The sequence below is a fragment of the Puntigrus tetrazona genome, chromosome 5, assembly GCF_018831695.1.
Source record: "Puntigrus tetrazona isolate hp1 chromosome 5, ASM1883169v1, whole genome shotgun sequence".
NCBI lineage: Eukaryota > Metazoa > Chordata > Actinopteri > Cypriniformes > Cyprinidae > Puntigrus > Puntigrus tetrazona.
In genome coordinates this window covers 22825461-22969639 of record NC_056703.1, presented here as the reverse complement: position 1 = coordinate 22969639, position 144179 = coordinate 22825461, and the positions used below count along the sequence as shown (strand labels likewise).

Here is a 144179-nt window from a genome sequence, read left to right as displayed (position 1 = left end):
ATGGACACAATGTTTCTTTAGAAATGTCTTCAATCGCGTTTTGAAGATGAATGGAGACCTTATTGTTTTGAGAAGGAAAAAAGGAATTAGAAAGACTCTCAGGAGTTTCAGGACTCACCACAAACCACTGGACCATGACCATCATGGGCTGCTCGGTGAAGGTATACAGGCAGGGGATTTCTGCGGACTCGTCCATGTAAACCTCTACAGTGTCCTCCATCCTCAGATCCACTAGCGCCCAAGCTGCCAAAGAAAACACACCGAGCTTGAGGCCATGTGAGAACAAAGGCTGCTTTATCAACACGTGAAACAACACATTAACAAGCTCTTAATGCATTTTAGATTGTGTACTGATGTTTAAGCCACAGCCTTAGAGAAAACTCAATTGCACTCGCATTAACGATAGGTCAGCAGCGGTAAAACACTCTCTTTGTTAAAATTGTTCAGGGTCACTTGTAGTCTATGCATGATGACAAGGCCCTCGCTGGAAATGTGGACTGTGGTTTTTAGTTTTTCTGCACTGATTAAGTTGTGAAATTATTTAGGAATGATTTAGTATGGTAAAAAAGAGGGAATTTTTTAAAACTGAAAATGAAGTTACAATCAACCAAAGCAGAGAAACAAACATTGCGTGTCGCGAGTCTACAAGTTTGTAAATGAACAGGCTTGATGTTATCGTGTTTTTCAATTGACTGACTGCAGATTGCATGCGGGCTCAGATTTGAGAACATCAGACGGAACATCATCGTTACTCTTTTGCGATTGTTATCAGGACAGCTTACATGTTATCTGTGCAGCTCTTTTTAAATTATTCAGCTGTTTGTTGGGAAAAATAATCAAATTAGACAACATATTTAGTGCACAAATGCACAAGGGGTGTAAGAGGTGCATAAACTGGCTGGGGAATGTAAATCTTGCAGAACTTTTTGTGTAATCCTGCAGGCAGATTCTCGGCAGCCTTTGCTGATGACCCACATTTGTAGATGCATTGATCTCACAGAAGTTGAAAGCTAAACCGCACTGGCACAGCTTCACATGGCTGGCAATATTACTTCGAAGAATGCTCTAGGCCACCATACCACATCAGCACTGACCGAATCTTAGGAAAATAGGCAAAATCATTAACTCTATACAAGCTATTCCCCGTACAAGCTATTATATGTTATGGCTGTCAAATACATTTTCATGAAAAGAAAAGGATAAAACATGGCCCATTAACTTACTTCATAATGCATAAAGTGGATTGTCTTTGCAAAAATATGAAAAAACTAATGCATTTAAACTGAGATGAATATCATAAAAAATATGTCCAGATTAGAAAAAAAATAATAGTATAACTCTAAATGAACCCTATTTTTGGAAAGGATTTAAAAAGTGTTTTTTATTATTTACTTTTGCTTTGTGACATATTAAAAACAAATTTTCTTCATATTTTTATTAATTATATATATATATATATATATATATATATATTTACTGTAAAGATTTTTTACAAGATTCCGCATTATAATAAAGAGAACTGAGAGAACTGAGATTGACAAATAAGTTAGTAAAAACTAAAGTTTTTTTCTTCCAAAACCTCCTCTGAAATTATGAATTATTAGTGTACATACATAACCATGACAAAGTTTGGGGTCAGTAAGACTTTATTTATTTATTTATTTGTAATTTATACTTTGTTCATGAAGGATACATACATTGAAATAAAGTAAAATTATTTAAAAAAATTAAATTTAATTCTTCACCATCAAAGGAATAAATGGCATTTTATGGCATTTCAAAAATAACAACTTCACAGCATTTCTGTTTTTATTGCATTTTTAATAGTGCTGTCAAATGATTAATCACATCCAAAATAAAAAGTTTTTGTTTATACATTTAGATATGCTATTATATTTTATTAATATTTAATATTCCAAGTCTTTTAAATTCATACAATACTGCATGTGGAACATTTGTGTGTGAGGCTGAGTAAATAAAGGAATAATATTTATTTTTATATATATATTTTGTCTTTGGGTGAACTACTCATTTCAAATTCTCCCTCTTTTTACTTTCTGGCCGCCTCTTTCGTGGCAACACTGAGGTTTTGAGTGGCAAACACAGACCTGTCGGCGGCTGCCACCGCACCAACTGAAAAAATACAGACCATGTGTCTTTTGTACGTCAGGATTATATTTGGCAGCACACCTACAATGAAGCAGAGAAGGAACAGCATTTTTAAAAACAAGACCCAGATTTTGTAACCACAGGCGTGATTTTAATCTGAAAATCTTTGTCTGACTCAGACATGAGCGATACCATTCATCTTCTCATCTTCCATTCCTCAGATATCTGCGATCAAAACAAGCATGCAGCCACTGTGACTTTTCAAATGTCACTCTCTGCCCTCAACGGCCTTTTGTATTAAAAGAAAGTCATTTTTTCCTCCCTTCAGCCCTTCTATCTCTCTCCAACCTGCTCTCTGTCTCTCTCTCTCTCTCTCGCAGCATGCAGAAAATAGGCTCGGACTGAAAGGCCTCCTTTTTAATTGGAAACATCTGGGAAGTAGGGAGCTGGGCTGGTGGGGTGCCGCGGAGACGGGTTATTATGGGATTTCCACGTCCTTGGCGAGTGACTGGTGGAGGAGAGAGACGTTGGCGAGGGTTCAGGGGTGAAGCGGCTGCACAACAACCTCATCACTCGTCTCCCTCCCCTCAGCAGCGTGAGGTCAGTGGCACAGCTACTGCTGGAAGGAGGGGGTCTGGCTGTGTCGACAACACCCGAGATGGGTTGGCCTCGGAGCTCACGATGTGTTTGTGATTGAGTGATCAATGAGACACGCTTTTCTGGATTTCACCTCGACGCTGCACAAACACTAAATAACACTAAAACGATGCACTATTAACGTAGCGAGGTTTAGGTTCAGTGTATGCTAATGTGTAATCTTGAATGGAGTGTATTAGTGTATTAGATTGTTTTAAAGTCTTTGTTAAAGTGCTATAAAACCTGAACCAAGCCGACCAGCTACAAAATAGAAAATCAGACAAAGAGCTTACTTAATGAACTACAATCCATGTGAATGACCTATTTAAAATGATGGAGATATATCAATGTAAAGTTGTTTGTGGTGTACATACAGAATAAATATATTTTATTTCATTGAAAAATATGCATATGTGCAATATGTCATTTGCAGTGCTTCATAGGAATGGCTGGAGCTCAGCTGGAGCTATTCTCCAATGCACCAGGGATTCAATTGTTAAATGTGATCATTTAAACCATAACTTGAAATAAGGACAACCGGAGTGTGACGTAAGAGGAATGAATCAGTGAATCAAAAATTAATCACGGTTAATTCACCCAAAAATGAAAATTAGCCTATGTTTTACTCACACTCAAGGCATCCTAGGTGTATATGACCTTGCTCTTTCAAACAAATCCAATCTGAGTTATATTAAAACTGACGCTCATGCTACCATATGTTGTACGTCATCCACCGCAATTTCTTCCGCCTACGACAGGTAGCAAAAGTGAGAAAACGTTTTTATCATTTTAAATCGGGATATTTTTCTTACAAAAATGCATCGACTTGCTACAAGAGGCTTTTATTCAGCCCCTGGAGCCAAGTAAGGATTGTTTTAATATGGATGGATGCAGATTATTCTGACTGCTTTTGACACCCACCCATGCCATTATAAAGTTTAAAAGAGCCAGGACAATTTTTCGTTTCCAATTGGATTTGTCTAAAAGAAAAAAAAAGTCATATACACCTATGATGCCTTGGGGTTGAGTAAAACATGGACAAATTTTCATATTTGGTTGAGTAACCCCTAATGAATTAAACATCATATAAAGCAAAGCTAGTTAAGTATAGTCCTTAAAATGACATGATCAGCAGCATTTCGAGGAAAGTACATCGTAGAGAAATCTGTCAACTTGAACACATATATTTCTAGTAAAAAATCTGAAGACCAGCACACGTTATGCTATCTAAATGTGGACAATACCATAACCACAGATTTTTGCCTATATAAAGCTCTGTAGATCCAAATCCTGCTTCTAAAAATCTGCTTTTTATATATGTACAATATAAAAAAAGAATAAAACTCTATTAATAAACCGCTTTAACCTCTGAGGGTTTCCCCAGTGGGAGATTTAGTCAGGGTTTGCGATGTCTGTACACAATTTGGTCCCTAAAGTACAGCTAAGTGAACCCCCAACACACAAAGCCTTATTAAACTCACAGTCACATCCCGCTGGTCTCATTCTGCATTCGCACCCCATTTTCAGGGCTGCTGCCTTTCATTCTCACCCCCTCCCTCGACCACCTCGCTCATTGTGACTAAGACGCTGGCCCTATTTGCTCAGACCTCTCTGTCCTTTAGCACAGCTTCACTGAGGCCCCCCGACTGCGTCCATCCACCCATGGCCTTCAGATACAAGCCATTGTTCCCACACCTGGGGAGCAAATCTCCTTCTCCTGACTGTCTCCAAGCCTTATCTAAGCTTAAAACATCCTGAAGTATATCACATGTGTCCTGTTTAAGTCTTCAAGTAAACAGAAAGGTGAACAGAAGTTTACTGTTTGCCTCAGGTGGTGCTTTTCTTATCTTCTCCAACAAACATTTCTGAAATAACCTGGAACAAACAAGTTAACAATGATTTCTCCTTAAACATGGCCGGGTAATCAGATTAGCGAAGGTGAAGAATATCTCGTCAGAGGAGATCTGAGGCAAACACCTACGTGGTGTTTTCTTATCTGAGAGAGAAATAGAAAAGGGTCAGTGAAGGTGTTCACAATAAAGTGCTTTTAAAAATCCAGTTTAAAAAACTTCTGCGAAGTTCTTAGGAACACAAACTTTGCATTCGTGTTTTTTTCATTTGTTTTTGTTTGTTTTTTTACTTTCATAACAGGTTCAAGAAATGTTTACCACCTCTCATAGCAAAGAAAAATATTCTACCACCTGAACTAACCTTGCCTTTTTATAATTTTTTATTAGACAAAAAAGCTGGGAAAACAAAAAAAGACAAGGACCAAACAAAGCAAAGCAAAACTAAAATCTAAACAAAACAACTGGCACACAAAAAAATGTGGAATAAATAATGATGAAACCAATACTTATAAGTTTTTAAAATTTTGGGAGACTTGTATACCTTGACACACATCTTAAGGGCCTGCTGGAGTCCTATCTATGAAATAATTTCATCTTGTATGTTTTTCTGAATGCCTGCTTCCACCTGTTAGTTGCTCCACTTGAATCAAACTATAGATTTTTTCACATATTAATAAACTGTTTTGTTAAAAAGAAATTCTAAGAAATAATCATAACATGCTGGACTACTTTTCGGGGCTCCTTTTACAAACTACTAGGAATGGGAAACTACTAGATTAGGCAATACTATTCACTATAAACTATTTGCTTATTAGCATGCATATTACTAGCATATTACAGTAGCTGTTCATAAGTACTTTTAAAGCACATATTAATGCTTTATTCTGCATACTTTTGACCATATTTTTTGATTCTTTAATCCTATGCCATTCCTAAACTTGACTACGACAACAACTACCTTACTTACTATTAATAAGCAGTAACCAATCTTGGTGACACTTTATTTTGATGGTCCCTTATGAACATTCTGTTGATAATAAGTAACTTGCACCTACATGTCAACTAACTTTCATTAGAGTCTGATTATTATCTGTTAACTCTTTATTGTGATGATCTCCCAACAGACTTTCTACTGACTGTAGATAGCTTTTCAAGAACATGTCGACTTATTCTAACCCTAACCCTACAAGTCTACTAATGCTCTACTAACACTCTAATGAAAGTTAGTTGACAATTAGGTGCAAAGTGACTTATCGTCAACACAATGTTCATAAGGGACCATCAAAATAAAGTGAAACCCCTATCTTTATGTCCCCTCAAAGTGAGTTAAAATAATATAATCACAGAAGGGGTGTATTCAGGTGGAATCCTGAATGTATTTTTGAATAGATGTATCCATTCAGACTAAAAAATGTGTGTCATGTCGCTGACCAACTGAAAGACTGAGACAAAGAGGAAACAGATACACCCAAGGCCCATGTATGTCAAACCGCTGCTCTGTGTTATTAACATTCGGGGCAGTTTGCCTACGTACCCTGCAAACCCACGTCTGGAAACCACCGGTGAATATTTGGACGTGCTGACAGAGTTTCAAATAACAAGAGTAAGGATGCCTGAAACCACATTGTTTTCGCAGGATGATGACCAGCTATGTGTGTGTCTGTGTGTGTATCAGAACGCACGGGTGGAGAAAGAGTGGGCAGCGAGCTCAAAGAGAGTTCCTCTAAAAACCAAGATATGATAATAATGAAATACGCTACCACAATTATACTGCCACATATATACATATATACAACGTTACCCACACAAACGAGGGAAACATCAGTCTGTCTGCTCAGCAACAAAGAAGATCAGCTTCTGTTTCGGCCCCAGCTGAGATGAATTACATCTCCAGCTGGTTTTTATTCCTGCAGTGTGACTCCCAAAACGTAAAGACAAATGCAAAGCCCGGCAAGCAAACAAAAACTCCCTCCTTCTCACTGGACTCGAGTCTGGAGACAGTCTTCAGTGATCTGTGATAAGTAAACGGCCCTTATCTATCTTTTTGAATAGAAAAGGCTCTGTGTTGCCAATGTGATAAACGTTTTAATACAAAACTGTAGATAAAGCAGTATTTGACCCCTAAATGAGGTGATTCTGTTTAAAATAAGATTAAAATGCTATTATTGTTGTTGATAAAATATGTACGTTAGGCTTATATTTCACTGCATTTAGACAAATATAATATTAATTGCATTTTACAGTACCACGTTAAAAGTACGAAAATTATTATTGTTTTACAAGGATACATTTTTATTTAATTGTGCAGTTCATACCAGCTTTGTTTTTCTTTTTTCACCACACAAAAGGAAATATTTCAAGGATATTTTAATAAGAACTTGCATAAGGGATGCCAGGTCTTTATTTTCAAATAAATATTATATTTACTTTCGCTGTTTGTTTTTTGTGATACTAAATTCATCGTGTTGCTTACTTTTATAATCTAATATGCAAAGATTGTCCAATCAGAATCCAGTGAGGAGCCCTTTTATGATGCATTTTGCGATCATCGTCCATTTTCAGTACGCATAAAAGAGCAGGTAAACTTGTGCATTAGACAGAAAAAATAAAGTCATACAGGCTTGGAATGACAAGAAGATTGGATCGAATTTTTTGGCTGAACTATCCTTTCAGCTCCATCTCTGGGTTGTGTTCTGTTGGCTTTACGCTGAGAACAGGCTGTTTTTCAACATGGTGCCCACCCTCCCCCTCTGGCACTAATGTATCACAACAGACCTCCCATATAGATCACATTAGTATGACTGGGCACCAAATGAACCTCTGTGTTCGATCTGTTTTCTCAAAGACAACCTGCCTATTGAAGGATTAACTAATCTTGAACTATCTCAGTGTCAATAGCTTCTGTTTGATCTTGAAATCCGAGTAAAGTTTGCTAATCTATAGCTTCGGACCTTCTAAATCAAGGTTCTTTCACCTGTCACTTTAAAGTTTGTTGAGTTGAGAATCCATAAGCCTTGTGAGAGAAAGGTGAAGAGTACTGGAGAAAGGCGAGCGTGACCTGCTCTGTGACAGGAAGGGAATCACCAATCACCCCCCACACACACCTGGGATCAAAGAGGGCACGCACAATGCCTTACTGCCTCACTGCAAAGTTCACCCAAACATCAGCCTGTGTGCCTTTCTTTTTGATGGAACACAAAATAGTTGGTTAATTGGGTTCATTCAAATGAATAGGGTCCAAATTTCACTTGTTTTCCATAAAAGTCACAAGCCTGGAACGACATATGGGTAAATAAATTATGACAGAATTATCTAGCTTAAGAAACAAAAGAAAATCCTATAGACTACCATTCTTGCAAAAATATTTGTCTTTCCTTTTTTCTGTTTCGGTCTTTTATATGCACCTATCTACTGCAAGCAACTCTTAAAATAAAGGTTCTCTATTAGCATCAAAGGTTCCACAAAGGAACCTTTTCATTCCTTACACAAGAAAAAGATTCTTTAGATTATTAAAATATTTTTCATAATAAGAAAAATTGTTCTTTTAAGAACTGTTCACTGAAAGGTTCCTTTTGGAACCAAAACTGGTTAATATAAGACATTTATAATTCATTTTGGTGTTAAACATTAATTATACAATATTTTTCTAAAGAATACATTTTTTTGTTAAGTGTAATCTTCAGAAAAATGAATTAAAAATGAATTTCAATTAGAATATTAAATTAGTTTTTATAAATGTCTTAGAAAAAACAATACTGCTGTGCATCTTGAGATAAAACAAAGGCACTGACATATTTTATTAGTTAGTGCAAGTTTCTTTCAGTTAAAACATCTCAGACCTACATTTTATGTCTGGGACTAAGTTTAAGCCCTGTCAAAAAATTATGAAATTTTAGAAAATATAATTAAATTTTTAAAAGAAAATAATTGTCAGCATATCAGTATAAATGAGAATCAGTTCATCCTTGCTTAATTCTTGCTTAATCCCTGCAAAAAGGATCCACAAAAATGCAGTGGATTGTGGGATATCAGTCAGTCAAGGCACATTAGAAGCCAAGATGTTACTCAACATCTGAACTTGAATGTGTTTCTCAGGTTTTGGATAACAATCCAAAGTCCCTTTACACACACACACACACACACACACACACACACACAAACAAGCGCAATCTCCATCAACACACATCTGTTACGCACCTGTATCTTTAACACACAAATATTCAGAAATAACATGAGTGAGATCTAATACACTTCCCACGATGCATTGCACACACATGCATGCACGTATGCACACATTAAGCTGTGCAGACTCCAAATCTGGTCTGTCTTTGTGAACCAAGAACTGGCACAAATCCTTCACGATGGAGCTTCCTGAGTGAGACGGCCATTCAGTGTCTGCCGCCTCCATCCTCCGTCAAACACACAAATCCGTCTGAGCGGCCCACCGTCAGATCAGATCCCCTAAACCCTGCTGAACAGTGCATCACAGCTCACATATTTACGTGCGCAAGCAAAAATCGAAGTTTTGAAATGTGCATAGTCACTCCAACACTTTTAAAGCTGTCTTTTTTGGTAAATGCGGTCCGTTTACATCCATTGTATGGGGAAAAAAAAGAAACCACTGAGATATTTCTCAAAATGTAGTACTTTAAATGATCACAGAATTCCATTTACGGGTGAACTACATCTTCTATAATACAAAGATCTATGCAACATTTACAGTATTTCTGCTAGCAACAGAGCAGTTTGTCTCATTATCATTAGCATTTTGAACTCCCGTGATAACAAGCCAGACTTAACGCATCGCTAATTTGCTGTTTGTCATGACAAGTTTTGCACAAAATATTGCTGAGAGTGCTGTTTTTAAAAGAGTAAAATTACTCCCTCTGGTGCAGCACGCCTCCTCATGAATATTTCATCAGCCTGTATGGAAGCTGAGCCCACTTCAAGAGCTAAATTAATGTTTTATTTACAGACAACACACTGTAAATATGCCGCTGAATCAATATTCTCTCCACCGAGTGTCGAGTGAGACAAGTAGTAGATTCATGGCGATATACATTCAATGAAAACCGTGCATTCGAGCCAAAAACGTTACGATGCAAATGTTTGGTGCACAGTTAAAATGCAGTTTACATGGATTTTACATCTCTGCATGCTTATATTCAGTACAATGTCAACCTACTGGGATGACGCTCTGGGCCGCTATAGGCTGATCCAGTTGAACACCACATCTGATCCCAAGAGGCCAATCATAGCCTGATTAACATAACAAAGGAGGCCAATCAGGAATACCCCCCCAGGCACATTAAATAATAACTGCTCTATTACAAGCCCCTGATGAGGGTGAAACTATTTGCCCAATGGGGCAGAACCACAAGTGAGAATTCCATGTTAAAATTCATTTCCACTTTTCAGTCCCACGACATGAATATGAGCGATTTTCACTCAAGCTTTCTTCTTTCAAAAGCAGTGCAGAACGGCATGTAGTGCAAAACAATATTTTTACAGTGTGCGTGATTCTTAATGACATAAAACCTTGTCAACAATGCTAAGGTGCTGAAAGAAAAATTGAACGTACTTGTACGTCCGTTAAGTATTTTTCACATTATACTGCAATACATATAAAAACTTTTATTCAGCGTAACACTAACCAAAAGTGACAGTATAATATTTCAACATAAATACTAAGAAGCAACAAATTTTCAACCTTGATAATAAAAAAGGTTCTATTGCGAATATTACAATTTCTGAGGAATCATGTGACACTGAAGAATAGAGTATGACTGGAGTAGGCAAAAAATTCAGCTTTGCTATCACAGAAGTAAATTATATATTATAATAAAGGTTTAAAAGTTTTAAGCTGTGATAATATTTCAAAACAATGCTGTATTTTTAGTTTTGGTGAACATAAGACATTTTAATTAATTTAATTAATCGCATCCATTTTTTATATACATAATAAACATACAGAGTACAGACACATATATTATGTCAACAAAAACGTGGATAATAGCCTGTTATTATGTTTAGCGTTATTTTTTTACAACATACAGCAACTTGCAGAGTAATCTGAACCTAACCCAAACAAAGAAGAAGATGTCCCAGACCCGGACAGCCTCAAAGCCTCTATTTGAAGCTCAGCGTTTTGGACTTTGTTTACAATTATGTTAGGAAAGAGCATTTAAATGTAATTTAGTGCACACAAAACAAACTTTAGATATAACCGCTTTTAATGGTACACAAATTGTAACTATAGAAATGCTAAAACGTATTTAAAATTTGACTGACCAAATCAACCGTCTTGTTTTGGACCCGTCAGGCTCAAGCTACAGCTTTACACACACACACACACACAGGATTGATTTCTTATTTTGTGGTTGAACATAAAAGTATATTTTGTATATTATTAGGTTAATTTTTAAAGCAGCATTAAACTGAAATCTCATTAACTGAAATGACTGTAAAATGTTAAAAGATTCTTCAAAAACTGGAGGAAACAACCAAAACCTGTAAAAGATTGCATATTTTACCCCTTCAGGTCCGTGAAGAAAACAAGCATGGCATTTCAGAGAAAAGTGAAGTTATTTTTCAAGTTATCTCCTCTTAAAAATCACACCGTGGGGAATAAGCTTTGCTGACATTAAACAGAGAAGGTCAGGTAAAATGAGACTTAAGACAAAACCTATATCAGCTGCTCTGGCTCTCTGTTATTACAGCCCTATAAATAGCGGCCCTGTATCACGTCAACTTTGGTGACGAGCGGGACTTTAACAAAAGGCTCTCTTGTCTGGAAGACTGTGTTTAAAAGGGTGATGGATTGGCAAGCGGGGAGAGAGGAAGAGGGTGTGAGGAACCCTCCGCTGGCAGAGACGCTCGGTCCAAGAATAACAGAATACCACGCTCACAGCATGAAAAAAAATCAATGCTTCTGCTCTACTGTATATTTCATAACAACCCTAGTGTGACTTTTATGGGTTGCGGCTTTCATGTAGAATAGCATTATGAAGTTGAAAGTGACTGGAAGATAAAAAAAGAAGTGTGAATTCTGGAATCCTTGCACATCAAGTCCCAGTCAATCATTAGGCTCTCCATCGCTCGAGGTATAAAGGCGATCAACGTGTGCGTAACCCCCAGCCCTCCTCTATATTCTGACAAATATTAACAAGCCCACAACAAAGCCAGATCCGTATCCCATCATGCCTTTCATCACACCCATCAGAGAGCTCCGGCCAGGGTGGGGGTTTAAGTGCAGCCCGTACTGTACTGCAGCGAGCGAGCGTGTTGCCACCCCCTGCAGAGCCAGTCTAATGCCCTCAAAGAGAATTACAGAGTGATCACAGGTTCACTCCATCTCTAATGAGCTCAGGGCTGCCTGCTCCAGACGGCCCTCCCGTAACACACCCTCTCATTCAGCCTCCTTCAGTGTTTGTGACTCCGGTCTATCATTCATCTGTGAAATGCACAGGAAAAGACAGCGGCTGGGGTTTCTAGGACTTTATTGTACAGCAGTGACATTTTGCATTTTACAGGCTGAATTTAAATTTTATTAAAAAACTATTTTACCATACAAAGCTACTAAAACTGTTTTTTACTTCAATGATAATTGTTTTTTTAATATACTGGTAGCCATCTTAAAGGGGCAGTTTATATATAGGAATATTTTATGAATAGAAAGCTAAAAAGAACGGCATCGATAGTAAATCAACAGATTGGAATTATTTCTAAAGGGCGATGTGACAGTGAAAACTGAGGTGACGGCTGATGGAAATTGTGATTTGCATCACTAAAATGCATTACATAACAAAAATAATTTTAAAAAATCTTTTGAACGGTAGTGTGTTCATGTTAGGTCTACACAATTAATCAATTTTCCACGTATTAATTTTTCTTTCTACGGGTTATACTAAAGGTTTTTCCATTGGTTTAATTTTAGGATTAGTATAACATTATAATGCCATTCATATTTTAGTTTTTTTTATTTAAAGAATAAAGCAATCTATTGTATAACTGACACAAAGGCTTAATATTAAAGAAAACCAATAAAGTTTTTTTAGCTAGTGTCTTCAGCTGTTCAAATAGTATAAACATCATTCAGTGTAAATTGTGAAAATTATAATTAATAAACCCAATTACATTTTCAAAGGAATAAACAACCATTATGATTTTTGTCATAATCGTGCAGCCCTAGTGTGTGTGTATTATGTGTAATTTTATGTATGTGTGTGTATATATATATATGTATATATAGTGACTAGTAACTAACTACTTAAGTATACTTTTTTATTCTTTTTTACTCAAACTTTTTTACTTTTACTTTTACTTGAGCATACATTTCTATAAGTACTTTTATCTAACTTGAGTCCACTTTTTGGGTACTCTACCCACCTCTGGCAATACTAAACGCTGGTAATGAATGAAAAGTTAAAAATAAAAAATGAAAAAAAGTATTTCACTATAAGAACGAATGAGGCTTAGGTCATACGTTGAGTCAGAAGTCATCTAAGAAGTCAGAACTCGACTCTCTCACGAATGCACATGCAGCCGTCGCCAAAAGTCAGTGACTTGAGTTATAATTTTAAAAATAGAAATATTACAAAAACCCATCAATCTTCAGAAGACATGTGGTAACCCCCTCAGAGGCATATAGGTTAGTTTCACAATGGATATATAAACGACTTACAAAATAACTGAAAATAATGGCCACTGTACACCAGCAATACCAAGCATGGAAGAGCAAGGATACATTTTTAAAAACTCAGACTGTGTTCATCTAAAAAAAGAAAGTCATATACACCTAGGATGGCTTGGGGTTGAGTAGATTATGAGCTAATTTTCATTTTTCGGTGAACTATTTGTTCAACTACTTTAAAATCGTTACAATTACAATAATTATTAATAATTGAGCTGGCTTCATGAGAACAATTGCAAAAATGCCTTCAACAGCGTCAGTGGTTTGTGTTCCTGATGGACTGTTATTATTACTCATACTTAGGGCTTGATGAAAAACCGTAACCGTAAGTATTAAACCTCAGCTCTTAACTCATTCTGTACTGTTTGTGCTGTGCAGAAGTGCAGAAACCATCGCAAAAATTAAAGGAACAGAAAGGAATTAAAGGAACGAATGTTATTTTGGTGATGTACAATCTGAACTGATTATAATGTACAATATGTTTATTTTAAGATTTTATAAACATTACATTTAAGTAAAAATAAATTATGGATACATAATTTTGGTATCGGTATCATATTCATTCTTTGAATTCATTCAACTGGATTGAGCTGGCTTCAACAGTAAGATTATCTGTTAAAACACTTCGTTTTTGACAGTTTCACAGTTTTTTAGGGCTACATGAAAAATGTACATTTCAATCAGTTCAAATTTTATAGCCAAAATTTTAGCCAGAAAATCTGCGGCTGTACTGGTTTGTGCTTTTTTTCTAGTGCAAGTTCAGACAGATTCATTGCTTCTGGGAAGAGGCTAAATTGGGAGTAATTGTGATTAAGGTAATCACTGAGGGTTCAATGCAGCAGTCACATCCATTCAAAAACAAACCAGTCGAAACAGGAAACATTATGAGTCGTTTCTACCTCTGCGCTCAGTGCCCCACAGGTTAGTCTGGGACTAACAGCGATTTCTGGACGATCTCTATACATTAACTCAGTGCCCCGAGGTGAGAGCAACAAGATAAATGATTGTTTTTTTCTTAATGCTGCTCTTCCCCAAGCTAAGTTCATTTCATTAAACGCCCACACTGTGAACTCTCGTTCCCTCCAGCTCAGAGCACAACAGACTTCAGCAACACTCTGATAAAACAAGAGCAGAGCCCCATCTGTACTCACAACAAACTCACACTGTTTTTCATTATAACACAGACTTATACAGAAACCTCATATCTGTTCTCACCACTCTGTTATGACAATATTACGGACAGTCTGATCAAACCAGACTGAATAAAACCTAATGATATGTCCAAAGAATATTTAAAGGGTTATTTCACTCAATGTGAAAATGTAGTCATAATTAAATCACGTTACCCAAAAGCTTTCGGAACACAATTTAAGGTATTTTGAATAAAAACCGGGAGGTGGTTGACTGTCCTATTGACTGCCAAGTAAATTACACTGTCAATATACAAAGAAGTATAAAAGATAGCGTCAGAATAGTCCATCTCCCTCAGTGGTTCAACCGATAAGAGCACAAAGAAAAAAGTTTTGTAGCTTTGGGGTGAAGTAACCCTTTAAAAAGAAAAAAAAAAAGTAAATTAGCCCATTTTTTACTCAACCTTAAAAGCATCGTCATGAGTGTATAAGTAGTTAAATAAAGTGCATAATGATGTTTACAACAGCATAAGTGAGAAAAGTAAGGATTTTTTTCTTACAAAAAAACATGGATTCGCTGCAGAAGGCCTTTATTCAGCCCGCAGAGCCATGCGAGGCACGATTTATTATGGATGTATGCACTTCATTTGACTACTTTTGGACTTTTAAACAAAAACATCCACCTTCACCCATTCTAACGCTTGGAAGAGCAAGGAAAATTTTTTACATCACTCCAACTGGATTCATCTGAAACAAGAAAGTCATATACACCTAGAAGGCTTTGAGAGTAAAACATGGGCTAAGCATGATGCTTATTACATTGAATATACGTATATAAATACATGTTACTTATAAATTGTAGTTCATTACTGATTACAGACTACATTATGAAAACAGTAGTTAGTAACGCAATCTAGGTTAGTCATTTAACTAATCTATTCTGACTATTTTTTAGATTACTTTTCAAATTTACCATTATATATACTTATTCCATTGTTTAATTTCATTCTATTTTTTATTTTATTTAATTCAGTCTTATTTTCTGTACAAATTAAATTTGACATCAGACTAACGAGTGACTTTTACAGTTGCACAGTATGGTGTGAGATACCTATATCATCAAGAACCTTCACACTGCTAGTCTTCGCTCAAAGTCGCACTGAGGCATCAGCAGCCTTGAAAAAAGCTTCTGTTTGGGCTTTACCGTGTTTACTGTGTTTCAGACCCGCTGTGAAAGCGGTTTATGGGATAAACACAGCATTTAAGCTCAGCGGACCAGAGACAGGGTGACCCTGACATGACACATGGTGGCAAACAATGGCCTCATCTTTCTGATTCCCACGTAAAGGACAGTCACAGCTGGGCAAAAGGAGTTTCCTTTGTGACACCTGTTACTTGTCCGTTTGTCGAGTGATTTGTGGGATTGGTGAGAAAGCCGGTGCACAGGCAGGGGGTGGGACCACACACTATGAGTGACAAGCGCTGCTCCTGTTTTTCCCGCTCTTTATCTTTATTTCTCTAACAAAGATGCAGCCGTAGGAAGACGGCTCATTCATGGTCTCTCTCACGGCGCTGCTGTCGTGGAATCCGGAACTGGCCGGTGTCCCCACTGCGCTCCTGGCAGCAGGTGTTTTAGCAAAGTTTTAACGGTTTGGCTGCTCTCCAGCTCAAATCTCCTTCCTGCTTGACTGGATGTGACACCAGCATGGAAAAACAGCAGCGTTTAGATGATACTGGCAAATGCTTCTTGCAAATTCGATCTGTAGTACACTACGCAGATTTGCTTTGAGGTACACTTACATTGAATCATTTTCAGCCACAAAAATTGAGTTCTAGCTAATTTCTTTACACTTAGCGCAACATTTGCTCAGCTTCGTCATGTAAAGTAATTCTCCAGAAAATTAGCTCGAATGTTTGAACAACTGCATGTCACTTTGCTCTACGGCTGATCTTTTAACACCAGCTAATACTGGGAGAAGGGAGAGGCATGTGATATTTAGTTATCTTTTCATACGTCAAGTTCAAAGATAACACCAATCACCTTCATCTGAGGGCCAAAAAACTCTCTACGTCAGAGCGTTGCTTTCTGTGTGGCCCAAAGCTGAATGATGTCCTTCATTATTAGCATATTAGCTAAGCAGAGTACCTGAGCACAAGGAGAGCTGTCTCTGGTCAATTTCTCTTTTTAGATGTGACTGAATTTTAGGGTTCATCGTTATTATTCTTAAAGGAGCTTTGCTCTGTTAGCATCCAGAGCTGTTGGATTAGCATTTTCTACAGTACAGCAATAGATATCCTCAGCTGTGTGGTTTGGAGCTATTCAAGACCATTATAAAATATGTCTTGGAGGTCGTCCTGTGAAGTCTCGCCAGTTCATTTAGGCTCCGTCAGTCCCAGTGTCAAATTCATTTGCCACCCTGCTGAAATGGAGTGAATCCAAAGAGCTGTTTGGGATCTAGTCAAGGCTGAAAGACATCTTTTTCTTCTTTGGGACACTCTCAGTGCTTAATTTTCCAAGACTTTCTGGAATTTTAATGACTGTATATTTATATCTTTTTGATTAATTTGTTCCCAACAATACATCTTCAATCTGTTCTGTTGTAATGGCAACAGCTTATCAAAATGATTCATTCTAAACTTTTCCATACTTTCCATAAGTTTTATCAGACCACTGAACTTCAGACATGTCGCTTTTGTTGTAGTGATTCAGTTGAGAAAGCATTAGTTAAAATAAGCCGTAACGTAACATAATGGACCACATTTTTCTATTATCCTTTCCTCTCATTAATAGCATTTACATTTCAAACCGCTAGATATCACAGTGACTTGAACCACAGGAAGGTCTGACAATGGAAGAGTTTTGCGTGTTAAAGCAATCCTTCAAGCTAAAAAGATATCAGTTAAGATCTATCAACAGCATCTGCTGTGGGCTCTCAATTACCACAGAAAAAACTGCTGCTCGGTTTGTAAAAAAAAAACAACAGAAAACATGTTTACAGTGATGCACTGTCAAAGCCCAGCAGGCAAGAGTACTCCAGGGTTTATAACCAGAGATGAATTCTTTAGTAAATATGTTTGTTATTAGAGCTATCTATTTGAGTTATCTACACTGCCATTTTGGGGTGGTAGTACTTTTGTATGCTGAGGAAATGAACACTTCTTCACGTTTCTGCACTAATCATGGGAGAAAATCTGTGGAATAGTATCAAAAGTGTTTGGATATTTTAAATAGATGTAAAAGCTGGCCTACTGCAGTCAAAATATGAAACATTTTAACTCATTTAAAGTAGTTATTGATCATTACTGGCTATTTATTTTATATTTTCATTTTTATAATTACAGTCTAATATTTTTTAATATTATTTTGAATATATTGTTTTTTCATAATTATTTAAATATTTTAATAGATTATAATGATTTATCTTAATATGCAGAGACTGCTATAAACATGTAATAAAAAAAGTTTCTTGAGCATCAAATCATTATATCAAGTAATGGCTGCTCTAAATTCAACTTTGTCACCACAGGAATAAAATACCTTTTAAAAATAGAAAATTATTATTGTTTATAAATCAAATTGAAGTCTAGGTAGAGAGAATTCTTTCCAAAATATTTTATGGACCCCAAACTTTTAAACACCAGCGTACAGTTCTGTGGTACTTGACAGCAGGCTGAAGATGATTGAGTTGCAGCATCCAGCAAAGTTTCCTCAGGTTTCTCTCATAACGTTAAATGACTCAAAAAGAGATATTAGTCCTTCAAATGAGTTTCTCCCTCCAATCTCCCGCTGGAGAGGAGTGATTTCCTTTACCTGTTTCCCTCGTCTAAATAATTAAATGCTTTATGACGCTGTGTGTTTGTTTTGGTTCTTTCGGTGTTAGAGTTCCTGGCGTCAGCTGTGAGAGCAGATGCCAGTCGGTCGGAGGCGGAGCCGGCTTGCTGTGCTGTGACTACTCTCACACTGACTCATCATCCTGACCAACTTGTTGGCCTTTACAGAAATCTATACCCCAGGGCCCAGGCTACAACAAAAGTGCTTCTTTGTCATTATGTTCACGCTTTGGAAAAGGTTCAGGACTTCATTTCCGCATCTGCAGCCATTCAAAAAGGGAAAAAAATCATTTGATACAATACTTTAAAATTCGCTAAACTGTGCCCCGAAAACCACAGGATAAAATTCTTCATGTGTCAAGGATCATCAGCAACTAGCTGTGCTCCCTCCAGAAAAATGAATAATTAATCAGGTGTTAATCATGACTGATATGGAGGGTGCTTTCTTATGTCAATACTCTTACACTTGACAGTCTTAACAAGCTTCCTCATAGCCTGCACAAGGTTGTGAATGATGTTAAGGCTCACGCTGAACCTAAACACTTTTTTACATATTGAAAACTACTTGTTGAAGAAAGTCTCCAATATGGTTGGAAATTTTAAACTACAGTCTTATAACTTAAATATAGTAGACAAAATATTACACATTTTGCATTTTGCTTAAAGCAGTATAATTATGGTTAATTGCTGTGTTATTACTGTATATTGCAATTACATGTATTTTATTATATTGAAATTGTGGTTACACTTTATTTTAAGGTGTACTTGTTACAGTGTAATTATACATTTAAGTACTGACTAATATTAATTAATTACATGTACTTACTATAAGGTTATTGTTAAGAATACGGGTGTTTGGCATAAGGTTAGCTGCATGTAATTAGGCATAATTTATTGTTATTATAATAGTAAATATATATATAACATGTAACAAGGACAACGTAAAACAAAGTGGGTAGCATTTGTTACATGTATTTACTATTTCTTATAACAATAAATGATGCATAATTGCATGCAGCCAACCCTATGTCATGCATATCATAATTTGAATCTAGAAAGAAGCGGATGCTATAATATTGTCATTGTAATTCATTTTTGATCACAAGTCATGTTGACGTTTATGATGAGTTAGTGGGAACTGTCATGGAAATAATGAAATGTTGCCGGTTTGGTCAAGGACAGCAGTAAGAGACGTGGGAGATTTAAAAAATATACAGTCCAAGACGCCACGATTTCTCCCTTTAGCTTTACTAACCTGCTACAGTCAACAAAAAGGATTTAATCTGAACTCTCATTTACACATCAGAAATTTGTAACCATTGAATATGGCTTTGAAAGCTCTTTAAAGGCTTTGTTTTAGTGATAAAGTGCATATAAATTGCATTTAGAAGCAAGCTTGATGAAATTAAATAGACCACAAAGACCAAAAGGTCACAGCCGGCTTAACATGCAAATAAAAAGAATATAAAACATCAAAAGATGAGAATATGAGAAGGTTTTAATAGGCTTTGCTTTTCATGATCATTTGTGATCAGTTAGGTTTATACAATGCCCCACATGGCTCTGTACATGAAGCAGTCCTCCAAGCAAACCTAGAGGAAAAGTCTTCACTTCAATATACAGGATACAGTGTCAACCGCCCCATTCATGACACGCTACACCTTGTCATTTACTAAAGAAATATGTGAAAATAAAAGATCTACTGCCTTTGTGAAAGCAGAACTAGACAGCTTTGTCCAACATATCATATATCAGAGCAGATAGCAGTACCTGATAGTAAAGCTATGAGGTCATACTGCAGCCAAGACACATAATATGCACATACTTTCAAGTCGTAATAGAGTGCCAGACGACATCTGGGTCCATGACATGTCACAAGCTCATTTTTTGGTCCAGATCTATTTATTTATTTATCTCAAAAATGCCCCTTACTTGAATAAACCTCTTTTTTTCTTTTATGGACATAAAGGTCAAAAATGCATGTTGCAGCACATTATTTTATTATTTTATACTTTATATATTGAACAACTCTGATCTCTGAAGTTTTGTTTTTTTCAAATATTTATATTTCTAAGAAATGGTAATAAAATATAAAGCCAAAATGAGAAATAAATTACATTTCTGAGTTATGACTGAAGATATTTCTAATATATTAAATTATATATTACCTTTTTACCCCAATTAATACTTTTTTTTTAAATGACGGTGTACACTCATGTATTCATGGTGTCAAGTAAATATAATATATTACAATGAGAAAAACTTTCTATCAGAAGCCTGCACACATGATCTTTTACAACTACTTTTAAACATGTTGTTTTAATTTTTATTCCTTATCGTGGTCACTATTATATGTCATTTGTCTAAGCTGTTATTCACTTATTTTGCTTGAATGAAGAATGAAACTACACTGCACTCAATATATTTTAATCCAAAAGAAACAGAACCTTTGCAAACATAAAGTGTACGTGATAAGAGAAAGTTAAACTTCTTGAGGCAAGTTGCAGAGGAATTCCACGAGGCAGATCATAAATCTGCTCCCTAAGGGACAAAAAGGGGCCCATGAGAGCGACTCAGTAAGCAGACACTTATAGGGTGAGAGGTTAAAGACAAAAGACATCAGACATAAATATAGACCCACCAAGAAGGCTTCCCACTGCATGAAGACCTGAGCCATGCGTCTGCATAATTTGTGAGGGAAAGGATGCACTCCCAACGGCTGCACTTATTCACTATCAACAAGGATTTATATAGCTCTCCTTTCCACTGATGGACCTCTTTCCTACATATTGTTACATATTCACAGTCTATATAACATATTCACAGTTTTACACAGAGTTACTCATCTAAAATACCTTCTGTCAACACGGGTGAGCTCAACTCAAGTCCTCCCGGCAGATGTCCAGAGTCGTGTATTTGATTAAGCCTGACATGAAGAGTTTAAATGCATGTGTGTAGTTGATACCACCTGGTTGAGGTAGTGTAAAGATGAACAATATATTAGTGTGTTAAAAACAAGGGTCCCCTTCAAGTCTTCAGAAGGGAGCCATGTGACAGCTGCAGCACAGCTGTATCTGTTGATATTTGTCATTCATCTCCTCTGCTAATATTCAGTTTCATTTCTACTGAATCAACAATCTGTTTTGATCTAGCATTTGTTTGATGTTCATGAACTTCATTTGCTTGTTCGACTACTGAAGGCATTCTGGGCAAAATGGCCTTTAGGCTCCTAATGTTCTTGCCCCACTTGTTAGACTTTCCTAAATTCTCTTTCCCTCTCTATTTCTGCCTTTCTATGAACTGTTCTGTCAAAGTAAAAGCAAAAATTGCCTTATTAAGGATCCTCTGCATCAACTGATAAATAGCACTAGAAATTGAAAAAAAAGTAAACTAATTACTTTATTTTAAAAGTCATGAGCCTAATTTCCATTGAAAGCAGGCTTATTTAAACAGAAAGTTAATGTTATCAAAGATGTCTATTTAAACTAATTAAACTGTGTTATCCTACTCTTTAAAGATTCACCTTTTCCACAAAAAAAAAAAAAAAAATTAAGCAGCACAACACTAAAAATAAAAGCACTTAATCAACATATTAGAGTGATTTCTAAAGAATCATGTGAGACTGTATTAGTTCAGCTCTATTCAGCACAGATATACACATATTGGGCATCCCAAATGTGAGTACCGGCTTGTGGACCTTTCCCAATCCCATCTGCCAACTTACTGTTCTTTTAAGTAAAGCCAAAAACACCAAAATAAATCTTTTAAAGAAAGAAGCTATTTTGGTGTGTAATTATTTTTCACAGGATAACATTTCCACAGGATTTTGATCAAATAGTGAAGCCTTGGTCAGCATAAAAGACTTCATTTAATACCTTAAAGTTATTATGATGACTAGCCAACAGTAGAGTACATGTAATGTGTGTTCTCAATTAAGTATCATTGCCTTAAAACTCCTCATGACAAAACTTGGACAACAAAACTCATACTATTCATAATTTAACGACAAATTTTTGAGTGACTGAGATGAAACTCTAGTGCCAGATTCGCGGGGTCTTTTTCTCTGAAGAGGAATCTAAATATGCTTCTAACGTAGTCTCATTTGGGACAATAAAAAGATCTCAGTTGTGATTTCTGTTGTTATAAGCGAAGCTAAATGTCTGAGCTGCCAGTTATGATCAGCATAAATTACGTGAAATAATCTGAAGAGTCTGATCTGTACACGAGAACTCAATTATTTTCGATGGCTTTGACATAATTCTTCATGTCATGTCTGAAAAAAGGCTTGAGTAAGATGTCTCCTTTGGCTGAATCCAGCTGTTCTGACCGGTAACCATTTCCATGTGAGTAATGCAGCCCGGTGCCTAGCTCGTGTAATGTTAACATCACGTCTTCCTCTGTTTAAATGGCACCTTAGCTCATATTAACATTCCAAAAGGATGGGATTTTTCTGTGTACGCAACATTTAAATAAATTAAAGTGAATCCATCAAGTAAAAGTGTACTTATCCCCTCACACAATAACGCCACATTTGCTGTGTAAGGGTTTGTGTAGCTCCTAACCTTCAAAAATCACCTCACCACAAAGATTATCCCCGGCCTCAGTGTAAAATATTCCTTGAATAATATTACCTTTCAGTGCCAGATAAAATGATCGTGTCAACAAAGGGATCGAATAACAAAAGTTTCATCCAGAATCCAGGAGGGAACCTTGGAAGAAAAATGTCCACTGTCAAATATTAATATATAGGCTTGCGGCAACCATCCAGTTTTTGACATTGCTGCTGTAAAATACGACACGCTGGTATTAATGATCCATTTGGTCTTTGTTTGATTTCCGTGACGGTATGTTTTAAATATACTCAGTGAGCTGATGGTCACAGAGCATTCACCACTTTTAACCACCGTGTAGAATTAACTACCATGTGTACTACTCCAGCTTTACCACGAGCCACTAGTATGACTCCCATGTTGTATTTGGGTTGGCGTTTTCTTTGTTTTGTAATAAAACTATATATGCCATGGGCTTCATGGTCTGTTAAGTAAAGTGCGTGTTTTGATGAAGTGTGTAAATTATTGAACTTAAATACAACACCCTCCTTCGTCTACTTTATAATTTTGGGACTACAAACCAGTAATACTGTAGTAGAACATTTTAGTGTTCGACAAATATGGGTTTTTCAACGGCTGATGCAAATATCTGCCAATGACTGATACAATTTCATTTAATTTTACCAAGTTACTAAAAGCTTTTTGACAGAACTGTTCTTGTATGGCCCATTAGCAAATTCAAAAGAGAGTATGCAGATGTGAAGTTATATCTCTGCAGCACCTTAATGAGACGTGGCACACAGTATGCAGAGTCAGACAGTGCCCAGTCTTCCTATGTCTGCCATTTTGGGTGTCAGACATTTAGAATTTTGTAGTAAAACTAATTTTACAAACACAATAGTGTATCGATATAAAACTAAAGAGTCTTCCTAGGAACCACCTAGTTCCCAAAAAGCTGACAAAATTTACAAATACACTACAAATGCAGCTTTTGTCCGCTGACCATGAATCTCACCTCTTCCTATTCCCAGGGTTGTAGAGAATTCAATTGTACTTTATTTTTCAAAAGTCTGCCATTTGTTGTCGGCCATTTTGATTTAAACTTTTGTCAAACATTTTTGTCTGATCTTAATGCAACTGAATTCAGACCATCGTAAGACCAAGATACTGCAAAATGTTTTTTTGAACTCATCTTCAAATTCGATGGCATGATGCCAAAATAAATCTGAGGCTGTATTACTGCAATGCTTTGGTATACTGAAATCAAACTTTGTGTGTATCAATGTCACCCCACACTGACTGCAACAAATCATTTTGGAAGTAGTGCCACCTATTTGTTAAAAGTTACATGTATACATCTCATTACAACTGACTGTGAAAATCACCAGTTGCTTAGTTCTTAATTTTGCCTCTGTTGTCCTTGGCCCCTTAATTGCTGCTTGCAGCTATATTTTTAAATGTAAACATGTTTTATGTGTGTGTGTGTGTGTGTGTGTGTGTGTGTGTGTTGTTGGGTTTTTACAATGAGCTGCTTTTTGTTCTCTTTTTAGCATATTGCTGTGTATGTCTACGTTTAAAAAAACTATTTTTTTGTCCAACCATCTGCAGATGGAATATGCACCCTTCAGCTTTAAACTTTGAAAAGAAATGTGAAAAAAAAAGTTACAGATTTGCGAATATAAATGTACTTAACGTCACAAAAAATAAAATGGCTAAGAGAATCTTTGCTGTGGTCTTTACTCAATGACTTTGTTCCTGAAGAATGTCTATAAATTACAGTCCAGTGGCACCATATTACATACAGACCTTCATTACCAGTCATATTCCCAGTTGAGAAGAACTACAAAGACCTGCATTAGCACAACAGCAGGGTTTGAGTGGGGCTATGAATTGTGGGAGTACGTTATTGAATATGCATGTGCATATGCACACACTCATATCTAGGTACGGGATCTGCCAGAATGAACCCACTATGTTGATTATCAGATCTACGGGGAGTACGGGAAAGAATGAAAAGAGGGCCGCTGATGGCAGGATGTTGGCATAGTGCCCACCACTGTGGGTGTTGGGTGATATTGCCCCATTCGACAGATCTCTGATCAGTTACTTGTTTTTTTCCCACATTATTGTGGTAAGAGTTTGAATGCTAGATGCTGAGCATGAATCAGTCTAGTCAGAACCACTGTACAGCATATGGGCTTTTAATATGCCAATGTTCTGGTCAGAAAAGGGAAATCTATCCCAGCTGGAATATTTATATATCTTTGACGGAAGAAACTGAAGCTTTCTTTTGTGTGCCTGCACACTTCTCAAAACCTGACTCTAACACGACGTACCTCTAGGAGAGAAAGGGCAAACTGTTTGTGTGGTTCTGGATGACATTTCAGAGATGAAGAACATTCTGTTTGCTTCTGTTTTACTGATTTGACTGAAATAAGTGAACGCTAACCTTTACCCGCGTGATATTTATCAGACTGTGTACTCATCACTCATAGCCAAAAGATCATTTGCCCACACAATCTGGTGTCTGCAACAGCATATGGTGCTGAAAGGATACATGATGTTTAAAAACAAAAACAACTGAACAAATAACTGCAATGACACATTATTAGTAATGCAATGAAACATATTGTTGGTAAATACTATACAACGGCCAAAAAATCTCCTTTTATATTCTTTCAACAGTACTCTGCTGTAAAGTTTGGTAGACATTTTTGCACATTCCTGCGTATTAATCTAGGGAACGATGATATGACTCGTTTTGTAAAAGACATGGAAAGAAAGAAGAAAGTAAAGACAAGACAGTAGCAGAGTGCAACATGCTCGAGGACAAAGAGATGTGGAGGGTGTGGTGCTTCTGGAGGAATTTTTTGCCTTCAGTAATCAGCAGAGGATCACAATGAATGTCTCGACAGCTCCTTTGTCAAAAAAGACACTCATATGGACACGCGGGATGACATATGACTTGATCAGATTTCAAAAAGCACTGAAATACATCTCGTGGCATTCCAGCACATAATAAGACGTGTGCAGGATCACATGCCACTAACACCTGAAGAGCTTATGATGATATATCTATCATATTTAAAGCTTTTCTGCCACGCTAACAGCACGAAACAGAACCAATAGAGAAGTTGAATGGTATACACAAAGAAAGAGGGAAAATCTTTTATCTTTAAAACACATGTACAAAGTATTTATAAAAGTGTGTTTTGTACATTTTATATTTATAAATATCATTTTAAAAAACATAATGGGCACGCATCTTACTGATTATTTTCTAAAATGTTTTTAATATATTCAAAATGGTAATAATAGTAAGTTTTCTTATAACTGTTTTTTTACTTTATAATGTGTTCTTTTGCCTATTATTGTTCTAATCACATGACTATTGATGGACAATGTGTTCAGTTATTAATTATATGTTGTTCTTTGTTATAATCTATTACCCTAACAATTACGACATTTATGCCCAAGGAAAATTTTAAATGAATTTTAATGCTCAAACTATGCTCATCATAGAAGATGTGAATTCAGGGCATTGTATACATGAATAGCATTTTTACGTATTTTGGAATAAATTAATAGATCCGGAAAAAAATATCCGGTCACGTCTATGACCCTAAGACAAAAAAATTAATAATGCATGGCCTCTGTAGACATCTGTATGTTTGGAAATAGTCATAAGCGGTTCTTAATAAAAGATTACTATTACCGTTTGACTTCTTAAGTATGGACTAAAATACTGCGTAAGTCAATGTGGAACTAAAACAAATAAGTGAAATTTTAATTTAAGGCAAGTACCTGGCCACCAATGCCCAAAAAAAAAAACCTTGGAAACTGCTTAGCAACTCCCTGGCAAAACCCCACTTTTTTTTTTACAAAAGCACAAAAATCAAATTAACCAATAACACTAATCAAAAGCAACCAGTCTCCATCCAGGTTATCTGGCAGGACATGGCCACAGAGAATTACTTTGCAGCCATCTGAAACACAAACACAGCAACTGCAGGAATGTCTGCAAAAATCAATAAAGATTTTGGAGAAAGTAAAACATACGAAGGGCCTGAAGCCCACGGCTTCCTCTGAATGGGCCGGTAGCCAAGCCTAAGTGAAGGGCATGTGAGCATGAGGGAGATGTGGGAGGACCGTGGGGGATGGGGGTAGACAGCAAGGCTGGAGGTGCTACTATTGTGGTGTATGATTTCGGTAACATGAGCAACCTACTAACTCACACGCATGCACACACATCCCGAAAAAAAACATCCACATCTGCCTCCTCAGAAATGAGTTAGCCACCAGGTGTTTGCAGCTGTCTGCAGATGTAATGGTAAACAGAGAAAGACAGAGAGATGGAAAGCGATAAAGACCGACAGGTTTGAGGGGGATGAGAGGCAGTGATTTAGAGGGAGATTTTGGAGAAAACATTATCCGAGGACTACCGAAATCCCCCTTGCATTGTGAGGACTTCTGCCAGATCTTGAATCGGTTCCTGGCCAGTGACGTGTCCCGCAGATGGGGCTCTCCAAAAGTGACGGGCTGCATTCAGCCAATTAAATTGTGCATTTTGGAAGGGTGCGCTAAGCTGGTTATAAGTGTGGGGAATAATAATGAGATAAAGCCGAAGAATCACATGGGACGTGGTCTGCAAAATTAAGCCTTTTATCAGTACATACGATGTATTTCCCATTTATTTTAATGGCATTAGAAAACTGTCTACAGCTGTGTCCTTAACACTGTTGCTTGAAGCATATAATTGCTATTGATCCAAAAGGAGATTATTTTGAATTAATAGGCGGCGAAAATGGTCTTGTACTTTCCATGTCAAGTAAAAGAATAGAGAAAGCAATAATCAGTAGTCTAATATAATGTTATATTTCAATGTTAAAGGGATAGTTCGCCTACAAATGAATTTAATCGTGTTATTTCAAACCGGTATGACATTTACAAGAAGATCCTTAATAGCACACCGTGCAAATGTCTTGGAAAAACACCTGATGTTGCATTCTTTAGTCAAAAATGCAGTAATGCAATATTACAATTTAAAAATGATTTAGGTTTTTTAACAGAAACATTTCTTCTTATTATTAATGTATTATTAATTTCCTCTTATTTATAACTGCTTAATATTTTACTGGAAACTGATACATTTTTTATCTTTATTTTTTCATCTGATTCTTTAATCAATATAAAGTTCAAAAGAACAGCATTTATATGAAAATTATTTATTTTATTTTTTTTAAGTTTTTACTTTCCCTTTTCACCAAATTAAACCTAAATTGACCAGTTTAACGGTAACGGACACATTTGAAAAGCTTTGCAGTAACTGTACACTTGTCACAAATCTGGGTTATGAACTTCTGTTTACTCACTAGCAGAGGTCTCCCACTCACCACAGGGACTCTTACACTACAATACTGCTGCACCTCACAATGGAATTCATTTCTCATACTACATTGCACAGATTGGTTTCACCTGCATTCAATTACAGTCAAACACACGCTACATAAACCTTGAATTTCCTCTCACCCTCCACAGAGTATTGTCTAGTGTTTAGCACCCTCCTAGAGTTAACTACTTTACCAAGCCACTCCGTGTTTTTTTTCAGTATTGTTCTGCATTTGTCACTCTCCCTAGTGATAGCTGCTTTACAGAGCCAGTTTCTAGTTTTCATAGTTTCGTTATTATCTCACCTAGCCTGTTTTCCCATTGTTAGACTTTTACCCGTATATTTTGGATCGATCCTTTGCGGTTTGATCTTCGTTGGGATTACCGCTCACTTCCCTTGATTATCGCTCTGTCTCACACCATAGTCTTACATTTGTGGACTTGTTTTTTGGACTACTCTTTGGTTTTCTCCTATATACCTGTTTGCTATTGTTTTAACCCTGCATGTTTTTGACCATATTTCTTAATAAACCCAAAATCATATTTTAAAATCATCATCTTACAACGATAAACAAAAAAACATCATTCATAACAACAATCATCCGTACTACATGTCTACTTAAAATTTCAGTCACTGAAAAAAGATGTAATTTAGCATGTAATAATATAAACAACTGTTATAATATTTGCAATTTATTTAGCAACTCCAAATAAAAAGCATAATTATAGCATAATTCAAAAAATCATTGTCAGTAGCTATTTACATTTGAAATGTTTATTTTCAGCCAAGAATGTAAATTTTGGGTGTAATTTGCTCCAATACAGTGGTTTTGTGCGAGGAATGGTGACATTTCATGAATCTCAAATGTTTTTGATCCAGAAACCCACCGTATGCAAAGGAAACGGCCAAAACAAGTCAGACCATTTAGAAATAACAAAAGAAAGTGTAAATAACAGCAGACTATTTATTCACGATAAACTATGCTTTTAAGAGTATTTGCTCTATAGCCCGTAATAGAAAATCTGGGACAATTTGAGTGTGACAAACCTAATTTGGGATTCCTTTTACAGCTTTCTAAAAAATTCTGTGAGAAAGCGAGAGGGGCAAAAAGAGCTGGCACCCGTCCACTGTAAATTCTTCACCCCCTTCGTTGCACTCGGATGATTGTTATTCATTCTCACGCTTCATTAATGTGGTCAGTCTCCACATCTGACTTTGATAAACATGCCGTCACAATATTCCACGTAAGCCCACGGCTTTACAAATGTATTCTTTAGTTGGATCAAAACTCCGATGGCAGGTTGTGCCACGCAGAGCTTGCCTGAAAATACAAGAATCTACACAGATCATTGAATGAAGTAACATGAAACACGTTGGCAGCTCCGAAGGCCCTTGTCAGTTCATGGCAACGGCAAGTTTTTGACAGACTTCCCAGACCATACTAATATTAAAATCTAAGCCAACGAAAAATGTGGAGCAGCCAAGCCAGACTGAGCCGGGCTGGATTCCTTCACAAAATGGCTAGACGCTGCTTTCTTCATTCTTGAAACAGTCAGTGCTTTTAAGGTATCTTCTTGTGCAAATGCAGCTCAGATGAAGACTAGATGACAAACGCAGAGCCTTTTCCTTTCAACGACACCATTGTCAGCTCACAGAAGGCTCTGATAAGCGCGATCTCCATCAGATAGCGATCTAACCCTGTAAACTCACCTGTGGATCTTAGACACGCACGCCTCCGGCTACCATCCCCCGTTCTGCTTCCCGCTCAGAGATGCGAGGGCATTTAACTGAGGAATGCCGTGCCATTGTTTTGGCTGGACTCAAAGCGGGTGACTTCAAGGAGCAGCCCGCAGTGCACTCGTCTAGCCTGCGTCTCAGCTCATCACTGTGGGGAAATCTTAGCATAAGGATCAAAACCTTGACTTCGGGGATGTGATCAAAAGAGATCTAATACTGAATTACGCTTGAAAGCAAAGGGCTTTGATTGAGCACTGAAGCGTCTCATTGGGATGAATCTATTGTTAACAGGTGTAAGATATTTCAGTTTGAGTGAAATACTCTCCATGGTTACCGCCTAACCTTTCAGCGGTTGATATATAGTGTATGCGTGGTTTACCGCGAGATAAACCACACGAATACCATATCAGTGACTCACTGGTGTTAGTTCGGATGCGCTTTTTATGTACTTGTGTAATATTCAATCGATTACCATTCAAAAGGGTGGATAGGATTTTACATGTTTTCGAAAGAAGTCTCTTACGTTCACGAAGGTTGCACTAACTTGATCAAAAATACAGTATTGTCAAATATTATTAAAAATAACATTTAAAATAAAAAAAAATTTTTAGTAGTGTATGCTAATCACATCCAGTCGTTTATTCTTTTTAAAAAGCATACACATTAATGTCTTTTTGACTGAATGCGTTTCTGACAAGATCATCTGCAGCTATTCACTGCATGCTTCAAGCTGAACTTTAAATAGTGAACGGTGCGGTGAAGTTGAATACGAAGTGAGGAGGGCCTAAAATAGCCAAGTGCACAATTCAAGACCTCCAGCGCACAATCATCCATAATGCATATGTGCTGCGTGCTTGCATGTTTACAATCAATAACAAGTGTTTAGTTCTGTTCAGGTAATTGCCTTCCTGCTGCCCCCTGCTGGTGGAGTCATTAGAAGCTTACTGCGATTGGATTAGATAGGAGATTAATTTAAACTCGAGATCATCTTTCCTGTCGGTCAGATTTAATAGGCATCAGTGATGTTTCGCGTTGCGTGGTACCCAATGCACACAGCTGTGCGTAAAACAACAATACCCAGCCTCACATAGCTGCAAATAATGGCAATTTAACCCAATTGTGTAAGGCTCTCAAGCGCCATCTAATCCACGTGTTGTTGCTCATTGAAGCTGAACACCATAACAACAATGCAGATTATCCATACATAGAGGCCTTCACTGATCTGCACCTTCTGCCAAGACACAACAATAAGCCCACAGGCTTTTTACATGACATTCACTGTCAAGAGTGACAGACAGGGGCTCAACCCAGGACCGTGGGCATAGAAACCCCCTCAAACCAGGAACAGCCACTCAATTGTATCGCCTCCACTGTGGGTCACGGGCTGCTATGGGAAGCAGGAAGTCTAACGCAAAGCATTTTTGTCGCTGGCACACAATGCAGCCCGTATGAATTTGAAGGAACGAGTATGGACATCTGGGCTAAAAATGCATATTTTGGCGGATATCCTATATTAGGATTTTTCAGTCAAGTTCTGATTTTAATTTTGATTGACAGGGCCTTGGTATAAAGATATTTCCTATCGTCATTCCAGTTAATGTGATTAATATGGTCAGTAATTCTATTTCTAATATGATAACATGAATATGAATAATTTTATATCACTGTTTTAGTATTGGGTTTTGTATTTAAAATAAATCTACATAAATCGTTAATGTGACGATTTACACAAAAAGGTATTAAATGAGTAATGACTAATTATTCATAATGTATCAATTTTTATATATATATATATATATATATATATATATATATATATATATATATATATATATATATATATATATATATATAAAAAAAAATAAACACTTTTTTTACATTTGTTTTACTTTATAATTATATAATGCATTACATATAAATATATAAATATGTATTATTTATTATATTTTATATTATTATGTTTTATTAGCATTATCAATATGATTTAATACTGTTTTGATATTGGGTTTTATATGAAAAAATACTAATAAATAATACTAGTGATAATAATAATAATAATAATAATAACGCCTTTTTCAAAGCCTTTTAACAGCACATATTCTATCATCTGCATCACAGTCTCTATAATTTGAAAGGAAGACACTTTCAATGTCAAGTTCTTGAATGAAAAATCACCCCCTACACAGAGGGAGCAAGGTGACCCCTCTTAATCATAGGGGCTGTTATCTAACGGGGTGTTCAGTCAATAATCCCAGGACAGACAGCTTTGGTTCATCTGCTAGGGAACTGGAGGGACCTTATTAACACAAGGGTGAACAGAAGGTAGGATAGGGGGTTAGTAAAACTCTTTGGAGAAACCAGCATTACAGGACAGTCCTGCTCCGCATCAAGCAAAATACGTTACGAAAGAAAGAGAAAAAAAGGATGATGGAGGAAAAACGGTGTAGAAAGGTAGACAAAAAAGTAGACAACACAACAGGGGATAGAGGGAGATGGACAAGGAGAGGATTATGCAGTGGGGGTCCATCATCTGTTCCCTAATGAGAAGGGCTAGTTCAGTAGTCGTCTAGGTCATGTACTAAAGAGAGCGCAACACCGAATGAGACCTGCAGGGCAATTTGCACATATATAAGCACTATCAGGGTCGTCTTTGAGCATTTAGGCCAGCAAACATGTAATAAAATATGCTGTAAAAGCTGAACATTGCACATTTTGAACAGCTTTTCTTATCACTGAGAAAATCTCTCATATCATCACATTTTTGAGCGCCCTTTAATAGAGTTCCACAGATTTTATCTGAACACGGACACACAAAGCCTGCATCTGTGAGCAGACTCATGATCTGAGCCAACTCAGACATGAAAATACAACCAGAGGCAACAGCAAATTGGCTAATTATGAACACAAAACCTCTCGGTTTGAAATATTTGCTTAGCTAAATATTTGCTTTGCTTTACTAGATAAAATAGAATAATTAGTAGACTAAATAGCATAATAAACGTTATTTTCTACTGCATTATGTCAGTTTCAAAGCACCTAGTCAACCTGCCTTTTTGTATATGAATATGGCAGTTTTTACAGTTTACGTTTTGTTTATTTTTTTTTAGAAATTAAACATAAGGATATGGGAAATTCTAAAACAGACTTCCGCGTGTATAACTGCAGAAAGTGCGTTTAATAGTGTATCGCGTTACAAATATATGTATTAGCAGTAACGTACGCTGTATATGTTTGAAGAAGCTAAACAAATGTATGGCTCACGTGCGGTGTGTTTTGATAACAAACTCGACTCTTTTCGAAGGTGAACAGGCTTCACAAATGTCATATAAGTAACTTTAAACAGTCCGTATCGCGTACTCGTAAAAAAAACGGTTTAAAGCCGTAGTTTAAACAGCAGCATCCCCAAACATCAGCGTGCGTCCCATTCAAACGCGCGCGGTCAAAACGCTCCCAAAAGTTTCACACAGAATTAAACACAACGACAAAACCAGAGCCGCGTAGAAAGGCGAGGCGGAAGTGTCTTACCTTGCCAGGCAAGAGCGCACATTTGAAGAAGAGACAGTAAAAGTGAAGTGTTTGGAAGAGCCATGTTCCTGAAGTTATCCATCTGAATGAAGCGCGCGAGAGGAGCGCGGCGGTTTTGGCCAGGAGGAGCGCGAGAGAGGGAGGGAGATGGAGTCGTGTTGCACGAATGCTGCCTGTCTGTTCGCTATTGTACTGTCCTGCTGCGAGTGGGAGGAAATTTGGGACATTCAATTAATGCTCGCCACCCTACAAAATAAGGTTAAAATCGTGTTTTTTTGGTCTCTTGTTATATATTGTTGTGTTACCCTCGCGTAAAATACGCGACTTATTGTTCTGTTATAACAACAAAGTGCCTTGCTGGGATGCTTTGGACATGTTACCATTTTAACACCGCGTTTTGGATATGTTACTAAATAATATAATGTTATTTGAAGTCATTTCGAGTTAATGTTAATACCTAGGCATATGGACGGAGAAGAACCGTGTTTTGATTCCCCCAAACGCTGTTCAAATAATCCATCTTTTTTCTTACAGTGAATAACTTTTTAATAATCCAAAGAACTTTTCTGCATTAAGCATACATGAACTTTTGTCTTTTGTAGAATGGACCGTGCACCTTGTATACCAACCAAAAACCTTTTAAGTGTGTATTTGTTGCAGTAAAATGGTATTAATTACCATATGATGCAATCATGTAACACAGGTCTTTTTATGGTTATGTGATATTTGTGTTTGTCCTTGTTGATAATGCACAAATAAATCTAATTCTGATGGATTGCAGCACTACATATTGAAATATTAAAGCAGATGTCGGGTATGCCTACGTTAAACAAAGCACAAATTAATTTCATAATATAAATGATAATTTTCTGGCGCGTCAGTGGTCAGGAGTTTTTCTTGGGGTCAGATTTTAAAAACACTTCTCTCCACAAGAGAGAGAAAAATGTTTCACGTGGTTGTGGAAGGAGGTGTTGTTGATGGTTGTATGTGTTGTTTTAGGACGGGGACTTCTTCCACCCCAATGTGTCAGCATGCAGGTTGTTAACAACCTCTACTGTTATCACCACTCCTCCATCACCTCAGCTAACAGCTGCTGGAGGGAGGGGTGTGTGTGTGTGTGTGTGTGTGTGTGTGTGTGTGTGTGGAGAGAGAGAGGGGCAGTGGAGGGCTGTCACTCCAGCTGTCCCCCCAGTCTCTTGCCATCATTCCATGCGCCTTTTACCCAAAACTGGGCCATAACAACACAACATTCATTAATGACTGCGCTCTTATAGTTCTTGAAAGTGATTAACGTAAACAGATTTGTCTGATAAGTATGATAAGTATACAACATGAAAGGTGCGAAAGTTTTTCAAATTAGATATCTAAGGGATGGTTCACTTAAAAAAATATATTCGCTCATACTCACGCTGATGCTGCTCAAAACCCATATGGATTATTTCTTTATTATCAAAAAAGAAAATATTTTGCGTAATGTTCAGGCTGCTAATTTCGTATGATCGTAATGTGACAAGGGAATATATAAAAAAATAGTACCATTATTGTGGTCTATATAAGTTATATGCTTAACTTTGTGAAAGGATCCAACTGAAATTAGAGGAATTTACTCACTCTTATGCTGTTCCAAACCAGACCTGACATTTTCTTCTTTGAAATGCAGAATATAATGTTTTATCTTTTTAAGATATAAGAAGCATACGCCTTTCACATCAAACCAAAATATTTGTCAACACACACACATATAGTTGAAGCATTCTTCTGGAATGTGTCCTGCTATAACCATAAAGGTTTAAATTGACATGAAGATGAAATATTTTTTATTTTTGAGTAACTCGCTGAAGTCTTCCCCTATTTACAAGAATATTTTACAAGTTTTTCACACGCTACCAACTTTAGAAAACTTGGAATTTAGTGCAAATATAATATGGATACTTGTACAGCAGATGCTTTGACGGTGCTTTTGGGAGCTTGAGACCTCCACACGAGAATGACAAAGTGTTCAAGGTTGGGTAAACAATCCCTTTTATAAAATCTGAAAATGGTATTAAACTCATTTCGAGGAAAAGCGTAAACGTTCATGTAACTGAAAATTCGAAAGTCTCTCTATTATGAAGAGAAAGTGCGCTTGAGCTGTAATTAGAACAAAAGCTGGCAGTGAACCAAAACCAGGTCAGTATTATTAAGGGGTTCCACACACTGAGCCTGAAGACTTATAAGTGCGCTTTGAGGCCGCTGAAGGAAATCATATATGACCAAAGAGGGAAAAAAGAGAATCGTACAGCTTTGATGTTGACTCAGTCAGAACCCAGAGCTCTCTCTCTGCTCTCTCTCTCTCTCTCTCTCTCTCCCTGCTCCATCTTGTCCACAATCATTCTCCTTCACTTTGAAGGAAGAAATAGCACTCCACATTTAAAAAAATGCATTGCTTTACATTATTCATTCTCAAAACAATCCCTATGTGTTCTTTTACTGTCTCTATCCCCTCCTCACCTAAATTGTCTCATATTTTCTTTCGTACATCCAACTATCTTTGTCAGGCTATCTATCTTGTCATCCCATCTGTGTGCATTGACAAACACTAACTTAACTAAAAGACGAAAATTGTTAAATATAGTTGTTATTTTTGTTTACTTCGCGCACAATAAGTATTCTTGTAGCTTAGTAACGGTTGAACCAATCATGTGACAATTTTAACAATTTTTAGTTCTCTGATTTGATAAAAATATGTCTTAATTTCCAATCTGAACATGAATTAAGTTTGAAATGACATAAGGGTGAGTAGTTAATGACAGAGTTAAAAATTTGGGGTAAACTATCCCTTTAAGGACATGAACAGTAAGGTGTTGTATTATGATACAGTGACAGGTCTTACATAAAATGATGAAAACTTGTTTAGAAAACTTGGAGGAAATCCATGCTGGGAAAGATTGCTTGTCTCCAGCAAAACATTTTATGTTGGCCAGCATGCTGGATTCATGTCGTAGCACGACTGTTGTGCACTACCTTTACTGTTTTTGGTTTGTTGTTTTGGCCACAGAAACCTGCCTGTGTTCATCAGTGCCAATCCAAGTGTATGTAGTATGTGTATTTAGACTTTTACACCATACTTGACACAAGTAAGTGCTAAGTGCTTTTTCACTTTAACATGCATAGGGTTTATCGTGGATAAAATGTTGAATATTTTGATGTGATATGAATTTGCCTTGCTTCATTTTAACCTGTTTTTTTTTTTTTAATAAAAGGATGGACAATTATTTTTGTGACAATCAGCATTATGCCACAAGTAGTGTCATCTGAGTTTAATTTTTTTGAATATTCCTCTAAACTTAAACATTTATTTTATACAAACAATTTTTCTTCAGTTTTAAATGATAAACCCACAGATGTGTTGTTCCAAATTAAAACATATTTTGATGTTTTGTGGTTTAGTAGACAGCATTCATAGTTAATATGATGAACTACACCATACTTACACTAAAAACTACGCTCATAACAGTTCATTAAAAGTCACTGAACAAAATAAAAAAAATAGTTCTGAAAAAGGCTCTAGCCACCATGTATTTGCAGATGTCAGCTGGTTTGATATTCTTTATCTATAATGCAGTGAGTTGTAACACTATAGTGCGTGCAGTTAATGGGGGTTATTTGGATCTCTGCTGTCACTGATGGAGTGATATGGGTTTAAGAGAGGTCTGCCTGATCCACAGGTGTGCACATTCTATCCGTTCAGCATCAGTTTACTTTGACAAGTACAGTAAGTTACACATTCCTGTTAATAGTTGTGCTAATAACTCAGTACTCTGCCTACTCCAAACACAAAATATTTGCAACAAAGTGGCTCCTTTTTTGGAGCTTGGCATCTGCTTTTATTGTAAAACAGCTCACAAACATCTCCTTCTGTTTTCTACAGAGGAAAAGAAGGTCCTACGAGTTTGGAACATTATAAGGGGAAGTCAATGATAACAGAATTTATTTTTTTGTAGACAGCTGTGAAAAATAAAATCATCCAGATTCGAGATGATTATCTGTTATGGTTATCTAACAGGGTTTATGTGGTTGGACGAGACCACCCACTGTTTGTGTGTCTGTGCGTGTGTGTGTGTGTGTGTGGAATCCAAGCATTTGACCTTACAAAGACTATGCCCACCAGCACCTGCAGTCCCAACTTAGGTATTCAGTCATCCAACACCACCCCTTTGGGCAAACATCACATCTACTGGTGTCATCTCTCAATGACACCAGGTAAAAAATATTCCCTTTTCTTCTCACTGTGTCTTCCAAGCCTGTAGCTGCTTCTTCTTATGTCAGAACACCGATCTGGTTGTTAACAGACCTTATTTAGAACCGTTTATAGACATTTAATTGGCCATTGACATGGCACCAGGGCAGGTCACGGGTGTAACACCATTACACCAGAACATATCCAGCCGTATTACATCCTGACACCAAGCAAAGCAGATAAAATCCAGTCATTGTGGGAAATGTGATTAGATTGGCTATTCTCCACCTCGTGAGAAGGGCAGAGACTGTCATGCTCACCAGATCCAGTTTCACAGACTGAAGAGCAGTACGTGTCACAACAGGGGTGTCAGACTCACCCCAGCCAAATGTTAAGATGAAATACGAGTGTTTGACCGAACAATACTGCCCCAAACCCCCTCCTCAATGACCCTTTGGGTGTGAAAGGTTATTTTTGTATTGATGTCTGGGATTCTATTGACCAGTAAGGATTGGGTCTACTATATTGTGGCACAATTTGAGGGGATAATCCATGATATTGTTTGGCTTACAGTAGGGGGATTGGATATTTGACTAATTATTAGAATTATAACAATGGTGGATTTTTTTTGGAAATAGATCATTTTAAAGCTTCCTGTATTCTAACAGAAGTGCCAATCCAGTCTCATGAAAAAAGTATTTTTTTAAATTAGCCATTTCGAATGAACCGGTACGATTTGATTTGTAATTAGATCCTGCAAAAATTTATGAATTAATTTGTATAAATACGACACCAATTTACCATTGTTAAAAAAATATTTAAGCCTACTTACAGTGGCGAAAAAAAATTCCAATTAACAACATTTTTTGCAAATGTTAGTAAACGACTGACTCTAAAACTATACATTTTTTTTTCTTATTTTGTAATATTTTAGGATTTATGTAAGTGTATTAACACTAATGATATGCCATTCCAAATAATGTTTGGAACATCACAGAACATACTATTTTTGCAGTATCAAAATATGTACATTTTTCAAAATGAAATACAGAGGTGACCTACTACTTTTGTCAAGATGTGCAGTTTAAGTACACATCGGGGAATACTGTAATGCAATGAACTTGACTTGACCTCCAATGTGACAAATGAACCAGAAATCATTTTAACTGCCATTTTAACATCTTATTCGTTAAATAGCTACGTTCAACAGCAACAGCATAGCCTACTAGTATACTACCTCACTGAAATAGTAATATATATGACAATTTTGACACAAAATTGAATTAGAAATACAAAATAACCATTTATTATGAATAACTAGATGCCTCTTGCATAATCAGGTCATTGTGTGACGATGCAGCAAAGGTGTTTGATTGTATTGTGGTAGAGATTCCCCTACACACCTAAATTAAATTAACTTCAGTCGGGGAACATCTCCCGTGACACTCAAAATGTATACTCCTTAGCGCGTCTCAAGCGATACACTGTTGAGCCAGGCGACGTCTCACCCCATTATCACTTGGGATTAAGATCTCTAATGTTTGACTAACCTGCTTTGCAGCAGAAGAATTTCCCCTTTCCATTGCACTTTTACCTGAAATGTGTTTTCAATATAATTGACAGCAAGGCAAATCATGAGATCCATATACTCAGCCCTAATTTGATTAAATCTACTGAAATCATTGAAAAACATGACACAAGCGGATACTTCTGCCAAGGTTAAAGTAATTGGTCCGTGTCTTCTTCATGTGTGTTGATCTCGTTAGCCTCATGGATATTCCATCTTCACCAGGTTCACTCTTTGCGAGCCGTTGTAGTGGGCTTTCCCTCGCTGGCAAGGGAGGGTCATTACTAGCATGCTCATGATACTTTCTGCAGTGTGAGCCGAGGCTTGAACTCAGATGTTATTCTCCCTCCATTTTGCTGATCCTTGCGAAATCCTTCCCCAAAATTACAACAGCGCATCTACTGGTCCTTAATGGAGGAATTAACTATTTCCTGCCACTGGTAGAACTGCTTTCACCTGCAGGTTAAGTATTTTTGTTAGCCATCCTCTCTGCCTGTTCCTCTGTCCAGTTCAAGCCCTGCTTTCCACCAAAAACGGCCCATCCCAGACCGACCTGTGGGTTTATAAGGGATATTAACATTTGTAACTGTAAAGAGCTCTATTCCTTTTTCTAGGTCCAGAAGGGCAGCTGTCACATTCTGAAGTTCCTCGAGATCCCATGGTCTTTCCACCCACACCTGCACATGTGATTATGCTTTGATCAGGAAGACCTCACACCAACCACAAAGAATCCCCCAACAACAGGGATAAAACAGTTTATATAAGGAACATACATAGCAAAGATAACATCACAGCAATTTTTAAATGGTTCACTGGTAATCAGTAACCCCATCTTCTTAGTTACCGATAATCTATTCCTTAAACCACGTATTGTTATTAATAGTACATCGCTAAATAAGACTACAGCATCTCTATTTCTTAACATACACTCAAAAGATAGGCCTGCAAGAAAAGAAGTATTAGACCTTATCGTTTGATCAAATTATTTCATGGTTTATTGTGAGTAAATGTAAAATTTTCACATACTATTTCTGCAAGTAATTTGTTCAGAAAAGCATTGAAACTAGAATTTGGCACATTATCAACTATGTGCAACAAACCTCTCGCTGGAAGCGTCACACTCAGTCTCTCTTGTGAATACATAAGTGCATCTCAGTAAATACATGAGTGTGACTGTTTGCTGAAGGGGTGAAAGGCAATCCCTGAGGGCACTGCTGTGCATAAATGTGAGTATTTCCATGTGTGTGTGTGTGTGTGTGTGTGTGTGTTAGGAGGGAGGCCTGGTTTTGGTTGACCTCTGGTAGCAGTCGTTACCATGGCAGCCCCCGAAGTGGCAATATTTGGCTAATAAATCACTGTGGTAAACCACCACTGCCATGCTACTTTCTGACTGGTTGAATGTGAGAGAAGGCAGAAACTACAAAGGAAAGTAGGCGGGGCCTTAGTAATGATACACCCTAGAGTGCCTGGTGGTTTCTTGAGACTGACAGCGGGACATTGTAGGGACCCAGGTGGCTACTTAGAGGGCAATATGAAGTATTAAACAGGAGTATTGGCACCTTTTAATCTTCATTAGGCTGATGGACAGTTTACATTCACCTCACTATGATTGTCGTGTCCCTTACCCTTGAACTCACACTTGATATCTCACAATGGTGATTTGTAAGAGGTGGAAATGCTTTTTTATGATCTTTGAGACTCATTCAAATCACTTATCCACGCTACGCTGGGGTACAAAAGAAGGGACATGCTTCATTACTCAAAATTGGTTATAGAGATGTCACTTTTAGTTCTCCTTCTTCTCTTGTATATTCACTGACATCGAGAAAAAACACAACAACCTCTACAGGTAACTAGATTTCTCTGAAGAAAGTTTAAATGCTGTTAGCTTCAAGAGATCGGTTCAAGAGAAAAGGTTTGCTCACTAAATAATTAAATAAATGAATTCTGTCATCATTCACTCTAAATATCTATGACGCAATTTCTTATGTGGAAAATACTTTGAGAAATGAGCAAGACAGTGGTCGCTAAAGCTGTTTGGTCATCAGTTTTCTTCAGGAAAGCTTATTTACATTCGGCAGAGGAAAATCACATTAGGATGAGTAACTGTTGTGAAGTGAGCTATCCCGTTAGGCAAAGTTATAATATTGTGAGTGATTGCCAGGGCCTTGTTAAAATCTAAACTTCATGATTTTAAGTTTCATTCATGTCTATAGCACAAACAGTCCAAGTCAGGGTTAGGGTTAGGCATACCTTTTATACTTGAGTGTTTCAGTTTTTTTTATATAACAAACAAAGGTTTCAGAGGCAGAGTGTAAAATCGATACAATATTGCGACACACTATGAGGTCGTGTTTATTTTTTATCATGCAAAAATGTCTGATGAGAATTTCAGACTAAATATAACAAATGCATAAGAAGAAAAGAAAGAAGAAATCATGAACAACTGAAACTAAATCAGAAAAAAATGCATATTGTAATAAAGCATATAAACCTTTAATGACAATTAACATTAATAATAACAAATACATATAATTGTCATAAACAATGTATTAACGATGAACAATTTATAATAAATGAACAAACAAACCACTAAAGCATTTAATTACAAAAAGACAGTGTGAAGTACTGGTACATGCTGGTATCCTGTACCGCTCTTGCTTTAACCCATTAGAGGAGAAATGGAAAAAGCTGCAGGCGCAGGTCAACCCATGGGCTCCTCTGAGATGTTTGAGACAAGGTCCCCAATTTCCCCAATTGACAAGGGTAACAAAATCAGCAGAACCCTGCCTTCGGCGTGCGCCATGAGCATCAAGCGAGAAAAGCAATTAGAGCTCAGCTGTTCGGGGGACATGGTCTGCCACAAAGCCCAGGAGATAACAAATTCAGCAAACAAATATGGCTAATATTACAGTCGGTGGAGCAGTGGCAGCAGTGATTGCTGTAAGTGCTGCAGAGCAGCCTGCAGGCAGCGGCGGTCATTAGCGCCTTGTGCTCTGGGCTTTGTGAACTGTACCTCTACATACTCAATCTCATTCAGACTTCTGACTGAGCGCAGAGAAATAGACTGGCTCAATCAAACCACAGATGGCTGCATATCAAACAGACACAGCCACGGATAAAATGTTCTTCATATTGCGCTGCTCACGGCTAATGTTCACATAATAAAGTAAAAAGCGAACTTGTTTTTTTCCAGTTGATCTCTGGGCATGAATTCAGTAGTATATGACAGGATGTAATACAGAAACACAGAAATCATTCTATTTATTTGGCCACACAAATTATTTTTAGATAAAAAAAGAGAAACTGAAAAGGTAAAGCAAATGTTATAGTTCACACTTCACACAGGCCGCACCACGGCCATGATGATCGTCACGTTTGTCATTTTGATGAAGTCCAACTCCAAAGCAGAGTTAGCGCTTGTTCTACGCTAACACTGCTAACTGTGCGATGCTAACTCAGGATTTCAGAAAGGAATACAATCTCTTACGAAAGTTAACCAGGTTTTTACTACAAATAAAACCAGTAGTTAGTATAGTTAATCCATAGTAACCACAAATTTTACCATGATTTTGCTGAACTAACCATAGATTAACTATTTGTAGCGAAACTGTGGGTAAACTACATATTTACTGTAATAAAACAGTTCAGTTCCACCAGGGATGTGAAACAATGCCTTTTTTAACAACATACAATGTTTCTGAAACTTTCTATAGTTGCAGAACTTTTCATGCAGTGTTTCTGTCCGAGAGAGCGTGTTAACTCCATTAAGAGACACTTAAATGCGAACAGGTTGCTCATTACATGCTGTAGGCTACTCGTCCAATCAATTTTATTGCACACTGCTTTTCTTTCATAGGGAAAAGACATGCATTATTAACACATTTCTGACAATTGTGCAGAATATTAAGCTGCATCATCCTGCACTCTGGCTTTAACATACTCTGTATGTTAAAAAATAAAAACATAAGCGTTGTTGACAGTGCATTTTGTGAATCAGCGTCTGTTCTATGAGGTGTTTGTAAGAGTCTTCCTAACAGAAAGTGGCACAAAGCTTTGTTCATCGAGATCATTTTGCTTCTTTTCTAAGCATCAAATAGGGAAACTAAATATTCATTCCGTCTGCTGTTTTTAATGCGTTAGCCTGAACAGAAGTACTTGTGAGGACAGAATTTCTGTGCCGAATGTTTGTGTTGGTGTGAACAGACTTTTACCCATAAATAAATAAATATTTAAATACCCATAAATATTTTGGTCTGTTTTCCCAGACTGTAAATTTTAAACGCATCTCTGCTAAAAGTGAATTTTGTCAGGTTTTAGGATTACGTTAGCATATAGATGACCTCAAAGCTAACAGACACGGACTAAAAGACACTGAACATTCATGTTGATTTCATGGAGTCTGTAAGGCGTCCAGTTTTATGTTGTACATTCTATGAGGGATGGTGTCGAGATCGAGGCTATATCCTGTTAAGTGCAGAAGAGTCATTCGGAGATATGGGGGTGGATTGGCAAAGAATGGTGATTTCATGGATAGTTTATGCCAGTTTTACATGGTAACCCATAAGAAGGGAGCAGCTGCTATGGGTGGAGACAAGAGAAAGAGCGGGGGAGTGGAGGAGAGACCGAAGCAGACAACAGCTGTCAGAAAAGAGATGAGGCTTTTAGGAGGGAAAGAAAGATTTTTAAAAATGCATCATGTCATTCTTTTTTGGGAAACATCTTTGTGTATATGTTTGTGTGTGTGTGTATATATATATATATATATATATATATATATATATATATATATATATAGGCTACTAAGAGATTGCTAGGGGTTCTGGGAGTTTCCTTACTGACAATTTTCTGATATTTTGATTTCTAGATATGATTGAAGGTGCAGTGAGTGTTACTGTACCTTAAAAGATGAGAATAAAACATGGCTGTCCATGCAGTAAAAAATGTGGGTCAAACTTATTATTATTTAGGTGATATTTATATCAAAGAATATGTACAATGTACGTTTTGTGTTCACAATGTATTCCAAAACACTTTTGCTGCTGTTGAATGAGTAGGTTAAGAACCGGTTTGGTGGTGTGGGTAGGTTTAAGGATGGGTTAAGGTGTAAGGGATGGCCCAACAGTGTAATTATAAATGTAGTTTATAAGTGCAATGTATCAAGTGATGAATTTAAACAGCTTATGGCAGTCCCTTTTGATAAACACCCAGAAAGCACTTATTTAGGTATCGTTGTCGTCCCTCTCATGAGTCCATGGTTGGGAATAAAAATGCAGCTATTCAGTCCGTAGATTTAAAGGGGATCTTTTTATTTTACGTGTTGTTTGCATATAAATTACACAACCACCCTATAAGGAAAAAAATCCACCCGTTTATTTTTAATCCCCATAAATCATCATTAGTGTCTCAGAGCAAGCTGGTCATTCGTAAAATATGATGCCACATTGTCATAAATATGATAATAAGACTTAATATTCACAACCAAACAGGTGTTTTTTTAATTTAACTATAAAGTCATAGGCCTAGTGAGGAAAAGGGGGCTGGAAACAGCCTCTCATTTAAATTTAAAGAGACATGCATGAAAACATCTGCTTCTCTACTTCCACCCAACATAGACATTTTCAAAATGATCTGTAGTGTATTTTGAGCTAAAACTTCACAGACTTATATTAGCGACACCTGAGACCTATATTACATCTTGTAAAAAAAGGGCATCATGGATGGCTTTTAAAGGTGCCGTATGTATTTGACAGCTAGAGATGGGTACTGCAGTCTAAATAAAAAATATTTAAAAGAATTGATTCTCTTGCCTCCTCATGCATGTTGGTTGCCAGATTGACAATGGAATGTGACAAACTTCATACTCTAAGTCAATGATTTCATTTATTTGTGTTTTAATATTCCTCTACAGATTTTTAGAATGTGCTTTTAGGTCAAGTAGAATCAGCTATCTCTTACGCAGTTATACACTTTCCATCAACCGGCAACCCCAATGTCGAAATGTTATTGGTTAAATTGCAAGAGTGTGAAATAAATAACAGACACCCCGAAAAGGAGCTCACATTTCAATGTGGAATAATTTGCTGAAGTTGAAATGTAGAACTTCATATGTTTCTTAAATATCTGCACGTATTTTTAGGCTTAGTACAGTCAAGGTTATATACAGCATCTTTGACAAAAAACCCTGCAGCTATCAAAAGTCCCTTTTACTAACAAATCTGGGTGCAGCTAACATGGGCATATTATTAATTTGCATATTTTGTTGATATTGCAACAATATAAAATTGTTAAAAATGAGCAAACTTAAGGTTACTCTTTAGCATTTCCTCAACGTCCACCCTCGCTGTCTTTTATATTCTTAGCACAACTGCGCCATACAAGTTCAGCAGCAAAATTTCACTCGGGGGGGCTTTGAAAAGTCCCTAAGATTAAACTGATGTTTGCCTCAGCATCTGTTTTTGTCTCTTTTAAATATGTTATGGAGAAAAGAATATGCCCCTGTCAGAAACCAGCAGTGTGGCTATGAGTGGGAAGCACGCGAGATGTATTTTTTTAATCTGCGGGCCAAATGCAGGCTTGATCTTGTTTGGATCCAGCATTAAAAAGCTCCGCTGAATGGCTGACATGTTAACACTCCATTTTAGTAGGCGGGGACCATTTCGCATGCAGAAAAATCCCTGAACACAATCTTGTCTTTGTGGAAAGCCATGTTCTTTCGAAAGGAGGGGCGGAATTGCCTTTACTTTCAGCAGAAAGGCACAATCACATGACCGCTGCAGTCGAAAGGCACAGCTAGAAGCCACAGATTTGACTCGTGCGTTTATTTGATAAGAGCTTTTCCAAAATGAACCGGCTTTCAGAAATGGCATTTTGAGAGGGGGGCGAGAGGCATATGCTGTCAAAGGGAGGCCTCAGACTCTTCCATTACAGAGTTCCTCGGGGCAATCGCACAGGCAAGATAAATCATAAATTACTAGCGTGAGGCCTAATGGCTTTTCAGACTCATAATGTGATAAAGACTTCCATTAGTAAAGGGAACTCATCATTTTAATGTTAACAAAGGGCGCACGTAATGAATTTCTCTCAAACGGTGTTTAATCTGAGATGCGATTGTTGATCGCTTCGCGTTTAAAAGCCAACCTCTTGCCCACGTAGATGTAGGTCAACGTTGGACGAAATTCATAATTCAAGAACCGGCTACTTTACAACTCATGAGTGCGCATATGAAATGAATTCACCACACCCCACAAGATATTGAATATGCATGACAGAAAGGCAGTTTACTGAATTTCAAAGAATTCAAAGATATTCGACACACAATTAGATTTTCAGACACAATAATACAAATAATATTATTTTTATGATTTTTCTATGTATTATTGTTATTTCTTGATATAGATAGATATATAGATATTCAATTACATTTAATTAATTAATTAATTATGAATTATTATAAGGATTCTTTAATTAAAAAACAGCAAATATACAGAAAGAAAAAAAAGAAAGAAATCTTTTCTAACAATGTGAATGTGTTTACTCTCAGTTTTGATTTTGAATTTAATATGGACTTTTTTAAAAGTGTTTTGAAAAAAAAACTGTTTTGAACAGTTATGTATAACACCAATTAAAAGTAAAAAAAAATGTATTTACTATGTAAAGCTATTAACCTTCAGCCAGTACACACACACACACACACACACACACACACACACACACACACAAAATAGGCTTTGGAATTTTATAACCTAAGACCACCATTGTTTAGTGACCACAAACCAAGGAAAAAGCTTCTATGGTATTGGAATACAGAAAGGTTTTTTATTTCTACTGTAATATTCAACTTCTGAATTGTTCCTCTGAGCAGTAAAATGATTTGACATCCTGACTATTCAAAAGGCATATTACCTGACATGTTTAGACAGACGAGATAGGTAGAACGGATACTTAGTCTTAATTACACAGGCTGGTAAAAGTGAAGTGGACTACATTCTTTTACATTCGTGTAGCCTGAAGCATCTGAGAAGAACAATGGCATGAATCGAATTACTGACTCATTATCTGTGCTGTGTTAAGAGGGTGATGTGAGACCGTGGTCTGAAACACTGCTGAATGACATCACACAGAACAAAAAAACAGATGTTCAAATCAGCCTCAGCCTTGTTAAGTTTCATTATGCAGCAAAAGTGATGTGTTAACCAGTATCTCATCAAATTTTCCAGTAAAATAACATTCTCAAAACAAGATAGATTTACCCGCAAAGCTAAATAATTATCGATGTAATTTACGCTAATTTTATTCTATCGGTGAAGAATCTTTTCTTAAATGGGTCACATGATGTTGCTAAAAAAGACCATTATTTTGTGCATTTGGTGTAATGCGATTTGTTTAGCGGTTTAAGGTGCAAAAAACATTATTTGTCCCCTTCGCATAAACTTGTTTGACTTTTTAGTGAATATAAGGCTAATAAAGCAGCACTAGAATGCAAGCACAAGCAAAATGCATTAGGTGTATCTCCTAAACTCGCGTAAATTGTTGTAAGAACAACAATTAGTTATAAGAACATAGTGGCACCAGTAAAACGCTGTGTGTCCGTTTGCCGACAACAAAGGTTTGATGGCACCGACTTTCATCTCCGAGACCAAGGAAAAAGGGGAAGGGTTTTTACAAACATGCACCTTTTGAATTATTATAATGTATTTATCATCTATTTAGACTAATTCTGACGGCACCCATTCACTGCAGAGGATCCGTTAGTGAGCAAGTGATATTTCGCTAAATTTGCCCTGTTCTGTTCTGATGAAGAAATAAAATCATCTACATGTTGGATAGCCCGGGGGTGATTAAATTCTCAGCACACTTACACTTTTGGGGGAAATATTCCTTTAAATTGGCAAAGTATTGATTTTTAAGCATTATTTATTTATGTTTTAGTACTGTTGGACACCTCAAAGCGTAGCCAGGTAGCATGATTTAACATGCAGTGTTTATTATATCATTACATTGCTGTACACAGCAGAGTAACACCTGGTCAATTTTCTTCCTGGCCTCAAACCAAACCGCATAGTTCAACTGCTACGAGCTGTTAACAGAGATCTCATTCTTAGGTAGGGCATGTCTTCAGATGGCTGCCATTAGATGCCAGTGCCATAATGCTACAGATGGTATCGGCCTGAAGGCACTGCAGCACTGACATGCATGTAGCTTTTTTGGGGGTTTTTTTATAAGCCTCAAAATGACGGATTTTTGAAATCTGACCTCATATCTTATGCATGCAGAATGCTGGGTATGCAAGGCTGAAAAATGCTGGAAGAAAACAGTTTCTTGGATAAAACAGTCATTTGAATATTTATTTTGTGTTATAAAAAATTGATTAAACATAAATGATACAAACTGCACTATTTGATAAAAACCTAAGAACTGTTATGCTAATGTTAAACAAACATTTTGACCTTCGTTATATTTATATGAAATTAACAATTCAGCCAGCGTGGAGGAAATTTCAGTTTGACGGAAAGACTTAAAGCGTTTCTTTAGTTCTCCCATTGTACCTTAATTATGAGCAAATCTGCAAACGAGAGCGTGACACACGCCAAATTAAATGAATGCATAGACGTACCTTTCCCAAACGGAGTTTGCTGAGTTGCAAGGAACCGTTTTGCCAGTACAGTTTTAAATTATGCAAATCGAACCCCTCGTCCCGGCTATGTGCTGGTAACCCTGTTCTGTTTTTGAACGCACGCGTTTCACATATTTCAATTACGGTAGCCGAGCGCTGTGACCTCAAGGGACAGTTTTACCTTTGAAGTTCTTCATTAACACTCCGAAGGAGCTGAAGAGAGCAGCAGACCACCGTCTTAAACCCGTCTGTGAAAGAAGCATCATGCCGTTGCAAACTCATGAGGTCAAGCACATTTGAAACACACACGCGCTCGCACACGCGCGCACCAAATTAAATTGGAAACGAATCATTATTATGCTTACCAAGTCTGCATTCATTTAATTAAAAAGAGTGCAAAACCTTAATATTGTGATATGTTGTTACAATTTAAATAACTGTTTTCTATTTTAATACATTTTTTTTGTTGCTTAGTATTTTTGTAGTAATTTTAATACAACAAGATTTAAAATTCTTAACCAAAATGCCCTCGGATTAATGCATATATGCACGCATATGAATATTTAGTGGTCCAATGCATGGATAAAGCCCACATTTTCACAAATGGTCAGACAGATATCTGTGAAAGCCCCAGTCCGCCTTGTTCTGCTTTGTACACTCGTATTTGGAGAGGTGCCAGTGGGGTTGTCATTAAGGGTTCTTTGTTAACTCTGAGGGGGATAATTGTGCGGCGGGATATTGCTCTACACCCCTTTAAAAAGGCCAGTCTAGAGGTTTTTTCACTTGTCTGGTTTATATCCTGGGTGAACTCTTAAGCGCCTGAAAGCTTTTTATGACGGAACAGTCTCAGCAGAATAATCATCGAACTAAAATCTTCACTGCGTCTAAAAATGAATAAGAATTTATTAATACTAACACAATTTACTGAAATATCAAATAGAAGAATTCAGGCTTACTCCTACTGTCACGTGTGAGTTTTGTAATGAGTGACAGAATATAGAAGGAGCCCCAGACCTCCTTAGAGCTGCTCATTACCGCTGCTCTACAGCCCGGGCCACCCCTCTATTGTCCTGATGGGTAGAGGTGTACATATTCACATACACACCCTCCGTATTAAAAGGCCAGTCTAGAGGTTTTTTCAGCACTTGTCTGGTTTATATCCTGGTTGGTGTTGCTGGGGTCACTCTTGGGTTACTCTCGTGAAAGCTTTTTTATGACGGAACAGTCTCAGCAGAGATATTGGGGGAATCATCAAATTTTAAAAATCTTCACTAAGCGTCTTTCCAAAAATGAATAATAATTTATTAATAATAATAATAATTTCCTGAAAAATGTCCTCGAAATTTGAAGTAACTAGCTTATTTATTATATCATAAAATGCTACTGTCACGGTGAGTTTGTAATTCATATAGGTATTGTCAGAAATTTTAATAAATCACATCTTATTATTCAGCATATATTTTTAAACTTTAGGGTCAGTAGTCAGTAAGATTTCTGTTTTTAAATAAATTAATAGTTTTATTTTGCAAAGAAATACAATTTCCTATATATATATATATATATATATATATATATATATATTTTTTTTTTTTTTTTTTAAATCCTGCATTAAATGTATCAGATGTGACAGTAGAGACATTTATAATGTTACAACAGATGCAAATATAATAAGTAGAATAAATATTTCACATGACTGCTATTTTACTTTACTATCATCAAAAAACTGACCCCAATTTTTTTCAATTGTATTATAAAAATATCAGCAATGTTCTGTGTCCTGTTATTAAAATCGCTAATAAATAGTCCAATGGTTTAACCGCTGTTGCTGGTTAAACTAGTCTCCCCTAATAGATACACCAGCACACCAGAATCTCACGCTGCGGACCAACATCAAAACATATGCTGTTAAGCTATGCTGATCTTTTCAACATATCTTAAATCGGAACAATAAGGAGATAAAAATGTAATTTAATCATCATAATCATTGTCGTTCACTCAGACAAAATATTTCTGCCTATCTTTCATCTTAATCCGCTTATATCGCTGGATGAGATATCAGTTCATCCAGTGTTTGTGGAAACAGCTAAAGATCAAGGCATCTCTGCACGTACTTTGTACCTGGTGCCAGTTTTCTGGCTGAGAGACGTGAAGGACAGTGGATAGAAAGACGAATCTGAATCTCAGGCTTCTCAGAGCTCGGTAAAGCGTGGAGAAGGTGACCTCTCCCTGACTGCGCCGGGCTGTCGTCCTAAAGAAGAACAAACAGTCTGTCACCAGCTGTCCCCCAGAATATGCCAAGACTGCTCTCCCACCCACAATGCACTCCTGTTGCTTACAACCAGAAGGCCAAGGGATGGGCACACTGTGGAAATGCTCCTCACCCAGATTTTTGAGGATTAATAAGCTGCTTGGGAGGCCCCAAATATTTCAGTTTTATCTACTCGCACTGTTACATGTTATACGTGCTGATGCGGGCATATTTTATCTTGACCGAACAGTTTTGGTGACCACCGACTTGCATTGTATTTAAACCTGTACGCTCATACAGATTTAGAACAACGTTTTGAATAAATGGACAGAATCTGATGGACTAAAATGGCAGGTAATCTAAAGCCAGATCTGATATTTTCTTTTTAGATTACGGTCACCTTTACATCCTCGCTAGTACTCATAGAAACAAAACGAATGCTTATATCTACCATGCTTGAGACTTTAGCGACGGATTGTATTTTTTATGAGGGCAGTATCCAAAACTAACCATATTTGTTTGGACAACAGGATAAAAAACTGTGACCTAACAGCCCACTGTGCAACCAATAAGGAGGAAAAACACTGATATTTAAGGCATGTCTTAACAAAAGTAAAAAAAAAAAAAAAAAACATAGGTAGCTGTTACTGCAGGGTTTTTTTGTGTGTTTTTCTGCTTTATGTTTCAGCTTTAATTTTTGTCACCATCTTGAAAAAAACACATTTTTTTCAAAATATACCTGTACATGCTATTCACAACAGTTGACATGAGCAAGCGAAACATCACATTGATTCCTTTTCACACAAACTGTGATATTAGTTTAAGAAATACTTCACCTAAAAATTAAAATTACCCCATATTTTATTCACCCCGAAGCCATCCTAGGTGCATATGACTTTCTTCTTTCTGATGAACACAGTCTTTTTCCAAGCTTGGTAATGCAGGTGGATAGCGGCCGTTATTTTGAAGCTCCGTAAATCAGATATTTCCTAACCTATAAAAACCCATCACCCACAAACTGTACTGAACCTTAAGTTTAAGAGGTTTTTTTTAGATATCTAAAAGAGATCGTTGATCCAAAATGAAAATCCTGGCATCATTAACTTTATATTTTTCCATACAAACTAAGTCAATGTGCACCAAAACTGTTTAGTAACTAGCATTCTGTAAAATATTTTGTTAAAATGCGTGCGACATACACTCAGAACACATCTCATTAAGTATCTCAAAAGTCATATAATAAAGAATAAAGCATTGCTAATATTCACTCCACAGCTAAAACTTCTAAGGACGCTGGGAAGTGGCACTTAGTTCATCTATCAAACCCACAGTTTGTTAGAAGTACTGAATAAAGAACTGGTTTACAAACACTGAAAACACACCTTCAGTAGGTAACCTTGATGTTTGGCCAAAGAGACGCTATTTTTAGCTCAGAAATGATGAGCATTACCTTTGTGGAAATCAATAGTGCCATAAGGTTTCGTTTCACGTAAGTTTGAGGCCCTGCCTCAGATGATTCAACCATCCCCAAAGCAACAAAATATCTTGTACCGATGGTGTGATGCAATGCAACAGGGACAGAAGTGGGCAGCGATCTGTTTGTTGTGAACAATAACACAAGATAAATGCTAAAAAAAAAAAAAAAAAACACTTCCACAACAGAATCATGTAGTGTTTTGTCTTATATCTTTGTTTGGCAGTACGGACTGCAACCTGAATGAAATATAAATGGTATAAAATAAATGTCTTTGTGGAGATGATTGCATCAGTATGTATAGATTTATTTAAGAGAGAAAATCCTGAGTTGGCTTAAAAATGGATAATCTGTATGCAGGATTGATTCATTCTGACTGTGCAAGGAGTAGATTTGCTGTTGCAAGCAGGGCTTTCAAGAGTCTATTGATTCCCCACATGAGCCGCTTGACTGTATTGACGTCTCTCACAGTCTGGTTTTATCTAAAAAAAAAAAAATTTATACGTTTTATGCAACTAATTCAAAATAGCGTATTTCTCATACGTCCTTGCACAAATGATCTGGTAGGCCCATGCATAAATCAGGAGGGAAGATAAGTTTTGGTGTTAACCAAGTTGAGTGAAATGGATTCAGTCTTTTCTCGCTTTCCCCATTTGTACCACAGGAGGATAAAAAAATCGCTTTGAACTTCATACGCTCAAGTATGTTTGCCTCTGGTGGAGACGGTCTCTGAAAGACGTGGTCGGGGGTAATGGGGGTTTTCAAGGCAGTAGTGCATATTTTATTTATTGTTCACTGCAGTACTTTCTGATGTTGTCAGGATTTAAGTCTGAAAATGACCTCTAACGTTTTATTTTTTTTATTTTAGAAGCTAACTTTTATTTCACGCTAATTAGTGCTGAGAGTTAAATTATAGTACACAGATTTGACTACACAGCTCTGATGTAATTTAGAGTTATTCATTAGTTACAGATAATTAAATGAAGGAAATGGTGTTTTGATGATTGAAAATGCTAAGTAACCTACACTGCTAGCACTTTTATTTTTTTCAGTAACGTGACTTTCAGTAATTCAGCTGCTTTCAGAGTTGAATCACAAAATATAATGCTTTATACAATACTGACTGTTTGCTTCACGTTAATAAACAAAAAAATGACAGCGTTACGTTGAACAATTCATCCAAAATGAAGCTAGCGTCAAAGTAGCTTTAGCAAACTGCTTTTGAAAAACAACAACACCGACACACTCGACTGATCGGACCTTTCTCACACATTTGAATCAGTATTCACTATACACTGAATCAGTTCATCATTTCTCTTTCACATATGTACACCGGAAAGTCTGGTTTATTTCACATGAATCACTTCAACATTTAAGCATTGAATCGTTTCGGTCTTGAATCGTTCAGTCAGTGTAGCATATGTATTCATCCTCAATGATTGCTCTTACATTTTTATTATAACTTGATTCAGATTCAGAGAATCGACTCACCCTGAACTGTTCACTCACATATGCAGCACTGGAAAGTCTTAAAATATATTTATATCCCTTTACGTATTTACATCTATACCAATTCATGTAATCAATTTCAAACGTTTTAGACACCATAATGCCTGTTTTTGCTCTATTTCGTCAACAAAAATTATTTCAAACACAGCCACCGCACTATTTTGCGTCTCTGAGCAAAATGTTCCTGAATGAATCAACCGATTGAATGACTCGGTTCAATAGCAATGATTCTCTTATTAACAGTGATTTGCTGCCATCTATTTGCGGTTTAGCCCAAATGACTTATTATTCTAATTCACCGATTAAATATTAGAAAAGTTAATGGACATTTAAAAATGCCAATAAAATGTAAAACTCAATTTAATCATATTGGATAAGACTGATTTCTCTAAAAATAAATATATATATATATATATATATATATATATATATATATATATATATATATATATATATATATATATATATATATATATATATAATTTAATCATTTTAGACACTTGATATTACAGAAGGCTACCAGGATAATTATAACCTGAGTTTATTCATAATTCATAAACATAAAATATTTTCTCTATTGCCAATTTGTAGAGTGGATCATTCATTGCAACATTTAATCAGATTCTCGTGTTTAAGAAAAAATGACTACTCTCCGCTGACTTGGTTTTAAACCTATAGGCCTACATTATTATCCAATATCTTACAATATCTTAAAATGCACACATGTAAGTCAGGAGAAAGATTTCTTTGGGAACCCACCTAACAATCCTCATTTTGGGACCTCTGCATTTCTAAAAACCCACGTACGGCCCTGGTGACATAAATGAAAGCTTCCGGTGTTTCATGACATTATCATTCGTCGGTTTCGTTGCGTGCAAATGAAGTCAATCTGTTTCTTAATCAGCAGATTTCAGCTAACCTTATTAAATTTAGCTCGGTTCCACTCGGCTGTTCTCTCATAACTCATCACCTCAGTATCTTCAGACTCAGGCAGGGCTTTCTGACTCCAGCTTGTCATTGCGTGGGTGTGTGGAGATAAGGGGTCTTTATTGGTAGACCCTGCTAATCTGACTTGGCAGGGGGGATTGAGGCCAGGCCGTCCGGATTGTGACGCCTCCATCCAGCATGACTTTTTGTGGATGGCCCCAGCTGCTCTGGATACGTCTTTAATGAGTGATGAAAGAGTCGGGCAGGTTGTGGGGCCTCCCTCCTCTAATCCACCCAGCCCTCCTTCGCTGCGTCTGTCTCTCAGACCTCGTCTAGGTGCATGCCCTCCAGCAAATCCAGCGCCATGATTCATTTTTACATGAGAATAGCTTCGTCCTTTGGGTTTTTCAGCTTGGATTGGGAGTAATGGTTTTAAAGTGGTGAACGCAGCAAAATAAAGCTTGTTCTTAATCAGCATCTTTATCTCGACTTCTAACAAATCCTAAAGCGTGAAAAATAGATTCACCTGAGAAGATGTGACGTGCACGGTAATATGCATGTCATCCACTGTTTTTTTCGTTTTCTATTTTATTTAGAACAATAGAAAAAGCATTCTGAGAAAAATTATTCACGACTGTAATTAATGCAATGAAGTGATATTAAATGTGACGTATTTCTTTCATCTTTCATCAGTCTTGTTTGTTTCCTCTTTTGGAATTTATTGTTTTATGGATTTTTTTTCTTTTGCTACTGAAGCAAACATTTGTTGTATTCTTTACTCTTTTTTTCACCGTATCGTTACAAACTGTTGTTATCTTGATCAGTTTTGAAAAAATCATCTCACCGCTGCTCCAAAAGGGGGAAAAGAAACACCAAAACGTTTTTGGAACATAAAGGCAATTTAGGTTTTCAAGATAATTATTTTGTCAATGTATGTACGTTATCTTGCTTGTGGGTCAAAGTAAACAAAAAAAACCTACATTTTTTTATGATATTGCATTAAAAAACTCAAATAAGCTTTACAGATGTTTTACATGCTTTATGATTAATAATCCATATACAATTATAAGTACCTGTGAGACAATCGTTAACAGTTTACAGGATCTTTTAATGTTCACACAATTGATAAGATGTTAAGAAATAAAACTTGTTTCTATTTTTGCAGTTATATAAACATTCACAACACAATAAGAAACTATAAACTTGTAAAAAAAAATATATATATATATATATATATATATATATATATATATATATATATATATATGATATCTGATATGGTCACATTTATTCATTTCCTCTCCCTACAAATATCTTTCAATTTATAATTATTTCACGTGTGGAAAAGAATGTATCACAATACGAATGCAAGAATATTTTTATTGCTATTTACAGTTACAAACAAGTATATCAGTTCAATACATTTATTAACAACTGACACTTATCCTTAGCAACTCAAAGCAATTTAGATCCAGGTTACGTACGGAAGAATGCGTTCCTTCGCTGGTGACGAGGTCCCGCACCACTTAAAATCTTCCTCCCCTGAACTTGAAGGGAAGACCTTAAAATATCTCCTTAAACAACACGAAAAAACTTTCTGTAAAGTGTAAAGCCAGCCAGGCCGTCGGATACATCAGTTTGGGCCTGTGGGGAATTTGGGCTAATCTAATGCAGATCTCACTGTACCGAACATCAAAGGCAGCGAATCGTAAATGAGAAAACCCAATGACTTTGAGGAAGGAGAGATGGACTGCATTACAAATTCCTGAGGAAAATCGCCTGATTACAAATGCATTAGTTCGAAGCTGGGTTGATGTTGGTACTTGTATGTTAATGCGATAGTGCCTTATAGAGCGAGCGCTGCCTCCCCCTGGCGGGCGGGTCGTGATATTACACCACAGCACATGCGCCGAGAAAGTCTCTGACGAACCATCACACTTCATCCAGGCTTCTGCTCCGCTTGTTAATCTTCCCCAGAACGTCCTGCAGCTGGCCCACGGTCTCCACCACGTGTCGAACGCTGTCTCGGACACTTCCCATTCCCTCTCGCCTCCACGAAAGTCGCAGTTCCTCGATCCACCCCAGCACTTCGTCCAGCCGTTTCCTGGTTTCCTTCTGCTCCTCGAGCTCAGCGAGAAGCGCTTGCTTGGCGCACACCTCGGCTTCGTAAGCCTGCAGCAGGTCGGCGATGGAGCCCCGCAGCCTCGCGAGGTCTTCCTTGCCCCCGGGGTGCTTCTGGTGCGGCCGGTCGTCGGGCAGCAGGACGTTGCTCGGGATGGACAGGACGCGGTCCATCAGCATCCCCTTCATGCGCTGGAACATGATTTCAAAGCGCTCCTGTAAGAACTGCCGCAGCCTTTGGGTGCTCTCTCGGGCTGCCAGGCGGAGCTCTGCCGGCGGATCCCGGCCTGGACACAATCTTTTCACGAACACGGATTCAACGGCGACCAGTATTTGATTGAGAGAGTCCCGAAAGGCGTCGTGAACTCGTACGGTGCAGGTCTCCGGGGTGAAGCCGAAGAACTGCGTTTCATACAGCTGGAGGGACTCAGATCCCACTGAAACTGAAGAGAGAGACACGTTAAAGCACAAATATATTCACATATCCATGCATTAGTGGTCACAAACGGGACTGAAATGTCCCATGGCTTCATTTATATAAATAAAAATATACACTGTCAGCAGAAATCATTGCGGTATGCTGATTGGCTTATTCAAGAAACCACTATTATTTTATACACACACGTTCAAATAAATTATTTTTAGTCGTTTAGTTTGACGGTTTTCTCGAGCAAAGTGACGAAAACATTAACGAAGTAGCCGCATGACACCAAAACAATAGCATTTATCTACATGCGTAGCTGACTCGACCGTTCGTAACATCCCGGAGCTGTATATAAAGCGTATCGTTAATGTTTCGTTAGTCGTTCGCGCGTTTAAAAAGTTTGAAAAACCCGAATCGCGCTTCACCTCCGCTCTCTGCCATCTCCGCGGCGCGCGCGGTTCAAGCTTCTTCGCGCCTCCCTCAGTTCAGGTGCGCTTGAAGGCCAACGTCGCCCCCTGGAGTACGGAGGATGGGAAATTACTGAAGGATGAATAAATACACGCACAAACGCTGGCATAAATTCACAAATAATTGTACGACTGTATAAATAAAGTAAGAGATAAATATAGAAATAGATAAATTAGTAAATAAATGAAGGAATTAATAAATGAATACATATGCATAACTATATGAATGAAGAAAGAAATAATTGAATGCTGAAATAAATAAATAAATAAATACATTAATTAATAAAGATATGTATAAATGAATGAATAATTTGTTTTGTCAAAAGGTTAATTAATTGTAATATTTATTGTGTTTATTTTAAAGTATTTATATATACTTAAGTAATTCCTTGTAATAATATACCATTAGTTAACTCGTAGCTCACAAACTTCAATTACGCGTAGTTTACGTTATAAAAACACTGTGAATGAATGGGATTTTTTTATTTCAATTTATTTTAATTTTTTTGCTTGTTTTTGACCGGAACCCGACTGTCGCACTCTTAAGTGCCCATCCTGATGTGAAACTTGACTCAACATAACCTACGATATTTTCATACGTTTATAGTCAATCTTCACCAGCCAATAGAAAAATGCCAAACTTCCACTGACCGGGAAAGCACAGCAATCGACACGTCAGTTGACCAATCAGAGCAGCGTGATCTTGTAGCGTCAACCAATAGGAATCGTCCAAACCTCAAACCCCTTCCTTTATTCGCTTACCCGGGTGATGACGTGTCAAGAAGGTGCCGGAAGCAGCGTTGTCGCTCCAAAAAATGGCATACCAGACAATCCGACAGGAATATTTACAGATTCCTGTAGTCACCAGAGCTTATACCACCGCCTGCGTTCTCACAACAGCTGCCGTGGTAAGTGCGTGGGTCGATATTAGGGTCTTAAGCGCTATTTTCCGCCGTGTCCTCGTCCCTGTGCAGTTAAAATACAGCATGTTTCCTCTGGGATGTTCTCAGGACATTTGAACACAAACCCTCCCGTGAAATGTCTTCGTGTGTTATGTTACGTTAAGAGTAACGCATCTAAGGTAGCCTGTCACTAGCTGTCGAGTCCAGTTGCTCTGTCTGCATCTTCCTGTGTTTACAGTCGTTCAGCTGGACAGTTAAACCTCAAGCGAGCTGCTCAAAGTGAATTTGCTTTTGATTTCAGTTCAAAATGTCATCAAACCACATTGGCTCACCCGCAAGAAGTAACCTGTATCTGATTATGGCGTTGTTTACTGTGTTTCCACAGCAATTAGAACTCATCACACCTTTCCAGCTTTACTTCAACCCAGATTTAATATTAAGGAACTATCAGGTAAGTGTTGAAACGAGTCATAGTTTATTTTGAGCCCGGTGAAAACTAGCATGAGGAATAATAGTGGAAAACATGTAATCAATAATTTTTTTGGTTCATAACTTTTATATGCAGTGCAGCGCTCATTGAGCGATGTCTTGTTTTAAAATGTTTACTTTATGAAATTATTAAAGATTTGTCCGGAAAAAAGATGTGTACCACAACCTGAAAGTAGTTTTTTAGAATCATACTAAAATATAAAAAAAGTAAAAATTGTTATTCAGCTGAAAGAAGGCGTATAGTGCAATGTTTATAGCTTTGATTATTAGTTTTGATCGTATTTAGACACCTTAGAATTTTGCATATTGTGTATGATGCAGCAGGCTTTATAGGCTTAATTTTGCAGCATGTGATTCTAAATATATGTGTGTGTGTGTTCATAGGTATGGCGGCTAATAACCAACTTTTTGTTTTTTGGTCCGGTTGGGTTCAACTTCTTATTCAACATGATATTTTTGTATCCTTGTTGATTGTGCCGTTAGCGGTGAGAGGAATGGTGTGTGAAGTTCAGGGTTTGTTCAGTCCTTAACTGCAGTCTCTCAGGTACCGGTACTGTCGGATGCTGGAGGAGGGGTCCTTCAGAGGGAGGACCGCTGACTTTGTCTTTATGTTTCTCTTCGGTGGCCTTCTCATGACTGTATCCTTCACATTTTCTCAAAAGAGAATCGCTCAGTTTATTTATGTAACTTCTGTCTGAAATTCAGATGCAGGCATGTGTGTTACATAACACATTTGATGATTGCTTAGACAAATACTTTCTCTTTCTTAAGGACTTTTATTTATTTATATATATATATATATATATATATATATATATATATATATATACACATACATAAATACATACATACCAGTCAAAGGTTTTTGAACAGATAAATAATTATCTTCTGTATTTAATTGATCCAAAATACAGCAAAAGCTGTATTATTGTGAATTGTTTTTACTGTTTAAAATAGCTGCTTTCTATGTAAATATATATATATTTTAAATGTAATTTAATTCCTGTTGTTGAATCAGAGTTTTAGCTTCATGATTCCAGTCTTCAGTCAGTGTCACATGATCCTTCAGGAATCATTGTAATATGCTGATTTTCTGTAAAAACATTTTTTTAATTAATATTATTCAATATTTAAAACGGTTGAGTACATTTTCTTTTTTTCAGAATTTTTATGAATAGAAAGATCCAAGGATCAAATAAGCTCTTGTTACATATAATCACTTCTTTGCTTATTTATTTCTTTTGGGAAAAATATATAGAAATTAATACCTTTTTATTTAGCAGATATGCTTTAAATTGATCAAAATGGATGGTAAAGACATTTCTAATGTTACAACTGATTTCTATTGCAGATAAATGTTCTTCTGAACCATCCATTCATCAAAGAAACATGAAAATTCAGTTTTTAGTTACAATAATAATAATAATAATAATGATGATAATAATACATGTTTACCGAAAAATAAATGAGAATATTAGAATGATGTCTGAAAGATGTAATTCCGCTTTGAAACCACACAAATAAATTACATTTGATAATATGTTCAAATAGAAAACCGTTATTTTAAATAATAAAAATATTTCAAAATGTTATCGTTTTTGTTGTGGTCTACTTTTCATCACATACATACTTGGTGAGCAAAAGAGACATTAAATAAAATAATACAGTATAAAAAAATAATGCCGATCATACATATTGCATGAAAGGCACCTATAATTGCCGAACATACTTTAGACCGTCATCTACTAGACGCTCTACCAAATAAGAAGATGAGTCACCTCACACTCTAGACAAATATAGAAGATAAATAATGAAATCATTTTGTTTCATGAAATCATGTCTTGCAGAAACAACAGTAAAAAATATCCAATATAGCTCTTTAAGATTTGAAGATGTGTAACATGTGTTACCTCTTTGATTTGCTCAGGTAGCAGTTGAAATGTTCTTAACGGCTGTGCAGATATTTGGCACGTTTGTGAATCTTGTGTTCTTAGGTCAGGCTTTCACCATCATGCTCGTGTACATATGGAGCAGGAGGAACCCAAATGTGCGCATGAATTTCTTCGGCCTTTTGAATTTCCAGGCCCCGTTCCTCCCGTGGGTGCTCATGGGATTCTCTCTGCTGCTGGGAAACTCCATCATCGTGGATCTTTTAGGTACGGGCTTGTGTGGATTCACAGATTTGTGAACTTAAATAATCAAACATAATTTCCATCGTATTTATGAATATGATGGAATGTGTTTTTAGATAATAATAAATGAATCTGTTCTTGGTATTGTGTGTTCTGTCTTTTCGATATAAGGCATCGCAGTAGGACACGTGTATTACTTTTTGGAGGATGTGTTTCCCAACCAACCAGGTGGTGGCAGATGGCTGAGGACTCCCTCCGTCCTGTGAGTGCTCTCACGTCTCATGTCTTATTATTATTTATTATTTTCATTAAAGAAGTGTGTTTCTTTGATTAGTAAGAGTTAAAATTATTAAAATATTAAGAGTTTAATATTGTTTTAAGCAGCAAATTAGCATATTAAAATTGTTTTTCTTTTATTTAAAAAAATAATAATATATATATATATGTGTGTATATATATATATATATATATATATATATATATATATATATATATATATATATATATATATATATATATATATTAGACTTACTTTAAAAAACTCTTGCCACAACATCAGCAAAAAATTTTTTTAAGTCTAATTATATATATTCTTATATTCTTTTTAATATACATATATGTGTGTATTAAAATAATTTTCTTTTATTTTAATATATATATATAATTAGACTATACTTACATAATATTAACATTTTTGCTTTAAAACACCCTTTCTTTCTGCCCCTCCAGTAAGATGCTGTTTGACACACCTGAGGAAGATGCCAACTACAACCCTCTCCCTGAGGACCGTCCAGGAGGCTTTGCCTGGGGTGAGGGTCAGAGACTCGGAGGCTAGTCTCAGCCCCCTGTGCCTGCCGCTTAATGGACATCTCTGAGAGCAAGAGAAAGAAAATCTTTTTTTTCTCGACTTGTTTCTCTTGTGTACAAAGAACAGCAGCTCCACCGAGCAAGAGGGAGACTTGTAGTTTGTGTGCACGGAAATCATACGCCTCGAAATGTCTGCAAGGCCCATGACGCTCCTCTGACTGTGGATTAAATGGGGTTTAAAAAAAGAACTGACTTTTGATATGTTGCTGTTGCTGCCCTGAACAACAGCCATTACAAATCGAGCAGCTGTGAAAGACAAATATCTATTGATAGTCACCATTTTACTTGTTCTTTTTCCTTTTTTTTAAGAATAAATGTATGAAATCAGTTTCAGAGTACTGCTTGTTTGTATGTTTTCTCACTTTTTAAAAAAAAAAAAAATTCACAGAAATATTAAGAAGGTGCCAATGTTGTGTCAGACATGAAATATCAATGCAAATATCACTAAAAGTCTTACTTTATAATGCATAGGCCTATAACGATGTTTCTCAAGCGTCTTTTAAACTTGTAAAAGCAAGTGCTTCCATGCAGATTTCTCATATAGCATGGTTCGTCGACAGCAGGGTTCACACATTAGGTGTCAATTTAAATGTGACGGCAAAACGGAAACCCTGCTTGTGATGTGAAACAAAGTCTCAGCTTTCAAGCTTTGTAAGTTTTAATACGAAATTCTGATAATTAAATATTAATACAGTTCTGGAGCACTTAATGTGGCGTAATTCATTGTAGCGCCTCAATCAAACTAAACAAGGTTGAAATACGTTTCTTTAATCTCGTCGGGGTCACGGAGAGTTCATGGACCAAACCATACACGTATTTACAGCAGCTTTTGGTAAATATTATGCATTGTTTATTACGTCGATGATATTTAGATTTATAATTTTGTTCTGGAGAGTAATGGGAGTAATTTTTTTTTGAGGAGCTCTTTACTAAACACTGTTATATACCATTATGGTCCTTTAATGACCACTGAAATTATATATATATATATATATATATATATATATATATATATATATATATATATATATATATATATATTCTATTACTTATAATTATTGTAGTAACAAAAATAGTTTGTAATGGTTTACCCACTTGTATCACTCTTTAATAAATATACACGTACTACTTGTTTCTTAAAGTATTGCAGGTCCTGCCTACTTATTAGTAAGTTTTGCATTTCAACAAATATTTAGATAACTAAAACACTAGGTTTTTCACGAGTGTGAAATGTATGCATCCTTTCTTAATTTTTAATGCTATTAGTGGAAGCTAATGTTTAAAACGCAGATAAACAGGCTTTGAACTTCAGTCAACCAAATGGTTTATGTACAGTATATACATATGAATGGACATTTAATTGATATTTGATTAAAAAAAAAATATTCAAATAAATCTCCAAACTAGAAAGTTGGCAACCAACAGAAAAGTACAAGTCCAAAGACGTGTTCGAAAGATGCACTGCATTTCTAACAATGGGAAGTAAAGATCAGTTCAGGTAAGTGAAAGTAAACACACCCGTAGTTTATACGCTGTTAGATCAAATAATGAAGGTGTGTCTTTTACCCCACGTCATCATAATCCTCACTATCACAATCGACAGGGATTTCTTCAACGTCGTCGTAATCCTCAGAGACGGTGTCTTGGTTTTGACTTTGAGTCTTGGCGAAGGCGTAGTGTGGAGGGAAGGTGGCTTGTTGTGGGACAGGAAGGTTCGTCGACTCGTCCTCAACCTCCACATAGTCTGACGCGGGCTCCAAGTCCTCATAACCCTGATCCACTGGAAATACAGCTTCATTAGTTACGTTTTTCTTATTCTTACAACAGATGTATTGGTAGTCAACGGCTACGATTAGCTCACGAAGGTTTAAAACGATAAGAGTAAATGCAGATACGTTTTTAAGTTTTGGGTAAATGACAGATTTAACACTTTATCGTGCCATTTTCGCAAGCTCATAACTCTCATGATGCTGTTTTATGCAAGAGGTTTAAATACTAGTAGGCTGAATGTACTGCAGTTCTTGCATCATTTTCGTTTGAAGTGAAATGAAAGCCTATACGCTGACAAGCCATTTAGTGCAACTTGAGCCATCTTTAACATTTTGATCATTGGTTTTTTACTGGAGAAATGACCATTTTTAAATAGTGCTGTCAAACGATTATTTGTTTTTGTTCAGCTTCATAATGTATTTATGTGTACTGTATATATATTTATGGCCTACATAAAAACCATCAATCAATCACTTTGTGTTGATGTAGAGCTTTTAACAATACAGATTGTGTCAAAGCAATAAACAGCGTTTCCCCAAGTTTCCCCAACTAAGCAAGGAACCAAAACCCTATCCATACAGAATGAAAAAAAAACCTTGGGAGAAAGCAGGCTCAGTTGCACACACATACAGTAGGCTATATATATATATATATATATATATATATATATATATATATATATATATATATACATTTATATTCATATAAATTTATATGACATATGGACCATATCATATTTTTCTAAATGATTTTTCTTTTATTTTAGATGTGATTAATTGCGATTCATTGTTTGAGAGGACTGATTTTAAATACTTATAGCTGCTTAAAGATAATTTTGTCGATGTTAAGCAGTAAGCCAGCGAAAGATGAGCTCGAGAAACACTTTGATGGACGGTTGTAAAAAACATTTCACTGCATGTCGTACCATGTATGTATGTGTATGTGACAAATAAAATTTGAATTTTTGAATTTTTGAATGCTGCGAAGTAAATAAATAAAATAAGCAGATCTATGAATGCGTAAAAACAAGACTGACCAGATTCGATGGATTTGAACTGATCTCTGGACGGTAAAGGAGGTTTCTCTATCTCGAGGTCTTTATGATGAACTTGGTCGTTCCTGTAATGAAAAAAAGCAGTTTATTGTAAACGCATTTTAGTGTAGTGAGAATCCAGTCTTAGTTAAGCTTGACAGACTTACTGGTTTTTTAATTTTGTGCCATCGTAATGATTCGGTCGTGCTTGTGTGCTGTACCAAGCAGCTAGAAAAACAGAAAGATTTAATAAACTGCTGTAATAATGACTAAACCCTATTTTTCAGTAACAAGGATTTTGAGTCCAGTTACGTGAAATAAATGTTGTTTTCTGTATAGCTGCATTTCTGTTACAAACATTTCGTTTTTGTGAATATCTTCTTTTTTTAAGTGAAATGGGTTTTAAATGAACCCGCTTCGAATGAAGATGATCTAAACGAATCACCCTTTACCGGCCAATAATAGTGAAAGCATTATTTATACTTACTGAAGAAAAATAGTATGATTAAGACACTGTACCTCTTTTACTGATGCAGACGTTAATGATTATGAAAATCATTACAATCACCAGAGATATCACGATGATGGCCACCAGTAGAACTGTCCAGAAATACTGACGTAAAAACTCCAGCTGTGAAACAGAACAAAAATAAACGTTTAGATTCTTTACATATATCTCTATTAGATCTTTTCTTCCTCATTTTGATAAATAACACAACACACAAACTCCTGCTACTTCTTCTTTTCAGCAATGTTCAGCTACATTAAAGTTTCTTAATTTCCAGTCAGCTGTGTTTCCTGGGTGGAAACCTAGTTTTAATATACTTCGAAAACAGCCGTTTTAACATGCTTCCACAAGCTATTCGTAATGATAGGAAACCAATCCATGTGAGGGAATGAATAGCTGTTTTTGTTTGTTAATATTTCAGATTTATCTCTGTAGCGTACAGCTCTATCATGCACAAAACACATCCTGTGACAAACCAAGCTTTACACACAATTAACTGACTTCCTGCATTATTCTTTTATTAGCGCTGGCTTGTTCGATGCAACCTAATAGGTCTTAGTCGGCTAACCTTCTCAGTTTTTCGGTTTATTTATTTGTATTTAGCATTTCAGTGATTTGAATAAAGTGCAATATTTTAACAAACTGAAGTGCAGATTCACACAATCCAACATGCTAAAACCATTAATAACGCTGTACGGGAATGATGCTTATTGCGACAGAAATATTGTGTGAATATATAATATTATATTTCAGGCGATATATATATAATATTACTTCAGTAATCAATAAATTATTGTAGTTATGTATTTTTGTATTATAATCACACTGAAATTGCTGTCTATTTATTGCAACTCCAAATTTGAAATCTATGCCTGATTTTTGAGCGTTTGTGAAAAAAAAAAAAAAAAAACATACTTACCAGTGTAGTGTACATCTCGGAAAATTAGAAAAATGATTAAATTCTTAAGAAACGTCCAGCCTCTCTCCACCCACCAGTCCTTACACATGAGCTGTAGGTCTCTGACTCAGTGTGCTGTCAGTCTATTCTACCATGACTGTGTGTGGAGAGAGAGAGAGAGAGAGAGAGAGAGAGAGAGAGAGAGAGAGAGAGAGAGAGAAGTGAGAGAAAGTGAGAGAAAGAGAGAGAGAGAGAGAGAGACAGAGAGAGAGAGAGAGACTAGAGAGAGAGAGAGACAGAGAGAGAGAGACAGAGAGAGAGAGAGAGAGAGAGAGAGAGAGAGAGAGAGAGAGAGAGAGAGAGAGAGAGAGAGAGAGAGAGAGAGAGAGAGAGAGAGAGAGAGAGAGAGAGAGAGAGAGAGAGAGAGAGAGAGAGAGAGAGAGAGAGAGACAGAGAGAGAGAGAGAGAGAGAGAGAGAGAGAGAGAGAGAGAGAGAGAGAGAGAGAGAGAGAGAGAGAGAGAGAGAGAGAGAGAGAGAGAGAGAGAGAGAGAGAGAGAGAGAGAGAGAGAGAGAGAGAGAGAGAGAGAGAGAGAGAGAGAGAGAGAGAGAGAGAGAGAGAGAGAGAGAGAGAGAGAGAGAGAGAGAGAGAGAGAGAGAGAGAGAGAGAGAGAGAGAGAGAGAGAGAGAGAGAGAGAGAGAGAGAGAGAGAGAGAGAGAGAGAGAGAGAGAGAGAGAGAGAGAGAGAGAGAGAGAGAGAGAGAGAGAGAGAGAGAGAGAGAGAGAGAGAGAGAGAGAGAGAGAGAGAGAGAGAGAGAGAGAGAGAGAGAGAGAGAGAGAGAGAGAGAGAGAGAGAGAGAGAGAGAGAGAGAGAGAGAGAGAGAGAGAGAGAGAGAGAGAGAGAGAGAGAGAGAGAGAGAGAGAGAGAGAGAGAGAGAGAGAGAGAGAGAGAGAGAGAGAGAGAGAGAGAGAGAGAGAGAGAGAGAGAGAGAGAGAGAGAGAGAGAGAGAGAGAGAGAGAGAGAGAGAGAGAGAAAGAGAGAGAGAGAGAGAGACTAAGACTAAGACTAAGGAATGTAACAGTAATAGTACTTCTGCAATTCAGCAGAGATCTGAACTCAAGCATGTAACTCACTGTGAACTTCTGCAAGGGACTTCTGCGAATTTATATTAAATGTAGAGTCGGGGATATTTTTGTTCAATTTATTATTGGTGAATTGTTCTTATTATATACTGTTGTCATCGAAGGTCTTCGTGTCTCAAAAGTGTATTGTTAGAATTCACATTTTTGTGACATAAGCCTTCATACACATGTTACATCAGCTAGTTAAAGATACGGTTCTTCGTGGTCTCACAGGCGTGACTTCTATTTGTTTTTTCAGTTATCATCGAGAAGTTGTTTTAGTGAATTGTTTACAAGATCATTTATTTATTTATTTATTGTGTGTTTCAGTGATTAGTGACAGTGCTGAGCAGATTACATCCGAATGGAAGTACTGTAGTGTTATTACTCATATCATATCAACATCATGAAGTGCATTAAACTTTACATAACGCCAAGGTTTGTCAAACTGATGTTATGGAGAGAACTGCAAGGGGTTTGAGAGGTGATAAAAAGTTAATAACTATAAACAAAGCATACAAATGGTTTATTAATGGTTTATTGTTTGTTTGTGGAGCAGGGGGTACATTCTGTACATTCGGTTTTTGTTGGTTTATGGAATAATGGGAGATGCACGTTCAGGGAATTATTTGTGTATTTATTTCTTTATTGTTTGTTTGTTTATTGTGGTATGTTTGATTATTTTTTATCGTAGTATGGTGTCGCTGAAGATTAGCTGATTTTTTTTATGCATTGCCTATTTATGCATTTATTATTTTTAGTGTTGCTGTTGTTGTTATTATTATTGTGTTGCCATTTATTTTTGTGGCGTATTACTTAATTTATAAATTTATTAAAATGAACAAACGAATGAATAATAAACGACACACATCTATAAAACGTCATTTATAAAATGATAGATAACTACAAATAACTCAAGCGTAATTCAAAAGTCTTTTTCTGTGACGTGTATTAAACACGAATTTACCGTTTCGTGAAGCCCCGCCCACTCGGTCCGCGCATGAGCAGTGCGTGTTATTTCCACAATGACGTTGCTCAGTGTCTAGTAGCCTGTTCTGCTGGGCGCTCCTCGCTTTCCTTCAGAGAGCCGCTTTTCTAAACTCAGCCCCGGGAAACCATGGCCGAGCAGGCCTCGGGACCCACCCGGCCGTCTCAACAAGACGGTAAGCATCTTTCCCCACAAGGAGACGTTTCTCGTGTCGATGTAGCTGTGTTCGCTGAAGGCCCGCGGCCTGTTCGTCCACGGATTAGCAAGCAGCAGCAGCAGCAGCAGTCAGCCGGCTGACAGATACTCCTCCGTTTATTAAAACGCTTTTGATGCTTTAATGCTTGAAATGCGTCGACGCTTCCGAGTGAACGCTGCTTGCACGGGGCCGTGGGTTTGCTGGCGTTCACGCTCACTAAAGCGTGTTTATTGTGCGCTCAGCACGGTGATGTTGCACACAGTGTGATCAGCAGATGACAGCTGGGCTGTTTTAAGAGTATGTGGACAGACAGGGGTTTGTTTTTCAAGTGACCGTTTATCGTGCTTAAACGTTCTTGGTCGTGATGTCGTTCAGGTGATGGTTCGCATGCGCCTTCGTGGTTTTCTGTGTAGATAACGCATCACCCGGGGCCTGTTTACTAAAAAAAATAGTTCACCTAAAATAATTAACCATCTGGCCAGGAGATAAGTTTGTTTCCTCATCTGAACAAATGCAGCGTTACATCACTTGCTCACCTTTGGATCCTCTGCAGTGAACGGCTGCCGTCAGAATGAGAGGTATTATGCGTTATTGTGATGTTTTTAATCAGCAAGTAATCCAACAAAAATCTGTTGTTACAGTTAAGACTATGCAGTTGCTTCTGGACGAAATGCATACTAATCCATGAGCCGTTATAACAATGAAAAAGTCAGCTCACACTAAATTCCATCCACTACATTTGTGTAGAACTGCTTTGGACTGTTTTCGCTTTTGCAATCGATAACTAGGCTTTCGTCGTTGCACGGGGGTCTTGTAGGTTTCTTGTGGCTCATCGGGATGTTTTTAACAGCTGTTTAGACTCTCATTTTCTCATTTTCATCCATTCGCTGCAGAGGATCCATTGGTGAAGAAGTTATGACACTTCACATATGTCATAAAGTCTGATTCATCTGCATTTTGGATGGCCTGATAGTGAGTGTGTGTGTGTGCCTGTGTAAAGTAGGCTAGTCCTTTATTATTATACATAAGGTGCGACTCAAATGACATTTTATGGAAACAATTATTTTTAATTTTGAAGGCTACGCACGTGCTGCTTCAGTCCCGTTGAGCTACATTTTTGTTGTAGGTTAAGTTCATAGCATAGCCATCTGTCATCCCTGAAGGCCGTAGCTGCTTTGGGTGTAGTCGCCCTTTACGCTCGTCCTTTGCTGCACTTCAGTGCATTTGTAGAAACTTGTATTTAGGCTTAATTAAAGTAAAAACCAGCAGTAGAGATGTATGATCTATCACGACGTATTAGGGGTTGACTGACCTATGTGACTGCACTGACTTGGACGTGGCAAGTCTGTACTTGTCTAAATACTGCTAAGGATCCTCATTGAAGAAAGCGTTTTGTTTTTTTGTAGGCTGATGTTCTTTAAATAAATCTGCCAGCTGGCTGAATGGCTATTAATCAAGCTGAAGCTTTATTCATCATCTGTGGCTCTGATTCAATCCATCAGTGCAGTATAAAGAGAAATATCATGCATTTCTATCATCGGAGATGTTTCTAAGTATTAATTTTATTTTAATATGATTTGTTATTATTCTTTTTCAAAACAGTGGACTTGTAAGGTGTAAAGTGTCGTAATAGTTGTCTTTGTAACACTTAAAAAGAAATCAAAGGTGTTTGTAAAGGCCCAGATAGCACATTATTACAAATGTAAAATTTTACTTTACAGCATTCAAAAATGTTATTTTCCAATATTATTCCAATTGAAAACAACTGTTGTAAATTGTAATAATATGTTAATGACATGATTAAAAAAAAAAATCACGTTGGCCACAAGAACAGTATTGTATCTTCAAAAATGACAAAAAACAAAAAAACAAAATCAGTACCACTTGCACAGTAGAACGTTTATTATTTAGCCAAGCATGCAATGTAATCTTAGTCTCTCAACATTGGAAATGCTCCGTCAAGGGTCATGCATTATTAAAGCGTATTTTACTTTCTAAGCCAGGTTTTTGTGACCGTGTGGCACTGATGGATGTTTTATTGCTCCGGCAGGGGTTCTGCAGCAGCGTGCGGCCGAGCAGGAGCAGGATCGAACTGACTTCCTGAAGCTCAAACAACAGTTAGAGATGGAGTTCAACCAGAAGCGGGCCAAGTTTAAGGAGCTCTATCTGTCTAAAGAAGGTAATATATGCTGACGGGCCAGTAGGGCCTTTTGCACCATGGGAACCTTTCCATAGTACCCCAACGAATTGTGGAGCTACCCGTATTTTGGCGTGTTCGCACCGCAGGAACTAGAAATGGATTTAGTTCCAGGAACTCCGTTTGAAGGAATTAAATTAGCTCCCAAAATTGGGTCCCAAAACAGTTCTAGGAACTATCAGTGACGTAAGTGTATGCTGATTGGCCGAAATGCATGCGCAAACACCACCTACCCGGCTAAAAAAGGCATGTAAACACATTTACTCCAAGGACATGGAAAACAGCAGTGGTGTTTCTTTCTTCTCAGCTTCGATGCAAGTTGTCGTGAAGAATTTAGTCTCTTAGCCCAACGCTTTGCTTTTGCAATCACATGAATTGTGCGTTCACTTTCTTTCTCCGTTATCACATAACCCACGGCACGCAACAAAACATGTTTGTTAATGTCGCGCAATGTCGGCTGCTTCAGAGTTAAGATTGCAACCAGGAAAACGTCCTGAGGGAGAAATGAGTTCTCTAGGAACTACCCTGCTGGCTAGTTTCAGAACGAAGTACCCAGAACTACGCAGTCTGAAAGCCCCTAGTTTTTTCTTAATTTGTTCTTGATATAGGTTTTATTGCGCAGGTGTAATTGAGTTCTCACCCTTTCAATAGTAATGCATCCAATACATATTGTACCTGGATGCATACGTGGTACAAAAAGTCGTCATAGATCTTTATTTCACAGCGAGTCTGTCCTGGGGCAGGGTGAAACCACTAAGCCAGATACATTTCCAAACTTTTCTAACAATGCTTGCGGGGATCTGAACAGTGGGCTCTGTTTACACTTGATACGTGAATATGGGTGTGAATGGAGTTCGTTTATTAGTCAGAGTTAAAGAAACGTCGTGCTGGGGACACGCTGTAATAGTGAAACAAACGCTGGTGGCCTGACGGAACCGAAGCTGTCGCTTTAAAAGCTGTATTCTTCTCCTGTAAATGTCTCAGAGGAGCTGAAGAGGCAGGCTGCTGTACTGGAGAAGGCCCAGGCAGAGCTGAGCAGCGTGCAGAAGCAGCTGGAGGAGGCTAAGGCGGAGATGGAGACCATCAAAGCGGTGGCCACCGTCTCTGAGAGCACGAAGCAGGAAGCCATCGACCAGGTCAAGCAGCAGTGGCAGGAGGAGGTGGCGTCACTGCAGGCTATTATGAAAGGTAAGAAGATACTGATTATTTTCATGCTAAAGTGTCTGGTAACCGATACACAGAACCGCTTTTTATTTATTGTTCTATTTCTGTTTGAAACGGTAACTGTATCATTCATCACAATCCCGAAGGTGACTGAACTGTCACTGAAAAGTGAAATAGCAACAAATAAAAGATAGCAACTTTAATGACATTTAATTTTTTTTTAAAAGTCTTTCTAAATGGCACCATTTTTGCTGTTTTTTTTTTATTTTTTATAAAGAAATATTTTTTATTCTTATTACTTTTATTATTATTTAATTCTTTATTATATGAAATAAAATCTGTTCCTAGTGTTTAGTATTATATTTTTAATGATTATTTTAATCATTGTTTTTAAATTCCTAGTAAATTGTCGTAATTATTTTTTATCTGTCAGGTTTTTTTTTTTTTTTGTGGTTAGTGCCTTAACTTAGTTAGTTTCAGGACAATATTTCCAATTGTTTTTTATTTTTTGTATATTTGATCAGATAAATGCAGCCTTTGTGATCATAAATACACACACATATAATATCTTTTGAAAATAATTGTGTGTGTGTATATATACATTTATTCTTATATTTTATACTATACATAAATGTCTATAAACAACTTTTTAAATGTACACATGCATTATTGCAAGCTATTTATATGCATAATAAATATACACAGTACGTCATGAATCATGACAGCAATAACTGTAATATTATTTAGTATATTTAATAAATGAACACTCAGAGGATACATGATATGTGGAGACCGAAATCTGCAGTGCGTCTTCTAGTTCACATTCAGCGCAAGCCTTGTTAAAATCGTAAGCGTCATAAATAAACCCTGTTTGGACAAGGAAGGATTAGCAAGATTTCTACTTTTGATCTCTGCCGTGAACGAAAAATGCGTAGCCGAGGCTTCCCGTTTTGATGTATAAATCCTTATCCCGACGTGCGTGTTCAGATGCGGAGCGGGAAGTGAAGCTGCAGTTCCAGCAGAAGCTGGAGCAGGAGCGCGCTCAGTGGGCACAGTACCGCGAGGGGATGGAGCGAGAGGTGGCCGAGCTCCGGCGCCGCCTCTCCGAGGGACAGGAGGAGGAGAACTTAGAGAATGAGATGAAGAAGGTCAGATTTGACTAGCCTTTTACTTCCCTGAGCTGTGAAAAAGATACGAAAGAGCCGTTTTCTTTGAGCTGTGACTCAAACCGTGTTAGTACTGGTGTGTTGAGCGGGCTTGGGTTTGTATTCGTCTAGGCTCAGGAGGACGCAGAGAAGCTACGCTCGGTGGTGATGCCCATGGAGAGTGAGATCTCGGCGCTGAAGGCCAAACTTTCAAGCTCACAAGATCGAGTTAAGGAACTCGAGGCGGCGAAGGTTAGACGTGCATCTAAAAAGCGGAACTGAGAGCCAGACTGTTTTGTTCAAATATATTATTAGATGTGACTCATTTCTTTGTCATTTACTTCCTTTCTTGTGGTTATGACCCCTTGAGTAGACAAATTCACACCTGGCCAAGCGACTGAACGGTGACTGTGTGCAACATTACAGTCGATAGTTACGATTATGACTGTGATAACGGTTTGGCCTAAAGAATGAGTCATAAATCAGTTGAGTCTTGTAAAACTTGATTGAAGTCAGTGATCCAGCAGCCATTTTAGCTGTAAAGTTGAAAGGTTGTAGATGAGTCTGGCAGTTTATTTACATAAAATGTTAATTTTAAGTGACTCTGAAGGGTCAGGGTTGTTTGAAGGCCTCTGTGTATAGGCGCTTGTGATCATGGAAAACAAAGTTTAAACTTGTGCTTGGTTAAATCCCAGGTGAAGGAGCTCAATCACGTCCTGGAGGCTGAGAAATCATGCCGTACAGATTTGGAGATGTATGTTGCCGTCCTGAACACCCAGAAATCTGTCCTTCAAGAAGATGCAGAGAAACTTCGCAAAGAACTACATGAAGGTATGTGACAAAATATTTTTATGCAAACATTTCTAAGAAGTAGTTCATTTAAATTTTTTTTTTTAGTTTTGTATTTAATTTCTTTATTTTGTTTTGGTACAGTTTTATTTGTTTTTTCTTACGTTAACTGCACATTATAATATATGTCCAATTATAAGACACAATTCATATGTAACAGGAAAAATGTTTTATTTTAATGGTCCTTTATTTTCGTCTTTTTTTATAATTTACAGTAACTTTGGGTTAAGTCTTGTTTAATAATATAATTAAGTTGCTACTTGTTTAGCAAGGATGCAACATAAAATTTATATTTAAGTTAGTGCTAATAAGTGCCAAAAGAATTCTGTAAACATTTGTTAAATCCTATGAAGCAGCATAATAATAATAATAATAATAATAATAATAATAATAATAATAATAACACTTCTTGAGCATTAAATAAGCAAATTAGTATTCTCTCTGAAGGATCATGTGACACGTAGGTCTGAAAATTCAGTTTTCAGGAAATGTTATTTTAAATTACATGTTAAAATGTATTCAAATAGAAAAGTACTTTTTAAAATATTATATTTAAAATATTATAATGTAATTTAAAAAAATCATATTGCAGTTCTCCTTTTTTGCCTTTTTTTTTTTTTTTTTTTTTTTTTTTTTTTTTTTAAACATTAATCTTACTAATCCAAAAATTGTGAACAGATACTGTATAACGCTTAACTCATAATGCTTAATTGAAAAAAAAATGGTTGGCAAGCATTATTGTTTGTTCTACACTATACCTTAATGTCATATCAGGAAGCGTGTACAGGGTATGTGTTTTACATCCAGAAACAAAACGCAATGTTAAAAGCACGTTAATAAGAGAGAAACTATTTTTAACTTGACCCTGTCTTTAAAACCCAGCATTCATGGTGTCTGTTGCTCACAAAAGAGAACACATGCATCCTGTGTGAACACGCTTGCAAATTTTTGCACGCTTTTTTGCTTACTTGATAATATGATATAGTATAATAAACTTAATCCACATTTTAAATTTGGTTTAAGATTAGTTGCATTAGTTTGCGCTGATGGTGTTTCACATCGCCATACGTTATGATCAAATGTCACTCACATGTGTGGATCATTTTTCACATTCACTCTAATTTGAGAATGTGAGTGACATTCCCTTACTGTGGAGCCGCTATACCCCGTTTCCTGTACATAGTCGGTTGATTTTAGTTGATCGGCGTCCAGTTTGAAGAGTGGTTTATCTTCCAGTGGTTCACCTGCTGGAGTTGGAGCGGCAACAGCACAATCAGCTGAAACACACTTGGCAACGTGCCAACGATCAGTTCCTGGAGTCACAGCGGCTGCTGATGCGAGACATGCAGCGCATCGAGAGCGTTCTGTCCTCTGAGCAGTTGAGGCAGGTGGAGGAGATGAAAAAGAGGGACCAGGTACGTCTGTTGTTTAATCAGCTCGAAACACTGAATGAGTTCTAAAAGAAATTCTCAATTGAAGCTGTTTAGAAGGTATAAAACATCTGGTTGGTTGTGCTTTGTCCTCACCAGATGTGGTTTTTCTTACTAAAAACAAAGGTGCTTCACACAACAATGTGGAGCAGGAGTTTAGACCAAAGATACTTCACTGTGTTTGGAGCTGCTCAGCATGACTCGACGGAAACCAATTTTTGAAATACGTTTAGTTTTTCTGTATTTATTGCCCGTGAACATTTTGCTTACAACATGTAGAATATGTCTAGAAGCATTAGAACAGTTGTGCACTAGAGGAACCGTTTCATAGTTCCGAGAACTATTGGAGGAAATACCAGCTTTTGCCATGTTAGCACCGCAGGAACTACGAATAAATTTAGGTCTAGGAACTCTGTTTGGGGGAACTAAATCAAAGTGAGATCTACAACAGTTCTTTCAAGAAATATCAGTAATGAAAATATAAGCTGTCATACGAGATTCATATTTACATGCTTCTAAATTTGCTCGTGTATATTGTGCATCTACTGAGTACTATGAGATCTTGACTTACTGTAAATTTATGTAATTATTTGACTATTTTGTCAGGAAGAGGATGAGAAGGAAAGATTGAGCCAGGCTAAAGAGGCCAGTGAGGATGATGGGACAGAGCATGCAGAAGCAGTGGAGGACTCTCTGCTCGGACTCTCCATAGAAGAGGTATTTTTATAAAAAGAAAATAATGTCTGGATTTATGATTTAATACGAACCATTATCAAAAATGGTTGCAATCAAACAACATTGACCAATTAGAAATTAAATAATCTTTATAACGAAATATTTACAACAGTATTTAGTTTTTGGTAAACAAAGTGCTTCACAACTGAGGTTCATTCTTAAAATTAAAGCATGAGGGGGCAAAAAAACTCCCTCAAAAAAGATGAATTTAATATTTTATGTAGGTGCACATAAGTGGTCCGCAGATGTACATGCATGACCGAAATAAAGAAATGCGCTGTGTAAATTATTTCAGAAGCCATTTCAAAGCCCAGTGCAAAACTGTGACATTTCACATTTAATACACTGACACTCTTTAGTCAGCAGAGCTAAATCTGGCAATACACACACTTATGTCAAGCCAACAAGAAAAAGGCTGCTCATTTTAAGTATAAATGTTTATGTGTGTGTGTGTGTGTGTGTGTGTGTATATGTATATGTATTAAGTGTGTGTTAAGTAAGGTAAGTAGAAAAAAGAAGCATACATACATACATACATTAACATACTTTTACACCAGTAGCCCCAACATCCCAAATTTTATCAATTCATTCATAATTTGCCAAATTTCACACCATTCCATGTTACACATTTTTGTGACGGGACAGAAATGATAGTGCTGTGCTAAAATATTGTTTGTATAGTGTTATACAAATAACTGATAATCATTTTTGGTTGTAAATAGAATGTTGACTGTAATGTTGCTTTAAAGCTTAATCTTCCTTCCTTTTTTTTTTTTCTCTCTCCTTATTTTGATCTCAGTCCCACCTCAGCCAGAGCATCCACAGCTCTTTACACTCTCTGGACGCAGACACCCCAGGCCGCCCGGATGGCTCAGACCCTTACAAGGATGGGCTTCGGAGGGTGCAGTCCACCGACAGCCTGGGTTCTTCAGGAGGGGCCCTACAGCCTCACGGGCTCGGCGGACACAACAACAAAGCCAAGTCCGCCAGCCAGCTGGACGAGTCAGACTTTGGTCCTCTAGTGGGGGCAGACTGTGGGGGCTTTGACAGCATGGACACCTCCTCCATATCATCCCTCCAGCCAGGACACTTTCTCCTCACCAAGGACCAGGAGAAGGCCATTAAGGCCATGACCCCAGAGCAGGAGGAGACCGCATCGCTCCTGTCCAGCATCTCTCATACAGCTGATACGGCTTACCTGCCTCCGTCTGGCTACCGACTGGTCAGCGAGAGCGAGTGGAATCTGCTGCAGCAAGAGGTCAGATAGCATATGTTTTTAGGGGGTGTTTGTTTATTTCAGTCACAATTTTTTTGTGAGTGACATTCTCTTACAGTTTATTGCTATTAACAAACCATTAGCTATGTTTATACCTCAATCGATTTTATTGCTTGATAATAGTGAGGTAGTTGTTTAAGTTTAGGTATTGGGTAGGATTAGGGAGTAGAATATGGTCACTAATAAATGGTCAAAAGATGCTCTTTTAAATTTAGATCTAGTGAATGGTGGAGGCCATTTGAGTTTAGCAAACTCATCGTCATGTTCAAGAAACCAGCTTGAGATGATTTGATGCTTTGTGACTTGGCATGTTATCCTGTTAGAAGTAGCCATAACAAGATGGTTACGTTGTGGCCATAAAGGAATGGAAATGGTCTTCAATGATTTACACATCATTACACAACCGTCAGTCGTTGATACAAGGGAGGATGGACCCATGCTTTTGTGCCATTTAGGCCTAATTCTGACCCCTACCATTCTCCTCTGACTACTGGCATCAATAAGTAATTTTTCACCCACAGAACGGATCCCCATTAGAAATTTTCTCTTTTTCACACAATTCTCTGTAAATGCTAGAGATGGTTGTGTCAGTCCAACCCATCTGGCAACAAAAAGTCATTTAAATCACCTTTCTTCCAGTTTAAACTTCAGCAGATCATCTTGACCATGTCTATGTGCCTAATCGCTGCCTTGTGATGGGTTGATAATTGCATAAACAAGCAGCTGAACTGTTGTATCATCTAAGAGAGTGGCTAGTGAGTGTATGTTGTGATCTAAAAGTTTTGTAGGTGGAATGCCATATCATTTTGCTTGCAAATATTTGTACTACATCATGGTAATTATACTGTGTGCAGTATGGCTTTTGTAATGTATGATCTACCACATACGCTTTTATATAGCCATTTAAAAGCCTACAGTGCAAGCATTGTCCAATTTCATGAACAAATGACTTTTAAGCTCAGAAGTTCGAATCGGTGTAATGATGCGCTCACTGAATCACTAAATCGGTCGGGTGACTGATTCAAAATTTGACTCACTGAACTATAAGGTGCCATTGTTTCCACTAATGTCCATTTCAAAATGAAGTTTTGAGTATCATTACTGAGTGATATCTTTCACTGCAAAAACAGATTTTTTTTTTAGGTCATACAGGGAACCATATCCCACAATGCAGTGCACTTTCTATTCGCTTTTTGATGCATGATTTTAATCAAAACTTCATGACTTTTAATCATATCTCTGTTTGATAGCCAGACACGGCTTGTTTAAGCACATAATGTACCACGGTCATATGACAACATTATGATATCTTAAATATGCTTTCATAATTCTTCTTGTGTTTGTTTTTGGTGTGGTTTCACCCCAGTTGAAGAACGCTGGAAGGAAGTTGGGGCGGCGATGTGATATGTGCTCTAATTATGAAAAACAGCTGCAGGTCATTCAGGGACAAGAGGCCGAGACACGGGATCAGGTTTGTTTTTTTATGCGACTTATACCATGTACAAAACACATGAAGGAATGATTCGAAACGACAGTCTGTAGTAATTGTTATACAGTGAACTTCATTTTGCCTTTAGGTTAAAAAGCTTCAGGCCATGTTACGGCAGGCCAACGATCAACTGGAGCGGACGATGAATGAGAGGCAAGAGTTAGAGGACTCTGTCAAACAGGCCAATGAGGAAACTACTGCCAAGGTACTGCCAGTGGTTTTAAAAAAACAAATCTGTTGACAGGTTAAACCTGCTTGGGTTCACATGCTAATTGGAGCATATATATATATATATATATATATATATATATATATATATATATATATATATATATATATATATATCCACAAGTTAAATTTTTGGGTCACACTTTATTTTAAGGTACAAATTAATTCAAATGTATATGTAACAAGTAGAAATGTCTTATTAGCAACCATTTAGCTTATTAGAATGATTTCTGCAGGATCATGTGAGACTAAAGACCTTACAAGGCAGCTGTTTAAAAAAGTTTTTGTTAACTAAAAAATTATGTGTGGGTAGGCAACTCACCAGGGATTCGAATACAGACACAGCATATTCAGTTTTTATCACAAATGTGAAGAATGTGTGGACCGCTCTGAATGTTACTGTTCATCCAAAATAAATGACTTGAGTGATTTTCTTTGTCTGGTGCGCAGATCTCCGAGTTGAAGCAGAAAGTTCAGGAGTCTGAATCTCTCATAAGCGCTCTCCAACAGACCTTCAGCCAGGCCAAGAGGAACACCCAGGAACAGATGGTAAGACCAAATACACTCACTCCTAAAAGACAACGTTCACTTGCTTTGCCTGATGACTTTCAGTGAAAGCACCTTTAATTTTTTTAGCGTACAATATTTCATGAATAATGTCCTATTTTGATCTTGTGATTTGCACCAATGCATAAAAGCAATTTTTGGCATTCGGTATATTTGCACATCTGTTTCAAATCTGAAGTTGCTCTATTAAGGTGATAAACTTGATTCTGTTGTGACATGATCCCCAGAATGAATCATCCTTGAAAGGTTTCTGTCAGTTTGTCATTACCTGAGGAATGCACGGTGAATCTCTCAGTGTCACTGATATTTTTATTGGGCGATTTCTTTAAAAACCCTTTTTTTATAATGGATCGTTTTCCACTTTACTTGGATGTATACTTTAGAAAACCATTTGTGGTTTTCAGTGGGTTTAGGCTAAGTGGTGTGTGTGTGTGTGTTCAGGCTGTGCTGCTACAGTCCAGAGAGCAGGTGACTGAAGAGCTTAACAGACTGCAGAGAGATAATGAGAGTCTTCAGGGTAAACACAGACTTCACATGACGCTGCAGCAGCAAGAGGACTTTCACATGCCCACCACTGTACAGGTACTAGAGCGTATACGTTACACCTACTGTATAAACGCACATTCTGTTGAGTTCTTCAATCAGCTTTAACATTTCAACACACCCTGTTTAATTGGTCCCACATCTTTGTCAGAAGTTTACGTAAATGCGTAAATACGTATCCCATACTCACCTAAATGTTGTGGAAATTTACAGTTGTGAAGTTGTATCAATCTGAACTGTTTGTTTTTTTTTTTAATATAATTTTGCCACCTAGGAGCTTCAGAAGCTGGTGCTTCAGTACAGGGAGGACATTGTTTCTGCACGCACAGCAGCAGAGCATTTGGAGGAGAAGCTAAAGGCTGAAATTCTGTTCTTGAAGGAGCAGATTCAGGCAGAGCAGTGTCTCAAAGAGAATCTGGAGGACACTCTACAGCTGGAGATTGAGGGCTGTAAAGAAGAGATCGGTGAGTGGACTGCGGATGTCGCTTCAGTTGGGTAATCAAGGAAAGCTAATAGTTGGAAGCCATCAGGTTGCTCAAATCACTGCAACTCTGATCAAACTCACTTAACCCTTGGAGCTGAGCTGTAAAGAGCACGGGGCCTCTAGATCAAAATTTCAGGAACTGCAGTGTGAACTACACAGTTCATTTAAAAAAAATTCAATTACATAGTTTATCTAACTTTTATATCATATTATATAATTCATATTAAGCAACTGATTCATTGCCTTTTCAGTTCAATATATTTCTAAAATAACATTGTATGATGCTAAATGTTTGTCCGCTTGATAAAGGAGTTTATCAAGTTGCCATTTAAAAAAAAAAAAGGTCATTTTGGTGACCCCTGCATTAATGGTTTGGGAAAATGTAACCGAATCCAACTTCTGATCCAAATCCAATGCTGATGAAACGCATTATTGAAGGTCTTGTGAAAACTCCTACCTATTTGCATTTCAATACTGTCTTTTTCTCCTTCACTTCTCTCTGCATTGGTGACTTGTGTTCAGACATCCTGGAAGGTATGAATCCTGCCTGACTGTTTGTTTGTCTAGGTCGTGTCTGTCTGTAGTGGCACCACCGATGCCATCCTAACACACCCTAAACACCCCCATTAGCACTGTGTGTACAGAACCTGCTCTCACATCCACATCACTGCGTACTACTTCATTTAGCTGTGTACTACACTTACACTAATACTATATACCACTTGATGTTGGGTTCGGCTCAGAGAAATTCAACTTGGGATATAGTCATGCTCCTACATAAGTGAATCACGTGATCGTGATAGAAATGTCACCCCACACTTTTCTCTGTGCATTTGAAAATGTGTAAGTGCTGTAGAAATTGTAACCGTTGCCAAGCTTAGGATTTAAAGCAATTAAATTATCCCCAAATTACTTTTGTAGCCGATTACATTAGAGTGAAAGAAAGGAAATATTTGAAAAAAGTCTCTTATGCTCACAAAGACTACATTTATTGGATTAAAAATACAGTAAAAAATATATATATAAATATCAATTGAATGCATCCTTAAGTATGAATAAAGTAGTCATTTATTTTAATTATATACATTTTTATTTAAAAAAAATCACTCACCCCAAACCGAACAGAAACAGTTACTATGACAAAAATTATGTATTTTTTCAGTTTCATAACTTTTAGCAGTACCTATCTTGCACAAAAAATGTATAAATGTATCATAATATATATGCTTATGATACTGAATAATGAAATATCAGCTACATATCTCTTAGTTAGTCCCCAGCACTTAATACTGCTTGTAAGATTGTTTAAGTGGCACAGTGCAGATAGAGTAGTCCAAGCTCTAGGAGAACCTTCATAAAACACATCCACAACTCTTTACTTGTAATTTTTCAGTCATGTTGAATTCATTGTCCAGTCACAGTTATTCAATTTGCATTCTGGCTCAGTCAGCAGCACTAACACACGGATGTTTAAGCGAATGATTCTTCTTGTTACAGAGGAGAAGGCTTGCCTTGTTCTTATGCTCTTGTCATAGAAGAACTTGCAATGCAAAACACAGCTACAGCATTTTGACTTTGCTTTTTGTTTTTGCTCCTTTTTTTTTTTTTTTTTTTTTTTTTATCTTCCAACATATAGCGTCTTTTTCCAGCTTGAAAACAGAACTGGAAAGAGTGAAGACTGAAAAGGAACAGGTAGGGCAGAAGTTCAAGGCACACTGTTGGGTTTTATTGGCTTGAATGTCACAAAACCTTTTTCTCAATAATGTAGTAGTAGTGTTTTGTTGTCGTCTGTACTTGCTGACCATTCTGTTGATTTTCACAACAGCTGGAGAGCAGCTTGGCAGAGAAGAGACAGATGCTGGAGAGCGTCCAAGGCCTGAAGAACAGTCTGGAGGAACAGTTAAAAGATGCCCTCGGCAGCAAGGTCAGAACCCTCATGTGATCACCGTGTTCTGCTTTCAGACCTTTGCTGATCTTTGAGTTATGTTTCTCATAAAAAAGCTATTGCGAAGTTCATAGTTTACTCAGTGCTTGCTGTGCATGTGATGGATCATTTGATAAGATAAGCAGAATTCTCAGAAAAATGTCCACGTAAACTGTAGTATTTGATTTATTTCATACTAAAAAATGCACGCTTGTTTTAATTAATATAAGCTAATAAAAAATTGTGTGTGTGTTGTAGAGTGCTTTGGAGACTCAGGTGTTTGAAGAGAAAGACAAGGCACAGAGACTTCAGACAGAGCTGGATGTCAGCGAGCAGGTCCAGAGAGATTTCGTCAAGCTGTCCCAAACCCTTCAGGTAAACACCTTTTACTAGAAGAACATCAAGGACTGCTTGAGGCAAGACACAGCCTCTTTCTCTCTCTCTCTCTCTCTCTCTCTCTCTCTCTCTCTCTCTCTCTCTCTCTCTCTCTCTCTCTCTCTCTCTCTCTCTCTCTCTCTCTCTCTCTCTCTCTCTCTCTCTCTCTCTCTCTCTCTCTCTCTCTCTCTCTCTCTCTCTCTCTCTCTCTCTCTCTCTCTCTCTCTCTCTCTCTCTCTCTCTCTCTCTCTCTCTCTCTCTCTCTCTCTCTCTCTCTCTCTCTCTCTCTCTCTCTCTCTCTCTCTCTCTCTCTCTCTCTCTCTCTCTCTCTCTCTCTCTCTCTCTCTCTCTCTCTCTCTCTCTCTCTCTCTCTCTCTCTCTCTCTCTCTCTCTCTCTCTCTCTCTCTCTCTCTCTCTCTCTCTCTCTCTCTCTCTCTCTCTCTCTCTCTCTCTCTCTCTCTCTCTCTCTCTCTCTCTCTCTCTCTCTCTCTCTCTCTCTCTCTCTCTCTCTCTCTCTCTCTCTCTCTCTCTCTCTCTCTCTCTCTCTCTCTCTCTCTCTCTCTCTCTCTCTCTCTCTCTCTCTCTCTCTCTCTCTCTCTCTCTCTCTCTCTCTCTCTCTCTCTCTCTCTCTCTCTCTCTCTCTCTCTCTCTCTCTCTCTCTCTCTCTCTCTCTCTCTCTCTCTCTCTCTCTCTCTCTCTCTGTCTCTCTCTCTCTCTCTCTCTCTCTCTCTCTCTCTCTCTCTCTCTCTCTCTCTCTCTCTCTCTCTCTCTCTCTCTCTCTCTCTCTCTCTCTCTCTCTCTCTCTCTCTCTCTCTCTCTCTCTCTCTCTCTCTGAAAGAATTGTAAATTTAGTCCTTGTTCTCTCCACAGGTGCAACTGGAGCGCATCCGGCAAGCGGACTCATTAGAGAGGATCCGTGCTATCCTCAACGACACCAACCTTACAGACATCAGCCAGCTTCCTGAGACATGATGTCACTTCCTCTGTATGACTCCACTGTGCACATAAACACACCCTCCACCTGTACCCCAGATCTACGGCCTGACTCCATCAAGACAAACCAAACCGAGTGAGGACGACCTGAGTGAACACTACTGACTTCTACTACTGCTATCCAGTTCATACAAACGTTCTCAAGCGCATGCAAAGACTCCGTCTCAGTTTGACTGAAGGTTTTGTCCCTTCTGATGCAGTCTCCAAAACCGGATTTCTGCAAATCTTTCAACAAACGCTGCTTTTGTTTCTCTTTCAGTTCAGGAAACGAATGGGTCCGTGAGGATCAACTGACATGACTGTCCCATTCCCAAAAGTTCCCTTCTCTTCCTTCCTCGTCTTTCCATCTGCTAAGCTAGCAGCGGTGACCTATGAAGGAAACGGACACTTCCGAAGTGTTTTGTACATACTTGTATACAGATTATTTGTGTATATTGCGTTAGTTAAGTTAATACACAAGACTGTGATTCCCTTTTTGACCCGCCTCCTACGTTTTCACAAGCGACACTGTGTTTCTCCTCGTCCGCCAATCATTTCACTGGGATGTAATTACTAGCTGCGTCGCTTTTCATCAACATTCGTCTTCTTAGACCCTTCAAGTTCTCCACTTTTTGGTTTTCTTCTACACTTCCTGGCAATTTATCAAAATTGGTGACCTTTTGCTTGAAGTTACTGCTACTTTTGTTCGAACCGACTGCTGTTTCTGCATATTGTTCTGCGTGTAAGTGTGTTTTCTTTTTTTTTTGAAGGATATTGCAAACACATCTGATGATTTTTACAGTGAACGTCCGGTCTGGTCTTGATATTCACTTGATTGGTGTGGAGTATACGGCAACAGCATTTACACCGACCGTTTTAGAAAGCATTTTATCCATCATTCTGCTGTTTGTGTATTTAATGAAAGCACACTATTCTTATGGTTTTCAGTTATCAGTACCTTGTTAAAGGGTATAATAATCTGTTTAATTCTGCTCTGGGTGTGGCTTAAACAGAATCTCGTTTGGGATTGGCAGAACCAAAGCTGATCATGTTAACTTTAAATTTACAAAGAGAAGATGAAAACATAGAAAGGGCTGATGGCTCACGTTTACTTTAAAAATAATGGATACAATGTAACTCAACTACAGGAAACAAGTGCGTGATTTATTTTCGTTAGTCTATATTATTTTTTTAGAGACCGGAAGACCTGAAGCGGCATGTGCTTTCTGGCACGGTCTTTTAAAAATAAAGTAAAAATATATATATCTATTTTTATTGAGTTAACTTAGTCTTGATTAAAAGCTCCTGTGGCTTGAAAATGAGAATTGGCTGAAATTTAGAAAGACCTCTACCTGCATGTTAAGCATTGTCTGCTGATTTTGTAAGAGAGAGGACAGTTAGAATTCAGACTAAATATTCCACGTATTGAAATGTGTGGCTTTTCACGTCGATAAACACAATGAACTGCGTTTCCTGAGAAAAACCGAGCACTATCAACTACATCTGATGAGCACACAGAACTCAAACAACGCTACTATAGTCCATGAGCAGGCTCTCCTCTGTGAATATGCGCATCATCATATTAAGACCACGTGTGTTGTGGGTTTTATTGTTCATAAGCACCTCGAGTAACGGCCACTTCAATGTCTTCGTGTTTCACGAGAGCGACAGAAGCGATTCACGTCGGAACTACATTTTTCATTAGCAGATAATATATGAACTCTAATAACTGACGTGCGGCAAGAGACTACCGTTTTTAACGACAAATGTTTTAAAAAGACTTTTGAGTATAATTTATAATTCATGGCAGTCATTTCTACTGGGTTTGTGAAGTGATAGTTCAGATACTTTCACGTTAGCGGTTATATTTCTGTTCCTTTGCATGCCGTGTTGCAAATGCAGAAGCCCTTGCAGATTTATATACTGTACTGTGTACATATCCCTGTATATATCTATATAATAAAACAAAAAATTGGATTTGAAGTCAGCGGTCGTTTCATTCGGCCTTTCGCATCCCTATGGTCACATAAATGCGTGAGACCTGTGGTTATACATCAATGCAAAATAAAATTACAGGTCTTACAGGTTTGGAAAGACATGAGGGGGAGTATTTGGTCATTTTATTTTTGGGGTGAACTGTCCCTTTAACTTTTGCAATAAACAAGAGATACCATTCAGCTCATCATCTATTGAACCCGGGACATTCCTTCTCTTTCACTTGAGTAAACATCCAAGCTTCAGTTCTTGACATGATCTTTTTCCTCGTCACATTCTGCCTTGTGATTAGATGAGGGAAGGAAAAGAGGGAGAAGTCTTCATATCCAGCATGACCTCTTCCAGATAAGCCATTGTCTCGGTTCAGGAAATAACGCCAATGCCCAACGCTGCTGTCTCCCAGCTGATAAACCCTTACAGAGACGTACACAGGAAAGACTCACTTCAAAGTACAAAACACTTTATTGTCGAGGAGATGTGTACAAGTACATACCACTTATTTAAAAAAAAAAGTTTATACAAAAATGTCTTAACGTCCTTCTGAATATGTGAGGTTTGGGTCAAATACTACATTTTAAAAGGAGTCTAAGGAGATGCTATTTGGCTCTTTTGTAGTTTCAATGAACGTCATAAAAGTGATCATCTGTTGGCCATTGAGGACTGTTTTTGGTCAGAAACTGAAATGGTTCTTGATGTCCTTGATCTGCTTCATCATGCCAGCGATGTGCTCTCCCCTGCAGGACAGAAGAAAGCCATTCAGGATCGCAGGACTAACACAAGTTACATTTTATATATGGTCATCCCTTAATTATTGCAAAATCAAGAAAACTTGTGTAACAAAGATGATCGAAATCTTTTTTGCATGAAAAAGAGTCTTTTCCGTAACAGGGCAAGTCCATGTTTAACAGTAACATTAGTTTTTTGAGTAACAGGGATGAATCTCGTCTAAATGTTACTTTTTTTTGCATAACTGTAACAGGGATTTGTTTCTTGTTTTTTTTGTGTAACAGCAATAAGGATGAGTCCATGTATAACAGTTTTTGCATAGCAGGGTTGAGCCTTTCACGCAACAGTAACGGGGATTTGTTGACTTTATTACAAAAGATAAACCTTTTATGTAACAGTTTTTGTATTTTTTACGTAACAGCAACATTATGGTAACTAGTTCTGACTTTCGGAGCTTCGAGTACGTGTGAAGTGAACGCAGGCGGTAACTACGTACTGTTCTTTCAGCACCCCCTGGACACACTTCCTCTGGTGGGCGTTGAGTGTGAGACTGGAGCGAGCCGGAGATGCTCCTGTATTCATCTGCTTCTTCTGATATTCCTTTTTCATGTTCACCTGAGAACACATTACAGCACACGGTGACACTGGGGAAATGACATACATCCGCTCTGCTTACGGCAACAGAGGAACGCTGCCAAAACAAACCAGGATACGCGGCGAAGCAGAGTAAATATCACACTACACACTGCATTACAACAGACCTGCTTAATGCCGTTGTCAAGGTGACGCAGCTGATCGTGGATGGTTTGCAGTTCTTTCCTCATGTCCTTCTCGCTGTCTGACAGCACAGGAAGTTGACTCCGCAGACTTCCCAAAACCTGTTTTACTCTATACACACACACACACTCAAGTGTTTGCATCGTGATTACAATAAATACAATCAGAAATTTCAACACTCTATTTCAACTCATTTCAAAGAAAGTTGAACCTGTTCATGATGGCTTCCTGACGGTACTTGGCATCTTCATATTTATCAGCCAGACGCTCCGCGGCCTCTCTCAGGCTTTTTCTACAACACACCATCACATTTACCATTTTTAGTAGAGGCACATACAGCTATAAACCACAGTGCTAATGACTCTTCTGTGCTTAGCCCACGCATATATTTCTAATGTCTTTAACACTCAATAATAACATGAGGTTTTGCTTTCTATTTGTAGTACATTTAGTTTGACTTAGTGGCTCGTTGCCTTTTGGACGCACTCGTGGTCCATTGGATAGAGAGTCGGACCTGTAACCCAAAGGTCACAAGTTCAAGTCCCTGGCAGGTATTGTATTCAGGGGGAGTACATGTCCAGCGCTCTCTCCATCAATACTACGAATAAGGTTCAAGGCACCCCTGACTTCTCCAGGGGGTATGTTTACTTTTGATGGGTTAAATGCAGAGCACAAATTCCAAGTATGGGTCACTATACTTGGCTACAAGTCACTCTACTGTTCCGGCAGAGCTGAGGGTCACCTGTCCTCTCTACAAAGAGCAAGATCCTCCAGCTGCTTATTCTTCTGGCCGGTCAGGAGCTTTACTCTGAAACGGAGAAAGTCATCAAATAAATGATGGACTGCAACTATTTCAAACTAAACAAGAAATGACGATTAGGCTGTTCATGTGGAATATTTTTATACTCAACATGAGCAAATATGAATGCATTACGCAAACGTTTGTTTTTACAGCTTTATCTTGTACCTTCTCTGCATTTCTTCATGCGCCAGGCCCAGTTTGAGGATGTACTCCTCTCTGAACACCTGTGTGGCTCTGCTCAACAGCTGCAGACATTCTGGAGGAGGAGGAGACGAGTCCTTGTCACCTGCCCTGAAACACACACAAAAGAATACAGCTTCAATAAAGTTCACAAAACGTCCATTCAGAATGAGAAACATTCGTACCGATGCAACATAAGTGCTTAAGCTGGTTCAAGACTGTCTTCCAGCCCTAATGGGTAAGACCAGGATGATCTAGCAGGTCTAAACTAGGTTTTCCAACTGATAGTCCAGGTGGTCAATCATTCAAACGTTTTTAAAACTTATAAGCAGTTAGGTTTTACCTCAGCATTAATGGATTGGTTGAGCTGCGCGCCAGGATGTTGCGAATATGCTGTTCGAAAGAGTCTTCGGCCAATCCACGCAGAGGAGAGCTCCCTGACCCCGCCCCTGGATGAGAGCAGAGCAACGGAGGGGACGGAGCACGAATAGAGCTTCTACACAGACATATCAAAAGAAATAAACAAGAAACAAACTAATTAATGTAACATTTCCAATTATTTAACAACACATTTACATGTTCTCTGGTGTTGGTAATACTACTACTAATAATTATTGTCATGATTATTAATAGGTTTCAACTAATTATGAAATAAGACAAATACAACGCTAATTAGCTTCCCATAAACTAACAAATCCTCTCAGTCCCTTCAGAATCCCTTCATCTGGGAAACCCTGCCCCTAACAAATAGTGTGCTTGTCACATACAGCAGAGGGAGCAGGAGACACTCGTAGGCACTCGTGATGCAGATCATGGTGGCTCCCAGGGACAGGTCTGACACGATCCAAAACCCACGAACAGGAGCCGGCAAACTGAAAGAGACAGATAAGACGAGGGGGGAATTTAAATAAGCACCAGTAATCTACAGCGCTTACTCATCGTCCCTTAAGGTTTGCTTAAACATCTGCAAATTGGGCTTTTGTTTCACAATCGCTTCTGGTGCCACGGCACTGATGTTAACATGCTGTGAGTGTTCTTCTACCTATTAGCGAGAGGTCTGGTGCACAGGATGTGCTCCACAATACAGCGCTGCTCTGCCGCCAGCTCCTGCAGACTGTCTTTATCCTCCTCGTCTGTCATAACAAAATACAGCTCTTAAAACAACGGAACTTGTAAATGTATTAAAATCTGGCAAATAAAGGATGTACTCACCAGACTCCAGAAACTTGTGCAGTTTTTTGAACCAGGTGAGTCCTACGCTGTGTACACCGGCCTCGTGTGTGCAGTGGTACCTGTGCTGACACAGAGGGTCTGAAACAAAGGCTTTTGATATAAATTAATAGTAACGACAGTTTAAATATTACAAGACATTACACAAAATAATTGTTCTTTTAACAAAACCCCCCAAAAAACTAATTTTGCACTGACATATTAACCAGCACAACTCACTTTAACATTGATAATGACAAGAAATGCTACCAGAAAATCAGCATATTAGAATGATTTCATGTGACACTAATGTCTAAAGTAATGGCTGCTGAAAATGCAGCTTCGCATCACAGTACAATTACTTTTGAAGTCATTTTAAAATGTTCACACTGCTGTTCAACGTAGTATCAGTATCATTCATAAATACTGTTTCTTTTAATACGCAAGTGATCAAAAAGTTAAGACATATATATATATATATATACACATACATACATATGTATATATGTATAACATCAGCCTTCACTCTAGTAAGCTTGGAAAAGCAAGGATACATGAACGTGTTTGTCTGAAAGAAGAAAGTCATGGATGGTTGAGGGTGAGTAAAATATGCCATAACAAAATTTTTGGGCGAACTATTCCTTTTATGAAATCAAATAGTCATTTATAACTTCACAAGTGTATTTACTTTAACCGATAACAAATTTAATGCACCTCTAGAGAACAGTATGCATTAATCATTTCTTGCACTTCAAACACTTTTTTTGGCCAAAGTATGCCAAAATTCCTGAAACTCCTGATTTCTAAATGCTAGCCAACTATTACCCATCGCACCTCGCAGAGCAGGAGCTCTTTCAAATATTTTTAGCGTTCACAGGAAATCTACCAACAGCCAAGCAGAATTTTGCTAAACACTAATGCTTACTTGCAAACCCAGAAAGCATGCAACAACATTATGTGGTATCAAAATGCACATTTATGGCATACTACCACATACCCAAAAGCAATTTGACTCTCGTCCCCGGTGAATTACGTATCATTAGGTCGTAACATAAGTATTTAAATTATGATGTGGCCTCTGTGTGAGGCGAGTGCTGGAGTGACCTCCTGACCTCTGTGTAATCTGATTAGGCAGGTGAAATCCGACTCGGTAATCTCCTCCTCCTCGCCAGCAGCCAGTTTGAGCGTCAGTTCCAGCTCCACACACTCAAACACATAAAGCGAAGGCACCGTCTCTGAGCCTCTGGACCATCTCTCTACAGCCTGAACGCACAGAAACACGGGGGCTCAGCATCTCTCACACTAAATCAGATGCATTTTTAAGATGTATTGAATGAATTCCGTCCATCTTACTCCGCCATCCTCCTCTTCCTCTGCCTCCAGCACCACACAGTGGTACAGCATTCCTGATTCAGTGGCAATAACCAGGATGTTTGGCACACAAGGCAGGCAGAGCACAGCACAGGCATCATAGCCATAATTATCTTCTGCTGCAGGGTACATGGGTAATGGGCCCATCGGCTTCCCTAAATTACTGACACTAAGAGAAAGACTGAAGATAAATGGGGCAGATATCTCACAGGCATCGCATTAAGAAATCATTATTGTGACAAGGAACTAAAAAAAAAGATTAGAAAAACATCTGTTTGTATCCACAATAAATGCGCTCAAACAAATTCAAGGCAACTGGCAACATAAAAATATTCTTTAAAAATGTATATATATAATTTACATATTTTACACATTTTACTCCACATCTCATTACTGTAATGTGCCCAGACGTAATATTTATTTATTAAAATTCCTATTAGTCTCAAAATCAGCACAAAAAAAAACTATAATAGAGCTATGCAGCAAAGTCATGGTGCAATATTTGTTACAATATAAATTTGATATAATAGCTGTTTATTAAAAATGTCTTAGCACTGCCTGACAAAAAAAAGATACAGGAACAGCTGTATTGATAACCGTATCGACAAGATGAGACAATACATACTCGTATTAATCTACTGAGCACAGGCCTTTACTATAATAATCTATATTTTTAAAATACATATTTATTTTACTGTGAATATACACATTATATGATTTTCTCACATCAATGTAAAGCAAAACTAATGGATGTTTTCATAACTAATTAAAAAAGTCTTAAAAAAAACATAAGTATATATGTTCAATATAAGCAGAACTAATTTATACTTCTAGTATAATATATCTATCTATCTATTTTTATATATATCTATATATATCTATTTTTATATATATATTTATTTATTTATTTATTTTTATTATGAGTATTGTCAACACATCACAACAGGGTCCAAGACATGTTTGTTACCTGTGTGCCAGAGAAATATAGCTGAGAAACGTCTCTCCATTCCCATACAGTATGTACAGTGGATACACCAGCAGCTCGGCCTTCATACGCAGACCCCTCAGACGCGGAGAATCTGCCAGCGGCCCGAAGTCAAACGCCACGGCCGTCTCACCCAGAGATGCTGCATAGGAACGCCTATGAAAGCGTTCACTTCTTTAGTACAACATTGCAAGTTATTTTTGTCCATAATATATCTGTTAATCTATATCTTCATGCCTAATTTTTAGTTCCAAGCAGAATACTATCTAGCAATACTATATAATCAAATGCATAATCTAGCACTGCCAAATTACGGTTTGAAAGAAAACCGTTAAACTCACCCTCTTCCATGAACAATGCTTTCCTCGTCTACCTGAGACACGGATAAAACTTTGGCAGGGGACTGTGGCTCCTTAAGATTATAAAATCTGGAGGAAAAAAATGTTTTACAACCTAATACAATCATAAAAATAATTTTAGCGGAGGGACCTAAACCTCTCAGGTTTCATTAAAAAAATACCTTAATTTTGTGTTAACCAAAGTCTTATGAATTTGATGAGCAAACAACTGTTTATGACAAAACAAAGTTGTCTTTTTAAGTAACCTATATCTTTAAAACGTCTGTTTGTTCCAGATATACCTGATGGTGTTGTCTGAGGTCAGTAGAACCAGATGAGGCTCCTCAGTTTCACTGGGATACCAGGCAGCCTGTCGGAGTGTCACAGAGGCAGAACTGGTGAAGAAACGTTCAGCCACAGGAATCGTTCTGTGAACAAGAAAACGCGTGAGGAACCTGACGGGCAGCACGGAGAAATAGCGCGGCTCTCTTAAACGTGAGGCGTAACGTTACTCACTTGCAGTTGATCTGGATGCGTCCGCCCTCGAACTCTGACCTCTTGCCCCAGCGCTGAGGCAGCTCCAGTATAGTCGCTCCACGCTGACCGATGAGAGCCACATGATACTGCGTCGGGCTGACCAGCACCTGACACACCTCAAACAGCGGCGGGTTGATGCACAGCAGAGTCTGCGGAGGGTTGCGGACACACAGTCAGCGAAATAACTACACCCGGCAGACTCTATCTAAACACACTAACCTGGTATTTAGAAGTGTCCGTGTCGCCGTCCGTGTTCAACTGTCGCAGGTTTGTGGTGTAAAACACGCTCTCAACACTATCCCATACGAATAAGTCACCGTTCAGACAAAACGTAAGGTTCTTTGTTATTCTTTTGCTTGTCCCCTGAGGCTCTAAATGAAGCCTTTCTTTTAGTTTAATGAAGATATCGTGGTTTTTTAGCGCGTCCCTCCAGCGATCTCCCGCGAACGACGCCATGTTGTTCTGTGTTGTCACAGAATAAAGTCGTCAGAGAAATCCACCAATAGGATCACGCTACACGACTGGACCTTCGCTGTTGCATCGCGGGATTTGTAGTTTGCGTTAAGTTCACTTTAGCCCGAAAAACAAACGCACAGTAAAAAGCTGTTCAGATATTTTGCACGTATTAAATTAAAACAATCCCAACCGTTTAATACTGATTATAATAATACAAACCATTATATAATGAATAGCCTATGTGACATATATAACATGAAATATGTATTTTAAAATTAGATCAATGATTTAATATATATTTTAATATTTTTTAGTTCATTTAACAATACCAGCATTAAAATTTTTGCTTAACATTTTTTAAATATTTAGATTTTTTTAAGACATATTTACGTTGAGCTGGTAAAATAGCATGGAAATTCTATTCCACCATTGTGTACTGCAACATAGCCATACTACATAAAGTCATTTTGTTATATTTATTTAATAATTTATAAACATTCTTGTTGTTTGCCGTTTTCTAAAAGCATCCTTCACAAGGTAAAGACCATTCTGTAATTTGTTTTTTTTTAATATTGACTGAGTAAGGCGATGTCAGAGATTCAAATCACAGTGAAATAATGGTTAATGCTTGTTATATCATATTATATTCTGAGATTTTAGCCTGAATTTTACAGACGACTGTTGCTGTTTTTGTTTGTTTTTTCTTAATACATTTATTTCAATTTGTCTTTGCTTTTTTTTTTTTTTTTTTTTTTTTTTTGAAGCTTTAGGCTAAACTGTTTTTATTTTTATTTTCCTTTAAGGAATATTTATTAACATCAAGTTCTTTGCATGCAGAATCGTCTTACATCTCCGCCTCGCGCGCGCTCGCGAGCCGTGTCTTTCGCATCGCGTCCGTGCCGCGGCGTGGCGCCTCCTAGCGGCGGGACGCGGAACCGGAGGAGCCTGTAAACGTGTGCCACAGTCTCTCCGCGCATTGTCTTCGCAAACAGTCAGTCCCCGGAGCGCCTTCACGCCGTCGAGAGCAGCTCCGGCACCACTCCCGTGTTCGCGTACGTTTGGCGCCGAGCGCGAGCAAAATGGAAGTTAAATGGCTGGCAAACGGAGTTGTTTAGTGCGCCTCACGGGGACGAGAATGTCCCAGAAAAGGGACGTGAACTCTTACCCAGATGGGTACAGGGTCCTCAATAGCGGTGAACTACGGGAGCTCCTACAAGATGAAGAAAAAATGAATCAGATCGTGCGACTCAGTGAAAAGGTATTTCTTTCGTTCACACGCACACAGTTTAGACCGTTAGCAGGCTGTTTCTTTGCACGCTTTAAATTTTTCTCTCGTCAGCTGTCGTACTTGTCATTTGAGCAAACCGCGCGGTGGATTATCCCGTTCACGTATATCGTGTGGTTTGTGTAGCGTGTTATATGCATTACACGCCATCGCATACATCGCGCGCCGCAGACCATTGCGCTGCAGGCGTGCTACAAAGACTCGGGCACTTGATATAAAAAAAAGAAAAGAAAAAAAAATCATGTTTCGTACAGGCGTTATTTCTCAAGGGGATCTTCTCCCGAATATTTACTGTCGCATTAAAGTTTTTGCGTTAAAAGTAAACGACTGTTTCAGTAATGCGCTGCTTTACGTGTTAACACGGTTCCCCGTCGCGGCTCGGCCCGTTGGGTTGCGGACACACAGTCAGCGAAATAACTACACCCGGCAGACTCTATCTAAACACACTAACCTGGTATTTAGAAGTGTCCGTGTCGCCGTCCGTGTTCAACTGTCGCAGGTTTGTGGTGTAAAACACGCTCTCAACACTATCCCATACGAATAAGTCACCGTTCAGACAAAACGTAAGGTTCTTTGTTATTCTTTTGCTTGTCCCCTGAGGCTCTAAATGAAGCCTTTCTTTTAGTTTAATGAAGATATCGTGGTTTTTTAGCGCGTCCCTCCAGCGATCTCCCGCGAACGACGCCATGTTGTTCTGTGTTGTCACAGAATAAAGTCGTCAGAGAAATCCACCAATAGGATCACGCTACACGACTGGACCTTCGCTGTTGCATCGCGGGATTTGTAGTTTGCGTTAAGTTCACTTTAGCCCGAAAAACAAACGCACAGTAAAAAGCTGTTCAGATATTTTGCACGTATTAAATTAAAACAATCCCAACCGTTTAATACTGATTATAATAATACAAACCATTATATAATGAATAGCCTATGTGACATATATAACATGAAATATGTATTTTAAAATTAGATCAATGATTTAATATATATTTTAATATTTTTTAGTTCATTTAACAATACCAGCATTAAAATTTTTGCTTAACATTTTTAAATATTTAGATTTTTTAAGACATATTTACGTTGAGCTGGTAAAATAGCATGGAAATTCTATTCCACCATTGTGTACTGCAACATAGCCATACTACATAAAGTCATTTTGTTATATTTATTTAATAATTTATAAACATTCTTGTTGTTTGCCGTTTTCTAAAAGCATCCTTCACAAGGTAAAGACCATTCTGTAATTTGTTTTTTTAATATTGACTGAGTAAGGCGATGTCAGAGATTCAAATCACAGTGAAATAATGGTTAATGCTTGTTATATCATATTATATTCTGAGATTTTAGCCTGAATTTTACAGACGACTGTTGCTGTTTTTGTTTGTTTTTTCTTAATACATTTATTTCAATTTGTCTTTTTTTTTTTTTTTTTTTTTTTTTTTGAAGCTTTAGGCTAAACTGTTTTTATTTTTATTTTCCTTTAAGGAATATTTATTAACATCAAGTTCTTTGCATGCAGAATCGTCTTACATCTCCGCCTCGCGCGCGCTCGCGAGCCGTGTCTTTCGCATCGCGTCCGTGCCGCGGCGTGGCGCCTCCTAGCGGCGGGACGCGGAACCGGAGGAGCCTGTAAACGTGTGCCACAGTCTCTCCGCGCATTGTCTTCGCAAACAGTCAGTCCCCGGAGCGCCTTCACGCCGTCGAGAGCAGCTCCGGCACCACTCCCGTGTTCGCGTACGTTTGGCGCCGAGCGCGAGCAAAATGGAAGTTAAATGGCTGGCAAACGGAGTTGTTTAGTGCGCCTCACGGGGACGAGAATGTCCCAGAAAAGGGACGTGAACTCTTACCCAGATGGGTACAGGGTCCTCAATAGCGGTGAACTACGGGAGCTCCTACAAGATGAAGAAAAAATGAATCAGATCGTGCGACTCAGTGAAAAGGTATTTCTTCCGTTCACACGCACACAGTTTAGACCGTTAGCAGGCTGTTTCTTTGCACGCTTTATATTTTTCTCTCGTCAGCTGTCGTACTTGTCATTTGAGCAAACCGCGCGGAGGATTATCCCGTTCACGTATATCGTGTGGTTTGTGTAGCGTGTTATATGCATTACACGCCATCGCATACATCGCGCGCCGCAGACCATTGCGCTGCAGGCGTGCTACAAAGACTCGGGCACTTGATATAAAAAAAAGAAAAGAAAAAAAAATCATGTTTCGTACAGGCGTTATTTCTCAAGGGGATCTTCTCCCGAATATTTACTGTCGCATTAAAGTTTTTGCGTTAAAAGTAAACGACTGTTTCAGTAATGCGCTGCTTTACGTGTTAACACGGTTCCCCGTCGCGGCTCGGCCCGCGAACAGAAGTATTGACAAAAACGCAATTTTTCCTCCCCTTGATATTAAAAACCAGTTTTAATACGCAAGTCTGTGGAGTGCTTCGTTCTGATTGGTCAGTCGCAGTGCAATATTGTAATGCATTACGCGCAGGCTTACTGCTTAATTGCGTATTTCAGTGTCGTGTAAAAAAACAACAGATTAAAGTGATTAATTATACATACATATTGTTATATTGTTAATTTATTTGCCCTCTCTCCGTTTCTATTTTTTTGTGTGTTAAATGTAATGGATTGCTTTTGTTAGCTGAAGCTTTAGACTAAATTTAATCTTAAATATTTTAAAAAAATTTGTATGTTTATGGTCCATTTATTTGTATCATGCATAGCTGCCCCCTCCCCCATATAGTCACAATAATGAGCAGCTCACTGTACATCAGCTCTTAAATATCATTCATTGCATTTGAAGCCGTTATTTTAAGTCTTCTTTGTGTTCGTTTCTTATAAATGCATTTGAAATGGGTTTTTTTATGGTTGTAATATTTTTTGGCTCACCTCGTTTAGGCTGTGCAATCGCCCTCTCGGATTATTGTGTATCGAAACGGGGAGGTTATTTGAGAGCTCTTAAGGTGCATCATTCATTTTCAGCTTAGTTTCTCATTTGGGACAGATCCGGTGTCACCGTAGACCGGGATTTATGACATTTGAGACTTAAATTGCTGTAGCCTGATACCAGATCTCTGCGTGCCTACAGGAAGCCCGAGCATGTTATCTGAAATGCAAGGATAAATATGTTTGCACTGGGTCATAAAAACAAACCTCAGTCTTCATAAAACGTGATATATACACATCATATACGGTACATTATACTCGTAACTTGAAGGAATGGTTTTTTATATCTTGTTAAACTCGATGCCCTGGCTGCTCTTTTAAAGCATCAGTGAAAGTGAAGCGAAGAGGGCCGAGGACGTCAAGCTTACTAAAATGACTAAAATTGCACCAATCGCGCAAAGTCTGTAGAGGAGGAACGGAGATCAAATTTAAGCAAGTATTCTGAAAATCTCATGCTTGCACATGTTCAGACTTGCATCACAATAGCTCACAGGATGAAACACGAGAGCCAATACTGACTGAGGCATCACTTGCTTTAAATGTACATGTATATGTTTTTTCCAGAAAGCCATCATTTAGCTTCAGCAGAATGTATAGACTGACATTTATGGCTATTGTCAGTTTTCAGTGCTCTTTGGTCATTTAGGAAACTTGTCAGCCTCTTTCCCAATTCACTTTCATTGTATGTACAAGAGCAGCCAGGACATGCTTTTAAACTTCTCCTTATGTGTTTGACAGAAAGTCACACAGGATTGCAATGACTTGTTTGAATTATAAACAGTTACTATGCTTCTGTAACATTATTAGTTAATATTTTGAAATTAATTTTTTGTATTTACAATTTTATTTGTAGCAAACCATTCATTTTCAGCTCTGTTACTATCGTTGTTTTAGTTTTAGTCATTTCAGTGCGTCTAATCTTTAATTTTAGCTATTAATACATTTTGAATGATTGAATTTATTTGGATCGTTTGATCTGCTCTGTTAAACTGAGCCGTGTTGCCACGTTAGGTAATAGAGATGCAGCCTCTGTGTGCTGCGTGGTATGGATCGCTGGTGTTTATTGATGGCTGTGCACGAGAGTTATGCTTGGGATGCAGAGGTCAAACTCTTAATGACTTGCGATCGGTGAGGCCCATCACTATTCCCATCACAAACAGGTCAATTCATTAACACACCAAGGTCTCCAAGGGCAACCGCAATGAAAGGGTCACAATGGTCTGGTGCTCTGGATACAGTTATTGCTCTTGTATGCGTGAGCGTCATTCCCTAACAAGGGATTGTGGTGTTTTTACTAAATGGAAAAAGGCCCTGTAATACCCAGGCGGCGCTCTTTCCTGTGAATAGTAATGAGACGGCCTTTATGCTTAACTTTATGTGCTCGTTAGTGATACAGAGGAGAGAGTCAGAGTCACTCCTTGAATTCATCAGTAACAGCAGCTCTTTGGTCATTCATGGTTTATTGACCAAGCCAAACTATCTCGGACTGAACAGATGGTCTTGATGTTATGTGCTCACGCCGCATGCTTAATGTGTACAGCCGTCATTAATCATATAGATTCGCGCCTTCGCCGGTTTGTATTGCTTACGCGTCGAAAACGACTACATCATGAGCTCGGATGTTGAATCTCATCGGCGCAACCAATGGCGTGAGTTTGGGGAGAAGCCGTCGAGAGGAACAAGTGTGTAATTATTTCATTCTTATCACATTTGTGAAATGTTTTGGATATATATGTATAAATTTGATTTCAACAAAATGTATTTAAAATGCACGGGAAGGCACACGAAAGTTAAGTAGCTAGATATACACCACCACTTGAATGTTTGAGGGTAGGATTTTTTTTTTCTTCTGCATAGTCTTCATCTTCGTGCATTAATCAAAGGTCACTGTAACGATTTTTGTAGTAAAATTTACAAAATATTTCCGTTTCCAATAACTACTGTCCAGAACTTTCCAATAACTACTGAAGAATATAGGATAAATATGTAATAAATATTATAAGAATTAAGAAAAGAGAACTTTTGACCAGTGATGCATATTTTATTTTTAAGTCACTTTAGCAGAAGAAACATGAAAGGATCAGTCATTGTAGAAAAGCAGCGATTTGTGAATCAGTTGAACTTACTGAATTATTTCTTAATGATTCATTCACAAGACTGCTTCACGATTTCACGACACTTTCACGGTGCTTTAGAAGTTTGAAAGTTTCAGTTCCCATCCATTCTCCGTAAACCATTTACTTCTCTGTTTCGGTGAAAGAAAGAAAGTCACACAGATTAGGAATGACATGACGGTGAGTAAACAACGACTTTCGCTTTAATTTTGGATGAGCTATTTCTGTTTGGCATTTTCCAGTTTGTAGGCATTTCATTCGTTATATTTGTTTTATGACCGTTGTGTCATCCAGCCCACACGGTCTCCAGAGGACCTGCTTCTGCACAGTGTATAAACAGACAAACAGGCAGCTGCAAGCGGATATGGATAGTCTGTGTCGATTCCTGTTTAGGGAAAAATGCTCTCTCTAGGTCTGGGAGTTGTACTTTTTGCATTAAACAGCGAGAGAGAGAGAGGAAATGGGCGAAGAACAGAGATACTGGAGAGACATGCGCCAAAGACCCTGCTGTTTCCCTCAGCATTCAGAATGTTCATTATCCAACCACAAGTGTGAAAGACATGCACACCAGCAGGGGCTGGACCGGACAGTTATTGGCTCTGGGTGACTTATGACGCATGCGGCAGACTCAGCACTATGGAATACTAAGAACCAGAGAGGGAAAGAGCCCCAGGATTCACTCAGATGTGCCTCTGAAATATGCCCCAGTAACTAAAAGATTGATCATGGCCCTGTGAAATGTGAAAGAGCATGTGTCTTCGCTGTCTTTGTGGTATGAAGCGCTACATCCTCGCCAAAGTAAGCCACATCCTTTCCTGGAGGTGCATATGCTCAGTTGAAGAGTTTTAGAGAGATGCTTATGGTTGCTTCATTAGCTGTGCTCTAAAACTTGGTGAGCTGCCTGTACGCTTAAAGGGTTAGTTCACCCCAAAATTAAAATTTTGTCAGTGATTAATTGCCCTCATTTCGTCCCAAAGACCTTTAAAAAAAAATCCAAGTTGAACTGCTAAAATTAAAAAAAAATTGGCTAAATATTGCATAAAATCATAATAATTCAAAATATTAATAAATAATCAAATAATATATACATAATACTAAAACAGCACTGACTCATACTCCCCAATACCTCCTACTGATGACAATCTTTGTTCTTGTCTACGATGTAACCGAAGCCTTTTAGCTCTAAACGGAAGGAGCTTTTGATGTCTTGCCAGACTTATTATTTCAAGAGTCTGAAAGTGTGACCAAAAAAATAGTTAAAAGCAGTCGTTGCCCTACATTTTATTTTTTTTAACGATTCACAAGCAAACTGGCATGTCGCTTATCTAAACTTCTAACAGTTATGCATATTTAGCACAGCATGCTTTGGGATATGTTGCTCTTTTTTAAAGAAAGAGATAAATATTCATGATTTGACCTCCATGTGTAGTTAAAAAAGATGACATGAATACTGAGTCCCGCTGAGCAGGCATAATTGTTAGGCAGAGCATCAGAGTGAGTGTAATTTCTGGGTGTTGAGCGCAAATGGATTAGGTTTGCAGGAGAGATAAGAAGAACGTCGTCTCCGCTGAAGCCACACTTGGTATTGTGAGTGAAAACTGTAGGAAAATCTATGACAACCCATATCCAATTCATTACCCAAGCCATTTATCATCTTGTCTGGATGCTCAAAATGGCTCTGTAGGAATTTAAACGATCCTTCACTGATCATACCCTCATTTAGTGGTCGACAACATCTGTATCGTCTTTAAATAGATTCTGAAACTTCAAGTGGAAAGATAGTGCGCTCTTTGTTTGCTGTGAAACCATGGAAATGCTTCCCTTGTCGGAGTGGGCTGCAGCAATGTGAAACAGTTAATGAAAGCTGAGAGCTTACAGTCCTCTGCTTGGTCCAGTCAGAAAAAAGCACCATCTATCATGCTTAATTTGTGGCGTTAATTGCACCGTATGATTTACTGAAGTAGGCCAGGTTCCTGGATTTACGTGCATTATCAGAAGATTATAGCCTTAACTCTATTCCTAATTCTAACCATAACCAACCCCTAAAACCAAAGACGAATGGTAGGAAACTAAACACTAGTATGCAGACATGACTGCTTTGGCCACCGCATCAAGTTGGTCCCGTTGTACATACTTGACGTTCATTCTTGCATAGCGGTAACACACTTTAGTACTCAAAGGAGCGATATAGTTGAAAACTGACCATAGAAAAGACATATTACGCTAATGGCCAGAACAGAATGCTGAGAATGCAATGCATATTGTACCTCAGATGGTGTTGACACCTTCTGGAAGGCAAATTAGCATAGTTATATGATTCATCGACTTAATGTTTTAGGCCTAAACAAGGACACCTGGTTTTAGCTATCTATTAGCATTCCTCTTCATCTCAGTGGCAGTTATTTGGACGTGTGTGATTTGCTCTATTATTTTTTTTTGCTAATGGTTGCTCTGTTCTGAGTCAATTACCTGAGTTATGAAAAATGCCAAAACACTTACTGTAAAAACAAATCTAAAATGATCTTTTTGCAGCAGCAGCGCAATAGAAGAATAATTTTTGGCTTCCCCAAATAGTCTTTCAGTGATCCGTTTTTGAAAGATTCAGTTTTTGTACAATTCAATAGTACTAAAAGCCTTCTTCCGCTATAATGCACCGGTCAGAACCCTTCAATAGGGTGAGAAACCCTCACACTTGGCTCATTTGGAGCTTTTGTTCAGGAACCTGGCATGTTTTCTCTCTTAGTCTGGTTTGTTTAGGAGTATATGAACATAGCAATCATGGTCGGATCTGCTCCAAACCGATTGGTCCAAGATTGGCTGAACAATGTGGTCTCGGCCTGATTGAAAACTCTGGAGAGGTTTGGTTGTGGTAAGAAAGCAATCTGACCCAGTGGACCAATGATCCAAGCCGTATCATAATTCATAATGTGAAATTTGTTGCAACAGTGTCTGATTCTGTGGGTGAGCACATTACATATCCAAAGAGAGCCATTCATCTTAAAATGTTGAGTAATTGCAATTCTCTGAAACAGGTGCATTGCAAAAATGCTGTCCCGACAAAACCTTGACACTATTAGCATAATCCTGGTGCATAGAGGTGCACTTTGACCAATGAGAGGACAGTTTTATCCATATGTAAATTGCATGAACACATTAAGGTACACTTTAAAATGTTGCCAAACGGAACCACGAAGAAAATGCTGAATTGTAATGAATTAAGTCCTTGTTTTAGAAAAAGCCAACATTCCACTGGAAATGGGTTTTGTGACAGTTTTGTCAATATCTCAAATTAAACATATTTACTTAGACCAAAAATATACACTCTAAAAAATTACATTTTCAAAAGGAGGATTTTCATAGATAAACCATTTTGGGTGCCCAAAGAACCTTTCACTGCACTGACTGAATTTTATATATATATATATATATATATATATATATATATATATATATATATATATATATATATATATATATATAATTTATTTTTTCATTTTAATAATTCAAGTTTTTTTTATTTACTTTTTAATAATTCCACTTATTCAATTAAATATTCAATAAAAATTGAATTCAATAAAAATTCAATTTAATAATCCTTTTTTGCTATTGGGTAATGGAAAGGTCCTTTACCATTGATTCCAATAAATAACTCTTAGTTTTAAGATTGTACTTTCAAAACCTAGAAAAACTTTGGGCCAAACCACAAACCTTGGGCCTAAATATAGTTTTCACCCCTAAAAAAACTGAATGGCGACAAACTGGAACAGCTCAGTCATCTCATGTGTTTGCATCTTACTCTTCACGGCTTCATTCGTCATGCAGAACTGATGCATGTAATTTGCAATCATTTAGCATTATGTGATCAAAAAACAGCTTGACGTTTTCCATCTGCGTTTGATGAGGGATTAGTTCTGAACATTTACATTGCTTAGACTGTATATAATATTCTTTTAATTAGAAAATGATTATCTGCTCGTTCTGTGCTCGTTCTCTTAGGAGAAACATTCAGTCATCACCCATTCTCTTGAGGCGTTGATGGGAAGTCCCTATGTAAACAGCGATTATGTCGAGAGTTGAATCAAGCAGTTGACCTTAAAAGTTAGAGGTTTGGAGTTGTTTCCAAACAAAAAGACCCTCGCATAACATTAACCACGTTTTGATCACGTATGCTCTTTTGAGTTACTCCAAGCAGCTCAAGTATTCCAGATTCGTCGTCTTCAGAAGACGGTGGCTTGATCAAAGGGGACTGCCGTTCTCGCATTCGCCCTTAGCGAGATTTTGTAATAGATGTGCCACCAGTGGGAACATCAGCGCCGTGTTTTGGGGGTCTCGCACAGCATTAAGAAGGGAGGCGAAATTCTCATATTCGTTGAGCGAATGAATCATTAATCCTCTTATATGCTCCACTAAGCACGCTCAGTCTTCATAATGTTCCCCAAGTTTTGAATTGCATAAAACTGGCAGTTAATATTCATAGCAGCAACAGAAGAAGAAAAATCAAGTTCTGTTATGACCCAAACCCTCACTTACAGTAAAAGTAGGGGTCTGTGGTTTCGACTGATGTCTGGGCCTTTGCGAATGCTTTCCATGAGGACATTGGTTTGGACGTGGCTCTGCTTTTCCCTCCATGGTTAGAGAATGGTCTTGGGCCGTGTCATGCAGGGTGGTCAGAGCAAATAATGGCACTTTTTTTTGCAGGGACATGTGGACAGATTTGTCCAGCAGCCATTCCAGCTAGATTATCTCAACATGGGACTTTGTTTTATTGTATTCAAGCAACGCGTGGTAGACTGAGGCGGTTGGTTAATCGAGCATTGTCTTCATTGCCGCTCCAGGCTATGTCCCCTTTTCAACGGCAAATCACTACAAGAATGCTCATTCGCTCTCATCTGGAAACCATCAACTTGCTTTTATAGAAATATAGTTGAATGTCAACATTTAATGTCGACAGAATTAAGTTGTTGAGTGAGGTGTTTACCTCCTACGTGCTCTTTTGCTGTTTCTGATGCCATCCTGTGTTTATTATTTTTCTCTCGTATTGCTTGTGGTTGACCTTGAGCCGTAAGCCTTCCTGTCATACTCATGAATAGGGCCTTGAGAGAAAATCTCTACTATAATATGAATTAAGCAGAATCTTAAGAACAGGTTATTTATATTCATTTCCCAATTCACAAGCCCTCAATTCGAATGACTACCAAAACTGATTCACTTGTGATACTTACTTTTTTATACAAGTGAAATGTCTCTCAGCTACTGCTATTAATTATACAGGATCCTTCTAATTTATAAGCTATAGTGAGAAAACGTTAAAAGGAAAAAGGTAAGGGAAAAAAATCTTGAAACAAATTAAAAGCAGGTCCCAAATTCGGCAGTTCACTTAATTAATTTTTACAGATTTAATAATAAACGCACCCAAAAAATAAAGCTTAAAGTAAGCTTTCATCAATCACCTACGTTTTTGAGTCTTTTTGAAGGATTGAATGATTCTTTTTTTTTTTTTTTTTTTTTTTTTTTTTTTTTTTTTATCTACCTGTACTTCTTCTGCAGTATTTTTGCCATGCTGTATGTTTTTGTTTGCTTAAAAAAATAACCTTTTTTTCCCAAGCCTTAAATCTTAGTAAACTCAACTAAATGTTAAATGTCTTAGTTCACACACGAATGTGGGCACTTTCCCAAGCCATATACCCAGTTCTCCCTGTTTTCGTGAAACATAAGGAGCTTTTTCTCTAAAAATCAAAGAAATTAGCTAAAGTCCTCAGTCACGTTAGTGTAAAACCGAAGGCTATTATTTTCTCTTTTTTACATTTCCTACAATTTTCTTGGACACGTCTATGAATTCTGTGCCTGGCATAATAACCTAACCTCATATGACCCTTGAGGAATTTGATGTATTGAGTTGCATTATTCACACTCACTCTGTACGGCTCATAAGTCCCGAATAAAATTTAGAGTTCTCTTGTGTTCCTGCATTCCTGGCGTCTGTGGTTTGACCTTGATGGCCGTCTTGTTTGAGAAGCTGCATTCTTAACGGCATCTACACAGGATTACGCTGGTTCATCTGCTCCAAATGGGCACAAAAAAGGTTGGGAAACGTGTTCATTCGATATACAAGACTCTGACTAAATGCTATGTGATAAAACCACAAGCTTATAGCAAACTCCTGTAAATCTGGTGCAGATGTGACAAGCGACAGGACATCCTGTCATGGTGAACCATGCTAGCGACATGCTAAAACAAAGGAAATTAGAGTAGATCAACTAGCAACACCAAGTAACTATGATAACAATTTTGACTAATCCACTATAATTATTTACTTCAATATTTACAGTTATTTAACAGGAAACAACATATTGACATTCATAATACTACGTTTGCTATTTTTCACACAGTAAATGTACACTGTACATAAGAAATGAACTTAAATGCCCCAGTGATACTCATCAATGATCAGACTTTCTTTAGGTTGTAGAATTTATTGATTGGTGTCAATGATGATTAGCCTTTGTTTTTTGTGTGCGTGTTGAATAAATTGAATTTTTGTTCAGTTCCAGGAGCTCCAGCTGGACAGGGAAACCTTGCTAGTAACCAATCGGAGTCTTGCAGAAGAGAGCCTCACACATCGCCCTCACCTTCAAAACGGCAAGCGGCAATTGGCTGCAAAGTACGAGGAACTGGCAAAACTGACCACCGCCTGCAGGGAAAAGCAAAGCCGACTTGGTGAGTAGAGGTTTAGGGTTTTGTGCGAGTGATGCTGTGAATGCTAATTGCATCAAGCGTTTCTCATTTTCCTCACTATTAAACACACTTTGTGTTGTTTGCTTCTTATATTATTTATTTCTAGGGCTAGGCAATAAATCTGTATCAATATTTATCAGAAAAAATAAGTCGTTGATAAGGTTTGTCTCGTCTTCAGAGCTGATGTTCATGATTTCATTTGATTGAAGCTACTGGCAAATACAAACTGAAACTCCAAGGTCTTTGTGGCAAACTAAAATGAAAGTCTGGTGTAATTTGAAGAATAATGAGACAGGAATATTGTGTATTCAGTTTTTGGGTATATCTCGCTCAGTCCAAGCTATACCACAGTAGGCCTATATAGTAGTTAGTTCCTGTAATCGGATTAGCATGCAGAAAAAAGCAGGAAGTGGGAAAACCAAGAGTAGATCTTGAGTGATTTGTAGAACTCCTTCATTTCGCATAATCTGGCCCACCCTGCCTTTTTTTCAACCTCTACCTGCTTCTAGTGTTGCTTCTCTGGTTAGTTTGTGTTTAAAATGTGACCCAAAGTGCCAGGGCAGAACGTCTTTCAGGGAAAAAATGATTCTGTGCTCCTCCCAGATTAAAGTAACATTAGACGCGTTAATTTAAGCATGTTGCTAATCTGATGACCGATATCTGATTATACGCCGGCTGTTGACTTAGCAGTTTAAGAATAGCATGGGGACACTGCTGTCGTGTGCTTCTGGTGGTAATATTTCAATATCACCAGGCAACATTGTTCCATAATAACACGCCCTGACGTCCGGAGCGTCTCAATTATTCAGCACGAGAACGGTTGACATGCCGACCTACGTTTGGATTGTTGATCCGTCCAGTGTTTTCCAGTGCTGGAGCAGCGTTACCTTCAGCCGCCCCCTAACCAGGGTGGAGTTTAGCGGTCAGGTCCCAAAGGGGTAGTCCGGGGCCACAAGGTCCCCACCTGGCTTCCCCACCTCTTTTCAACACCAGTCCAGGAATAACTACCCTCATCTGGTTCAGACGTACTTAAGGTGCTCAGGTTTCATTTCCCTAACAGTTCCTCATGGGTTCACGGGGACTTGTTTTCCTTTTTCTCTCAGCGTGGCCAGAATAAGAGAAATATTATTGTGTTCTACGGTCTTCCTCTCTTGGCTGAACGCTCAGCACGATAGTTTCTCACGGCCCATCTTTTTTTATTGGCCCACTGACATGGCAGGCCGATTATCAGCTTGTACAAGAGAGAGCTCGTAGGTTAGAAATCAGTTCTTTCGTTGTTGTTTTCTTTATTGTTTTAGGCTTCAGAGTTCGTAACGATTGACCCCTCTCAGTGGTTATATAGTCACGGTATTCAAAATGTTTATTAAACCAAGGATGATAAATTGGGGGAAAATAATTCAGACTTGAGTTTTCCTTCAGTTTGTCAAAACAAACAAAAACATGTTTATAGTAAGGCACTTACAATGGAAGGCCGTTGGGAGATTGGAGGATTTAAAAGCAGAAATGTTTTTCAGTAAAAATGATTCGGTAAATATGTGACCTTGGCCTTTCACAGCTTGACTGCTTTTCTAGATGGATGAACTGGTTAAAGTGTTACCCTGGATGGTGCAGTTGGAGTTTGTTCCAGGTAAACTGCTTGATAGATATCCTGGACATTTTTACAGATATCATGGAGAAGTGGATGTTTAAAGGCTACATATCAAATGAATACATATGCTCTTTAAATTTTTTAAAATATAATCTACTTGGCGCATCTAGATATCTGACTCACTGCTCTTTTCTTAGCTCTTATTAAGTGTTAGTTAACCCCCAAATTAAAATAATGTAATTAATTGTTCGCTATTATGTTGTTCCAGTCCATCACATTACAGTTGAGCCACTGATGTCACGTGGACTCTTTTATTAACGTCTTTATGAGCTGTCGTGGTCTTGAATTTGTCAGTTGCTTTGCTGTCTGTGGAGGGTCAGAAACAATTTGTGTTCTAAAGATGAATGTTTTACGGATGAATCATTTATGACAATCATTTTCATTTTTGGGCGATTCGACCGTAGGCCAATGCAAATGACAAGTGCTGCGTATTTAATATTTTATGTTAATTGAACTCGGGTATCTGTATCTGTTTTAAAACTGTTTTAAACTGGTTAAAATAGATTAAAAAAAGAATACATTTCTATTTTGATGACAAATGTAAATATTTATACTTACAGCAAATATAGAGATGCATTACTACAATTAAAATAGATTTTTTTGTGTGTGTGTTTGAAAACGTTTGTTGGACAAGAACTACTGGCCCAACTTGGTCAGCAAGAAAACTCGTTATTGTTTAACCTTGCTTCTTCCTCATTTGCTTTCTTAGTGCTGCTATGATCAGTCGTAATTGTATTTATATCATTTAAAAGAAGGATTTTTGGCATGATTTAACCAGGGTGCAGCATTAATTGTGAAAGCTTTGGGTATAAGACCTATAATGTGCCTATTTTCCATAGAATTAGGCTGTGTTTTGCGCTAAGCAGACTGACAGGAACTTTAATTAATTAAACCAAATGAGTTTAAGTACTCACTGATGCTCAGTTTAAGCGTATTAAATGTCTTGGAATGTGGGTGGACAGTGAAACACCATGCTAGAAAGTAGTGCAACTGTTTAGTTCGCTTCTCTGTGTGTTCAGGCCTCGTCGAACAACAAGTATCTGTTGTAAACGCTCCTTTTTTTTTGTTTGCAAAGGAAACGGCTTAAATGAACTGACCCAGCTGGGATCTCGGAGGAAAATGTTGGAATCCCGAGAAGTCCCTCTCTGAAATTCTTGCTCCGCCATCTTTTTTGGCATGTTCGGTGCACAACCTGCTGTGTGCATAAATGATTTAGGCATATCGTGGCTGTAAAGATTAGCCAGTCACATTAATTCATATGCTGTATATTTCGCCCCTCATACTTTTGGGCCTGTATTTTAGCCCTTAGACCAAAGAGGCCTATATGAATTATTTGTTGACTTTTTTTTTTTTTTTTTGGCCCCTCCTCACCATTGTGCAGCTCATCTAGTGATGCAGATCCATTTGAAAGGGCTTTTGTTCGAAACCCCACCTCCAGCGCCGTTCAAAGAAAAGGCAGAGATTCATATGATAGTCAGAAAGTCTCAACCGCCGACCCACCCTTTCACCCGAGAGCCCGGCAGCGTCTGGGAAACCAAGTCTTGAAGGAGGCAGATGAAAAAAGTTGGCGGAGTGAAATGCCAGCAGGAAATTGAACTGTCGTGAGCGGGCAGAGAGGAGGAGGAGACGGTGGGGTTCCTTCGGTGCCCAACAGAGCAACAAAAGATCAGCGGAGATATCTGCTAGTCCGCTTACACGCTCTGACAGAGCTTGTACAGGAAGTTCCCATCTCCATGACCACACGGGCAAAGATCCACTCAAGAAACGCTGTTTCACAGGAGCCTTTTTTTTTTTTTTTTTTTTTTCCTTCGCTCTCGCAGCTGCCGGCCAGTGACGGAAGAAGGGTGGAATGTTCACCTTCCTGTCACCATGTAGTGCACATGTACCAGTGCCTCCAGCTGCAGGCTACGGCCGGATGGGTGGGAGAGATCGTTCCCCCAACCCCAAACATCTGATTCTCATTCTCTCAGAGCTGAAAGAAAGAATGAAAAACTGCTGGATTGCTCCATCAGCTGAGACCGGAGTTCTGGCTTGGAGGCTTGCGAGTTATTGCGTAATGCGCCGTGGCAGACGTTAGGAGAAGAATTTGACTCTGGAAGGTGCACTGCTAGTTTTTGGTGGGAATTCAATCTAGCTTGATGATGCCACCACGCCGGGTGGTTTCGCTCCCACTTAGACGTCCCCATTTGCTTTTAATGCTTTTGCCAAATGCGAACGAGCATGACTCAAGATTATTTAAGGCTCCCGTTGCTTCTGTTCTTCCTCGCATGTGGCCGACGGCACATTCTTGACCTGTGGTTTTTTTTCTGGAGGGCGACGTGATGCTGGTATGCAATACCATCCATCCTGCTTCAAAAGCAAAGAGCACCGCGAGTGCCCTTTTATTGTTAACCTAGCGTGACGACACCGTTTACCCGAGGCGCGACCCGCTGACCTTTCACACACACTACAACCTATCATTGACATCTCAACACAGAACTTTCACCAAACTGGTTGTCAAACGCTCCACCCTTTACAACAAAACCCCCCTCCACCCCTCCGGGTCAGCCTTCATTGCGAACGTGAAAAGGGCATCTTTGTCTCAAAGTGCCTTTAAATCACATGGCTAAGAGGCATGCTGGGACAGCCGAAGAAACCGGGGGAACTTTGTGAGAGCGCACGGACGGAGGAGTTGGTAATTAACAGGATGTGAAGTCGCTCTGGCCCTCTCTTAGTGTTTGAATGCAGGGGGCAGTTATCAAAGCTGGATTAGGGCCATTGAGCTACCACACACATGAGGCCTTAATCACTCGGTGGGAGAAAGGGGCCTCTCACAAGCTTTTGAAATCAATCTCCTGAGAATCCAACCCAAACTGGGAACTCCACGCCAAAAGCCCTTAGAAAAAATACACTTGATACATTATGTTGACATTTTCTGTGTTTGACTCTTTCACATTGGCTTAAGCTCAGTGACTTTGAAAGGGAGGGATAACTAAATGCTCTGCTGTATTTTAGGAAAATAGCTCAAATAATTTCATTAAAAAATGACACCAATAAGCATAAATTGTCTGTAGTAGGGTCGATTTTGCTCAAGTTCATTCGCGGTACTTTGGTAAAAGTATTAGGCAGCATTATCACATATGACCAATCTGATCCTTTGGTATATATTTGATAGAAAAACTATCTAAAATGATATTATAGATATGTTTTAGCTTGGTAATATAGTTGGAAGTAACTTTTTTTCTATTTGAATATATATATATTTTTTTAGCTATTCCTTTGATGGCGAGATTAATATTTTTGTGAAGCAGCATTTATTACTGTGAATAAATGCTGTTTCACAAAAATTTGTCTTTAGTATTACTTTTAATCAGTTTTTAACTGAAGTGTCTGTAAAAAAAAACTATATATTTCTGACCAAAAAGAATAATAAATGTGGTATCCCCAAACGTTTGAATGGCGTATATTGTTACAAACAATTTCTATTTTGAATAAATACCTTTTTTAACTAAATTCATCAAAAATAAAATCCAGAGTATTGCACGTTCTGAAAAAAAATATTAAGCGGTACAACTATTTTAAAAAGTTTTACCGTACAAGTGTTTTTACTGTATTTTTGATCAATTAAATGCAGGCTTGATGAGCTCTGACAGAGAGGGTTTTTTTTTTTGTTTTTTTTGTTTTTTTCCAAAAACATCCCAAACTTAAAAAAGATAGTGCCTATTTTTTATTTTTATGAGCATACACGATTGTTAAACGAGATGTCCATGTTGGGTCTGTTTTGAGCATGTTGCCGTTTATTAGAAGAAAACGCACGCTGACCTAGCTGTCAAGTCTTTTAATTAAACAGAAAGGTCTCCTCAGGCATCTGTATCCCTGGGTTTGGGCTTGTGTGGCGTCCTCACATTGTCTGTTTTGACCCGAGGAAAACCCGAACAAAAGCCCTCGATGAGTGCATTCTTCAGAAGGGCGCTGGTGTGCTTTCCCCTCTAATTTTACACTTTAACACATAGGATTTTGCAGCGCTGAAGCATTACAGATGTCAGTTCAATGCTTTAATCAAGGAGAAGTGTGAATCATATTCTTCATAGCCCTTGTGTTGTTTCAGACCTGCGTGACTTTCTTCTGGGGAAAAAAATCGTTGATTTATGACTTGGAATATAGTGCAGGATCCATATGGACTTCTTTTACGGTTCTTTTTGACATCTTCACTCATGCATTGTGATATTTTTATGCATTTATCCCTTTGCGCCCCATGGAAAGAAATGACAGCGTACCGATTATAGAACATGTTGATTTTTGGCCCAAACTAATCTTTTACACGTGAACACGAGAGTATGCGATGCGCAGGCTTTCGCATGCAAACCCACCGGGGTGCGTTAGTCGTCTGAAGTTATTCCTTTCATTCTGATGACAGGAAAGCAGCCGGTGGTATTTATCTGTAAAGACCACAAAAGAACACCCACCGTTCTGTTATTTTGACAGGAAGTGAGGGAGTGTGTGCACACACGCTTGCAAAGTAGAGGGCTTTGCAATTTTTCCTGTGCATATGCTCGCACATTAATCAAGCCTGTTAAAACTAGTTTTGCCAAGAGTTCCATTAAGCGAAGCCAGTGTGAACCAAACCACGTGGAATAAATTCCCGATGATCAATTATTCCAAATAGCTGTCACTCTTATACTCGGGTACCGTCCATCATTGTGGAAGTACGCACCAATTTCTTTGTTGAAAGTGAAGGCGAGCGAATGGAAAGTGAGAAAATTCTTGAATGAATGATGGGAGGCCAATCACAGCGATGTGATGACACAGCAGCGTTAGCTTACGACGCAAACAAAACGTTTGCTAAAGTGTTGCATTTCAAGGTGGCTTTCCACTGACGGAAGTCCTTGTGTAAATAGCGCTTTCCCCTCATAAATATTAACGAGTCCAATCCATTGACATATGACTTGGGTTGACATTGCGTTAAAAAATTGACTGGTCCGCCGAGTCTTGCATGCTGAGTCCTTTCAGCTGCCCGAAACTTGGAGAATGTGTTTTTTTGTTTATTTGCATTGAACAATTAATCCTCAATCAATCATTCATCAGTGTCAGGCAGCTAGCATCTTACGCTTAGAGGCATGCCTGCGCATATTTTACTGACATAATAATTAGGGTAATCACCAAGTTGGTGAGATAAACATAATTAGGTTTCAGTTCACTTCAAATTGCTTTTGTGGTATGACAAAAATAGATTTATTGATCCTTAACCAGTTGTGAGCGAGTAAAATCAAATCGGGTTCATTTGCATCCTTTGAAAGCTGCTCTAACACCGCGATAACAATAAAGGTTTTTTTTTCTTCTGGGTTATTGATAATCAGGAAGAGTGTTGCTAATGTTAGCTAAAACTGAGACTATTAAAAAGTGTTTTCATTAACTGAAATAAAGCCGTGAAAGAATATACATTTTAGATAAAATGCTTTAAAAGGCGTAAAAAAAAAGGAAAAAAAAGTGTGTATATATAAATATAAATATTTATTTATTTATATTTATATATACACACACTTTTTTTTTTTTTCTTTTTTACGCCTTTTAAAGCATTTTATCTAAAATGTATATTCTATCATGACATATATATATATATATATATATATATATATATATATATATATATGTATATGTATATGTATATATATGTATATGTATATACCGGTAAATGTAAATATAAAATAAATAAATATATAAATATATATAATATATATATAAGTAAAAGGTCATTCATAATAAATGCTGCAATATAAATGATATAAGTACATTACAAAATTCCAAAAAAAAACATAAACTGAAAATGCAAAAGTAAAAGCTAATAAATAAATAACAGTACATAATTGGATTAGATTTTGGACATTGGATATCATTTTGTCAAATACATCATTGCATTACTGTTTTCTGTGTTTGTGATTTTGTTGTTAGCTTTTGTTTTCTTCACTAATAGCGTTGTCTTGTGCATTATGTAATGCATAGCAGTGAGTCATATCCGTTAACATATGACTCAGATTGACATTGCATTGAAAAAAATGCCCGGGCCACTGGGCCTTGCATGCTAGATTTGTTTTGCTACTCAAGACTTGGAGTATTAAATGATTAATCTATAATTTATCCGACACTCACCGTCTTCAGCTAAAATGTCCAGATCAGAGACTCATGCATATATATGGATGTGTCTGTTTTAGGATACCAAGCCAGCAAGATGAATAATCAAGATTTAAATCATATAAAATTGCTTTGTTGCAAACAGTCAATGTCTTCCTTTCCGTGATCTTTGGATCATGTCTATCCGGTTGGAGAACATGATCATTAAGTTTTTGATTAGCGCTTTGGTTTTAGTGCTGCTGAAGGACAAATCTAATACTATGACATTCAAAAAATTAATTGTGGAACTTTTTTGGATTTTTTTTCTATTTATTTATTTATTTTTTACCCTAATGATTTTTTTTCTGTTTAATTTTATTTTGGACCCTTGCATTGTACAGTATCCTGTCATAAATAAATGAGAATGTGAGTTTTGAGTTGATGCTGAGAATTTATTTAATAAGGTTCTCTTGTCAAAAAAGAAGCATACATATACTCCAAATCTTAAAGGATATTTAAAAACTGTACTCTGAACGTGATATAATTACTGAAATAAAAAGCCACCTAACTCACACAATGCTTAATTGAGTGCACAATAAGTATATTGTGTGTTTGGTAATAATGTGTTGAGTAACATACTAAAGAACAGTACTTGATTATTATTGCAATGTGCTATTCAATAATATATTTAAAATCGATACATTTTAAATGAACTAAAATTACAAATGTGTAAATCAGCAGTATACTTTAACCATATATCATAGACAATAGAAGTCATTATGAAATGACAAATCAAGCGGTCTGCAGTAAGTAGGTACTCTAAAGTGCAGCTAATTGCATTTCACATCCATTTAAACTATAATACATTTTAATTTAATTGCAGTTACATTCAGTGTGCAATTAAGTTTATTCTTCGAAATGACATTATTTAAAAAATTGTTGTTGCCACTAAAACGTAGTTAAACAAGTTTTATCCTGTGAGAAGAAACAGTTCTGATTTTCGGAGAATAAGCATGTTTTTCTTTTACAAGTGCTAACAGGAAGGAGGAGTCAGATCTCAAAAGACCTTTTGTTTGGAGCGAAACGATTGTGTCGATTCGATGAAATCAATTAGCGTTATGCATTCATGGGAGGAGGACAGCGCTTGGCTCTGGTTATTGATCCCTGAAGTTCAGTCCAGGTGAATGATGGTTTTCTTTCTCTGATCGGCCGTTCCATTCATGCGCCGAATTGGTTTCAATTGTCGCTTCTTTTCTGCCATTGTTTCTATTTTCGTGTCACGTGGCCACGTCCAGAAGAGGACGGCGTTCTGTAAAGTGGCAACATTAAAAGCGTCGGGATCGTAGCTTCCCTTAGCTTCACATCCGTCACGAGTCATCGTATAACTGCGAGATCCCTCAAGCCCCGGGTCATAGCTCTGGCTCCAGTATTTTCCTCGCCGTGAAGCTAGCGCCCTGCGGCCCATCTGCATGGTTTTTCCCCAGTATGTAGGTCACCCACAGCTGCTCCCCAAGTGTTTGTTTGGCTGTCTGTCGCCTTCCATTACCGTTTGATGGCGTGGGTCTCCGGGGTCATCCACGTGGTCTGCCACTCCCCCCTCGCTCGCGCCGAAATGCCTCGGCAGGCACACGGCCAGAACCTACAGATACGCACTAATGCATGTGACATAGTGGGCCTTTGATTATTCATGTTGAGAGAGCGGGGCACGTAGCAGCAGCATTAAAGGCTTTGTTGTGAGTTATTGGCAAGGCGTGCGCTTGAACGTTGGCATCAATCCATAGTAGTGACGAGATGAATTAAGGATGAAGCTCATCATATACGAGTCTTTGCTTCACGAGAGAAGCTCAAATAGATTAACTCCGACCAAGCAGCGGTGAAAGCTTGAAAAAGCAAGTCTGGAGATGCAGGAGCTCACTTGAATAGAAGCACGGTCTATAAACATGATATTATGGTGATGGCATGTTTTTGGTCACTACCATGATTATTAAAATGTAATGACCTGTAATTTCTGCACTACTGGCTACACTAAAATTACACTAACAATTACATTTGTGTGATTTATTTATTTACATTTTTTTGATATCTCTTAACAGCCATGAAAATGCTTTCTGGATTGATTTATTAAATTGTTTTAATGTTTTTATTTTCATATACTGTTCAAAGTTTGAGGTCAGTGGGTTTTTGTTTTTTTTCTTTCATTTGATATTTGAAATTTAATTTAATAATATACAGTAATAATGATGTGTAAAATATTATTACAGTTTCAATTAACTGTTATCTTTTTAATTTTAAATAATAAATATGATTTATTTTAAATACATATGTGGACCTTTTGTTCACTTTATTTATAGACTTTATTGACCTTTTGGATCACTTTAATGCATCCTTTTTTTGAGTTTTAATTAAAGTTTTTATTGTTTGACACCTTTTAGTAAAAACAAATAAAAAGAATGAAATGAAATTTGTGTGTTTTGTTAAATATAATACATATTTAATTCTACATTTTAAACTGATTGAAAATTTATACTGCTAAAATATCATAAAAGTGCACATACTATGTTCTTGAATATAATTTTTCACACATTTTAAAATTAAAAGACATAAATTTTTTCACTGTAGAAAATGTAGGGTTTTTTTTTTTTAATTAACTCTTTCCCTTTTTTACCTTTATTAAAATGAACTTGCTTTTCCCACAAAGTGTTGGAGTGCAATTTAAATGGTGAACAATCATACATTACCATTACAATTACCAGTCGATGCCTTCATTGTACCACGGTGGCTCCTCAGTAATCGTCTCGGGAGCTTTTCCGTCCTGTAATGGAGGTTTGTTTAGGGAGCAGCTCTGGCTCATTGAAGCGCAAATGGTGTCATTGCCGTGACCCGCCTGTGCCCTCGATGGCCACTAGCTCAGCTTTTCACATCCCCTGTGGACTCAACACATCTGCACATTAGCATAATTGCCGGTTGCCACAGCAACCCCAGCACAACACTTATAGGGTCCGAGCCCCTCGCTCTCATCAGTGGACATGAGCTAACAGAAAGTGATTGCATCCACCCTCACCCTCAGGGCCCTGCAATAACACTGCGGAGAGACCTGAGAGCAGCTTCAGTCCTGCACTTTACACAAGACTCAAGCAGCGGAGCTTCTTCACAGCTGAACACACTTGCAGTGTTTTCACACATTGTTGCGATGTTCTTTTGTCCTGTTGGCACACAGTCACCAGCCCCCGAGAGACATATTTTTGATGTTTTTATATATAGTACTAATGTGCCATTTATTGCATCAGGCACCTAAAAGACCTCAAAAGGAGTCATGGCATGTTTCAGATCTTCTGAAGTCACCTGATAGCTTTATGTAAAGAACAGCTTTATGTGAAAAAGTTTTTTTTTTTTTTTTTTTCTTTACTGGAAATCATCGTCTCATACATAGCTTTCAAACCTCATGCGCGCTTGCACGTTCAAACGTGTAACAGTTTCTGACAGACTGACAGCTTGGTGAGCGGGCTTTTAACTCACCGCTCGTTCGATTCAGTCTGGAAGTTTTTAACTTGGTAGCTGTGGGTGGGAATCAGTCTATTTACAGCAAAAAAAATGAAAACTGTAACTATATGGCCATCCACACCATGGTAACGTTTTTTTTTTTTTATTATAAATGCTTTGCCATTATGTAATGTGCTTTAAATAGGCCTGCTCGGGTTCTTTAAAGTCTGAATTCTCATTGGCTATCATATATCAGTTTTTTTTTTTTAAATATACGTTATAGTTGTGGTGTGATCTCTGCTGTTCTCATATCACTCATATCACACATCATAGTTATCGTCCCCTAATGTAAATGTGCCTCAGGAGATATTATATAGATATAAACGCAGTATAATATTGCAATTATTTAGGTTTTGTGTTTTCATTCTCTTTCATATGCATTAGACTTTCATTTGAATTGCTTAACCCAATTAGATTTTGACCTTTTGCCCTTTTTCAGTTAAATTCACTTTTATTTGTATAGCACTAATTACAGTACATGCTGTATATTGCTTACGCTGTTTCATCTGTTGTTGGGAATAAACTACGCAACTCACAGAAACATGTTCCTTGTCGCTGAAAGCATTTGCATTCTGTCAAATTCAACCTCTTTGTTTTAAAGATTGATTTCTTAAACAGCAATTTCATTTCGCCCGTCATTTTTCTTTTTCTAGGAGTGTGCCCTTAATTATAGATTTTTCTGGTTGACTAGTAGTGGTTCATGTTAAATGATAATTGCTTGTTTATTAATAAACCATTCAAATGATGATATTGATAATAATGAGCCTTTATTTGCAGACAAAGCCTGATCAAGCGCGCATAAAGTATGCCTTGCACAGCACACCAGCAGAAATAATAAAATGTGTCAGCATTAGCATTTTAATAATTTATTGATGAACTAGTGCTTTTTTGTTGTAGATAATAAGCCATATTTAATGTTGATGAATGATTTTTGGAGCGCTTGGATGTCCTGACCGATTCTGACTTTATCGCCACGTAGGCACAAACTTCTCCTGGGAATTTTTACTGATTTATTTATTTATTTATTTTTCTGCAGCTAACCAACTAATTAAATTTTGGTTGACCAAGCCTCTTCTAGTTGACTATTAGAAGACAGCCCTCGTGAATGTTCATATGGCTGTGAACAGACCTTTAGTCCACTGCTAATAACTGCAAGGTAAAATATAGCGTACAAAACATTTTTCCTACAAATACCAATTGTTATTAACTTAGTAATCACTAACCACTCAACTCTCTGAGCAATTTTTGTGAATCTGTTCAGCCAATGAACTGAAAACAGACTAAAGGAGTCACACACTGTTGTTTATTACGTATTGTTCTGTGTTGTCTTTCACAGTTGTCGCTGTAGGGCTGTAGCATGGCAACTGAGGCACTGCAGAGCCCCAGTAATATCTATAGAAATGACTTTTCGCTCCCATATCTCGTAGTGGTGTTTAATGCGATTCTGAGCCAGTGTTGAGAATTGAAACTGACTGAGATTAAATGTTTGTGTTTTTTCCAGAGGCCTTCACGGAGAAGCACAGCCCTCAGACAGCTCACAGTCTCGTCCAGGAGGAGGTCGCACGTGCCGAAGAGCAGTCCGAGGTCATTTCTAAATCCTTTTCTTCTTTTATATATATATACAGAAACTCTTTTCTTCTCGGTCCCTACCCACCCTGTATCCACGTACAACAAAAATGCGGGTAAACTTTTGACTTTGTTTTTTTGCAGTATTCTCAGGATGTTGTTTATTCAGACACACTGTTGAATGAACATGCCCTGTTAACTGAACCAGAACAGAACAGAATGAAAGCCTGACGAAAGCACAGAAAGTCTTTTTACTCTACACGCCACCGTCCTTATTTACATTTAACCGGTTGATCGGAGTTACACGAGGCTGAAAATCCAGCCTAAAATCCACTAACCTCTGCGCTACTTACAAAGATGGATCTGTGATCTAATCAATGATTTAAAGCATTGACAGCCCGTGCGTCTTAAATAAAAGATGAGGCAAACACATCACAGCTGATGTCACGTCTCCTGTGGTTTGTCCCAGAAGTGGAAAATCAGCACTCCCGACATTTCATTAAGAACATTTGACCAAACATGCTGCTCAGGTGCCTTTCAAATTACCGTAGATGTACCGTAGGGGTGTGTAACCTTTAGACAAAATATTTAAAAACAAAATCAAGTTTGGGGTTTTTTGATACATAAGGCTTTTATGGCACAATAAAATATGGAACTCATACCCAGGAAGCAAAAGACGCTGCTTTTTTTTCAGAGGCCCAAAAAAATATGCAAATTGGCACAGTTGCTGATATTTAAATGCTAAGTTTTAGGTTCATATAATTATATTTTAGATATGCATGAGTAAACAATCCTCAAAAGCCTGATGTTTCCTGTTTGACAATCACATATTAGCACATTTAGGGATAACCAAGTTTCTTCAGTCGTAATGTTAAAATACTAACAAAATAGTAAATACGAACCCCTCCGTCAATAAATCTTGATATGTTTGATCCTGATATGTTTTTGCCTATCAGGAAAAAAAATCATCATATATATATATATATATATATATATATATATATATATATATATATATATAATTAATAATTCTCAACAAGCTGCTTAATTTGAGGTGCCATTCACATTTATAGAACGGTGCAGGAGAAGTTATGAAGTAACAGACTGTTCAATATGAATACAACAGTTGTTATAACATCAGCCCTCATTGTCTCAGAAGCATGAAAATCGTTCCATCTGTTTATATGGATATCATTAAATTTTAGCATGGCCATCCCTGTTTTCCATCCATGTGCTTATGTTTTTTGTTAGCGTTCATTACTAACATTGATGAAGTCTTTCCACAAATCTTTTCTAATGAAAAACGAAAATCACCAGTTGTGCATTCTGTATCAGAAATACAGTAAAACAGAAATATTTGTATAACTTTTCTGTTTTAATATATATTTTAAAGTGTAAATGTTCATCAGTCTTCGATGATTCTTAAGAAATCATTCTGATATGCTGATTTGCTGCTCAAGAAACATTTTTTAATATATTATGAATACATATGAAAACAGTTGCTTAATATTTCTGAGAAAACAGCAGCTATTTAAAACAGAAGACAATTTTATAGAAAGTATAGAAAGTCCTTAGTGTGGCTTTTGATCAACTTAATCATTTATTCCTTAATAAAGTTAATGATTTTATTTAAAAAAAGCATTAAAAAAAATGACAGAAAAACCATATGTAATAATCGTATGAGATTGACGTCCGTAATGTGTCAGCATCACAGGCGATTGAATAAAAGGATTAAAACAGTAGAGAAGGACACAGGCCAGTTGTGAAATCCTCTTTAGACGTCTTCTCTTGCTGTCTCAGCCGCCCTGCCCCGTTCGTTTGGCTTTTGTCTGATGGATCTATGTAGGTTTATCCGTCCTCCGGCTGTAAACAAGCACTGTGTCTTCCACCCCACGCAGGCCCGATCAATAGCTCGGTGACTTTGTCATTATGCCCCTGCCGTCTGATTGATGATCTCACTCCATCATAAGTAAGCTGTACAGAGCCAGCCTTCAGCAGGAAGCGTGCCAGACAAAACATCAGTCCCTCACGCGGCTTTCTGAGCTGGATTAGACTGCCAATTCCCACAGGACTTTCTATTAGTGCAACAGCGTCTGGAAAAGGGCTGATGGCAACTGTCCATGGTCTGTTCTCATATGAAACTATAAAATTTTAATGACGCCTTGATTGAGAATTATAAAGAGCTAATAAACAGCAGGAGACCACATGAAGCACGGTTTGAGGGGCTCTGCTTCGTCCATTAAGACAAATGGTCCTTTAAGAATAAAATCTTTGAACGTAGGACTTTGGATTCTTGCTGGAGTCATTTTTCTGTTGATTCCGCAGGGAAACCCTGCTGAGGTTAGCGTTATTGCTACTGCTTGTGCTTGAGCTAGTATTAACTCATCATGCAGCATCAGGTATGTTTGGGAAGGTGTTTTACAGACTTGAACTGAAAGAGGGACCCAAGCCATATCTATAGATTTATCTAGAATATTACAGACTTGGTGGCAAGATCTTTTCACTTTGAGCAGCATCCTAGAAACCAGTGTTATTGCTATTTAATTTATTTATAGTATCATAGTATTGTTTTTGTTTTATTTTCATTGTAAATTTTAGTAATTTTGTTAAAAGAAATGTGTGTGTGTACATTATTATAATTTTTTTTAAAAACACAATTACTAAAACTTACAATGAGTAACAATCTAATTGATTAATATATGATGTTTTTGTAAAAATACAATAACACACCAGCATTCTCAGATTTTAAACCACTCTAGCAACACATACAGTACTTTTTTCTTTTAAAAAAATTAAAAACGAAATATTTTCTGAAAAGGGAAGAAATTAAAAGGAAGGTCAAGTATTCTTATACGTGCAATGTCTGTCTGTCATCATCCTATTTTTAGTTATTTAATGATTTCACGTTAGTTTTAGTCAGTAATTTTATTTCACCTGCCAAAGCAAATTTCAAATGCATGCTTAACATTTTCAGATTTTGAATTGAAATTTCAGATGTCTTTTTCCAATTAAGTCTTTATTGTTCTGTCTGTGAGGACATTTAGGGGGTGGGTTTGTGCAGACGAGACTTATCAATTATTCAGTCCCCCATACTGAGAGAGACCGAGCGTAGACCACTGCCCCTTCCAGCAGAGCCTTCCACAGACACTTCAGGGTCACGGCTAATTTATTTTATCATTATTTGTGCAGACATCATCTTTGTCTGTTTGTTAAGCCCCACAGTGTTTTTGTCAAGTAACTAAAAATAAGTATTAAATATAAAAAAAGACCTTTGTTTAATTACCACGGGATAGTTTTTAGTCTCTTTTACGCTGGCCCGGCTGGAAAATCAGCTACAGTAAACCAGGGTGAATGATTAACTAAGTAGAAGTAACTAGCTAACTAAATGGGGCTGCATAAACTTGAAGCTGAAACCATGATGAAGTCTAACAAAGGCTGCGATTGAATTGAGGATGTAGTCCGCAGGGTGAAGCACATGCACACAGCTCATAATTTAGAGTTCACAGTACATGCAGTTTATTCCATCTCTCGTGCTGTACGTTTAACACACGTTTGGGAACACGCGCACATCTTTCCAACATTTTTTGTAGACAGATTTACAGCATTTCACCAGTACTCCACACAAATAAATAAAAAAAACATAGATGGATAAATAAATGAAAGCTTTCTGGAAGACTTGAATATTTGTAAGCGAAGATTTTGAGTGTCTACATTTTTCTTTTTGCCACTTGTAGCATGAAAATAAAATTATTTAATATATAATATATATAATATGTTTTATTTATTTTTATTTTTTTAAATCTGTCCTTTTTTTACAATTTAAAGTTGAAATAAAACAATTGTTGAATTCTTTTGTTTTTCTTTTTTTAGTTTTGTCAATTATTACTTATAATTGTTTTGTTTAGATAACCCCAGTGTGAATGGAGTTAGAAAAAACAACTTTATTTTATGTTTGCCTGCATGTCATGTGACCGTTGGCTGATATTGAAGAACCTTAAATTTCAGGGGCTACCTCAAGTAAATGTATTACATCTAAGGGATTCATCTGACCGTCTCATACCTGCTAAGACCAGCAAAACCACATTAGGCTGGCCTAAGCAGTTTTTTCTTTCCCCAGCGGGGTTTATTTAATGCAGACATATTTGGTAACACTTCACTTAAAGCCTTTGCGTGTAATGCATTATAAATGTAGTTGTACGCTGTGCATTTTAAATGTAAGTATAACTATTTCCGACAAGATTATGCATAAAGGCTGTATATAAAGTGCTGCTTATTGGTTCTTTAAATTATGCAATTCATTTTGAAGGGTCGTATAAAAAGAAGTGTTCTTTACACAACTAGGTTTTGACATTCGTCTTGGAAGACGATGAGTGGGAAAGAGGATGTTTTTCGTCTGCGTCACACCTGTTATGAATCCGCCTTGACTTCCCATCCTCTAATACCCGTTTATTTGTCATTCGTCCTTCGCAGGACTTGCTGGAGAGGTTCATGGAGGGCCACGTGCCCCTGGAGGAATTCCTTGATTCTTTTCAAAGCCACAGGAAGACGTACCACATCCGCCGCGCTCAAGCCGAGAAGCTCCAGGAGCTCAACAGAGCCGACAGGAAACCGAAGAAACGGGAGGAGGAGCTGAAGAGGGAGGAGGAACATAAGGAGTCCCGGCCGAACGGCCTCAGCGCGCACGGCCCTCCCCGTGTCTTCCAGCTCCGATACGGTCTGACCCCGGCCATCCTGCTCCCGCTTTCCTCTTCCTCCGCTTCGGTCCTACCTCCTCTGGACTCCCGCTCAGGCCAGGCGCAGGTCTCGGGGCCCTGCGCCCGTCACTCCTGCCCCGGGCAGCCCGTCGGCCTGAGAGTAATTGGACAGTTACCCGGGTGGCCGGTGAGACCGGTCCGATTGCAGCAGCTGTACAGGCCCAGTCCCCATCAGCCCGAGCCTCCGTGTCGATAACATGAAAGCCGAGTTGCGCAGAGACCACGCGAAGCCTTCATCGAGTCGATATATAACAATGATGCTGCCATGAAATCAAACCTTCATGCACCCAAAAAGGGAGGAGAGAGGAAAGCCATAAAGTATTTGTTAATGTCGCTTGTCGTTGTTGCTCGTTCGTTTCACTTTCAACCTGTTTAGTATTCGTGTGGGTTTAGTCGGGATATTTGTGTGAGGGGAAGTGCCCTGTTTCTTGAGACACTGCTTTTTGACTGGAAGGTCTTTTGGGCCGTTGAGGGACTTGGAAAATGGCCCCTTTTTGTAATGTTTATGGGTGTTCAATAAAGTCTAATCATGATGTTTATTTTAAACCTATAGCTTGCTTGTTTTAAATTTTATATTCCTGCTCTTAATTTTTACTGGCTGCACTGTTTTGTAGTCCATATGTTGTTTTGTTTTTCTTAAAACTGAAAATTTACTCGATTTTACATTCATTTCACTTGGTTTGTGTATAAATCGCAGTAAATTTATATTGACAAAAAAAATCTAAATAAGAAACTAATAATTATAATAATAATAATAATTATTATTGTTGTTGTTGTGGTGCATATCTGTGCATCATTATAATGCAGTATTAAATTATTTTAACATTGAATATAATTTACAATATTCGTGAAAAAAATTTAGAATATTGAAAATTACTAAAATCCACTCCAAAAGACATGTTAACGTTATGAAAAATAACACTATTTTAATATTTTAACACGCCCTGTCCCCAGACCTGTACATCATATAACATAACATTTTATTTTTGACTCTTGACAAACACGATGCAGGACAACGACTCCGTACATGAAGTTATGTTTTAAAATTCAAAATATTGGGGCAATATTTGGGTTTTTGTCTCTTATTTCTATACAGATTTCTAAGAACATGAGTGCAAATGTGTTTGTTTTTTGCTTTTCTTAAACCGTTCCATAAATAAGTTAATATTGTGATGTATTTTAAACACAGTTCGTTCGCTAAAATATTTATTATTGAAAATATTAAGGATTACAAATGAATTAATATAAAACTCAAAGTCAAGCACCCGGACACATTGTAGTACTGAGAACTCTGTGTAAACCGTGCGTCAAACTAATGTAGAATCTAAAATATAAGTGTTTTATTGGTGGAAAATAGTGTATTACTACTTCTCTTTAGATTTTGGGCTGCAATATGACCCAGCCATATTTATGTGAGATTCACCCTGTTATTATTTTTCTATCAGACGAGCTTTGGTATATTAGGGAATTTTCTTCCAAGTAATACACAATAAAAAAAGATTACAAGCTTAGGTTAGATGAACTCATTAAGTGCGTTCGAGCCTCGTTTTACAACGAGAACGGTTCGGATGGTTTATTTAGTATTGACACAGCTGCGGCTGAAGTCTTTGAAAGCCCGAACTTGTCAAACACTTTGTTGTTTCAAGTTTTTTCAGCCAATGCAGTGGAGTTTGTAGTCAGAAAGTACGGACGGGCTGTTGTCTTTGACCGTTGCTGATTTAGCTCCAGGGTTGTGCCTTTATTCTTCAGCTACAGCTGAATATAGTTACAAATAAACTCGGATTAGCGCAGAATGCATTCTAATAAGTGTGCTCTTAAACCAGCGCCAATGAAAATCGTATCTAAGAGTGAGGGATTTACTTATTTATGGAAATCCTGTTATGGAATAACCCCTTGTGGACATCAAACACTGTTTATTTGTTAGGATTTTATTTCCGGGCCAGAAAGTTGTGTGTTCACTTTCAGTGGAGCAGCTATGGGAAAATATGATGCGTTATGAATTATTACAACGGAGAGAGCGGTGTTATGTGCCTTCACTTTTAACGCCCTGCAGGGATCGGTAAGAGCTGAAATGTTTAACCTTCATCTGTTTCTGACACGAGTGCAGTTCAGCAAAAACTTGAACCTATTTATTTATTTATTCAAACACAGTTTCCTGTCTTTTATTATAATCGTGTTTTAAACGTCTCGTGTAAAGAAATTACGTTTTCAGTCCAAAATGTCAGTACAATTAGAATATTTGAGAAACAAAAAGAGCTCAGAAGAATTCCCAAAGAAAACCATACAGTATTTCAGCACGCTGAAACACTTTTTCGTTTTAATGCTAAATATTACATTAATGCTTGAGCAGTATTGTAGTGCATTGCCCTTTTTAGTTAGTTTTGTCTGCATTGAGAATTTATGTGCACTGAGCCGTGCTTTTACTTGACGATTGTACCTTATTACACATTATTAGAGTCATTAAAGGTACACTTTTCTTTAAAATGCTTATCATATATAAAGCCAACATGAACACAAACAGCAAAAAATGGCATGATTATTTTAAACCCGCTCCGGTACTGGCTTTATAACTATTTGACATTGTAGCGAATAAATGGCTAATTTGATTTCTTGCTTTTTTGTACAGATCCAAACTTAATTCCTACGAATCACCACCTTATAAAATAGTTTTCTCGTGACATCAGCTCATCATTTCTCAAAAGCACTGATCTTGAGCTGAACCTTGAAGTTCATAGACACTATTGGTGGCAGGGATGTTACGAAGTGCCTAAAAAAAATAGTCCCCAGCAATTTCGAGAGCTGCGTAACGTCATTCTTTCTCCTGCAGCCATGGTGCGAAAATCTCAACTTTTTATTTAATTATTTCAAGCACCGTTTATACGCACTTGCATCGGGTTGATGTAAAGTCATGCAGAATATGTCCCTTACAAGTAAGCAGCCGATACAGTAAATGTAGGCATGCTAATAAGCAGCTAGTTAACAGTGAGAATCGGCCCCTACGCTAAAAGTGTTACCTACTTCTAATATAAATATAGTAAATATCAGCTGTGGCATCCACAGATAGCTTCTGTACGCAGTCATGGAATTGCCCAAAGGGTGTTTTTACAAATCAAAGCCCTGTCTACATGAAACTCACTCAGTAGATCATCTGCTGTAGATGGATGACATCACTGTGCAAGAATTAGCTCACGAAGCCTGGAGGCACGTTGGTTTTCTAAGAACAAGAAGCCCTCTTCTCTGCGTTCATGACCCTTCAGACATCCCGTCATAGTGGCAGCGCGAGCCTGCGAGGTCAGACAGAGTCCACATCTGTCAGCCCACCGCCACGTCTAGCGCGAGGCGACCTTGAACACGATATCCCTGATCCGGTTCCTCCTCCTCGGAGACCCTCAAATCCTGCCACTCCAGCATGTCTTCATTTTCATTCCACAACACTGGCTCTCGACGCGCAGCGGGGCGGCCCACGGGAGGGATTTGACTCCTAAAAGCCAGAGTTCGTTTATCAGGCTGCAAGAGGTTTATTTGCCCGGTGGATTTGCTTGTTCTAGCGTGCGCTATCGCGGAGGCAGATCGGCGTTTTCATTATGGAAGCGGGAGGATTGTTGTCGACGTATAATCGGGAAGGCGTTTTCTGTGCCGCAGATTTCAATCAGTCGTGAAAATACACAAGAGCAACATCTGTAATGCATGTCGTTTTAGTAATACTGCGTTCAGCGTACAAGAGTCCATTTCCTTCAAGCGGAAAATGGCAAATGCTTGCTTGTAATAAAAGTGTCACGTGCCGTATTTAAGACTTGGCCTTGCGGTATCGTATTCAGGTCATCACCACAAACTATAGATCAAAACTATAGCTCAATTGAGATTTTGAAAGTATGCTCAGCAAGGATGCTTTTATTTGATTGAAAACATGGTTACAGTTATATTGTAAAATAGTGTCACGATTTAAAGTATTATTATTATATATAGTCTCAGTGTCACGAGATGCTCGCCGTGAATTATAAGGTTCTGTCCGACATTTTTTTTCAAAATAGAGTTATTCACATCACCTTATGTACTTTATGTGATGTTTATTCTGTAAGCTGTGCACATTTTTGGCCTTTTTTAGAAAACAAAAAGGGTTCTATCACATGGAATGGAATGACTTTGAAGCTCAATATCTCAAAACTGCTCAGAACGCAGAGAGAACCTTATAATTCTAAAGCGACGATTTGCTGTTCGGGAAATATTTCTTCTTATTGTCGGTATGGAAGATGATTTTTGCTGCTTGAGATTTTTCTGGAAACCGCCATATACACTACTGTCTTGAAGTTTTGGCTAAACAAAGTCTGCGTCAAATGTATTAAAACTGATGATAAAGATCTTTGCTAAATTCCATGAGTCCATAACCATAATTGCAGCTTGGCATTAAAGTGATTCAATCGCACAATATGCCAAGGCACAGACAGATCTCACTGTGCGCTTTGCAAAAAAAAAGAAAGATGGAGGCTTTCTCTCGAACAGAACGTCTTTGTTCAGCCAGATGACATCTTTGAGGAGCGTCAAATGATGTGCTGTCGGGCCTGTTGACATCCCGGGGTAAATTTCAGTCACAACACCATTATTATAAATTAATTTTGATCAGTATGAAGCGAATGCATTGTGTGGCTTTATGAATGCCGAACCCCTCAATGAAATGACGGCTTGCTGAGATTCTTACAAATACGCACATTATTGTGTTCAGGGCCTTGGAAAGTGGATCACGCTCTGACCATCTGTTGTGCATTCAAACCGCTGTTTTGGGAGAAGCCTAACGTTTTATCTAACCGTTCCGTAATCTTTTTAAATATTGATGCTTTTCGTTCCCATTGTAATCTGTTTAGATGGGTTACTGGAGTCCCCCTGCAGTAAAAAGAAAGGTCATGACCTTCCGTCGCTCTCAGACGGTGTCCCTCCGGGCTGTTTGTGTTGGTCAAATGCTTTCTTTAGGGCTCAGCTCGTTTCTGCTCTCGCCCGATCCCCCGATTCAATGCTAAGTTTGAAACGAAGGACCCGAGGACGCTATAAAAGGTGATTCTCATCTCGATATCACATCAATCGTGAGAGGCTGATTTTGGCCTGCAGTTCGTCGTGCTACATAAATAACCACGAGCGGAAAAACCGCACTCGGTTGACGTTCTGTAAATCATTTTGTGTTATGTAAAATGTACGTTACAGGGTTGAATGTTAGATTCATTATAACTGAATTTAACATAAACTAATTTAAAAAATTTCACTGAAAGCTTTGTTTATTTGCACACGCCGTCTGCTCTATTTGGCGTCGAAATCAGTTTGATTGTACTAAAAAGGCAGCAGTCTTATTAGTAGCATTATTAAAAGTAATACATTTAGCTATTTTTGGTAACACTCAATTATGATCATTAGTTGATGCATTAGGCAGCCTGTATTTGATCAAACATGCAAAACAGTAATGCTGTTGTCACGTTTATGTTCCGTCTCCGTTTCGATCGACCTGTTCTGCCGTCTTTGATCTAGTTGTAAGTTTTCCTGTTTTCCTTGATTAGTCCATTCTGTTGACCTGTGTTAAATTAATTACCTTATTTATCTCCATTCATTTAAAGCCTGTGTTGTCTTCGTATTGCATTGAGCTGCTTTCATCAACACTGCTGTCGTATCTGTGAAAAATACTTTAAAATGCATTTTATTTCGAATCTGTTGATTAATAGAAAGAGCTGCATCCGTTTGAAAATGAAATGCTTTAGAACTGTCTGCCTTTGACCAATTTAAAGCATACATAAGAGGTAAAAATGTTATGTACTGTACATGTAATACATTTTATTTTTTGCCATTTGTATTCAACGTGACTAGGAAGGTTGCGCCACAACAAAGAGGTTCAGCGTGGCTGTGTTAGCATACGGCCTCCGCCACCTTGAACCCTCAGATTATCCGTATCTTTCCTGTGTCCTAAAAGCTATAAGCCTTTAAAGTTCAGAGGATTCTGTTGAAGTCATTCTCTATCCATTTGAAAATGTCTCATAGTAATACACACAGACAGGCTACCTCGACGTCTCACGCTAGCTGAAACATTCAAACGAGAGCCCATCGTATCTCTCTGTTGTCAGGATGGGGTGTCTGAATGAGCCTCAAATACAAGCTGTCAGATTTTTTCCTTGTTTTGACGGATGTCGGGCAGGCAGCCTGCCGAACGCAGTATCAGCTGGAATGTAATGAGAAAATGAGAAGGGGGATGATGTATAGCCACCTTTGATCCTCCGCTGCTTTTATCAACTGAATCGACTAGCCGCGGCGCACAGGGTTGTAAATTTGACAAGCTGTTCGTACGAGTGTGTGAAAGACAAAGAAATATAGAGAGAAGCGTGAACGACGAAGCCATTTATCACAAACCACTGAGCCATATCAGGTGTGATAAGCCAGTCCCTCGTCTCTTTTTAAGATGCCGTAGTTTTTGATCAATGTTTGATCAAAGACAAGTCGGCTTATGCGGCGGCCATCTTGGTAAAACGAATGTAGCCATGTTAAGAAAACCTACTTAGCAACTTGCGACTACAACCTAAACTAAAACCTTATTTTACTGTACGGGAGTTGAGTGTCTTAATTTATCTAATGAGGTCATATCAAAAAATTGCTTTGAATCATGTTCGTTTGGCATCGAAACAAACGAGAGAGAGTTGAAAGTCAAGCGTTATACTTTTTTACTGTAGTAAAATAGTAGTGAACATGTTTTTCTGAGCAGCTGTGAAGCTAATCAGAGCTATTTCTGATCATCAATCAAATCTGACTGATATATAACCATGTTAAGGGGAACCCTATTGGGTTTGGGTTTCAGGGAACGTTTAGTTACTGTAATTTGTACATAAAGGAATATAATAAATATATAAGAAAACATTTAACTCATTCGGGAAAGCAGTTATTTGTATATATATCAACAGAGAAACGTAATGTTTTACTTACACCAGTAAAACGGAAGAGTAAAGACACCCTCATTTCATTTGATCGGCCCATTTACGTTTGTAATGTGTAGCATAAAGAATATTTAATATTAAAAAATATTTTTCAGGCTGGTCCAGAGGATTTAGCGAACATCCGTTCAGCCGCCAATTTGAGTGTTGTTTCATGTCTGCACGTGGTCTTTCCCCCCCCCCCTTGCATCAGCTTGCACATGCTAATGTACACATGGTGTGTGCGTATTAGCGTCCGTATGTGTTAGCATGCTTCGTGCTTCTATAAGGGAACATCGTTCTATAAAGTGGACACATTCGCCCCGAAGGTGAGATTCACAGAGTCACTGACCATCTAGTCTGAAGAAATGCCATTATGGATTGAGTCACGCATGCTTGACGGACTGATGTTCAAGGGCAAGTCTGATGTAGATAGGATTCAGCATCTCTATCGCACAAATTAGCTATATAGCGTATATGCTGCAAGTTATAAGCACTACATTTTTTCCTGAGGTAAACATATATTTGCACACACTTACTACTGCACGTGTTTTTACCGGAGGCCGGGTTATCACACTTTTTAATAAACTAAAGCATTTTCAAGGCTTTTTTTTTTTAAGTTTAAAAATGTCTTCATTTGGCTACACAGCATTGTCATTCCCAGGAAAAAAAAACTGTGCACTTTATTAAACATTTTAAACATTATCCTGATTTTTTTCATGAGGGAGAAAACACATCTGACGCAAAACGTTATGAAAATTAACTGTCTTAAATGTACTGCTTGTATTTCAATACAAATTTTTGTACATAATGTTCCCATATATATCAATTTTTCATTATAAATATTAGCTCAACAATATATGCTCAATGCACATATATGATTTGCCTGATTTATGTAACATTTTATTGCTAAATACATCATTTTCCCTCTGCCTTTGGACTCTGATCTTCAGAAACGTATAGCGATTAACACGCATTAAGCTAATAAGCTAACGAATTAGTTCATATTCATATTTAAATGTAACAGCTAATACAAAACGATCGTGTTTACACTGATTAATTAACAAGTGCGGGCCTATCCAGCAATAGCCTATACGACATTTTACTGGAAGACGAGACAAATTACTTATCAAGAGAAAGGCACAGAAAGGAGTGGGAAAACAGCACAGGGCTTTATCACGCTATTACCGACGCCAGCTCGCTCCAGCATGTTTGAGGAATCGCACAGTTTGTGATTACAATCAGAAAATCAACAGCTGCACTGAGTGTGGATCAGATCTCACAATCACTGGCGAGTGGAGATGTGAGATGCTGCCACGCTTGAATTCTGACCAATATTTCACTGCGCACTGATAGCTATTAAAACCCAAACAGCCCCTGTCTGCTGAGCTATCAAGCTCACAAAGGACTGCGGATGATTATAATGATGGCTGCAGCCTGGGAGCTATAGCATCGTACTGCTGGAATTGACACGATGTGCAAATGAAGCTCCCCGGCGCGACAAGGACACGATACCCTTTGCGTTTCACCCATAATCGCTCTTAATTTGAATTTATTTCTGCTACCAGTCATCTCACTGCAGTATGTCTTCACTTCCCGCCACGGAGGACCCTGGCAGTCACGTCAACACTCGGTGAATCACGTAACTGTTAACTGAATGGGACGGTTTTCATCCTAAATAACTTATTCTGAAGAGGAACAAAGCTTTTATGGGTTTGGAACGGCAAGGGGGTTGATTACAAAACGTTCATATCCCTTCAAAGACCAACCTTAAGCAGATCAACTCGACTGCTTGCGACTTTTACAGAGTCCCGTATAATTCGCTCTCCCACTTGTTTTTTGAGTCTGGTTCGGATGCGTACGGTGTGATTTAATGGAGGGACGTTAAAGAGAGCAATCTGCATATTCATGAAGCCATGTACTAAATTTGATAAGGGTGCAGAATTACGTTTAAGCCATTTTGAGGCACGAAGAAACTATTTTAAATTATCTGAATTTATAATTTCGATGATCAAAGATAAATCTGCGACTGCGGGGGAAATAAAAAAGGAGGACGTGCGTCCTAATGCATCTTATTACATGATAACTTTTATACCATCACCCCTATTATCACACGCAGGGCCAGAGACAACATTCCTGTTTTGCTCCTTGATTGGTTTCAGTGGGTGGTTTATTAAGGCTCTGCATGCGTCGGTTTAACACAGCAGTATTTGAGCAAGGACCTGATGTATGAAACGTTTGTTTTGATGTTTAGACTCAGTGGAGCAACAAAAAAAAAAAGATTCGGTGGAAGTGGGATTCTGTGGGCTCTGGACAAAGAAGGGTGGCAACTGGCACGAGATGAAACTGCTGATGACCTTAACCTGCCTGTGCAGGAAACTCCTGTGTCCTGTCGAGGAAGGGGGAGGTGACGTCTAGAAAAAGAAAGACATGCCTGGGTTAAATGCACCTAAAATTACTTAACACGGTAAAAACTACTTATTGCTTACGTATTCCGAAAACTGAATATTTTAGTGGTCAGATTTGAGTGGGTTTCATAATCTATCAAAACAGATCACCGGCAGCGAGCCGTTGATGTTAAAACGCATTAAAGCATAAAAAAATAAACTGTAATACGCATTGGAGTGTAACATTGTGCATAACAGTATTTCTGAACGACTTTATTCTTTGGTTGCATGCGTTTTAACTATGCCTCTGCATGAAAATTTCACGTGACAGCAATAAAAAGCGAAATTCGCTTGTTTCGCACATCAACAAACTGTATTAGCTTGCATTAAAAATGCAGCATTGTTATGTTTCTGAACATGTCCTACTCTTTTCCCTTTTTTGCATTACTCTTTCTGTCTGTCTTTTGTTATTTTGCAATTCTGAAATTGAAGCGCAACTCATCATGCAATCACACCACGTGTTATTCTGGTTTATCCCGAGTGCCAGGTCCTTCTCGTTCGTTCCCCGAAAACGGTGTAGTTCCCCATCGGCCCAGCAGGTGGCAGTGTTGCGCTGTGAGGTCCGCGCGCCGCCCTTCATGAACACCAGAAGAACGCGAAACCTGGCGCGAAGAAGAAGACTCGGGAAGAATCATGGCGGCGGATAAGAAAGATGCGCGATCGGGGAAACCTCCCAAAAAAGAGTCCCAGCCTTTAATCATCGCCAAAACGCCGGCAGAGGAGCAGCGTTTAAAGCTGGAGAGATTGATGCGAAACCCCGTGAGTTTTCCCGTCACCGCGAGCCGGCGGGTTTGTTTGGAGTAGTGGCTCGTGCTAACGATGCTACCGAACTGTTGCAGAAGCGCTGAACGTAACGTTGAGGTTTCTGTCTTTATTATGAAGGATAAACCCGCGCCAATCCCGGAGAAACCGAAGGAGTGGAACCCGCGCGCTCCGCCAGAGTTTGTGCGGGATGTGATGGGTTTGTGCTCTTTGTTTACAGATCCTCGTGAAGCGAAGCATTCATTTCTACCCGTTCTTAAAAGTCATCAGGTTTACTCACTTACTTAATACGACTTTCTAAAGGACGTTATTGCTTGTGCTCTTAGGAAAAATAGTTTTACACATTAGTCAGACTGTAACTGAAAACCGCTTTTCTCATTTTCAAACAGCTTTTATTTAAAGGAAGGTAAGAATGCCAATTTAAAATGTGTTCTTTGCAGTTTTTTCCCCTCAGATAAAGCCAATAACTCGTGAAACACCTGGACTTAATACAGTCTGTTAAACAGAAGTGTGTTTTCAAAATTCCAAGTTTGTTTAACTTCTTTTAATTGAATATCAAGTAGTTGGATGGGTGGTGCCATCATTCACTTTCAGCTGATTGCAGGAGTTCATTTTGATTCTAATGGATTTTTAACCAATTCATGGTGATTATTTTTTATGTCTTTGTTGAATTGCTGCAGGTTCCAGTGCTGGAGCGGGCAGCGGTGAGTTCCACGTGTACAGACACCTGCGCCGGCGGGAGTATCAGAGGCAAGACTTCCTCGAACGAATGTCTGAAAAGGCACGTTTATTTTTCCCTACGATGAAGATTCTCAAATAGAGCTGTTTTAACGTTTGTGGGTGTTACTAGTTCAATTTGCACTAAGAAAAGGTGAAAATATAACGTCCTTAGCGTTGTTGCAAAACGGTAGATGAATGAATGATTGGTAGAGCCTGTGTAATTCATATTGGAGATATGCATATTCCTCTGAGACTCATTTTTAAATTACTGGCACTGAGAGATAAATCCAGGTGCTTCAGTGGAATGCGGATCTACCTGTTATTTGTAGCGGCGCAGGTAACAGAATTTGGGTGTGAGAAGCAGTGGATCTGCTCGTGTCTAGTTTGATTGAAATCAACAGTGAATACAGTAATAGTACAATCATTAGAAAAAGTATTGCAAAATTAAACGGTTTTCTATTAATATTGTTCAAACCATTACTATAGTCTTTAATGTCTCGTGATCTTTAAGAAATCATTCTGATATGCTGATTTGGTGCTCTGTAAACAATTTTATTTTTTAAATATTAATGCTGAAGTTTTTGTGGAATTCTTTTTTTTTTTTTTTTTTTAAATGGATATCTTTTATAACAAATGTTGTTTCTGTCAATTGATAAATACAGTGCATTCTGGCTGAATAATTGAAAACTTAAATTTATATGTATACATGCATGTGTGTGTGTGTGTGTGTGTGTGTATGTATGTATATATATATATATATATATATATATATATATATATATATATATATATATATATATATATATATATATATATATATATATATATATATATAAATAAATAAATAATACTTATTTCAGAATAAATGTAATGTAACTTTTATGACCACTATTTAGAGTATGTCCTGGGTCTTCACAGTTTCTTTTACTTTTGTAGCAAAAGATGGATGACGATTATATTGAGAAGGTGAAAGAGAACCAAAAGGCTGCCGAGGAAAGAACGGCCAAGCGCAGAAAGAAGAGGTTTGCCAAATACTGTCTGTTTTGATGCTTTACAATCAGTAGAGGACTCATTTATTCTGTGTGTTTCTGAGTCTCTGTTTTTTTGTGTCATTTAGGGAAAAGTTAAAACAAAAGAAGCTGATGGCCAAAAAAGCTAAGGAGGAGAGCCAGAAAGAAGAAGGTACGTGAAATGATCTTAGAAATCCACCTCATTGTCTCTGGAAGATAGCTTTAGACTACTGAACTCTCAAGTATACAAATATTTTTAATATTAAAACAAACAGTTTATTGTAGTCAGTCGAGCCGACTGATTTGTATCTGTCTTCTCTGTGTCAAAAATGGTAAAAGAATCCTGATTTGTTGTAAAAACATCAGTGAGGGTGAATGTTTATCACGAGAGCTATATTTAAAAGAGCTATTTATGGATGGCTGCACAGATCATCATTATAGCAACTGCACTTCTTGAATTTCAGCATTCATCTGAGCAGTGAGTAATAATGTGTTTGTTGTGTCAGCAGACTCGTCGGAGAAGTCATCCTCCTCCTCGGCTTCTGAAGCAGAAGAGCAAGAAGATGATGCAGAAGTGCCTAGCTTCATCATGGGGAAGAGGTGACCAGCCATGGGCTTCGATACACAGAAACAGCGTTTCAGAAGCACAGTCGTCGTTTGTGATTGAATGTTTGTCTTTCATTGTGATGGTGATAAGACCAGGATAGACTTTTATTCTGTTGTAAATATGTTTTTTTTTTTTTTTTTTTTTAAATAAACAACTAAAAGAATATTTTTGGCGTTTCGGCCTTTCATGTGAAATTTCATTCACTGTCCTTTAACTGCTTCTGCCTTTCCGTAATGTGCGGAAATTACTTTTAAAAAGTTAGAAAAATTGCTTCAAATATTACTTTATGTACCACAATTATCACAATCTTTTTTTTCCCCTGTATTTTTAATGCAGCCTTTTAAAAAGTAAAAAAATGTAGTTGTCTTTTTCAATACAAATATCTAAACGAGCTAAAATCGGGGTCCATAACCTGAACTGTAAAATAAAGTGAATGTGTATAATGTAATGATTAAGTGCAAATAAAGTGCGCACATACTTAATAAAACGGCCTTCACGTGGCTCCGGGGGTGAATTAAGGCCTCCTGTAGCTAATGAATGCTTTTTTGTAAGCTAAATATCCATATTTTAAACGTAATAAATACTTTTCTTACGCTTCTGCTGGCTGTAACGTAAGACGAGCAAATATCGGCCAGTGGCCTAATCACCAGCTTCATTTTGATCAGTTTCACAACAAAGGCATATTGTTTTGCTTTTAAATATCAGAGAACATGCAATTTTCTTTTATTAAGCCCGAAACTAAAATGCTGCTCTCTTTAATCATTAATCACGCACACCATTTTTCTTGTTTCACATAATGGAGACAAATAGATATAATAGTTTTTTAAAAAAAAAGTATGCACGGGCACCGTTTCAACAGGCAAAAAAAACCAACAACCCACAATGGTTCATTTGAGGATTTTTGACAGATTATCTCTAATTGGCAAAAAACACCTAAATGCAAAATAATCTGTGCATTTAATCATTGTGATTACTGAGAAAGCCAGTGGTATAATTGTTCGTTAGTCACTAATGGACCCTGCTGTCATGTGTACCACATTCCTTTGAAGCACATGCGAGGAAAAAAAACAAAACAAACCCGTCCTAATTCTCTCCACCCTGTATTACCACTTGGCAAATACTGTTAATAGCCCTGCTTCATAGTCTGATTCAACACAATGGGATTCGGGATATAGTTTTACGTCTACGTCATCGTTTCAACTCGCCTGTCCAGTCTTCACAAATAAGACGCTTTCTGAGTTCTACACGGACACGTTTAGAGAGAAAACGACAGTGACTTTTACCTATAAACAACGGTTCATTCGCTTCGTGTCAAAGCAGGTCTGGTTAGGCCGGTTTTACCGACAAACAAATTTGATTACGAGCACTTCAGAGAGTTGCCGGAGTTGCAAAACATACAGCCCGGTTTGTCCTTGAAGACCAATATGACAGCGGGAAACGTTTTGGCGCGCTGCGCAACACACTCAGAAACTCTTGGGAATCGAGTATTCTTGACGTGTTTTGTGAATGAACTCCACACCTCTGCCCTTTCACGTCATGTGCCTGTTTGGTGGGAATGAAGCCTGCACTGCGCCGAGGGTTTGTTGACTTTCACATTACTCATTCAGACAGACGTCTGCTTTATCTTCCGTCTCGAGCGTCGCACGTGGCGGCTCCGTCCACCTGAACGGCGACGAAAACGTGTTCTGCGCTGCGAGATTAAAGCGTTTTATCATGATTCAAGCATTTCTCAAAGCTTACAAAATAGCAACAGTCAGTCTTTGGTATTTCTAAGCACTTTTTTTTTTATGTCCGAAGCGCCTCCCAGTTTCTACCTGGGATTCACACGCCCTCGTGAAAAACTCTCTCCCCTCCCTTCAGCTCCGTTTTATAAGAGTTGATTAGTATCTGCCAGGCATATTGCTGAGCATAGACACCAGCCAGGTTGACTTCTACTCCCAATTCTATCAGTAAGACTCTATCTGCATCCTTGTCCCGAGATGAAGACAGACGCTGCGCTCCGTTTGATGTCCCTGATGTCTATCTGGATGTGGACCAGTGAAGGTAAGTGCCTTTTAGACTTAATTACCAATGTTTGTTTGTTCTTTTTAGACGGGGGTTGCTATGGAGATTTGGTTTCTGCGTTACATCGCAAATGCGCTTCGGCTATACTTTAATTACATTGTTTGCCTTATCTTTCAGTTTAAACGGAGAGAGGCTTTCTTGGGTAATAGCTCATTAAAGAAAGAGTAAAGTGCGCATAAATGTCTCATTAAATTAGATGTGGGATGGCGGACAAAGATGATTATGGAATAACAAGCTAAAAATCTTCCTATCGTTCAGCGAGAATACCCTGGCGACTATTGTGAATAAATAAGATGATTCATCAAATGTTATTATAGAAATTGGACTAATGGACCGCACTGATGCTAATGTCTAGCATTTCCGTTCATTATTTATATATATATATATATATATATATATATATATATATATATATATATATATATATATATATATATATATATGAACCTGGACCACAAAACCAGTGATAAATAGCACAGGTGTATTTGTAGCAATATCCAGCAATACATTGTATGGGTTAAGATTATTGATTTTTCTTTTATTCCAAAAATCATGAGAATGTTATGTAAAGATCGCATTACATGAAGATATGTTGTCCATTTCTTATCGTAAATATATATAAACTTAATTTTCGATTAGTAATAATATGGATTGCTAAAAAGGTAATTTGGAAAACTTTAAAGGTTTTAGATTTTTTGCATCCTCAAATTCCAGATTTTGTCCAAATTTTGTCCTATACAAACCATATATAAATGGAAAGCTTATTTTAGCAGTTTATAGATGTTTAAATGCTGTAGAAATCTCTCTCTCTCTCTCTCTCTCTCTCTCTCTCTCTATATATATATATATATATATATATATATATATATATATATATATATATATATATATATATATATATATATATATAATGATAATAATGACAAAAGGAACCTACAAGTATAACAACGCCTCATTAACAATTATTATTTCATCCTGGGCATTATATTTGTTATAAATAGGTGAAATAGCTCAGTGAGTCATTAATTAGCAGTATGTCATAGGATGCCACACTCATCCCACGTTTTTTTTAAATGACCTACAACAGAGATGAGTACTGATACAGTGGCTCCTCGTGTGTCATGCCCATACAGACTCTATATCGAGACTTGAGTAAAACACACACCAGTAGGCAAGTCTGAGCCTGTGTGTTCTGTTTCATGGCCGGTTTTCCAGCGATACACCTGCAGCGCTGCACTTACAGCATTTAGGGTTGGTAGGCGTTACACAATCCTTTTTTTATCCCTAGGACAGGTGCATGTGAATCAGACTGAACCCGCTGTTATTCTTCGACGGCCTCGAACGGGGATCAAGTTGAAACAACGAGGTCACTTTAAAAACGTCTCTTTCTCTGCCTACAGGTCAGATATTCCAGCCCGTGCTTACATCTAATGCTTTCCTAGCCAAAGTCACCAGCAACACAGTGATACTATCGCAGCCGTACTGTGTGTTTAATCAGCCGTGCCCCGGCTGTGTGATATGGCTGGTGGCCGGACTGTGCTCAGGTAAAACGTCTTAATAATAATTTCACAATATTGCTCTTTTTTTGTATTTTATCATACGAATGCAAGGCAAAAAAAAAGATCTAATGCGGATCCTCCCATCTGTTTGCATTCCATTTTCACTTGTAGCAAACGCCAACTTTGACGCTCTTGCAAACAGCTCAGCTAGCAGCATCCTCAGCTTGTCGCCCTACCCATCGGCATTCCTCCCGTCATCCTATAACTTCTTTGTGACCCGAGTTGGATATCTGGCAGACTTCCCCTGCAGTCAGTACCCCGGCAGTTCCTACTTCGTGGTCGGCGCTGACGGGCTTTGCAGCACCGTCAACTGCAATGGTGTATTACCTAGTGGATCCACCGTTTGGTAGGACCTTTCAATGTACTGTGCGACTTGAATAGAAGGAATTATTTAAGACGAAGGTCCGAATCTGCTAGTCAGGACATTTGTGTCGACTCTTAAGATGCCTTTATAAGACGAGATTTCAGCAAAATGTTGAAAGCAAGAGAAATCGGAGAGCATTCGGGCGCAGCGTAGACAGCAATGCAAATGAAACATTCAGGGCCTAGAAAGGCAGTGAAGACGTCGTTCACATAGTCCATATAACATCAGTGGCTCAACCTTAATTTTACAAAGCTATGAAATGTGTGCAAAGAAAAAGATTCTCTTCTGTGTCTTCGCTGCACATTCATGAGAATCACCAAAATGCGTGCGTCGTTATTTTTGTTTTGTTTTGCAGAACGTTATGGTTGAGCGGATGTCACGTGGACTTTGTCTTTACTGTCTTTCTGGGCCCTGAACATCTCAGTTCCATTGTCAAAAATATCTAAATCTGATGATGAACAGAAGTCTCACAAGTTTAAAACAACACGAGGGTTAATTATTGACCAAATTTTCATTTTTGGTTGAACTGTCTGTTTAATGCTCAAGCAGAAGTCAGAAACGGTTGGCTAACGTGATATTTGAAAGACAAAGTTGAACCCAAACAAAAACTGACTTTGAATATATTCCGCCGCACCTTTAGAAATCCAGACAGTTCGAGTGAATAATGTGTCGATATAATAATGTGCTAATTTATTGATAAATCGATCACCTATTTGTTTGAGCAATATCAAATGTACAAGAATGCCATCTCTAAATATCAGCAGGTCTGAGAAGACATTCAAGTTTTTCTCTCTTCAACAAAAACAGCTGAAATCTCAGTCAACTCTTATTGTGTCCTTAAGGAGACCGTTGCATGAACCGTTGGATATTTCTATACTTTAAAAGATATCTTACTTGCTAAACACTAGATTCGAGTTTGCTTTTAATGTACGAAAACTATTTTTCGCTTACAGTTTCAAGTATCTCCTAATCGATGCTAACGGGACTCTTGTTAATTCATCGTACTGGTCTGGGAACACTACTCTTATCCAACGTAAGAATCGCATAAAACGCTTTGAGTTGTCGCTAAATAACAGTAGCCTGACAGCTGTTGGAGTTAACGGATGTCTTAATAATGCCTTCCTGCAGTGCAACCCCTTTCCAACATTTACGACGGTCTGAGTGCGAGATCGGGCGCCATGGTGGTCATCACCACCCTCCTGTGTGTGGCCGCGGCTCTGCTTTTGCTTCTCTTCCTCTGCATGCTGTGCGTGACCTGGTGAGTGAACCGCACTCCGTTCCGGTACGTTATCGTATATATCTTTTTTTGGTTTTTCTAACACGCGGCTGAATGTCGTCCGTGCAGCTGCACCAAGAAAGACGGCAAGCAGGTGTCAGTCATGAACTCGATCCGCATCCCCCGCTACGACACCCACAACCTGAAGGAGCGCGCGCACCCCTACGACAACCCCTCTTACCAGGCGGACTCCAAGAACTACTCCACCTCCTCCACCCTGCCCAAGGACGGCGCGAGGAAGCTGTGAGCTCCCGGACACACTCGAAATGAAGCCGTATGTTTGAAAGGCTGGGTGAAGGTTATCTTTTGGTCATCGTCTTGCAGCTTTTTGTAAACTCTCGCGACCTCAGTATTGTTTTTATGATAAAAAACGGATGGAACAGGACTACGCTAACAGGCAAATTCACAAGATGGCGCTGTTTAGTAGGAAATATGTGTAGTATTTACTAGTGCAGCGCTTTCTAACCTTTCTTGTCTTAGGGGTCAAATGGGTCTCAATTACCTTTTATCAACAAACCAGGTGAATTTGCTTCTTTTAACTCATCTTATATATTGCATTATTAATATTCCTATTTTTTTTTCTAATTTAATCATGATTCTTTTTTAATTCGTTATTCTCCATTCTCTTTGTTACTGGTTTTATGAGTCGTTTTAATCTCCGTTGCATACCAAGCAGTTACCCTGGTTTTGAAAATCTTGAGTTTTGGTTAAAATGTTACGAACAAATTAGTGCTGTCGGACGATTAACCGTATCCAAAATAAAAGCTTTTGCTGGCATATATGTGTGTTATGTATTTAGAAATGCATACAGTATATATTTACATGTATTAACATGTCTGTGTTTATATAATTGGTATTATAAATAGGTGTATTAAATATATGCACAACATATTTTCTGAAATATACACATGAGTGTGCATGTATTTATATATATATAGTACACGTATTACGTAAACAGAAATGTTGCACGATTAATCAGTTGACAGCACTAGAATTTACATTTATTACAGGTGTTTTAAGGTTTTCTTTGATTTTTATTCATGTTTTATGCAGGAATTATACTTCACAGTCTTTAAATGCACTCAAAAGTAGCAGGTCCGGAATTAATACCATGCAATGAATAAAATGTATTTTTAATAATTATACAGTTAACATCTGAGGAAGCATCCTAACTGTGATACAACCTTATAAGTTTATTGATGCACTAATGAGCATAAAAATAAAGCGTATACACAAGTATTGGGTAACTCATTTTAATTACTCTTTTTGTTGATACTACTCAGTGTTGAATGAAATAAAAGTTTATGCATAATGCTGCCTTAAATTTTGGCCATTAGTTCATTTTTTGACTTAAAGGAGCAATTGAAACAGTTATAATATCAGGAATGAAGATGACGGTTGACCGTGCAAAGCAATATTGAGTGGATTCATATTTTACCCAGAAGTGACATTTAAAGTTGAAACATGATGAATCTACTAAAAACACGCAGCTTTTTGTTCATAACGGATCATAACGGTGTTTTCGTCAGCTGTTTAAGCATCCGTTCACTGCTGAAGATCCGTTGGCGAGCAAGTGTTACATCTGCTAAACAAGAATGATACCAGGCTAATGATAATTGCAATTTGAAATTTCTCCAAATCTGTTCTGACAAGGAAACGAACTCGTTCACACCTTGGATGGCCTAACTTACAGTAAATTATTTGAACAAAGTCTCATTTTTGGGGTTAACTGACATATCACCGGGTGAACATAGCACATGTTAATATTTAAAAAAGATGATGCCCATTTAAATAGGCTGCTGGCTGTAACAAATACACAGTAATGCTCATTCAGTGTTCATAATTGTCAATTAATGGGAGCTAACTGTAAAGCGTTACTTGAAATAATATGCAAAAACATGGGATATCCTCATATTCCAGATGAAAGGCCTCTGCTGAACTGTGACTCACACACACACACACACACACACACACACACTTTCTATCTAAACAGAGGGCTGTACCGGGTAACTCTTTGATAGACCGGTGAGTCACAAGAAGCCCACACAGCGTATCCCCTCTTCTGGTCACGGCTCTAAAGGTGCGTC

The 144179-nt window shown here is 37.9% G+C and overlaps 8 protein-coding genes across 14 annotated transcripts in view; 5 read left to right on the top strand and 3 right to left on the bottom strand.

Annotated features, from left to right (window-relative positions):
• mcama (melanoma cell adhesion molecule a) overlaps positions 1–33593 on the bottom strand; it is a 45449-nt gene extending 11856 nt beyond the window's left edge. Inside the window, exons 1-2 of one of the 2 annotated variants that reach the window (XM_043240442.1) lie at positions 33450–33593; positions 119–243 (exon numbers count right to left, since the gene is read on the bottom strand). In XM_043240442.1, coding sequence (XP_043096377.1) covers positions 119–243; positions 33450–33531 — 207 coding nt within the window. In that variant the 5' untranslated portion in view covers positions 33532–33593. The remainder of the gene's footprint in view (positions 1–118; positions 244–33449) is intronic. The other variant, XM_043240443.1, reaches the window with a different exon arrangement.
• Positions 33594–56371: 22778 nt separating this feature from the next.
• On the bottom strand, positions 56372–58110 carry mis12 (MIS12 kinetochore complex component). Its single transcript, XM_043238432.1, has 2 exons — positions 57980–58110; positions 56372–57573 (listed from the first exon to the last, which is right to left on the bottom strand). Exons 1-2 carry the CDS (start codon positions 57993–57995, stop codon positions 56942–56944), a joined length of 648 nt encoding a protein of 215 aa, XP_043094367.1. The 5' UTR covers positions 57996–58110; the 3' UTR covers positions 56372–56941.
• A 658-nt stretch (positions 58111–58768) lies between these two features.
• derl2 (derlin 2) lies at positions 58769–62739 on the top strand. The gene is made up of 7 exons (XM_043240907.1): positions 58769–58929; positions 59309–59374; positions 59797–59870; positions 59957–60050; positions 61373–61568; positions 61716–61806; positions 62274–62739. The coding sequence occupies exons 1-7, from the start codon at positions 58837–58839 to the stop codon at positions 62377–62379; spliced, it is 720 nt and encodes a 239-aa protein (XP_043096842.1). The 5' UTR covers positions 58769–58836; the 3' UTR covers positions 62380–62739.
• Positions 62740–68746: 6007 nt separating this feature from the next.
• Positions 68747–86285, top strand: rabep1 (rabaptin, RAB GTPase binding effector protein 1). Of its 2 annotated transcripts, XM_043239961.1 has the most exons (19): positions 68747–68903; positions 70975–71103; positions 72106–72309; positions 73273–73433; positions 73563–73682; positions 74126–74261; positions 75516–75694; positions 76316–76426; positions 77244–77702; positions 79087–79191; positions 79298–79414; positions 79888–79986; positions 80446–80586; positions 80822–81011; positions 81554–81565; positions 82668–82723; positions 82857–82955; positions 83214–83330; positions 84201–86285. In XM_043239961.1, exons 1-19 carry the CDS (start codon positions 68858–68860, stop codon positions 84300–84302), a joined length of 2583 nt encoding a protein of 860 aa, XP_043095896.1. In that variant the 5' UTR covers positions 68747–68857; the 3' UTR covers positions 84303–86285. The 2 variants fall into 2 exon arrangements, with proteins under 2 accessions (XP_043095896.1, XP_043095897.1); XM_043239962.1 differs by lacking the exon at positions 81554–81565.
• A 455-nt stretch (positions 86286–86740) lies between these two features.
• Positions 86741–96629, bottom strand: nup88 (nucleoporin 88). Of its 4 annotated transcripts, XM_043239965.1 has the most exons (18): positions 96491–96629; positions 95415–95765; positions 93202–93371; positions 92988–93113; positions 92689–92775; positions 92330–92503; positions 91345–91543; positions 91104–91254; positions 89995–90093; positions 89825–89915; positions 89550–89654; positions 89126–89278; positions 88768–88893; positions 88543–88608; positions 88012–88092; positions 87785–87911; positions 87520–87638; positions 86741–87031 (listed from the first exon to the last, which is right to left on the bottom strand). In XM_043239965.1, the coding sequence occupies exons 2-18, from the start codon at positions 95649–95651 to the stop codon at positions 86968–86970; spliced, it is 2175 nt and encodes a 724-aa protein (XP_043095900.1). In that variant the 5' UTR covers positions 95652–95765; positions 96491–96629; the 3' UTR covers positions 86741–86967. The 4 variants fall into 4 exon arrangements, with proteins under 4 accessions (XP_043095900.1, XP_043095899.1, XP_043095901.1 ...); XM_043239964.1 differs by lacking the exon at positions 96491–96629 and having other exon boundaries at positions 95415–95992; XM_043239966.1 differs by lacking the exons at positions 95415–95765; positions 96491–96629 and adding an exon at positions 93442–93824 and having other exon boundaries at positions 91345–91531.
• On the top strand, positions 94769–124894 carry vps37d (VPS37D subunit of ESCRT-I). Of its 2 annotated transcripts, none has more exons than XM_043239969.1 (4): positions 94769–94936; positions 106564–106735; positions 119530–119612; positions 124065–124894. In XM_043239969.1, exons 1-4 carry the CDS (start codon positions 94769–94771, stop codon positions 124542–124544), a joined length of 903 nt encoding a protein of 300 aa, XP_043095904.1. In that variant the 3' UTR covers positions 124545–124894. The 2 variants fall into 2 exon arrangements, with proteins under 2 accessions (XP_043095904.1, XP_043095903.1); XM_043239968.1 differs by lacking the exon at positions 94769–94936 and adding an exon at positions 96729–96900.
• A 9422-nt stretch (positions 124895–134316) lies between these two features.
• Positions 134317–136997, top strand: prkrip1 (PRKR interacting protein 1). The gene is made up of 6 exons (XM_043238402.1): positions 134317–134489; positions 134613–134691; positions 135173–135273; positions 136149–136234; positions 136330–136394; positions 136732–136997. Exons 1-6 carry the CDS (start codon positions 134364–134366, stop codon positions 136824–136826), a joined length of 552 nt encoding a protein of 183 aa, XP_043094337.1. The 5' UTR covers positions 134317–134363; the 3' UTR covers positions 136827–136997.
• Positions 136998–137905: 908 nt separating this feature from the next.
• Positions 137906–143331, top strand: upk3b (uroplakin 3b). Its single transcript, XM_043238401.1, has 6 exons — positions 137906–138872; positions 140294–140437; positions 140564–140798; positions 141770–141849; positions 141945–142074; positions 142162–143331. The coding sequence occupies exons 1-6, from the start codon at positions 138809–138811 to the stop codon at positions 142337–142339; spliced, it is 831 nt and encodes a 276-aa protein (XP_043094336.1). The 5' UTR covers positions 137906–138808; the 3' UTR covers positions 142340–143331.
• Positions 143332–144179: the final 848 nt, after the last annotated feature.

What these genes read in the sequence shown, in the direction of transcription:
- rabep1 (XM_043239961.1), top strand. Translation starts at nt 68,858, where the DNA reads ATGGCCGAGCAGGCCTCGGGACCCACCCGGCCGTCTCAACAAGACG. An exon ending in GCTCTATCTGTCTAAAGAAG is followed by an intron (nt 71,104 to 72,105) that starts GTAATATATGCT and finishes TAAATGTCTCAG; the next exon opens with AGGAGCTGAAGAGGCAGGCT. An exon ending in TAGAGAATGAGATGAAGAAG is followed by an intron (nt 73,434 to 73,562) that starts GTCAGATTTGAC and finishes GTATTCGTCTAG; the next exon opens with GCTCAGGAGGACGCAGAGAA.
- vps37d (XM_043239969.1), top strand. Translation starts at nt 94,769, where the DNA reads ATGGCTGGCAAACGGAGTTGTTTAGTGCGCCTCACGGGGACGAGAATG. An exon ending in TCGTGCGACTCAGTGAAAAG is followed by an intron (nt 94,937 to 106,563) that starts GTATTTCTTTCG and finishes ATTTTTGTTCAG; the next exon opens with TTCCAGGAGCTCCAGCTGGA. An exon ending in GTGCCGAAGAGCAGTCCGAG is followed by an intron (nt 119,613 to 124,064) that starts GTCATTTCTAAA and finishes CGTCCTTCGCAG; the next exon opens with GACTTGCTGGAGAGGTTCAT.
- nup88 (XM_043239965.1), bottom strand. Translation starts at nt 95,651, where the DNA reads ATGGCGTCGTTCGCGGGAGATCGCTGGAGGGACGCGCTAAAAAACCAC. An exon ending in AGCATTGTTCATGGAAGAGG is followed by an intron (nt 92,504 to 92,688) that starts GTGAGTTTAACG and finishes ACGCTTTCATAG; the next exon opens with GCGTTCCTATGCAGCATCTC. An exon ending in ACCAATCCATTAATGCTGAG is followed by an intron (nt 88,894 to 89,125) that starts GTAAAACCTAAC and finishes TGTGTGTTTCAG; the next exon opens with GGCAGGTGACAAGGACTCGT.
- prkrip1 (XM_043238402.1), top strand. Translation starts at nt 134,364, where the DNA reads ATGGCGGCGGATAAGAAAGATGCGCGATCGGGGAAACCTCCCAAAAAA. An exon ending in AGAGATTGATGCGAAACCCC is followed by an intron (nt 134,490 to 134,612) that starts GTGAGTTTTCCC and finishes TTTATTATGAAG; the next exon opens with GATAAACCCGCGCCAATCCC. An exon ending in TCGAACGAATGTCTGAAAAG is followed by an intron (nt 135,274 to 136,148) that starts GCACGTTTATTT and finishes TTACTTTTGTAG; the next exon opens with CAAAAGATGGATGACGATTA.
- upk3b (XM_043238401.1), top strand. Translation starts at nt 138,809, where the DNA reads ATGAAGACAGACGCTGCGCTCCGTTTGATGTCCCTGATGTCTATCTGG. An exon ending in GGTGGCCGGACTGTGCTCAG is followed by an intron (nt 140,438 to 140,563) that starts GTAAAACGTCTT and finishes TTTCACTTGTAG; the next exon opens with CAAACGCCAACTTTGACGCT. An exon ending in TGCATGCTGTGCGTGACCTG is followed by an intron (nt 142,075 to 142,161) that starts GTGAGTGAACCG and finishes TCGTCCGTGCAG; the next exon opens with CTGCACCAAGAAAGACGGCA.
- derl2 (XM_043240907.1), top strand. Translation starts at nt 58,837, where the DNA reads ATGGCATACCAGACAATCCGACAGGAATATTTACAGATTCCTGTAGTC. An exon ending in TCGGTGGCCTTCTCATGACT is followed by an intron (nt 60,051 to 61,372) that starts GTATCCTTCACA and finishes ACGGCTGTGCAG; the next exon opens with ATATTTGGCACGTTTGTGAA. An exon ending in CATCATCGTGGATCTTTTAG is followed by an intron (nt 61,569 to 61,715) that starts GTACGGGCTTGT and finishes TTTCGATATAAG; the next exon opens with GCATCGCAGTAGGACACGTG.